The sequence below is a fragment of the Poeciliopsis prolifica genome, unplaced genomic scaffold (assembly GCF_027474105.1).
Source record: "Poeciliopsis prolifica strain line A6 unplaced genomic scaffold, Auburn_PproV2 SCAFFOLD025, whole genome shotgun sequence".
Taxonomy (NCBI): Eukaryota; Metazoa; Chordata; class Actinopteri; order Cyprinodontiformes; family Poeciliidae; genus Poeciliopsis; species Poeciliopsis prolifica.
In genome coordinates this window covers 83111-225625 of record NW_026562400.1, presented here as the reverse complement: position 1 = coordinate 225625, position 142515 = coordinate 83111, and the positions used below count along the sequence as shown (strand labels likewise).

Sequence of the window (142515 nt, the reverse complement as noted above, 5' to 3'; positions counted from 1 at the left end):
GGGCAATCAGCTTATGGTTTTTACTATGTTTAATATTGAAGACATACCTCAAAAAAACTGCAGTGAAAGGTGGATCTAGAAATGATTAACTCTGAAGACAAAGCATGTAAATCATGTTGATTTTTCTCCTCCACTTCACAATCAGGAACTTCAGGAACTACTTTATGCTGGTCTCATGAGATACCAGAAAAATGCATATTTTATATTATCAGGTGAAACACTTCCACCTGTTGTCATCAGATGATGTAACAAGTGAGTTATCTTACTGGGCAGTGTTGGTCATCTCTGGAGCCTTCATCTTCTCCATCATATCCTGGGTTGCTGTGCTGACGAAGGTGGACATCTCCCTGAGGACCTGGGTGATCCTGTCCACCTCTGGCTGGAGCTCACGCTTCACCAGCGACCTGGCCACAGAGCCTGAGATCGAAGCAGTTTTCAGGAGACAGTTTACTTTTCAGCTGGAATTAATTTTCACGCTTTTATTTGGTCCTAAACTTTATTTTTTAGGGATTTCAATGTAGCAGCATGCGGTTTCAATGTAAATATAGTGATAATATTTCTGTAAATATGCTTCACCGTGAGCAACAGCCAGCACAACAAGAATAGTGGCGACCAGGGAGAACTTCATGGCTGCAGAGGAGAAGCACAAACCTGAAGGCAGAGAAAAGATCAGCTCTCGAAGCAGTGACCAGGGCATTTTCAGCAGCTGCACATGTAAAGAGCTCTGATCTGTGATTATACAAGCAAACGCCTCGGAGAGGAGACTCACCTTCACTCCTGGGGTTCCTGGACTTGATGGTGCCCTCTGTCAGAATGTCAGAGGCTTTTATAGTGGATGAGTTAATCACCATTACTCAGACTTTAAATCACCTCCAGTGACAAGATGTGGCATTAAAAGGTCAGAACAAGTACTGTGCTGGCTGAACCTTGATGTTTGACACCGTCTGTGACAAGAGGGGTGCAAAGTCCACCTTCTGTGATAAGTGCGGGAAACACAAGCTCCAACAAGCTTATTACAGGTACATACAGGATGCCTGATGGGACTACGTCACTTTTAGGACACATTTTTGCTTTAGTTTCAAGACATTTCAACTGATTTAGCTGAAGTTCCTGAATCAATATCAAGGCTTCAACAGCAAAGCAGCTAATTTTAAAAAACAGAAAAAACAAAACTGCTAATTACAAATTCATTCATTAATGTGTTTTTTTCTATTTCAATTATTTTTAGACAACTTCAAGAAACTTAAAATCAAGAATTGGGAGGATATGTTTGAATTAATCAGAAATTTTCTCATACAAGCTTAAATATGTGCATATAAACTCTTGAATTAGCAGACTATACCACTTTGTAGCTGTAATAATCTTCTGGATGGCTTTTTGACCTTTCCAGAGTTCTTTTAAATTGATTCAATTTAAAAGAACTCTGGATATTGTCGATATATCCTGGTGGATATTTGGACAAATATCCACCAGGATTAAGTCAACCTTTCCTGAAGTTTAATGTTTGTCAGCTTGGATGTGTGCTTGGAATAAATGTTGCAAGTTAATGACTCTGGGCTATCTGCTGGGCTTTCTTTGATAGAAGACTTTTCAAATCAATTAATCACTACTAATCTGAACTGGATGTCTGGTTTGATAACTGGGATCAGTCGGAACAGATGTCTGATTGGATTAATTAACTTTTTTGTAAAGTGACATGGTGTAAACTTATTTTAAATTGAATTATCTTGAAAGATAATGATGCTAATGTTGGCAGGAAGAATCTCCAGTAGCGGTCAGTCTTGCAACAAATCTGAAGAGGGCTCTGACTGAAGACTGTTGCTGTAGGAGACTCATTTTAACAGCTCAATATCTGAGCATGAAACATGATATGATGGTATTTTATGTTAACTTTTCCTTGATAACGCCATCAGTTTGCATTTGCCATGTCTTTTTAAATCTGACTGGGAATGCTGGGAAAACCTATTGATCTGTTCAATAAATCTATCAAACGAATTCCTTTTTTTCCACTGCAAAGAGAAACTCTCAGCTACAGTCGGACCAACCCGCAGTAAGCAGGCCTGCTCAGGTTATAAAACACAAGAAGCTTCAGCTCCAATTTCGATTATGCCTCAACAACCTATAAAAAATGCTAATAATATCTTATAGCTTCTCCTCAACAATTGGAGGTAGAATTAATTTTTGTGCCTTTTGATCTTAAATTGTGTCTTGCACTGACAGCTGAGCTCATTTTCACGACATTGTGAGCTGTTTTGCTGACACAAGGGTCATCTGACGGAAAACAGCTCAAGATAAAGTCTCACAGCCCATTTGCTCCCTTTTATCAGCAGTTACCTAACAATCTGCAGCAGCTCCTGATAAACTCGCCACACGGCTTCTCTCCACACATCAACTGTTCACTTTACAAGAACGTTTGATCTGCTAGTTTGTCTTTCTTTTCCAAGGTTCAGCCTTTATATTTCTAAGTAATTCTTAAAATCTTTCTGAAGGTTTTTTTAGTACACAAAAATACTCCTCTCGTCTCCTTTTTCACATTCTCACAGCAGTCTGCAAGGTTGGACATTCATAGCATCACTATGGCAACCTGCATTTCTGCCTGCTTTTTTAAAGTCTTGATATTGTGCTGTGCTCCTTCAGAAACAAAGAGAGTAATAAAACGATCACAAAAAAAAATCTCTGGCTGAGTTCATTTCTGAAACTGTGTTCGCCTCCGTGAGGCACCAACAACAGAATGATGCTTGCTTTGAGTCTTTTCTAATCTTTATTTATTTAGTTTTTTTTTTCTAGATTATTTTTCTTTCCAGAATCTGTTATTCTTCTTAAGAGGAAAAAGCTTTACACCCACCTTGTTACTGGTAGCCTCGTCTCTACTGGAAGAAACTGCCATTGATTTTGAAAAACCTGAGAAGAAGCCTTTTACATCCCTGTGGAGGAATTTTGTCTGACTCTTTTGTTTTTTGTTTTTTGACTAAATAGAAACCATTTAACGATGATGTGCTTCACGTTGCACAGGTGAACATTGGTAATGAGGTTGTGAGCTCACAGACGCCCAATTCTCTTGAAGATTTTCTCGGAAAAGGCAAAATTTGTGACCTTGATTATTAAAGAAAGTATTTTGGGGTCTTAAGTAGCAAATCTGGCCCACATCATCACACTACCACCACTGTGTTTCAATGTGGATGACATTCTCTGTCTGAAATGCTATTAGTTTTAATGAGACAAATACTTTATAAAATCAAAAAAACAAAATAATCATTTGTAAACTGCTTTTATATTTGCTTAGTTTATTTTTTGATATGAACATTTGTTTAATGATTTTTAAAGGTTAATGTGACACAAAAGGAGGAAATTTTAGGGTCAACTTATATGGTTTTTGAATGTTTTGATTCTGTTTTATATCATGTAGTTCTTTTAATAAATCTATAGAAGAATGATGTACATTTTAAAATCCATATTGTTTTAATTAAATTATGCTAATTTTTCTTTTTGTCTAAAATGTAATATTTATGTTAATTTTACAGGTTATTATTTATATTCTATCATTTACATTTGTGTTTTAAAAAGTATACTCTCTTTCATTACAACAAATATTTAGAAGCATAAAGGTGTGTATTAAAATAATGACAAAACAGGATGGAAGCAGCAATGATATGTTAGTAATTACAAGATTCACTTTATTGTCATTTAGCACTTTAAAGACAATGCAGAACTAAAGTCACATAAAACATAAAAATGTCAGGAGAGTTTTAAAAGGGGATCTATATAATTAATAAATATAAATATTCAGCTATTGAACAAAAGATATGCACTGAAAACACTGAAAATGTTTGTTTTTTTTAGACTAGAATAATATCATAATCTTCAGAATAGTAGCTGTTATTGTATGGATTGTTGTTGTCCAATCAGTAAAAGGTTTATGACACTATTTACAAGTTGTTTGAAATTTATCATTCAGAAAAGGGGGCTTATCAATAAAATTTGAAAAATGTCATGGCTGATGTCCCACACACATGCAGTCCAGTAGATGGCAGTAAAACAGCGCCAAGCCCAGAAAAACACCAGCCGGTTGTTACAGAAAGACTCATCCAGCCCACTAGGTGGCAGTAAAGCTGAACCAATGCAAAGAAGAACACACGCTAGTGTACACAGAGAACTGCATCATGGCGGACGTGTTAGATCTTCATGAGGCGGGAGGCGAAGACTTTCCTATGGATGAGGATGGTGATGGTGACTATATTATTTTGCTGGCGTGGGGTTTGTTTTCTTAATGTACAAGTGATAGGTCAATTTTGAGGTTTATTTTTCTTGTGGACGTGGGAAACCGATAAAACGGCCACCCTGCGAGTTGGCAGGCCCCAGCTAACGAGCTAAGCTAACAATGCTAACGGTTATTTCATTCAGTCTCTGTGTGTTTGTTACTCAGCCAGGCAGCAATCGTTTGGCTATTTAAAGACTAAATACATTTTTGGGGGATAACGTATATATTCGTTGTTTTACCTGTAACGTATCTGATCAACAGTGTTGTGAAGTGCAGCTCAGATTACCCGCTGGCTAACAAAAACCCCTGTAGAAAGCGTAAACTCAATGCTCAGTTTTGTGATTTTATCAGTAAAAACGTTTTATACAGGAGACATGTATCACAAAATGCAGATGAGAAGATGACTTAGAAAAATATAAAATATCCGAACAGTAACAGCTCATTAAAAGAAATAGCTAAAATGTCTTTTAATGAAATTTTAACAATTAAATGAAATAATTTTGATAATATCAAAGAGTGTAAATATATATTTTTAATTATACTTACAAATTTTTCATATTGTGACAATATATACAAAGCTGGAGTTGGCTTCTGAATCTGGTAAAAATGTAACTTCCTAGAGCATATTTAATCTGCTCTAGTTAAAATGACTAAAGTATTTAGACTCAAACATAGACCAGATTATTCTACACTAAACAGAAAAGTTGTCACGCCTTTCACTTAACTTTCACAAATAAAACTGATTTCATTGGTTACTTCAAGTATGATTTGACCTTTGAAAGCGGAAACTATGGGTGCTCCTTTTGCTCTTGTTAAATTGTAGCTTTTCATCCAGCACTCTGTAACTTTGACTATTTTACAGGAAAATAAAGAAGCTGTAATTCAGGGAACTAGTTATTTTTTTCTAATGCCCAAAGAAATCAGAACAACTGGGGGGGAAAATAGGGAAACAAACATATTTGCCAAATTAAATATACATACAATACCGTGCATAATTTATCTGTAATTAAAATCACCTTTGACATTTTCCCTACTGACCTTCTCCTTCTCCCCTCAGAGAGCATCCACAAACTGAAAGAGAAGGCCAAGAAGAGAAAAGGACGAGGCTTCGGCTTGGGTAACTTTGGTCATTTTCATTAGACCTCATGATTAAACCTTCCTGAACTGGTAGAAAATATATTGAGAGATGTTTTAAAAATGTGTTGTGGATTACAGAGGAGGGATCCAGGTCCAGAGCTAAAGAGGACTATGATACTGTGGAGCAAGACGGGGATGAACCAGGTCCTCAGAGATGTAAGTCCTAAACTAAACTTCCTCTTAGAATTCTGCTAGTATTAATTGTTAGTCATTTATCCATCCTTTACTGGCACCATATTTGACCCCAGGCGTGCACTAACAAGCAGATCTCTCCAGTTTTATCTTAACAGTTAATTTATTATTTAGTTATTAATATAACTACAGCTTGTTGGCTGGGTTAAATTTCCCAGGGGATTTGTAGGAAGTGAAAGGTCATTATATGTATTTGTCTGTTTGCTGCAGCGGTGGAGGGCTGGATCCTGTTTGTGACTGGTGTGCATGAGGAGGCAACAGAGGAGGACATCCATGACAAGTTTTCAGAGTTTGGCGAAATCAAGAACTTGCATCTTAACCTTGACCGAAGAACAGGTTACCTGAAGGTAAGAAAGATGCTGCAAGTCAGCATCTTGCAGTGACTTGCATGCAGTATTACAACTTTTACATTTGCAAAGTTTATGACCAACTCGTTCTTGTCCTTTAACAACAAAAAACACCAAAAAACTGGGATTTTCTCTTCATAATTTGAAGGAAAAAAACATGTTATTATATGAGAAATTTTGTGATGGCACACAAAAATTTGACTTTCTAATTATAAACACTAATAGTTTTAGTTGATTCTACAAACCTTCCCCTATTTAGGTTAATAGTAAAACATTTTCTGGTTAAGATACTTTTAGTCTGCAAATATTTCTCATATTTTGAATAAACTGATGTTGTTTGCCTATTAGAAGATTTGCTAATGTGTGTTGACAAACTTTATATGATCTGACTTGCATTTAATGAAAGTAGTTGAAATATTTTTTGCATGTTTTTTGTTTTTGTTGTCCAAATATATATTCACTTCAAATCCACAAGGTGGCAGCACTGTCTTAGTTGTACAGTAGAAATGGACTATGGCTGCTGTCTTGTGTGTTTTTAATTTGCTCAAATACTTTGTATAAACAGTTTCAGTGTTAGATAAAAAAATAAATGAATGTGTATTTTTTTGTAATTTTCTGATGATGCATGTGATATTTTTGATCTTTATCTCAGGGCTATGCGCTGGTGGAGTATGAGACGTACAAAGAAGCGCAGGCAGCCATGGAGGGCCTCAATGGTCAGGACCTGATGGGCCAGACTATCAGCGTAGACTGGGCGTTTGTCAGAGGACCCCCGAAGAACAAGAGGAGGTGAGACTTTTGGGCTTACTTTGATTTAATCTGCAGCTTTAAAATATTCATAAATTGAAATATTTGTCACAGTCAACTTCATTTGGCTTACAATGTCTTTAAACCTATTCGAACATGCAACATGTTGTTTACTATGGTTATTTTCATTTTTTAGATTTTGATTTAAAATAGTAAATGAATCTAAGTAAATTGAGTTAACCAGCATGCTAGATTCTTTGTTCGACCCTCAGGCTGATGTGATGTGACTTGTGTTGTTATAGGGGAGGTGGACGGAGACGCAGCAGAAGTCCAGACCGGAGACGACGTTGAGTGCTTGTGTGGAAGAGTGAAACCGCATCACAATTGATTTAAAAATAAAAGTCTTGGTATTTTTTTTTCCCTAATGTTGTTTGAACAGTTAGACCCAGCATCTAAAGATTGAGGAACTCTGCCAGAAGAAGCCAATTTATCTGCATCATCTGCAGCACATTTATGTCTCTTAGTGAAACTTTGGTAATACATGTTTATAGTTTTCACGATTTCCTCAAATGTTTGTGTTTGAATTTCATTGTGATTGTTTTGTGCTTTTATAACCTGGGGACAAATAAAGTTTTAAAACATAAATGTATACTTTGTGTTTTATGCCACATCACTAATAGGACAGTTAGAATCATCTGTGCATTACCAGCATTTAGAACAAGGTTACAAGTTAAAAAAACTATTATTCTCAGCCCAAATCTGATGCATTCATCCATATAGTTTTGTGCTCTTTGCTAATCCTTTCATTCACCTATCTGTATTATTATCTGTCCATCTGGCTTTTCTAAAATCCAGTTTTTATCCTTATCAAAATGACATTCTTTGGCCCCCAATTTATCTTTATTTAAGTGTAACACACTGAACTCTCGACCACTGCATACATTTTTTCCATAACTTTTGCTTTAGATTTAAAAGTTGAATAAAATTCTGGAAATTTGAGTCTATTTTATTTTTTTTTTAATTGTCTTTCTGGATAACTCCATGTGAATTTCCTGTCTTGTTACTGTCTGCAGGTCCAACCTGACTGAAACAGCCCGCTTGTGAAATCATCACTTTGTTTTTGTTTGTTGGAAAAGTATGCCGTCATGGCTTAAGAAAAACAAATAGGTGCTTTATAAATATCGGCATCAGCTATGGAAAAAGACATCAGTCGACCTCTGTGACGAAGCGTTTACATCATTGGGGATGATCTCATTCATTGCTTTTTGTCAACTCCACGCCGCCTATAGGGTACTGGGACAAACCCCTCTGGTGCCCTTCTCTTCCAGCAGCCTCTGTTCTCATTTGGTGTTTACTCTACTGGGGAAAATCAGTCAGCTTCTGTGCGCGCTCATTGGTTAGCGTCTGCACCATTAAACCAGCAGGACGTCGTGATTGGCTCCTCCGCTCACGTGGGCGGGCCCAAACCGTTGCTTGACGTTGTTATTGTAAGTGGTAGAGAATTACTTTGTCGGTGGTGGTCCGGTTCGGGGTCCTGCGCTGTGTGTAAGCCGTGAATATGCTTAAAAGTTAAAATTAAAATTTTTGAGGAATATATGTGATACTTACGAGCTGGGAGTTCCTGGAAAACTTAAGGGGACGATGAGAAGTACATCTGCGTGGCCGCTGAAGGTAAGCAGTAAGAGGATACTCCAGCTAGCAGCGTTAGCTCGGGTTAGCTCTTGATTAGCGTGAAGTAGCGCCTTGCTAGCTAAATTTAACGGCTTGGAGGAAATAAAACACTCCCTATCTTTGTGACTGGCATTCATGCTCATCTGTATCTTTATCTCCTGAATATTTATTAATATTGCATTGTGGTGGGTGAATGTAGAGTTGTATGTAAAAGGAGCATCAGCCCCAAACGCGTTTATGTAAGCATGTGTATTGTTCGTAGATATTTCAAAGAGTAGTCATGGCTACAATAGCTGACTCATAGTTTAGATTTTGTAGCAAACTGCACCTGTTTGCAAATGTAAAGCTTCCTGGGTGTTATTTTTAAAACATCAGCGATATAACCCCTTCATTTTTTTTGCGCTACACTTACTTTTATTTAATCCCTTAAAAATTAAGACATCATCATGTGTGTTGGTCAAAGCTGGCAGTCACGATCCAGAACATCAGACACCGGTGTGTGTTTAAGGTGCAGGTGTGATGTAACGCTTATTTAAAGCTGCAGCTTAGCGGGAAATTACCAGAAGTCAGTGTTTACACCTGCTCACGTGCGAGTCCCAACCTACAATTAGACCGAGCAGCTTCTGTAAAGTCAATAAAACTCTGATCGTTTTGGGTCAGCGGCGCTTTGCTCTTCACCTACTGGGTTGAAACCACGACATGGTTTATTTGCAGTCATTTCCAGAACCTCCTCGATATGAGAGGGAGGATTGAGTTTCTCTCTGCCTTGAATTATTCACCTCTTGCAGTTGTGGAGGCCTTTGTTTTTGGCAGACGTTGGGTTGATGGCCAACAAAAGTAGGACAGGGGTTTTTACTGGAGTTGGACTCCAATTGGCGCCAGGATCTGTAGACTGTTTGCAAAAATTATGATCTGTTACATCCTGTCATTTCTCCAATCTATTCAGTGGATAATTGCAATGTTGGCAGCATTTTCAGATGAATGTGCCTGACTCTGGAGAACTCCATGTCCAGGCTGTAGGGCACAGAGGAGGAAGACCGCCTCCTTAACTAAATAAAATTGACATGAATTCACAAATTCAAAACTCTGCATCATATTTTATTGATCTATACAGAATGAGTTTGTTTCTTTAAAATACATAGAGATAGTTTTAAGGAACCCTTTATGAGACTAATAAGGGGGAATGTTGCATACCAAAAATGATTTAGCTCAAGATTTAGGAATATCATCTTTATATAACAGTTTCAGCATTTCAACATTTTTCTCATGCTAAAAATTGCATATGGCAATTCTGTATTTGGAGGAATTGGTTAATTTTCACTGGTAATTAGAAAAAAAATAATAAATTGTATCTATGCTATATATTGAAACTATAAATTTTGTTCTATAAACTACAAGTTTGTGCTTTGGTGCACTTTTTTTGAGCCTGAAATACAAGCTTGGAGATTAATACTTCATTTCATAAGTGGGGATAATCTTTACGTTGGTTTCAAAACTGCACTTTATCAAAGAACCTACAGCATATTGATTTTCTTTAATGTGTCATAACCCTTAAGGAAAAAAATCAGAACTAGTAGGTCAGCTTTAAAAGAAAACTGGAAATTGCATTTGACCAATTTAAGTCTGATGGCTGCAGCTCTAATATTTAGCTCTAAAAATGAAGTATCAGGCTGCTAGGTTGCTAGATGACAGCTTAAAAGTTGATCCATAACATTAAGAATAGTCTGAACTGCTGGTTTAATGCCGCAAATTGTCTTGAAATGTCCTCAGACAACTTTTGGAAGTTATCCAGAATGCATCCCCGATTTTAACTTGGAGGATTTTATTGAAGAAGTTTGTCAGTTTCGGGTTCCACCCTGAACAGCAGCAGGACAGGAGACGTTTCCACATCTCCATCTAACATCCGGGTTCATCAAGAATATTCCCAGTGCTTCAGGAAATGTCATCCTGCAGCTTTCAGCAGCACAGGGAACACCTTGAGCAGGTATTCTGAGAGGGGTGTGGCATCCATTCCTTTCAGATGCCAAAATAAACAATGGCTTTCAAAAGAAATCGAATACACCCGTTCAGAAATGAGGCAACAGTGATACGAACAACAAACAACCTGCATGCATTGCCAAAGAACCAACGCAATAAAGAAGCTAATTTGCTTATTGAGCTGTTGCAGTTGTATATTTTTATGAGTCATTTAAATTTGCGGATCCTGATGTAAATTTGTTCTTCTGTACAGAAATCTGCCCCATTATTCACAATTACTGTGGTTTGCAGCCTGTAATAACCTGAACTGAAAAATGCAAACAAAAAACATGAAATTAAACTTTTCTATCTATTTCTTTAACTAGTATTATTCATTTAGCAGTAAACACCCTTAGCGGTAGATGCTTTCTCTTGTGTTGCACTCGTGTGTCCTCAGCTGCACACAGGGTATGAAAATTTAACATTCATCTCTCCCTGGCTTCCCAAAACAGCTGTTCGCTGCCTGTGTGTGTATGAGCGTGTCATGGATCCAGTGTCGCTGACTGAGCCAGGCCTATTTGGCCACACAGCTATTCCCTAAGGATCCTGAAAGTGTGTTCAGATTAATAAGTAAGTAGATAAGTGCTTCTCCAGGTTAGTGGGACGAATGCATCACATTTATGATGGGTTCACTCGACCTTCTGTAGTGACCCGCCTGCAATGGGCATCAGCTAACACTAGAAGCTGCTTCTTTACATATTAGGTAAATAAAATGATGTGTGATGCATCATAAATACAGAATTAGATGCAGTGTGTAAAACACCTTAAAGCTGCAGTATCTAACTAGGCCTGTTGCAATAAATTTATTAATTGCATGATAAATTAAAACAAGTTCAATACTTTTCATTTGCACAATTTGTTGTTTGTCTTTTCTCTCTACCAAGTCTGCTTTGTTCTAACTACCCTTTTTTTAAGTACCCTCAGCACTGAGAATTAATCTTTTTTTTCTGATTAGAATAAGGAGGCGGGTCTTAACTCTGTCATCATGTTTATATGTGCGCTGCTCACAACATCCAAGAAGAGAACCAGATAACTGGTTCTCTTCTTGGAACGGTAAGTTGTTTTTTCCGCCTTTAACACTTTGAGCAGCGCCTACATGAGCGTGTTTGACAGCACTAAGACCCTCCTTCTGGCTTTGATGGCTCTGATTGTTTGTTTGTAGATCTCCTGGGAGGAGATGCATTTTTTTCATAGATTATCTGTCTCATATTCTGCTGTCACAACATGGTGACAGTTTTCGGAAACTGTCACTATGTTTTAGAGACAAAAATAATTGTTTGTCTCTGAAACTATTTTTTAAAATAAAAGTTACATACTGCAGCTTTAAGTATCAAAATGAGGAAACCAATAGATGTCTTGTGTGGGAACCAGACAGGCATTATTAAAGCATCCCAGAGACCCGCCATGCCTGGTCGCCTGCCAGTCTGTGACACAGCATCTTGCTCCAGCTCCGGGCGGCTTGTCTCATGGCAGAGACGCTCAGAACCGAGGCACCTGTCTGGATGACGCCTTCTGATTGACGTTCTTACTGTTGCACTTGCTGGCTTCAGATACCTCTCACCACTTGCCATTAAACTGGAGTAATAAAGTTAATAGGGAAAACGAAATAGAGAGCGAACAGCCATAACTCAACCCAGCATGATTTTCCGCCCGCATAACAGAAGCTGTGGTAATAAGAGCGTGCTGTATCAGTTACTCTCTGCAGTTCACCTTTTCCCTCTCTCCATGGACTACAGGATGAGGATTGGATATTGATTGAGCTTGCTGCTGGGAGCGAGTGATTAAACAAGCTCCAGGTTGTATTGCAGTTACATTTTTGTTGAACTCTGATGATAAGAGTTACACAGCTTCAGTCTGTTAGTTAGTGGAGACTTCAGCCTTTATCTCAGTGCATTTAAAACAATGTTTTCAGCAACTGAACCCTGGTTGCCTGGACTGGAAACAGGAGGACAGGTTTGTTGTCCCACACTGATTAGGAGAAATATTTCCCATGTTTTTGTCTGAGGAGGGAGATTTTTTCCAACGCTTGGGTTTCCTGTGAACTCATTCACATCATGTTAAATTCTAAATCTTACTGCTTTCCGTAGAGTTGGGTGTACTTTGGAACTTCATTAAACGTTGGTGTGGTACCTCACATCAGAAGGTCATCACTGCGTTTCTTTACGGCTTGCATGCTCATGAATGAATTTCCCCTGAAATTTCAGTTTCCTCTTCCAGTCCAAAAAAAAGCTTGGTATTTTAACTAGCAACTCCAAATCTCCCTTTTCTGTCTGGGTGTTTTTTTTGGCCCTAGAATAAAACGGTGACTTGTCCTGGGGGCGCCTCATGATTTCTGGTATGGGCTTAAGTCCATGACGAATAGAATATTTTTTGTATCTAATTTTTTTGTGACTGTTAGGATAAAATGATTTCAGATTGAGTGAGGCTTGGGTGACGCACACAAAACAGATCTTGTTTTATTTTTAATCATTTATTTCTGTTAAAATAGGAAGCAGACTCAGATGACTGCAATTTTTCAGCTATAACAGAACCATAGATGTGTCCAAAATTGTAATATGTCAGCAACTGACACATTACGTCAGTTGCTGACGTAATGACGTCATTGGACACATCGACATGTTCAATGACATAATCTGCCTCCTTCAACGGGAGATTACATCACAGCGATGCAAAGACAGCCGTCCAAATCTTAAGGCTCCTCCAAATTTATCCTCCTTTCCTCAGATTTTAAAGACTCTTCTGGTGTTTCCTTTGTAGCCCTCTATCCCAAGATGCATTGTTAGCTGAATGGAAAATGTTTGTTCTTGAATCAATGATGGATGAGGGAGGAGGGAAGTGCAGTTTTAATCAAAAGTACACTAAAATCTGTTGGTGGAAAATGAAAAGCTTTAAACGGTTATGTTTTTTGACTTTTTTTCATTGAGATATGTTTTTGATATAATTTTTGTAAAATTTAGTGGAATAAAAATAAGTTTAAAAAAAAGCTCAGCAAGCTTCAAGCTGTACTTTAGTGCACCTCTAGGAACCATGACACTACTAATCGATCAGTTTCCTTTGTTGGGAGATCTGTGATTGACCGATATATTACCTAATATAATAAATTGTTCTAATCTACCGTTGCAAACATTAAAAATTTCATTGACCTTTTATGTCTCAGACTTCTATTTTGTGCAGTTATTGTGTCGTGGGTATTGTTCAGTGTTTAATAAAATAAGCTTGGAACATTGAGGATTTATTTTGACCTTATAACAGCTGACAGTGTTGGTGACAAACAGGTCGACATCTGCCAAAATCAGAATCTGCAGATCAGAGTTTTAGGAGATTTGTGATCAGCCAGAGAACTGCAACCAGTGCACCTTAGACAGGAGATACAACCAGGTAAGGGTTTGATAATCTGATGACTAGACAGTCGTCAATGCCGCTTACTTCTTTTCTTCATGGTTAACGAAGAAATTTGAACCACATACAGACATGAAGATGGATTTTATGGTTACCATAGCAGTGAAAAGACAACGCAGCAAAAGTAAGGTTCAGATACTTTGTGCTCAAAATACATTTGAAGGCAGCAACTATATAAACATAAATATATAAACATAATGCAACATCAGTGGCATTATTTATATCACACAGGGCTGTTTGGTGTGCAATAACTGTTGGCTAGTACATTCAAAGTGTTTATAAGCTTGTATTTTACACATTAATATAATATTGGACTTTAACAGATTCTCACATCAAACACTAATGACTCCAAAATGCCAAGGTCAAGAGATGAAAGAATAAAATAGGCAGTCCTACTAACTCAGCTCCCTGGAGGTCAGTTGGTGTTTAATTGCATTTAAATGGGGGGAAAATTCAATGTGGTCCTACATTCATCTGATTGCGTAGACAGACGTGTCATTTGGTCTGATTAGAATCTCATGAATTCTTGAAGAACAAGCACTTAATACTTATAACATGATATTGAGTTAGATAAGGGAGCCTCTCCATTTGAAAACATTTTTTGAAGCCAGCCCAATACGACTGATCTTTGTTCCACAGTTGCTTCAAAAGATAAAAACTAATCGGGTCAGAAGCACGACGTATGGGTAAGAGCCAGAATGCGACGCTATGAGTTCAGTTTCGTCTGAGTTACTTCAGTAGTTTCCGGTTCAGACTTGGAAACATGTCATCCTCAGCCGGGCCCTGTTAAAAACAGGACAGCAGGAGTAATCCCACACATGGCCTAATGATCAGCCTGTTATCCCTAATGACGTCACTGAGAGCGTGACGTTGGGTCGGTGCTCTGCGTACATGGCCCGCCCCGCAGCACATGGGGATTCACATGAGTTAGTGCTGCCTGCAGAGATGGGTGATTCAATCTGGAAGAATACAGAGCAAGAGCAAACCTCTAAATGTATATTTCAGCTCATACAAGAGTCTCATATTTTATTGTTAATGAAGTTTTGAAAGCACATTTTTCCACCATTAGTCAATTTGTGCTGCAGAAGTGGAGAAATCCTACTTTATTGCTGAACAGCTTGTTTGTGTGTAATATAAAAAAAAGGCTCTATGCTTTCTTCATTTTAAACAAAAACAAATCAATTATAAAAAAAAAGACATGCTGGAGTCAAACTGACATTGATCCAGTGACAGTACAAGAATACATTTAAACATGCACAAAAAAACAATCAGTTACAATAGTGACCAGACTTACCTGAATAACACCTTTATGTTATTCAGATAACATGATGTTATGAAACGTTTGACAGTATTTATTATATCAGCATTTTGCATAGAAAACAATTTTATGTTGGGTGGGCATTTATCATTTCATTTATTGTGATAAATGTTCAGAAATCTACCTTCATTGTTGTTACAATAAATTCAAATTAATGATGTTTGAAATCATCCTAATTTATTCATATTGTCTGGATTTTTAGTTTTAGTGTTTTCTCTATGGTTTGCTCAGTCAGATTATCAATAGATGTCAATAAATTTTAAAATATAATAACAGCAATTACTGATATCCTGAAGAGGTATATTTCTTGATAAGTTTTTCAAGAGCAATATTAAAACCTGGCATATGTAGCTTTGGTTCAAAAATCCCATTAATAACTGTTAATGGTTTAAAGTCATGAACATATTTGGTTATTTGATCGTGAATTTTCCATCTGGTTGCTGATAATTAGGTCAGCATTGTTCAGATGGATGCAGAGGCTCGTATTTCTTTCCTAAGCTGGAGGCCGGTAGAACCGAACGAGGACTTCTCACTCTGCTTGCAGTTTATCCTGGCAGCTGCCCTGAACACCTACTCTTCATCGTTTTATCCATCTTTCTTCATCGTTCGAGGCAGAACAGCATGGGCTTCTGCCTTTCAGCTGCTTTTTTCTGTAGATCTCTAATATTCTCGTACTGTCACTGGATCAATGCCAGTTTGACTCCAGCTTTCTCCTATTAACTGCATTGATAGCTATGCAAAGCTAAATCAGTCTAGGCAGCTGCACTGCTCAGAATTTTGTAGCAGATTTTTGCTCACCAGTTTTTTTTGTGCCAACTGTGCCACAGTTTTTTTTTCTATTTGATATTTTGTGCAACAAAAACAAATAAAGGGGCATTTTTCCAGACTTTAACCAGTTTAGGAGGACGTTGGATACTTTCTTGGTTATTGTTCGGTTTTTGACTGAATCTGCACTCAGAGTGGTGTGGAATGTGGGAATGCCACTTGTGATTCTTTAAAGCCCTGTCCACAGGAGTCTGCTTCATGTGGCTGTTAATTAGCACTCTGTGAGCGGTGATTACTTGGCCGACCGGACCGCGGTGATGGGCCTCGGGCACCCGTTTGGGAACGTCTGACCGCACAAACAACAGCTAAACTTAAGAGAACCAAAACTACAACAAGGTTGCAATGTTACGCCTTCTGGGGAACTTGTTTACCGTTTTTCTCATCAGTTCTTGAGTTTGTCTTGACTAACCACTGAATCACTTCACTGCTAAATTTATCAGCACAATAAAGGAAGTGACACATTGTCAGGTGGCCCCTGTGAAAATAAAGGAACAAAAGATTTTGGATGACATTCATCCGCTGAAGATAACAAAATGTTTCTATGTTAAAGCCAAAAAAAACCCAACAAAAAAACCTTGAGTATTAAAATGAAATAGTGCTGTGGTCACAGGATGAAGAGCTGAGTCCGTTAGCCTCATTCAGAACAGCTCTTTCTTCCCTTTGAAAGGGAGTTTGTTGTTTCCTGCTGTGGCATGCTGTGCAGCGCTTCAGGGAACAGAGGACTCGGACGTCTCTGCTGCATGCTCTGCTACACTATGACATCAGCTCTCAGGCACCGATAAACACTCGTGCTCCGCAGCCACTGGCCGGTCCACCAGGCTGGATTTAGCACTTATTACTTTGCTCCAGTGAATATCAACAAAAGCACACAGTAAGCTTAAGGAAACCAGGACAAAGTACTCACATAACTTTAGGCACAGTTTGTGGGAAAACTCTGAATTTTTATGAGATGACGAGAAGCCAGGTTCAGCATCATGAACCAGAAGCTCAACAACATGTAGGGAAGATGTTTATCTAATAACCTGTTAATGGAGCTGTGGTTATGTTTATGAACAAAGTGTGATTTAACTGGCCAACGGATATGATTCATGTTCCATGAAATAAACTTTCCCTATTCATCTAGGGATGAATATTGATGTTTGGTCATGCAAACAGAGAGAACTGGGCATCAGTTGGTTACCAGTATTAAACCACAATTTTATACATTTATGGTTTCAAAACTTCTATAATTTTCCTATCTGACTAAATAAAAATAATTTAATGATTGTCCAGAAAACACCCTGCATGGAGGGACTGCATGCAGGGTGACCCTTCTTACAGCTGGACTGAGTCCATTTTTTACACAATAAATGCTTCCTAAAAATACCTCCGGTATTCGTTGCTACCACCTCGTTAGACAGACTTCTGTTGTATACTTCAGTGTATAATTTTGGGTGTTTTGAATCCTCCATTTAATTTTGTTGTTTACCAAAACAGCCTCACAGAACAGAACATGAGTCTAAGATAGGAGTGCATTCTTCAAGCTACAGAGGCGCTGCAGAATCTACAGGTCACCGCTTCAGGTTGTTTTGTTAGAATGAACTCTACCCAGTAATGTGAAGGGTTTCTTGGAAAAACAGCGTGCGTGCACGTCTATGTGCTCGAAATTTCACATGCATGAATTTCACCGGCCGCTCGGCTGGAGGAGGGGTGAACAAATGCCACCTTATCCTGCAAGTTCCATAGGAAATGAATGGAGAGGGAGCGACGTCGCCTTCTTGAGGCCTTTATTTGACGTCCTGCTACAGTCACTGATCAAGTGGCGAGTAACAAAACTTTAATTTTTAAGCTCTTCAGAGAATAAGAATGTCCAAACTTCCTGCTTGTTTTTTTTTTCCTCGTCCTTTTTTCGATTTTGGAGGGTGTTTAATGAGGAAAATATTCCAAATATTTCTAAAGTAGCACCATAAAATTATAAAAACAATCACAAAATCCTAAACCAAAGCCACAAATGAGCTACACTTAATTCATCTTTAGTGTTTCATGGATTGGTAGATTATTTTGAAACAGGATAACGAGCAGATATAACAACTTGCACCTCTTTAAACAACAACCTGACACATACTACCAAGGTAAAATGATCTTCCTGAGTTATTTTTCTTACGCTGCCTTGTGCTGTCATGTAGAGGAAAAAGTGAATTCACACAGATCAGCTTCGATTGTTTCCGAGCCGTCAAGCAGGTTAGCGAAGCCGCAGGAGGGAAATTAGGCCGTGCAGACATTTCTTTGATGACCGAGCAGCTTTTGGACTCCACCAGCTCCAGTACCAGGGCCTCAGAGTTGGGAGGCATGAATGTGGAATGTCTGACATCAGGTGTGTGCACGGCGGTGTTGTCTTTCACATTATGTACTGTTGCTACCCCAGCTGGTGGTTTGGGCCCCCATCCGGGTAGAGAAGTGGCATTTCTGCTGATGTAATCCACCCTGTTTAAGTTGTCGTCTCCTTCCTTCGGAATATGTGGGACGTTTGACACTTCTTGGAGTGCAGGCTCAGCAAAGCAGTGAGAAAACAGTTCAAGTCCTTATTTGGGAAGAAGATGGGCAGTTGTGACAGGAGCTGCATCCAGATTCACTCAAGACACGAAGCTTTTTTTAAACTAATGCTATTAAAACAGTCCATTTGCCATTCTAAATCGACGGTCACTAATGGCTCTCTGGACGTTCTGTTTAACTGCGTTTCACTGGGTTTTTATTGATTTCACTTCAGTGACCAGCTTGCTAGTGTATTTTCTTTTGTCCAGAGAAATGGTCACAGTTCAATTTACTGTATTGATTTCTTCTATGTAAGCAATTACAACAGGAAAGATTGGTTCTTTCCCCTTTTTTTACTTAGTGCTTTGGGGAAATGCTAAGGTACCACGTTTGGAATGTTTGTATTATTTTTAATTTTACATTGTTGGTTTTGAAAATGAGCTACATCAATTCAGAGAGGTCTGTGTGTTTTAAAGTTCATAAGTTATCAACATTCTTGAAAGTACGAATAAAATACATTCCAGTTATCTTTCCGATTGTGTTCCAAGTAGAGTAATCGTTTTGAAAACTTTTCACTAAGAAATAAGAAAGCTTAGTCAATCATTACCAAGAAAAAATAATGCCACTCCTGGACTAACTGCTTATAAAACAGTGTATTGTTCCCAGTTATTTTATCTTTCCAAGCTGCATTTTCTTTTGAATATTTTCTTTCAGATCAAGTTTACTTTGTCAAGGATGCCACATTGAACAATGTCGCATGTTAAAACCCAAGCAGTCGTTTTGTATGAAGGTTTTCTAACTACAGGCTAATTTACAAACCCAGTCCTTGGTTTGTAAAGACGGCAACATTGAAACTAAAGATTTCTGTCACCCATTATTTTAGAAATGCTCCATGAAAAGAATGTGAAAATAGACAAGTTTTCCGCAAATAACTTGGAAGAGAAATCTGCAAATGCTGTCCCACAAATAGGCGGAGGAGAGGTTGGTTCTGCTCCATGCAATGCCTTAGAAGGTAATGTGCCTACATTATTCCAATGAAACACTCATACGCCCTTCGAGATGAATCATCACACACAAGACTATGGGATTAGCAGATTTTTCCTGCTTTTTCTTCAGACTTTGCTTTTCTTTTTGTCCGGAATGAACAAAACTATATAACCTATAAAAGAAACACTAATCAGTTCTGTGAGAAAATGTCTTGTAGTATACTGACTGGGTTTGTTCTTGCTTTCATCTCTCTGTTATGAAGGATTTTTTTTTTTGGTTTCTCTCCTTCGTCAGCCAGCATTGATCCCTCTCCTTCCCAGTTCTTATGTAAGGAGTGAGTGTTGGCTGACTGGGCTTGGTCACTTACCCAGATTTCAACACACTAGACAAAGTGACTGCTGACGGTCAAACATCTCACCACACCTTTATTTATATCTTGTCTTTCTTCCTCTGCGATAGTTCACTTGTCTTTTTGAACTTTTTAAAAACACACTTCTTTTTGTAGTTTTTATAGAAATAACTTGCTTGTTATTGGAGATATTTCAGCTGTTAGGCTCCTCTATGACTCTAATGCATAACTTCCCAGGTTTCATTTGTTGGTAATATCCAGAATGCTATTTTGTTTCATCAATTTCATAAATAAAGCCAGAGCTGTTTAGCTTTTAATATTTGGTGATAATGCTCTAAAACCTCCTCGTGTATGTTTTTCCAATGATTGTGATGGTACCACATGTTTATTCATAATGGTGGCATAAAGCCAATAAAGGCTCAAATGTCATGTGACCCAAAAATGATGGAAAACATTTGTAGTTCATTCAATTTTCTTAAACACTTTTTCTCTACCATAGTAAAACAGACAATGGTTGATGTGCAAAACCAATATTGGCCCAAACATTAATATTGGTGCATAGTTCACCTGGTTATCCCCTCTCTTCTCTTTTTCCAAACATTGTTGCTCTCCAAAATATTTTGCCCGACAAACAGAGAAAGTGAAGCAATCTTACTTGAATTTCTACTAAAGGAATGCAGATGATGATGGATTAAATCAGGTGGTTTATTGGTCTTACTATAGTGCTCACTGCTTCATTCACAGGCTGGCAGTTTTGATTTCTATTTCCGGTCTCTGCACTGGAAACGAAGCAGTTGGGTCACTCTTAGCACTCTTGTTACAACTCCCACCAGTCACATTGCCTCTCCATGTTTTCTTCTGTCCTTAATCTCATTACTCATATGGTTTTGCAATTCAGAGAGGGTGTGTAGCATTAGCTGAGATCACAGGAAGGGTTTATGTGATTGAACTAAAATAGAACTGACACATTTATATGGTCATTTACAGAGCCCGTCCATTAAAGGCGAATGTTGCTCCTCATTTAGATATGTTGGTAGGTGGATGGATTCTGCTTCATTTGGTCTGACCACAAAATATGTGGAAGGAAAAATAGGTCGAGTCATTGTGGTGTGTGAATACTTCTCATTCCTTAATCGCAGCTCGTTTTACTTCTCATTGTGAAAGGAAGCTCATGTTTCAGAAGAACGAAACCCAGTTGGACCAAACGATAAGGGAGAGAACCTTGTTCCAGTACATGACTGTTTTTGTGTGACAGAAATGTTCAGTGTTGACATGCAGCTGTGTTTTAAAGTTATGTGGAAGAGCAGGTTCTATGAACATATGACCTCAGTGGTAATAAAACCCTGACATGTGACACACAAGATGGAACACGTTGCTCCATCCCCTAATTATTGTCCATCTCACTTTTTCGTCAAAAAAAAAAATGGATATTGGATATTTGAGTTGCTTATATGCTGTGTCGTTTTCTTTTATGGTGGTGCTGTGCAGCTAGACAATCTTTAATTTGGTCCCATAAATCAGTTAGACCCAGTTTGTTGACAGAACCACCATTTTTAAGAAAAATATTGATTTTTACTAGTTGTGTTTTTAAGTGACCCACTTAATGAATGATTATAGAAGAGTTGGTGGAAAACTACCTTTTTCATACTAGAGGCCCAGTTTTGCAGTGGTTTTGTTCCTTGTTTTTGTTTATTTTACGGATTGCCTAGTTATTATTTGCATGAAACTTTAGTATTATTTTCTTTTCTCCATCTTCCGTATGTGATGAAACTATTAGTTCAGTCACTGCAGAGAAACAGGCAGTCGTCTATCAAACATTGGCCGGTTTCCAACAGACAGGAGGAAGGCACAGCTCAGTTTATGGTCGGGTGACTACAAGTTATGTTGTTTGTCTTGTGAAGTGTGGAAAAGAAGTGAAAGGGAATCATCTGTTAGCCTCACGCGATTCTTAGGTACGCACATGTTTTTGTAAGGCAGCCTGACAAACGTCAACACAAATGATGTGAAAACTATTGAGTGTTGATTGACTTTCTTGGTCATATGAAGGCGCTGCAACATCTTACAGCTTATTGTTTTGGAAGTAATAATTTCTTCAGGATTTGTCACAAATTAGACTTGATCTAGGTTTACACCTTCCATTCAAAGGTTTGATGTCGATTATGATTAATTAGGGTAAATTTGGTTTTAGGTATAATTCCAACCGGTCAACAGATGGGAACACTCATCTGTTGACCAGTGTTCAACAGACGAACACTGGTCATCTGTAGAACACTAGTACTAGTACTAGTTAGGAACCAAATTTTTGAGATCCCCTCAAGTTCTTATAACTTCCTATTTTAATTGTACATAAACCAAATATACCTTAATATGGATTGACACACAGTTGAAACAGTGCTAGCACTACTGCAAAAGCTAATATATACAGCTCCCAGCCCCTTTGAGAACTCTGTTCAAGTTACTTATTGGACTAGTACCAATATGCTAAAAAGTATTTTACATCTGCTGACGCAAATGTGCCAGTATGCTATTATATTTAAGATATGCTTAATTAAAAAAGATTTCACACAAAAATCTGCCAATGCGAATTGGTGGGGGTCTAGTATAATGGAGAATATTGAGATCCAAAGCCAAGTCATTACTGTAAGATATCTAATGTAGATGAAAGTAAGAGCTAATACTACTTAAAAATGACAAAAACCTTTATTATTGTGTCTACATTGCATCTAACTAATTATTAAATAAACAATGCAAAGCCTGAAAGCTTTAGTGGTGCAGTGATAGTTGGACGCAGTGGGATGTTTGGTGCATTGATTTCTATAAACACAAATCAAACTCAAACTCTAAAACCAAGATAACCCAAAAGCTACATATTGGTTTCTCAAAATCAAAACCCAGCTTGTTTAAAAATAATATCTGAATGCCAGAACTTTTGTACTTCCATTTCTTCATCTTTCTTCTCTCTTTCTGTTGAGTGTTGGAGGAATCGAAACCATATTTTTCATCTGAAGCATGGCAACACAATCTTGCATGCTCACCAGTGAATTGACCCTCCCATCTCGCCATCGGCTGAAGCGGTGGAACGGTGACCTCCCTGTCTCCCTCTGAGATCCAGCCGGTTCTCCCGAGCCCTCAGCTCAGCACCCACGTGTTTTCAGCAGCTCCTCTTATGTAAGCTCTCCTGCCAGACAAAAGCTCAGCCATCGCAGATACAAATCACTGACTGGCCCTTGCTGGCAGCAGAGCTCTTAATGTTAGCCAGTAATCCCACTTACTGATGTTTCTGCTTAGAATGTGTTTTTACTGGCTGTAATTTTGAATTATACACGTTTATGTGTTCTCACGCCATTGCCTTTAAATGGTCTTGACCATACCGTTATTATTGGCTTCAGTTTTAGCTCGCCAGACGTCCACTGAGATATGAAAGCAGATTGTTTGACCAAAGCTGCCTTTTGTTTTTAAAGACAAAAAGGTTTGGACTTAGATATTAATTCACAATTCCCATCTGAAATCCCTCCATGGTTTCTGACCCACACGGATTTGTTCATGTTTGCCAAAACTCCTCATCAAAATCCATAATTCTTGCCCTTTTCCTTTACATCCAAATACATCAATAATTACATACGGTCCATAACCATGACTCCATCATGTTCAGTTTAAATCTATCCATGATTCCTATTGCATTCCACCCCACTCATGATTTAGCTCCATATAACTGTGGAAAGGTATGGCAGGAAACCCTCTACCCAGGAACACTCTCCAGCTTCTAAAGGAGTACAAAGAGGTTTTCTACATGGTTTGGATCCATTTCTGCATTGGGAACCTCAAGAACAAGATTCCCAATGCCAAACGAGTCAGGTCTGTGAAATATCTGGTTCTTGAAAAGGAATCGTGCCATCATTCTGTATGCTGATGAAGACGGAGTATGGTTTCAAACCTGAGTAGACTCGGTTTGATTAGGAACCAAAATTGCAACATGTTACATTTTAGCTAGTGTTAGTTATCTTTCATACTGCTCTGTGTCAAATGACCCAAACCCTTGGAGCAACTTGTTTAGCCCCTTTCCAGTGGTGCTGCTGCACCGATAACCACTGAAGAAAACACTGAGCACAATTTGTTTCTTCATGAAATCTAAACAAAAACAGAGTGGTGTCAGATTTTAGCTGTTGGAGGATTTCTCTTTCGTCTGACAAATTACTCTTCAACAATGGACTCAGCTTGATCCAGTTCTCCTATTAGAGGTGTCTTTGTTTTGGTAGTATTTACCCAGAATGCCTCGCGTTGTAATCCCCATCCTGCTTTTGGAGCAGTCTTGAGTCTGCTTGGTGTTCACATATGCATGTGAACTTCACCAGAGTTTGCTTCAGTCAAACCAAGACTGCTTCCAGGCAGACCAGAGTTAGCTTTTTTGGTCCATATCAGAGTTTGATTTCACATTCACACCTCTCCAAACTAACTGGACTTTCTTGGCAATGTGCTTAAAGGGGACTAAACAGGACTAGTGTGAAGAGGACCTGAGGAAACAATAAGCATTGTGGCAAACGGGGCCTTTGAGCCCTTGGAGGCATACATGACATCTACTAAACTAAACTGGAAGAAGAGCGGGTTTATGTCAGGTATTTTGATTTCCTATTAAAGGTTTGTCGAAGCTTCAAAATTCACTCACATGTTATCAGACTGATAAAGAACAAGTGATTTATGTTTACAGAATATAAGCCCACAAGTCTGCTGTGCAATTTATACTGGCGTTTTCATTTGACGATAAGAAGTTAAGTGTGTCTGAATCTGGGACAAATTACATTACATCAACTGCTCACAGCAAGAGTTACAGACTGACTTCAGTATGTTCAGTCTGTAGAGTTTTGCCTTCATCACTCTAACATATTTCACTCCTGTCCCTCACTGCCCTACACTATTTGCTGGAGGTTTCATTGCATTAATCCTAGTCCCTAAACAGGATGAAAGTGTGATGGAGTTGCTGAAAGTTTGTTTTGAAGCTGTAGTCTTGTTTAGTTGACTGCCTTTTTTGCAAAGTCTTAGGCTAACTTTACTTTGTTTCAATCAAGAGAAACAAACAATGGTAGTTTGATTTGGTTCAGTGTTTTATTATTACTAAAGGATAAGCAATGATGGATGAATAGATAGACAAAACAACAATTAAAAGCACACTTGAAAATTGGGGAGACATTTATTTGACAGTACCAATTGTTTTTACAAATCACATGCTGTGCACCATTTTGGACTTGTAAAATCCTGTCGATAGTTGGATTAGTTCATATTTTTCAGAACCAGTGGTGTTTATGTTCAGTTTGGTTTTTCAGTAAAGAGCAGAGTGAGCCATCTGCCCTATTGCTGTTGAAAAATGCATACCCTGAGAAATTTTAGTTCGAGTCCACTCTCCTTTCTACACTGCAGCTGCATGATGAACCTTAATGTTTCCAAATGATTTAATAATAACTGGGAGTTATTATTAAATAGTCCTGTCTGTTTCGGACAGCGTGTTCAGGTATAAAACAACACTGCAGTTGTTCAGTGCATGTGCGTCCCAAACCATCCAGACTCTAAGCATTTTATTTATTTATTTATTTTTTTTTTTGTCTTATTTAAAGTTAAAATTCAAATGGAATGATTAATATCTTAGCTCTCGTATTGGTGCAGATTTTTTTTATATCCAGATTCATTTTAAAGCATCTTTCCTCACACGATAGGAAAAGTAAACATGCTTATATGTATAGTATTGCTGTCTGATTTAATATGAAATGTATGTTTTTGATTTCCACGTAATTTGTAGCTAAAACACCTTATGCCCCAAAGATAAAGACATGAATGCACAGCACACTGTTACATAATATGAGCAAGAACACTGTTAACCTTTGGCATAGTTTGCTGTACATCTGCCACCTCCTCTGGCCCCCGAGTTTTTGAGCAGTCCTTGATGGTAATTATACAGCGTTATCTCTATTTGTGTGGCAGTCTGAATAAGATCAAAGTTTGTTTCTTCACACCAAAGTGAGTTTAATCAGATAACATCAAAGAGCTCCACAGACTGTGGGAATGCCAGGGCACAGTGGCTGACTTTTTGCAGGGAATGCTGCAGAAATCTAGTTCTGCCTCAGAAAGCTTCCGCCTGCGTGGCTTTTGATAAAGATAAAGAAAATGAGGGAGGCAAGAAGGATGGTGGAGAAGAGTAAACTGGTGAGTCATCAGACACAGTGGAAAAGAGTTCACTGAGTCACGGCTGAGCCAGGAGCACTGGGAGGTGGATAAGCTGTGGGACAGAGGGGAAGAGATGACTAGATGGGGTCAGGATCGGATCCAGCAGCGTCTGAACCGGTCATCAGGAATGATGATGACTTAGACTGTGAATCCTGGAAGGTTTATTATGCGCTTGTTGCTTAAAAACCGCTTGTTGCTTAAAAACCTTTGAACATGGCTATAACATGAGGTAAAACCCATTAGTTGTGATATATGTGTATTTAAGTTTTGTATTAGTTATAAAGTGTAACTTTGAACCATCTGGGATGCATGCTAGGCCTGGATCTGCGTGCAGAATATTATTTCAGCTCTGATTGAACATCCGTTGATTCAGGGCTGCCTTCTGACTCATCCCTTCTGTCCGGCTGCTGCATCGATTGCCCTCTACATCCCATTGATGCTGACTCTCTTATTCTTTCGGTCTCTACATTGATTTCAGTGGCCAACTGATGCAACCCCACAATTTCTTTTGAGTTGCCGATGAAATTCAAGAAGTGGAGCTATGTGATTAATTTTAAAGCATCGACAAGCATAATTATTCTTCATGTATTTGATATTATACGCATAATTTAGCTGTAGTGGGATGAACATGTCTCATTCCCAGCAAAAAAAAAAACATTTAAAAAATAATAAGAATGTGTCTTTGTGATAAGATTTATGAGGTTGTATAGGCCTTTCAAAGTTTTAGTGTTTAATCAACATGCGTTTTTATTGTTCGTAAAATGTCATGTCTAGAGGTGAATCGATCAGTCTCCAACTTTTTATTGAGTGGAGTATCACAAAAGAGAGGGGAAAATGTGCTCTGGGTTCTTTGTTAGAGGTATTAGTTTTTGAACCCAACAGAAAATTAATGAATTACAAGATTATCCCCATCAGAGCAGAACAAGCGGAAATCTGCTGATTCTGATCCGTTTGGTGGGTCTAAATGATTTCTATTGACACAGACTGTTCAAGTGGGCCGGCATTGAGAACATAGAGGGGCTAATTAACATGTATGAGGGCTTTAAAGATGTTTTTGCTCTTTTCTTTTTCTTATTGAAATTTGTTTATTGCTAAAATTGTGGACTTGACAGTCAAGGGCCTGTTGCCCACAAATTGCTAAAATGTTTAAAAAGCTTTACCTGCCAATTCTGATATTGGTCAATACAGATTTTTATATATATATTTGCCACTGCCAGGTTTTATAAGGCCACAATACATCCTCAATGTTCCTATTGTTTTTTTATTTTAAAAGTACATTGAATTTCAGGCTTTTGTGGAATTTTAATCTCTGTTCTCCCAAAGTTCATCAACTGAACTTTCACAGCTGTAACAGGCCCATGTTAACTGCAGGCAATCTCATGTAGGATTTTTAATGGTTTGCATTCAACGTCGGCAACTTGTGTAACAAATAAGACACGGAGCAAAACATCATTTTGAGAAAACATTTTTGTTTAATTTGGTGTTTTGTTTCCTTGCAGCATGTGAAGAGAGGAGCAGAATACCTTCTGGTTCTGACTGTTTGAAATGCCAATATGAATCAGGACCATCGGGTTACGCATAAAGGACAGTGTGACGAAGCAGTCTGCTTGTTCAGAATTAACAGCCCCTGTTTTCTGGATTTAGTATTTGAGAGTTGACTGAAGGCGTTGATTTGATCGCCTTGTCTCTGGATAATGTTTTGGCTACAGGGCGTTAAAGCCGTGACATTTAAAAGGAGCTTGGACGAAGCACGTACTGTAAAACATCTCTGACCTCTTAACAAGAAGCTGTAATGCAGTTGTTTAGTATCTGATAACATCTCTGTTGAACCTTTTCCATTTTTTTCTCAGGTGTGGCCAGTGGAGTAGAGGACCAGAGGACGGCTCCACCTCCTCGCTGGCTTTCCCGTCTCGGAGAGCAGAGTCCGTGTTTGTTTTATCTTTCTTTTTGTATTTTTAATGTTTGGAAGCAACCACTCAACTTGTGAATTCATGATCACATGACCGTGGACATGGACGCAGTCCTGTCCGACTTTGTCCGTTCTACTGGAGCTGAACCGGGATTGGCCAGAGATCTTCTAGAAGGTGAGACATCGCCCTTAAAAACCTGAGTTTTACATATATTTACTGTCACCATGTCATGACAGTATGCTGTCAAACTGATAGTCTGTGAAAACAAATGGACTCTTCCACCACCTCCCAGTGGTACCAAAAAAAATTTGTTTTTACATATTTAAGACCTAAAATCTTGGAGACGCGATTCTCTCACTTTTTTTTCCACCCACCTGACCTGCAACTTAACAAAGGTCATGTGGGTTCATCACTGGAGATATCTAGTTTCAGTTGCTGTTTGTGTCTTATTATTACTATTAGCTACCAAACTAAAGAAACGAGGTATGGCTAAAGTGAAGAGGATTTCTGTTGCCAAGCAGCGGTGCAAGCTGCCAGCAGATATATACTCTGAAAATGTAATGCAGCTGCAGCAGCAAACGCTGGCATTCACCCGAGTGATGGAATGCGCCTTTGCATGAGATAAGACAGCCCATGCTGGATTGAGTGGTGGTAAATATTTAAACTTATTAACGACGCGTCATTTGCTCGCCTTGTAAAACTGATCCAGGTTGTCGAGTCCCGTCATGCAGTTGAGTCACATGAATGTTTTCTCCCCTCTGCCTCCATCTGGGTAGGTAAGAACTGGGACATCACGGCGGCGCTCAGTGACTTCGAGCAGCTGCGACAGGTCCACGCTGGCAACCTGACATACTCGTTCCCAGAAGACCGGCTCTATCAGCCGTCCGAGAAGGAGATGGCCCGGGTGGGGCGTCCTGTTCTCCACCGGCAAGATGAGGTGGTGCAAGGTGAGGGGCAGCGATCTGTTTATTTTTCATCAGAGTTCAAAGTCTATTTATGTGGAATCTGGATGGTGATTAGATTTGGAAGCCATTTTGAAAAATGTTAAATATTTAAGTTTTTGTTCTGCTTCTCAGAGGTTATCAGGTGTGTTTATTGACCTATCTAAAGTTCAAGAACTTTCTTTACTTTGCTGGCTACACATCACCCTCATAACAACAACACAAAGGAGTTTCAACACAGACCTTAGATTTATGTCCAGGCCGGGTCGGACCAAAACTATTCGTTTGATGGTCGAATCAGTCTCTGGATTTTCTGGCACATTTAATCAGCCTACAACACATATACAGAGAAAGCCAAACGAGAATACTTGATATGAAGGTGTGCAGTGACACTTTATTTGATGCATAAGAATGACATCATGCTGTCATAAACATGACGCAACATCTGTCATGAACAAGAGAGTCTTTATGAATGTCTATGACTGTTGTCATTTAGTTTCATTCGGTAAGTAATGACATTTTTAATGCAAAGTTGCATTAAAAGTCTATTAAAAGTGACAACTTTGTATTATTTTGTAAATAATGACACTTTAATTCAAAGTTGGCACTTTTAATGGACTTTTAATGCAACTTTTAGAGCAACTTTGCATTAAAAGTGTCATTATTTACCGAATGACACTTCATGATAACAGTTGTAGACATTCATAAAGACTCCTTCATGTTCATGACAGTGTGATGTCAGTCTAATGCACGCCCCGTCAAATAAAGAATAAAGCGTTACCAGGTGGGTTAATCTACTTATTATAATGTAAATAGAGAAGCACTTTCAGAAAACAGTGTAGAAACTGAATCTTTAAACAAAGACTATAAACCTACCTGTTTCGAATTGCCTAGTAACTGGGACATTGATCAATACAATGGGACCTTGTATTTAATATGTATTTGCTCAGTAATTGTGATGATATTTGATAAATTGTAATGTCTGATACTTGTTTCATAACTGTTTTGTACAGTGTAAAGCACTTTAAGCTGCCCTGTTGCTGAAATGTGTTGTACAAATAAACGTGACTTGTGAAGAAAGAAAGTTTAGAGGCAGAAGTTCATCAGACTGTAACAAGCGCCCCGCCTTGCTCCGCTCCTATCAATCACTCATCTCAGATGAGCTACACCTGACTGACAACAAGTGACAAAATGGAGTTAAATAAAAGCTAGAAATGGTTGCACTGCTTACTCAAATTATAACCTAAAAGTCATGTGTTATTAAAATATTATGTCGGGTTTACTTCGGCCTCAGGCCTATAATTAAGGTTAATTGGTCGGTTTGGATCGAGTTCAGACACGATGTCAACTGGTTCAGGTTGGGTTGAAACTACAATAGAGTGTAAAACAATCAAAGTTAAAAACAGGGAAGTATTGAAGATTCAGTAAAATAAAATATGAAAAAGTTCATTTATTTTAATATTTAATTGAAAAGCAAAAATGATGTGGCATACATGAATTGCACAACGTATCTCTAGTAATTTTGATCATTATGTTTAAACAGATTATATCAGACATCCCAAAAAAAAAAAAAAAAAAATTAAAGCAGCTATTTGTAGTTTTCAGAGTCTGGACCGATGGTAGATGGCAGCTCCAGTCTGTTTGAACTGTCTCTGTTTCTTTTCTACCCAACTTTTTCCTTCCACTAAACTTTCCATCCTTTAATTGGTATTAGAAAACCTGAACGATATAAACCCACAAAGTTTTAACCTTTCCATATTTTAATAAACTGCTTTATTAAAGATAATACAATAAACTGCATACTTGATTGTAAAACAGTTTCTAGCTTTACTTCCCACCGTTTCCTCTCTGCGTTTCAGCGGCGTCAGAGAAGCGTCTGTCGCGGGGCATTTCTCACGCCAGCTCCACCATCGTTTCGCTGGCCCGCTCTCACGTCTCCAGCACCGGCGGCGGCAGCAGCAGCGAGCCGCTCCTCGACACGCCGCTCTGCACTTTCCAACTGCCGGACCTCACCGCGTACAGGGACGACTTCCGCAGCTTCATCGAGAGGGACCTGATTGAGCAGTCCATGATGGTGGCCTTGGAGAACGCCGGTCAGACTTTACCTCATGTGACTCATAAAGGTGCATGCTGCTTTAAACACAGGGGTTAAAGTCAAAGTTTTCTGCCTGCAGGACGACTGAACTGGTGGACGAAAGTGGTCCCAAACTGTCAGAATCTGTTGCCGCTGGCGACGAGCGGAGACGGAAACTGCCTGTTGCACGCCGCCTCGCTCGGTGAGACTCAGACCTCCCAGGAGCGTTCGTGTTAACTTTCCATTAGTATTCATCAGGAGAGCTTCGCTGTTGACTGAGGAACTAATTGCAGTGTTGCTGAGCGCATCCACCTCCCCTTTGTGGCCCTCTTAGGAATCCCTGTTCAGAGAAATTAATAAGTCCACAGCTGAGGTGGACACATCAATTTAGACGCCCAAACAACAGACGTCCCAAAAAAACATCTGTCTTTTGGACGTCTGTTCACTAGCTTAACATCTCAACAGAAAAACAGAAATGCAGGCCTACATTTGTAGAATTTCTGGTTTATGTAGGAGAGAAAAACAAGATGTTGTGTGTTTGTGATTCAGGAATGTGGGGCTTCCATGATCGTGACCTGATGTTGCGGAAGTCTCTGTACGCGCTGATGGATCACGGCCTGGAGAGAGAAGCTCTGAAGCGCAGGTGGAGGTGGCAGCAGACCCAACAGAACAAAGAGGTGCGTTACCCTGACTGCCCGTCGCTCTGAGACACATTTACCCAGCTATTGTCTGGCTAAAGTCATAGTAAAAAGCAAGCACAGTTTTAAATAAGACCCATTTAGTTAAGAAAAAACATTTTTAACTTTTTTTGCTTGATTTTAGTTGTTCATTTATGCCTCGACAATTTTGGTTCACGTGAGCAAAAGTTGGAAATCCCCACTTTACACAAAACTACAAACTGCGTCAGTATGAAAGAATCTGCCTCAACCTGCGAGAGAAAACTGCTCCCAAAGTTTAAAACTGTACTTTTATGCAATTAAAACCCAAACTTTCAGGTACATTATTCATCACCAGCTGCTCCATCAAAGCAGCATCCATATTTAACAAGGCTTGGCTGCATAACAGGGATTTCAATAGTTCAACTGATAGTGAGAGCAGAAATTTAAAGGTAAAATGTAGAAATATTTTCTAAAGCCAAAGAAAGAGTAGAACATACATATGGACATAAAATAAAATAAAATGTTTTTGAACTTAAATGTAATATGTATTTTTTGTACAGTTTTGGCTTAATTACAGCTATGATAATGTTGTTCTTTCAACAAATTGCCTTTTTTGAGTCTGTGTACTCCAGTTAGTGAATAATCGATTTCTAATCTAACTTACGATAATTTCAATGATTGTTCCAGCCCTGTTAAACTGTATTAAGAACATCAAATCTTCTCTAATTTTAGACATGCCTGCAGTTATTTTTTTAACTTGACCCACATTATTAACATGCTGATGGTAATGTTTAACAGGATTCTCGATAGGCGGCTGTAACTCCTGATCCTCTCATAAGGGTGTAAATGTTCAGTTCTGTTACTCTGAAACAAAACCAGAGTGGGGTTGTTTCCATTTTTTTTCAGACTGTAGCTTTTTGGTATGAAAGCAAGCTTTGTGGTACAACAAGTGTGTGATTTAACATGGCAGCAGCCGGCGTGCAGACCAGACGCCCACAGAGCAGAGGCCACACCAATAACTGCTTAATATTTGGTCGTTCTTCAACGGCCGCTGCGGCTCCTGCAGAGTTTATTTTCCATGAGAAATTCTGGTGCTGCTGTCTGAGCAGCACAGACGCTCCGGGCTCAGTTGTCAGTTTGTAGCTTCGTGGTAAGACGCAGGAACGTCGGCGCATGCTTCTGTGACATTCGACACCGTCTCTCTAAATGACAAAGCTGTGTCCTTCGTTCCCCCCATCTCAGTCTGGGCTGGTGTACACGGAGGAGGAGTGGCAGAAAGAGTGGAACGAGCTGTTGAAGCTGGCCTCCAGCGAGCCAAGAGTCCATTACAGCACCAACGGCACCAACGGGTAAGGTCTGGCACGGACAATGCACCGACTGTTAACCCACGCCACTTAGTCACACGCTGCTTGTTTTCCACGAACAAACAACTGCGGCGTGTCACTGTGATATGTCCTCTGAGACGCATAAACAGCCGAGCGGCCATGCTTTTTAATGAAACGCTTTTTATACGGCCTGGGTCAGTTCCAGAGTAAACAACTGTTTGTTTGTGTTTGTTGTTGGTTTTTGCAGGGCGGAATCGTCCGACGAGCCGGTCTATGAGAGCTTAGAGGAGTTTCACGTCTTCGTCCTGGCTCACGTCCTCAGAAGGCCCATCGTGGTGGTGGCCGACACCATGCTGAGGGACTCTGGAGGAGAAGGTTGGTGCAGCAGAACCTCCACCTAGTGACACATTTTAACGTGGAGGGAATCAGGGCTGCTATGCCTCACTTCTACTCCAGACATGTATGAAATTACCACATGTATGTCACAGTTTTGTCTTTTTTTTTATTTTTTTATTTTGGCACATAATGAAGCGATACTGATAAAGTTTCCAGCTAATAGGATAACTGTGTTTCCACTGCTGTAGTAGATTTATGAGGTTATACAACGGTCAGGACACCAGTATCAATAACCGATATTTACCTACAAATAATATTGTATTATGTAATATTTATTTCCTTACATTTCAACACACTACTAACATTGCTGCCATAAAAAAATGGAAGAACATCTGTCTGCTTTCATTTGTGATTGTTATTAATTATTCCTTTTGTTTTGTAGATAAATAGTTTACCTTTTGTCCTCTAATGTTCCCTGTGCCCCTTCCTGTGCCACAGCCTTCGCTCCCATCCCTTTTGGAGGCATCTACCTACCGCTGGAGGTGCCAGCTGCTAAGTGCCATCGCTCTCCCCTGGTCCTGGCATACGATCAGGCGCACTTCTCTGCCCTGGTCTCCATGGAGCAGAAGGACAGCTCCAAAGATCAAGGTGAGACCCCCAACGTCTGCAGTGGCTCTGAAAGCGGCACGCAGCCCTGTTCAGATGCCAGGATTTCAGAGAAGAAATGGAAAAAATAGATATAAATTTCCCAATAAAAACCATTATTATTGCCTTATGTGATGTGAAATTTATACTGAAAGTGAACTCTGCAAATGTACACGTATTATTTTTGTTTGTGTATTCTGTTATTGCATATTAGCTCTTCAGTCACATAAAATCATAAAATCAGAGTTGGGGAACAATGAGCAATTTTTTCACAGTGTAATCAACAACAAATGTTTTCTGTCATTTAGAATACTGGTGTAAACTGTAAATGTCTAAAACTGATGAAAAAATACTGGAAACAACACAGTTTTATAAAATTATAAGCAAATTCTTCATTTACTTGAGCACAACTCCATAGATAGCTTTAAAGATTCTTAAAAAGATGCCATAAAATATGTAATTGTGCCAAACAAATTATAATCTTGACAATTTCTACAATTTTTTTCACAAATGCTTACGATTAGACATGTATCTGTTCAGAATGTGTCCCTGGGAATCAGTGACATGCTTTCTTTATTATGTTTGGACATGGATGATTAATAGACATAGGCTGGTCACAATAACAAACTGCTGGATGACAAATTCCAGAAATTATTGTGATAAATTAGTGTTGTTTTGAGACCATTTCTTAAGCAATGATAAAATAATAATAAAGATTCTGAAAGATCAGTAAACTTTAAATTCTAATGAACATTTAACACTGGAACTGGAAGACATGTTAAGTATCCAAAATAAATAAATAAAACAACAACAACGAGTCTTTGTAAACAAAATAGGCCCTCAGAAAAGGGCCAGCTGAGAACAAACTACTTTTATCATGCAGTTTTTGGTACAAAGAGTGAAAAAAAAGAGAAACAATAAATCAGGTCAATGAAAATTATTGAGTTTCTTTCAATTTGTCATTAATTGATTTATTTGATTATCGTGACCTACCTGTTTAATTAAAGGGTAATGTTGATATTTCTGCTCAAAATCTGGCCAAATTTAAATATTATGGATTATTAGTGGTCACACTCAGCATGAGGAATAAAACTGCAACACAGTTTTATTCATTTTTTGTCTTTTTCTACCAGCAGTTGTGATTCCACTCACCGACTCGGAGCACAAAATGCTGCCTCTGCACTTTGCTGTGGATCCTGGGAAGGACTGGGAATGGGGAAAAGATGACACAGACAACGTGATGCTGGCGAGGTGAACGCACAAAATTAAACCGTCCGCTTTCTATAGAAAGGTCGCAAACAATGCAAACAAAACGCTGCGTCACATGCTTACGGGTGTGAGCGTGCTCTGAGGCCCGTAAACAGCGGCGCTGCTGTCAGCAGCGGGTGGAGGCGTGCAGAGATTGGCCGCTGACACCAGATTACAGATACCCACTGACAGTGACAACGAGATTAGCCATAAATACTTTGAGTGAATGAACCAGAGGTGCAAGCGCCAAAAATAGCAGCTCTGTGGAAAAAGAACCTTATTAACTCAGCTGCTAGTGGTGACTGTCTCATCTGCAAGCGTGTTTAAAGGTCATGAAGTTGAAGGTTTATTGCAGAATGTGAATCATTTTTTTTTATCTCATTGTGTTTTATTTAATGAATTAGAATTGGCAGCTTGGAAACAAAGTATTTCACCTCATTTTACAAAACAAATAGGCTTGCAACTAATAATTAATTTAAAATTGCCACATTACACAGATTTTTCATTCATTTGTTAGAAGTGCATAAAAGATGCAAATAAATAATTTCATTCATTTTTTAAAATATTTTTTTATTTTTGGGGAAAATGTAATGACAGCGTTTTTTTTTTGTTTTCTCTTTGACTTAATACAATGCAGGGCTGATCTGTTGATTATTTTGGTTTACTGGTTAGTAATTTGATAACAAAAGGTGTTTAAAGACAGATTTTTATTTTTTTTTTTTTACAGAATTTCAACCTGGTTAAATTAAAACTATCATTTGATTTATGGGAAGAACATATTTACAAAAGATTTTTACTATTGTTTTAAAGAGGGGAAAAAAAGAGCCAGTTTTATTAAGTTCTTTCCTTTAATCTCAGGAAGGCCAGCCGGCTGCAGCAGTCATTCCTGCTGGGCAACATGCAGTGACTGGACATTTAGCAGCAGAGTCTGTCTCAGAACTGAACTTGTTCATCTATTTTTTCCTTCCCTACCCAGCGTGGCGCTCTCGCTGGAGGCCAAGCTCCAGATGTTACACACTTATCTGACGGTAACCTGGCTGCCGCTGCCCTGTGAGGTAAAAACCATCAAACTCGCCTCGTCCTGTTAAAAACAAACCAAAGTCATTTTTGTCAGCAGCTGTGTTAAAGTGTGAAAAAATCTTTGAATAAAAAGTCCAAACGTATCGTTTATAAAATGAATGAATCCAATCATGATCATGTTTGCAGTGTTGTAAAATTTTCTTAAAAAACACAGAAGATCTAAAAACAATCAAACGTAATGATCTGTTTGACTTTTCTGAGCGCTCAGACTGGATCAGCGCCAGGTTCTAATGAGACGTTGCTGCGCTCTCTCATTAAGCTACAGGCTCAGCAGTTCGCTGTCGGCCTTCCTACAGGCTCAGCAGTTCGCTGTCGGCCTTCCTGAATCACAGGATGAGAGATCGACAGACCAGTTTTTCTTCCCTTTCACAGCGCACACATTCACAGTCGCATCAGTTTCCCACAGTCTGAACAAATAATTAAATGCATTTCCTTTGAATTATCAGCAAAAGCCACACCTCTGATTCAGGATATAAATGAATTCTGATCTCGGTGGATCCGACCTCAAAGAGACAGTGGATTTAAAAATGGCAACATTTCTGACTTTTGTTGACCAAATAAAAAACTTCAAAACGTTTGCTTTAGTCTGAGTTCATTCTTCTAAACTTCCAGATTATAGATAATCTGACGAACGTGAATCGAGATTTAGATATTCTGGTGAGATTTTCTTCACATTCGTCTCCTTTTTCTAAAGCAAGGGTGTCCAAAGTGTGGCTCGGGGGCCTTTTCTGGTTCCTGAACTGATTTTGGGAGGCAAACAATTAAAATTGCAGGCTTTTTGTTTCTAATCAGAATAAAACCAGAATAGACTAATTAAAATCTTTCAATTTAAAATAATGGCTGCAACACAAATGTCTACATAAATACAATACAACTGTTGTATTGTATTCTCTTGTGAAGATCACAACACAGTTTGATGCTTTTACTGATTTTGTTAAACTTGTCAATAAATGAGGCCTAAATCTTGCTGTCATGTAAGACCATTTTTATTTGAGACCTTTTAAAATTTACAAAGTGGACCCTTTTGTTAATGAGGCAAACCTGCAAAACTATTAATATATTTTGGATCTACGATCATTTACACAAAAACGAAAATCATGACTACTCATTAAAATACAGTTTTGCAGCTCAGTTTGTTGTTAATGTTGTTTTTTTAAATCCAGTTATTTTGTTTTTATTTATGTTTTTTGGCCCATGAATGCCAATTTTGATTCTAACACTTAAAAGTTGAAAAGTTCTGGCAATATAATGATTTTGGCATTTTAATGCAAGTTTGTCTCTCAGTGGCCAATGCGCTTCAGTTTCGTACAGAACAACCTCATCTGGAACTGGAAGAAATTTTAAATATTCAAAATCAAATGCAAGCAAAAGTAAAAAGAAAATAAAAAGCACATACAATCAATACAATAAATTATGAATTCTCCCAAAAAAATGCTGTAAAAATATTAATCATCAGAATGAAACTTAACAGGCTTTTTTAAAATTAATCATGTGATCAATTGCTTATTGTGACACGGTTATTTGACGTGTTATTTCTTTACATCTGTATTTATTTTTCTTCTCTCACTGAAGTAAAACCAGAGCTAAAGTTAAATTACATTTTATTTAATGTTAATCTGGTGTTTTTGTGATTGGTTTGCCTGCAGCAAGCCCCTCTGGCCCAGCCCGAATCCCCCACAGCGTCTGCCGGAGAGGACGCCCGAACGCCTCCCGACTCCGGAGAGTCGGACAAGGAGTCGGTGAGCAGCAGCTCCAATGGCAACGGAGACGCAACGGCGGGCTCCACCGCCAACGGCAGCGGGTCGTTGGCCAAAAACAGCTCGTCATCTTCCTCCAGCTCATCCAGCAGCGGGTCCGCCGGCGCCGGGACGGGCGGGAAGGACAAAACCAAGAAGGATAAAGAGAAAGACAAGAAGAGGGCGGACTCTGTGGCAAACAAGCTCGGCAGTTTTGGGAAGACGCTGGGCAGCAAGCTGAAGAAGAATGTCGGCGGGCTGATGACGGGGAAGAACGCCGGAGCGGCTGGCGCCAAACCGGAAGGGGGGGAGAAGAAGAAGGGCTCGTTCAGGGGCAGGAAGGGCAGCAAAGACAGTTCACCGTCTACACAGGCCTCTGAGGACTCCGGGAAGGGATCGCCGTCGTCGGGCAGCGAGCGCCTCCTGGGGACCATGAGCAGCATGAGCAGCAGCGGCGGCAGCAGCACAGAGAGTGAGCACTACAAGTACAGCGCCGACGTGAAGGTGAGCCTGGGCATCCTGCGCGCCGCCATGCAGGGCGAGAGGAAGCTCATCTTTGCCAGCCTCCTCACCACCAGCAACCGCCAGCCCTTCCAGGAGGAGATGATCCAGCGCTACCTCTCCGACGCCAAGGACCGCTTCCGCGCCGAGCAGGAGCAGCAGCGGCGCGACGCCGAGCGGAAAGGTGTCGCTAATAACCTCCAGCCGCCGAAGGAGGAGCTGAGCTACCGGCCGTTTGATGCCAAAGAGGAGCTGACGGAGTCCTTACCGCCCTCCTTCAACCCCACGCCGCTGAGCCCTTCCCTCTACTCCGCGGTCATCCCCATCCCTCGCCCGTCGTTCATCGACCAGCCCCACGTGCCGACGCCGCTCACTCAGCACCTCCACATGCACGGCCACCTGGACGCACGGCGCCAGCTGGCCGGCGGCTCTCCGGCCGCCTCTTACCCGGGCCTCCCTGCCTACGCGACGCTGCCCCGCCACTGCCCCGCCACGCCGGGTCCCTCCCATCCGCAGTACATCCCCTCGTCCCTCAGCCCCTCCCGGCTCACGCCCTCTTACCCGCCTGAGTTTGACCCGCCCGATTACCCCGGCGCTGAGCCCGTCGCCGGCGGCTACACCAACGGTTTCCGGGAGCTGAGCGCTGGCCTGGACTGTCGGAGCGGGCAGCCTCCCGTCAGACACTACTCTCTGGGCAGCGCGGGCGGTCTGGCCGGCCTGCAGTCCAGCCGCTGTCGGACACCCAGCTGCAACTACTACGGCCACCCGGAGACGGGGAACTACTGCTCATACTGCTACCGAGAGGAGCTGAGGAAGAGGGAGGCGGAGCCAGCCGTCCACCGCTTCTGAGCGAAGAGTGGCCTTTTTGTGTTTCAGTTCAACAGAACGGGGAACGACTCCTTACCGTGTCATTTCCTGTTGAAGGCAACGCGAAGAATCTGGGGGATAGACTGTCGAAAAAACTGACTGCACTTCTGTTACGTTTTTTGCTCTCATGCAGCTGGTGTGTGTGTGTGTGTGTGTGTGTGTGTGTGTGTGTGTGTGTGTGTGTGTGTGTGTGTGTGTGTGTGTGTGTGTGTGTGTGTGCGCGTGTGCGTGTGCGTGGACTTCAACTCTCCACCTGAGTGAAGTTTTGCCCAAATCCTGCTTCTTCTAATTAAACAAAATTCGTGTCAAAGGTTACATTTTTGTGCAGCACAAATTTACGTTTGTGCCGCTGTCATTTTAAGGATATTAATGAATGTTTCCAGAGGTCATCAAAGGTCAACCAGTCAGTCCACATTTACAGAATCAAATGAAACATGGTGACAATCGGCTGGTTCAGTTTGTTGGTTCATGCATTAAAAATGTTTTTTTGTCTTTTATTTTCAAAAGAAAAGTTCTGAGATCAACCTGCTGGCTGCTTGTTTGTCCAACTATTTTTATTTTATTTTTTTGCCACAGTTGGTTGATTGACACCAAATTAGTTTGATTTTGTGAACTTGGGCAGCCTGGTTGACCCCATGACCCTTGAAAACATTCATTAATGTTTTTTTTAAAATGTTCATCTCTAGTGACGTGTGAGAATTTTTTTTAAATCTTAAAAACTGTAATGGTACAAACAAAAATGTTTGCTGCACAAATGTATCACAGCTGATGGACACCATATTTTGTTTTATTTACTAAATATGAACTGACTGGTTGACCTATGACCTCTGGAAACATTTATTAATATCTTTAAAATGAAAGCTGCACAAACAGCAATTTTGATGACCCCAATTCTGTTTCATTTGAAGAGCTGGTGTGGGGTCAACTTCACTCAGGTCGACTCTCCTTAGTAAGAGTTAAACACCTGGCTACTGTCTCCTCCTTGTGGAGGGAATGTAAACTGCAGGCATCGTATATAACACTCATGCAGGTAACTAGCAGTGATGCAAGCACAACAGGAGAAGACACAACTGTCTCCGCTTCACATGTTTAGTCCAACATCAGTGTTACGGATATGACCTTACTGTTACTGGATGCCTCTGTCCTTGTCAGATTGCTTCTACTCAATATTTGCATTATGCAAACTGAAACTACTGTTTATCGCTCAACGTGCAGAAAGATGTTGCTGCGGTGCTAAAATGCAACAATCAGCACCCCTGCAATAAATTCCCGCCCCCCTTTTTTACTTATGTTGACGCAATCAGATGAAAACTGGATCTGGAAGGTGTCGGCAGGTTCATCACGACCAGGCTACTTTGCAGAAGTATTGAAGCCCCGTATTTTCTCAGCTTAGACCACAAACTTTGATCTTTATTGGGATTTTAGATCATGGAGCAACAGATGTTAAAAACTGCAGGGTTTGAAAAGAGAGGCTCGTCCTGCAGTAACGGATTTTCTTTTAGCTTTGCACATCTGGAAACTGAAATATGCCTGTTCTTTGCAAAATCAGTTGGGATGAACAGTTCGAGTCAGGTCCAGGCTTTGACTAGGCCATTTTAACGTAGGAATATGTGTTGATTAAGTCTTTCAAGAATAACAATGCTCTCTCCAGGATTGCTTTGTATGTAGCGCTGTTATTTCCATCAACTTCCTGTTTCTGTTGAAGAAAAGCATTCCCACAGCATCATACCACCACCATTGTGTTTAACAGTGACAGAGTTCAGCTGTGTATGTTTTTTTTCCCCATTAGATAAAACGATGACTTTCTTTATGCCACGCTTCCATAAAGGTCACATTTTTCTGTAAACAGAGTTGCCGTGTCAGCTCTTGGCCTGTTCTCTGATTAATTATCTCATTTTCTGGACCGTCAGTTGCTAAATGTAATTGTTGTGTGGTTTAGTTGTATCACAGGAAAGGAGGGCTGAATACAAATACATTGAAAATCATGCATTATTTTCCTTCCAGATCATAATTAGTTCTCTTTCACAATAAAATCCCAATAGAGTGAACAGAAGTTTCTGGTCTTAGTGGGACAGAAGCTGGAACCAGCTGAAGGGGTTTGGATACTTTTGCACAAGGCGCTGGAAATAAAAGCAATAGCACCAGCTGAGATCTGTGGCGCTACTCACCCACTCTGGAAGAGAAAAAAAGGTTGTTGGTTTTTCCCCTGACTCTCGACAGATGCAGTTTTTTCCTCGCAGGATATCTGGAACAAAAACATACAAAAGGCATGCCTGAACTTAGACGTGTTGACTTTTAAAGCTGCTGCAGGAAGGATCGGATTGTGGCCGCGTCGATGCGTGAAGCGGCGCTCCGGTTCGACTTCTGGTGCTGCAGGTGAATTTCCAAAGTGTGGGAAAGTTTTCCTTCTGCTTTCACTCTTCTGTCAGCTGCTACACTGGCTGTTTTAAATGCTCTTTGCACCAAATGAAGAACAAACACTAAATAAATCAGACACTGGGTTTAACACAAGGTTACCAAAGCTTAAACTAAAAATATAATGATTTTCTGAAATCATACAGAATTTCTAAGAATTCCTGTTTCCTCCTTGCTTAGGTCAAATGAAAACCACCTCAGATAATTTACTTAGAGGCTGGAGGTGTTTTATTCTCCTCCCTTCAAGCACTTTTCCAGATGTTTTCTGGATTTTTTGTTACCCCTGTCTCTGCAGCCACTGCCGCCTGGAAGTACGGGGCTCCAACCGCAGGCTTTTATTCCAACTGCTTCCTCCCAGTTCACTGCTGACCGCTAAACCAAGCAAATAACTGCACAATTTTAAACTAGCATCAATCCCTTTGAAAGTTACCACCTCGTCATGTCTGTTAAGCGCTGGAAATAAGCTGATAATTGGGTGCATTTATTTGAGTCTTCCTTGTTACTTCGAGTTCAAGACTGTTGTGGTTCTCGCGTCTTGCTGTTTTATCGTTTCACTACAAGAAGCCATGATGTTGGACTCCAGTTGCTCTGCTTATTCAGTCTTCTCTCATTGAGTTTGGTAGAAAAGCACAAAATAGTATGCAATTCACTGCCTTGCCCTCTAGAGGGTGCTCCTGTCTTGATTTCCTTCTGGACTCCGTTTTGACTCTGCCCTGCTGCTCTTAATACAAACACTAAACCCCCATAAAATGATAATAAGGTGTGTTTTTGTTAGTGTTGTTTAAACACTATTTAATAGCAAGATGTTGCTAAAGCTGCTCAATTTACAACGAAACAACCGTCGCCGGTGTGAATGTGTGTCAGCATGTGTTGAAAATGTAGGATTTTAACTGATACACAGGAATAAATCTTTTGGTGGGGAGAAGAACTTTTTTTGTTGTTGTTGTTCTCTCCTTTCCTCCAAAGTAATAATTATCTCCCAAACTTAGTTTTTACAGCCTGCAAACCTTTTTTTAAAATATATATACATATATATATATATTTAAGACAACAGACAGAAGCGCTTGTGAGGTTGTATAAATATGTTCCGAGTTATTTTTGTAAGCCCAAAGTTTTACAGTGTTTTTAAAAGGGTAAGAATGTATTTTGTTGGAAACTTCCACAGTTCTGAGAATAAGCTTGGAAATAGCCTGGATCTGGGGGCGGAAATGTTTGGCTGTTGAAGGAAACCCCCACATGGGCCTTTTTGATACTTGAGGCTCCTCTCAATGAGAAAAAATTCCTTAATACTGACGAAACAATTTGAGAATAAATATATCTATATATTTATAGTGAGATTTTTTTTTTTTTGTTCTTTCAAATAGGTTTCCTTGTGGGAAGTTTAGTTGAGATCATTTAGGATGTTCTTTCTGGCTAATTGTCTAGAAGTCTGGCTTTTGTTTGTTGCTTTCTAAATTTGCGAACGTTTCATTTTTGATGCTGCAGCCATCAGTCCGTGCTTCAATTAAACAAGTTTTTTGTCTTTTGTTGTGTTTTTTTTGACTCTGCTCATTTCCTCAGAACAAGAAGAGAAATGGCTCTGCATTACTTTGCAACACCGTCGACTTGATTATATTTTTCTATGATCTTTTATTTGGGGGAAACGGGGAAAACCTCTGAGCTGCATGGGACTGGAACTGTTGCATGTAAATGGCGAACCATTTTACCAAATTCGTGCGTTACTTTAACCTGATTTTTGTTCTTTGTTGTAATTTGTTCTGTTTTGATTTTTCTATCTTTCGTTTTTTGGTTTATTTTAAAAAAGAAGCACTAAAAGGCTGTCTGACAGTGCAATCTGGATAGAAAGAACATCAGATTTTATGTTAGGTATTATGATTATTTTTTTTGCACCGTTTGAATAAATTTTCATTGTATTTCAAGGATCTTTCGTCTCTTCTGTTTTTGTTGAGTAGCTCCATTTTGTCAGTTTAATCCAAAACAAACCTTGAAATTTAAATATTGGATAAATAGTAAGTTTAGCTGTAAAGTCAACTTACTAAGATAAAAAAAAAGTTGTTTTCTCCTTTAATAAAGCAAACAAGTAAATGAAATCCACATTAAAGTAATTTGTGGCTGTAATCAAACTTGTTCCTTCCCACTAAGAAACGTTAAAAACTCTCCAGTTTGGCTTTCATCTCAATCCTAAGCTATTTCTGAAGAAATGCATCACCTGGAAGTGTTTTTATTGAGAAACTTTTCTCTTATTTGCTCTCTGTGTCATTCTGTTTTATCTTAACCTTGCTGCATAATACATTAGTGAATAACTCCCAGCTCAGATAATCCACGCTCCTGTGTCTGTGACTGTTTTATGTATTAGAGAAATCGGAAACCCTGATGCAATATTAAACAGCTTCCCATGTGGTTTAAAAAAAAATCCAGACCTCTATATTAGTTGACCGGGACGCCAGCTCCTCACCTGCTCAGCAGAGCTCAGGATTACTCAAACTTTCCCTTTTCTTCATGGGAAGGATTTCCTGAAACGCCTGAAGTCTTGGTTCTTTGCACTGCTGTGAATGAGAGGGACAAGATTCCTGCACGGATTTGTCTGAGGATCACAGTAAGGTAAGAAAACAGGCTGCAGATGGAACATTATAATAATTTGTTGTTTTTTCTCCTAATGTAAAGATCATTTCTGTAGCATAGAAAAAGATGGCCTTGTTTCTTGACATTCATACCTGTATAACAACAATGATTTCCTTTAGATACCAGTTGTGGCTGGGTCTGGTTTTACACAAGCAGAATATGTTGAAAAATTAATACTTGGACATCCTGTACAAAGAGAATCTAGCTGAAGCTTATTTGGTCTGCTTTTTGAAAAGTGCTGTTTAAGGTTACATTAAAAACATTGTGTGAACGTATCCTCGCCTCTCTCTTCAGGGAACGCTGCATATTTTCTGTCATGGTTCTGCTGGAGCCTAAACAGGCCCAAACCATCAGAACTCCTCCGCTGTGCTCCACAGCTGGTACCAGATGTTTACACTGAAATGCTCAGATAACTCGTATTTTAAAATGGCTAACTCACCAGTTTTAACCATTAAATTGGTGGAAATGACACATTTTAATCAAGTGATTAATTAAAAGATGAAAAAATAAAGACATGATCTATTGGCTGACTGGACAGGAATCAAGTTGTTTTTTGATTTTGTTTGTTTTGTTTTGCTGTTTGTCGCAGATGCACATGTAAGCTCAAATTTCACTGATTCAATGCGAGACATGGAGAACAGGCTCAAGGGGAGGGTCAGAGTATGTTGTGTTATTTTAGTCATCTAAATGTTTTTTCTTCTAGTGCATAACTGTCTGAAGCAACAGTGAATTTTGTTTGAAGTGACTCAAGAAAAAACTAAATCTGGAAATACTTTCTGATAACAGGGAATGTTTATAAATGAATGTGGATAATACATTAAAATCTTCAAATAAATATTGAATATTTAATATTCAAGTGAATTTTAATCAATATTTTTAGAATAATTCAAAGTCAGACAACCAAGTATCCCAAATGAACAGATAAATCAAATATTTATTAACATTGTGTATATATACACAATTAAAAAGCTACTTACATCATATAAGTATTAAGTAATAACACCTGATGTCATATTTGGAGATAATGCGACAAAAATACTGAGTTATGTGCAACATTTGGTATTTTAAAGACTAAATTGAATAAAGACAAACTCAAAGAGAAGAAACTTCACTAAGCATTTTATTTTTCAAACAAAAAACTTATAAAACATTTTTTAAATTGAGTTTTACTCAAGAGAAGCCTACTGTAAATATCACTCAAGTAAAAGTAAAATGTGCAGTGTAGTAAAATGACTCATTAAATAGAAATAGTTACTGAAGTAAATGTAACCAGCAGTTACTACCGCCTGACTGATGGTGAGTTCAGGGACTCTACAAATGTCGGGAAAGACTGCGAACCTCCGAAGCGTGATTTTCAGAAGCATATCCAGACTCCTGCCGGGTTTTTCTGTGAACGCTGACTGAAGAGCCCAGTCCAGCCTCACTGTCTCTTTAAGAGCCCGGTTCCGCTCCGGTCCTCCCCGCTTCACTGTGGCGAAGGAACAAACAAACAAAACGGAACGGGCCCCGGCCGGAACCGTGAACACGTCTCTCGGCTGGAGTGACGACGCTCAGTGAGTTGTGGCCGCTCTCAGGCAGGGTGTGCTCTTGTTTTCTTTATTTCCTCTCTGTGCGGTGGAAGAGGCAGATGCTGTCCGCGCAGAAAGCGATGAAAAGAGCTGGAACAGTTGGCTTGTTCACACCGAAGACCTCAGCCGGAGGAGGAGGAGAAGGCGGGCTGCTGCTGCTGCTGGTGGTGGCCGCTATTCAGCGCCGTTTCTCCGGGTTTCCTCCGCTGCAAACAGATGGACGGAGCAGGACGCTAACCCCTAACCATTAGCTCCACACAGCACACACTTTCCCCCCTGGATTCTTCCTGGTTGTCGGTTCTGAAACGGTCCAGAAAGATGTTGACGGGATCCAGAACGACGTTCAAAGTGAGGCAGATGCTCCCAGACATTAAGGTGAGGTTACGGGACAGGCTACCTGGCGCTAACTCTCCCTCTGACCTACTTCTTTCTGCCTGTAATGGTAGTTCATCCCCAGCAGATGAGTAAGTGAGACCCAGAAACAGCTCATGGTTGGGTTTTTTTTTTTTTTTTGCATGTCAGGCAACCATTTAAACCCATCTGATCATATTTTGAAGCTTTATTCTTATGTCATATGTATTTCCTAACTCATATTTAATTTAAGAGACTTTAAATATTTATCTAGGCATTTGATTTGGCTGTCAGTGCTACAGCCCCTGTTGTGACCATAAAGCACAGAAGGAGGCAGGAAAAGGGCAACAGTGTGTTATGATGCAGGAAACAGCAGCTATCATTCAGCAGCCTGAGCTATAAATGTCCAACCCAACAGACCAGATTAAACCACCAGGATTCCTGTACACTCCCTCCAAAATCCTTCTGTCTGAAAGCACCGATTGCTCTTTTTCACACCAGAACCAATTTCTTTTCAATTTTCTCCTTAAAGCTGCACAATAGATTGAATCAGAAGCGTTTCTACAACTGGTTTTAATGACAGAGATGCTAAAGTTCAGACAGGTGAATGTGGGTTCATCTCAACCATTCATCATTACCAGATTATATATTTTCCTGCAGCTCCAGTTGTTAACCTTTGATTCTTCCTGAAAATCAAACAAAGTCCTTGTTGATGCGTTTAACGTCAGGCCCGGCACTCCCTGGCTTTTCATGGAAAAGTGGCAAGATTTTATAGCTGGACAACAGAGTGACGCATAACTGGTTATTGCCATTTTCTAGACCTGATTACGTCAGGAAAGAGAGAAAAACAACCTTATTATGTTTAATGGAAAAACCAAATTGCACCCTGGATTAGTTGCTGGCAGGTATTGGGTTTGAATCCTGGCTGTTCTCCCAATGCGTTCATTGGTTCTTTGCTTCGTCCTGCAGCTCAACAACCTGCATGTTTGGTTAATTAGCCATGTGTGTTGCTCTCCGTTGGACTCATCCGTTGGACTCATCTGGTGTTCTGCCAGTTTTACATGCGTTTCTGCTCCAGCACAGCAGATCCAAATGAGCCAACTACCTCCTCAGGATGTTATAAAGTTCTTCAGAGGTTCTGCTAATGAACCATCGTTTGGATCAGGTGTGTTGAACCGAAAACCTGCAGTACACCGACCCTTGAGGACTAAATTTGGACACCATTTAGTCCAAATTTCTCCTGTCTGTTAAGCACCATCCTGGAAAACCGAACAGTCTAAGAGTCTAACAGTATAAGACTTTATTCCAGCCCAGACTTGTCAGATTTGACAAAATAAAGACGAAGACCTTTGTTTTGTTTTGTTTGTTGTTCTTTATTTGCTGTGATTAAGACACAGTCTAAGCATTAACTGTAAATACAAACATATTAAACATGAAAACTTGTCTTTAAATGGAAATAAGGAAGAGACTCTGCGTTCCTCTGGGACGTTCTCCATCCATCCTGGATTCCCTCTTGTTTTTTCAGTTCTCTGCTCTGACTTGCTTTAAAGGATAAAGACTTGCATGTTGAGAGAGAGAGGGTACATATAATCACTGTTACTGCTTGGAAGCCTAATTACAGTCCACAAAGGGGAATGTTAATCATGTCTCTCTGCAGGGTGGGAATAAACTGCAGCCTGTGATTCATCATCTGGACAGATGTGTGCTGAACAATTTCAGCTCCTTTTTATTTGCACGAGCAATTACGGAGAATCGACAAACTGCTCTGAAAGGTGTGTCATTATGCACACCTGACAGGAGAAACGTTTGGTCGATGCACGGTTGGACAGAAAGCTCCTGTGTTCTTGGCCGTATTGTCGCACAGCCTGGCTTTGTGTCTCCTTGGATATTTTCTGCAGCCGCGGGGTGAACTGGGAACAGATGCCTCCCTTTGCTCCCCCTCAGGCGAGGCTTGCATGTGAAGTGGTGCTGGTGGTGGTGGGGGACGGTGGCGGCTGACGTGCTGTGCACAACATCTGGCTGTCGTCATGGAGACGGGGGCTGGATAGGTCAGCATTTGAGTTTTTCCTATCTCAGAATAAGACGTTGGGTTTGTGGCTCAGGCAGAGATATGGTAATGCAGTGTAGCGGCCTGTGGACGGTAGATTATACGCCGAGGCCACCCACACACTCTTTTGTTTCACTTTTATGAGCGAGTAGAGAAGCCGAGTCTAAATCTGGGACCAGATGGCCGCTCCGTTTGGACGTGCTGTTGAGTCTCCATTTCTTCATTACAGTTTAAATCCGTTTGATTGGCTCAAACAACAACCGGTCACCATTCATTTTTCTAGTCCTAATCAAAAAGTGTTTTCTCAGTTGTCCAGGCAGAAACTGAAATGTTCATTTCGGAAAACTCAAGATTAATTTTTTTTATTAGCATGTGCAAGTTTGGGGACATAAAAGGAAACAAAAGTGTGGAAAAACATTTGTTTTCCATTTTCCGACTCGGAACAACAACCCAAACAAGCAGAGCATCGTCTGTATTCTCTGTTCCTGCTTTTTGTGATATCTTGTTCTGATTCATCGGCCACATCAAGCCATGAGTCCCAGATGGACAAGCAGAGAAAACAAAACTGAAGCCACAGTATTGCTAATGCATAACATTTAACTGGTAAATCACACACAAAGCCCAAACCACCAGCCTCCACCACCGTGCTTTGCATTTCCGATGGGCTGATTTTACTGATACGCTGTTTCTGTTTTATCGTCAAACCGCTAAGCTTTGTTCCCATCTGTTCAAAGAAAATTCCTCAAATTTGGCCGTCATTCAAAAGCAATTTTGCAAACCCGTGTTGTGCTGCCGTATTTGTTTCTTTTAAAAGAGACTTCCGCCATTCAGATTTCCATACTTGAACTTGGAGACCGAGCGCAAAGTTTCCAGTGCAAATTCACCGCCTGGAAAGATGCATGAAGAGGTACACAGTTCTGGTGAGGCAAAGACTCAACAGCAGGAAGTTCAGGGAAACTCAAGGGAACAACTTCATTAGCAGAATGTTATGGTCATGAACTCTGCCATTTAGGATGCCACTGAGGGCTGCAGCGTCTGAGATGAAACTCCTGCAGTCTTTTGTCATATCTTTGAGCATTGCATGCTCTGACCTTTAAGATGAATCTGTTGGGATGTCCTCTTCCTTGAAGATTGGAAAAAACAAGGTTTTCACTTTTCTCTGTGGGTCAATGCTCATGTCTTTCTGGCTTGATTTTAGCACAGACTGTAAGAGCCAGCATATACTACTGATGAATTATTGTGTGGAGTTTGATCAGCAGTACCTGGCAGCTCCTTTTTTTGCATTTATTAATCACTTTACTGCTTGTGCTACTTTTTCCATCTCATTCCAGACAGATATGTTGCATTTCTTAGCATTACTGTAAAACTAAGTCCTTAGAAAAAGTACCGCTCCATCAAAATTCCAGTATGACATTGTTATGGGTTCCTTACAGTCAGCAGATATGAAGCCAAGGATTCATCGTGTTGTGTAGCTACTTGCAGTGGGGGAAAAAAAAGGTATGAACTCATCAACGTTTTTCTCAGTCAATATGTTTCTAATATTTCAACTGACAAGAAATTCATACCAGATGTCGTCAACAGCTCGAGTAATCCACTCTTACAAAGAACTCAAAGGAATTTAATCCACAATGAAGCTATGGCTAAGAAATGTGAATGACAGAATGAGTAGAGGACTTACTGACAAAAATGTGGTGCAATACAGCCTAGAAAATACTTTTTTGGTAAATTAATACAGTCACTGTTCCAATGTGATGCTGACTCATTCTTCCTCACAAACTGTTTTTAACCTGAACGTTTCTTGGGATGCTTTGCACTCTGATCTTCATCTGCTTTTCTAATTGGAAATACAATAGATGACCGACTGGGATATTCAGTTTAAGTTCTTTAATTTTACACGGCCTTCCAGAACCATTACCTGTCGGACAGCCCACACTTAGTGTTTCCACCTGCAATCTCTAGTGTTAGCATGGTGTTTCTGGGTTGATGTTCTTCCTCCAAACACGGTGTGTTCAGTGTACAGACATGGTGGCAAACTAAAACACAGACACATGCACTTGGGAATACTCGATGTTGAAAGTCCAGTGGTTCATGGAAGGACCCTCCAGTTGCAGCCTGTACTTCAGGAAAAAATCCGATTGGAGCGTGAAGAGTCGGATGCAATCTTGAATATTAAACCAGCTGATTTTGATTTGGACCAGGGGGAATGTTTTCTAAATACTGGCATATTCTAGATAGTTTCTTGGCTTTCTATGGCTTTTTTTACATATTGCCTTTTTTTACATATTGCTTTACCATTTCACTTAATTTATGGAATAATTAGTTTTCTTATAGATTACTTGATTTGTGGCTGACATCTGGACTGTTTCATTTATACAGGAAAACTAGAAAAATATTTACAGATCCACATGTTAAATTATTATTTTATCTGCCAGATTTTATTTTTTGTTCCTCTATTGACCGATACCAGACATGCCAGATTGAAACAATCAAAATAGACCTTAGAGTTGTTGCTGTGCTGATTTTCTCACTTATAGGTGGAAAAATAAATCACCGTCAGTAGAACCTGAATTATCTTCAGCCTCCTCCAACGTCTCACAATGTACAAAGAAAACTATACAAGTTGTGTGTTTTTAAATCGATATGTAGGAATCCTAAATGCTCCATAGAGAAGGTAAGGGCCTCTTTTTGAGAAGACGGTGTGCATGTTGAGCCCCGTTTTGGCTGCACTTTTCTCTGGTGTTCGCTCTGCTGGCAGCAGCTTTGAAGGAGCCAGCTTGAAAGGCACACAGCACAAAAGAAGCAGAAACGCCAGAAGATGGAACATCAGAGCGGCTGCAGATGAAAGGCTGATAAGAACGTGCCATTCCAGCACGGGCACACCCTCCGCCCCCAAATACCACCTCTACTGCCAGGCCCACAGCTGGCTGCAGCTCCTTCTGCTTAACGGAGCCAGGCAAAGAGCTTCTTCTCAGCCTGCGGCCAGGTCCGTGCTCCTCTGAAGGAAAAGTTCAGTCTTACTGAGAATTGAATGTCAGGATAGAGTCGAATTATCTGGCTTTCAGAGAGAGGAGATGTGAAAATAACACTTGGCCAACGTGCAGCACTTTAGCTTTGTTAAATACAAAATGTCTTTGCAGAGATTCTTAGTGATAAACAAATCTCACTTTAGCATAGAGCATCACTAGATAGAAATATTCAGAAGATTTTGGCAAAAAGATTTAAAGCTAGATCAGAATTTGGAAAAAGATGAATAAGAATTGCATGTTTGCAATGCGGCAAGTACATCTTATGTGGATAACCTAGTTTGACTATTTCTGCTTCTGTTTGAGGCAGTCTTGTTCTTTGCCCTTTGGCTTTTTGTGTTTTGTGCATGAATAAATTAGATGCTGGGTCTTCTGTTTCCTTTGTAATAAATTCAGTATAATAACACAGGTGTGTCTTCAAAGAACAAAAATGCTTTTTTTATTTTCTGAGGAAATTTGTGATTTTCTCCTGGTTGTTTAGCCGCAAAGATTTTATTTACCTTATCGATTCTTTCTCACTATGAGGATATTTGAAACTTGTTTTTTTAAAGAAATTATAACTATGTGATTCAAATCAATTATATTTCCAATTAGAAGGTCACTCAGCCTTTCTTTGATTTGACTTATAATCTGTTATTTTCTCTAACCTAAACAACAATTAGACTCAGCCGGTGGAAACAAGATGTTATATAAGAACGAAAGACATAAATATGCCATTAAATTGAATCATGTGATGTTTTTTGTCATTAATAATCCTTCTGGAGGCCCACATACCAAGAGAAACTCAAATGGATATGAAATAATTCGTTTATGGATATAAAATGTCAACGTGTGGTTAGGACAGAACAACCTTAATCATCGTTAAACATTGTTAATTCTCTGCTCCCTTCAAAATGGGACAGAACAGATGTGTTTAATTTCTTGAGAGAAATTTTGGATTTCGCTCCACTTTTCTTTCCCACTTTGCTTCAGTTCAAGTTTTCCTGCAGACATTTATTTCTGCACAGCCTTCATGGTCCCACTGCACCATTTCAATCAGACATTTGGGTCAGGACTTGACATCACTTTGATCCTTTTGCTTTCATTGATTTTTTTAGCAGTTTTTCCTGCTGTCCTGTTCGGGTTGGGCCACTTTCATCGCAGCGCCACAGAGAGGCTCAGACTCAAATGGCCTTTTCACATGTTAGTCCGGAGAAATTTCACAAAAAACTGCATTTTCCACAAGTCATTTATGACGTCTGTGAGCTCGACTAAAATTCAACTGAAGCTACAAGTGATTGTTCATGTAGTTACTAATATAGGGCCAAGGGCAATGATTCTCCTCCACTTCACACCTACTCACCATCTCACCTGTGTGACTTCTTGCCTCTGCACCTTAGGCTTCAGTCACACAGCCGATGTTGACACTATTTTTCATTGTTTTTTTTTTTGTGTGGTTGTTAATACTTCTAAGTAAATGTGACCGCAGTCAGGCTTCTGTGAAGAGTTTACGACCCCGAAACGATCCGCATGCTGTGACGAGGAACGCAGACGTCACACAGCAGCGCTCTGTTTAATGAAGTGATAATGTACGGCAGTGTTTACTGTTGGATTTTAATATTGTTTAGCGATGAGAGCTAACGGTGCTGTCAGACGGTTACAGCAAGTTGAAGGCTTCACTGTTTGTTTCTGGATTTGCAGCATCGACACGTTTTTCCATCAATGTTCCTTTACTTCCTGTTTATTTCAGGCTTAAATAAAAAAGTCTAAAATTCAAAATGACCCATTCTCTCTGCAAATGGTTTGAAAACTAACTGATATGAACCTGATTTAGTTTCACTATGAAAGTGGCACAAACTGGATTTCTTTGGAGGGTGAAAGATCAAAGCCTTTCAGACTGGCCTGAAAAAGTCTGATATGGATCTGCAGAGGATGTTCAACACTAAAGAGACGAGTAGCCAGCCTGACAAAGCAATGAAAGACATTCAGTGTTCAGAGAGAGGGGAGCTTTTATCCTTCAGTCGCTCTAAACATGCCACGCTTGTTTAGTCTTCCAAGTCCCACTCAACATGTAACTTTTGTTCTAGTTCTGTAAGTCTGTATCAGCCAGTGAAGCACGGATGGAAAGTATTTTTTTTTTCTCCTTTTGGTCCTTTTCTTTGCTGATTTTGTTTGGGAAAAGAAGCGTGCTCCTTCCAGAGCCAGGAATAAGCAGAGCGTCTGCAGAAGCATGAGGAATGGAAACTGCAGTCAGGCTTGGCCTGCGTCCCTGAGAATGAATGGAGGGAACGGAGCGGCGAAGAAGTGGGGCAAGGAGGCAGCGCGTGTGGGGGAGGGAGGAGAAGACGCTCATAATGGCACTTCAGAAGCCAGTTATTGTGAAAGTGAAGCGTTGAGAAAAACAACCACAGGGAATATAGATTTTGAGTTTTATGACTGAGACGTCGGCCAGCATTTATTTGACCACCATGTGATGAATTTAGAGCCGTTGTTATTAATTGGAAAGCCTTTTTGTTGAGCACATGACCAGAGGTTTGCTGCAGCGTTGGCTGCAGTGGTGCTGCTTCTTTCAGAGGGCTGATTCAGTCGACCCGGCTCCAACAACAAAACAAGAAAAGAATGGCTTTTGATCCACTTAAAAAGAGCCGAGGAATTCAGCTGTGGGTTTTCTGTGGGTGTGGATGCAGAGAGTTGGCATGTCAAAGCCTCACTGTGGGAGAAAGGAACAATGAAGTTGAATTTTATTGTGCTGCCTTGTAATAAAAGCTGTTTTTCCATGCAGAAGACTTGCTGGCTGCTAACGAGCTTGTTGCAGAAGCTGTGAGCGCATTTGGACTTGATTCTGTTCTGATTATCGGCGTAAAGATGTTAAACAATCATTCACTCTCCTACTGTGTAATTCAGAAAGCGATTAGTTAATATTTTCAGTGCATGTGTAAGCAGTTTTTACAGAACATGTTTTCTGTTAAACAATCAGAAGCTCTGGGTTTCAAGCAGCTGTGAATAAGGGTGACTTTTTGGCAACCTTTTCATGTAGCCATGTTGGGTTTTTTTTGTTTTTCCTCTACCATGAAGCAGAGAGAGTCCAGTTTTTACCAGCAGCCTGCTAACAGACCTCTCCACCCTGCAGACTGACTGGATTCATTGTTATTGTTCACACATCCTTGCTGACTCAAAGCCTTGCTTGTGTTTCACGATAGAGCCGGTGCCTTTAATGAAACAGTAATAAATTGTTTCACTGTGGGCTTGAGCTCAGTCAGAACTGCTGAGGTTCTGCTGTCTGGAATTTCTTGGATCTCCTCTTTCTCACTCCTTTCTATTTAAGAGTTTCAACACCACCTGTGTAATCACCCCACCCTATCAAATTGCACCCCTCTTAGCTTGTTATGAGTGTTCGGCCTGTAAATGTAGATTGCCCTCATAGGGGGGGAAAGCTTCAGGGGGCTGTTGGCAGCAAAGCTAAGTGAAAGCATATGGTGCCGGTAAGCTCTCACTGGTTACGAAAAGTCTTTGTGGCTCTGCTGGATTCTGCTTGAACTCAACTTCCTGAGATTTTGTGAAGATCGAGGGGAAGCCGGAAAAAACAGAGCGATGGCATGGAAACTGGGAATCTTTAAGGACTGGGTGGTGGGGGGTGTTGATCTTTCTTTATAAATGACTCCACTGGGACAAGTCCTGCTCAAAGGTGACTCAACCTTCTGTCCCCATGTGTTGAGTGTGATGCTTAGTCTCCATTTTTGCGTCACACAGAAATAATTTGACAGGTCAGTTTGGGGGGAAAAAAACAAACTGTCTTCAAAGGTTCTCATAAAAATGCATTCTGTCGTCTTAATCTGTTAAACAAAATACATTTAGAGGGTATTTAAGAAATGTTTGTCTTCAGTAAATCACATTGGACCAAATGATTAAACACCACGTCTTCCATTTTGAATGTAGTTTGTTCACTGTACAGACCACCAACAATCGCAAATGGGGACGAAGGAGTCGATTCAACTCTCATGAACAATCTTTACCCGTCTGCTTCGTCAGCTTCAGACCGCACATCCCACAGCTAATCTGCTGCATGCTGTCCTGTGAAGAGGTGCGATTGATTTATTAGCCATTCATGAAGTGTAGGTGTTTATTGGTTCATAGGAAGCTGTTTGTGTTAGCTCCAGTTTCATATTATGCCTCGTTTCCAATGAGCGTTACAGTTTGGGTCAGTCCGATTCACTACCCCATGTTCAGGAGAGCGATTCCACCTGCAGTTCTGGTTCCACCTGAATGCCTGACATGGCGTCATACGAGTGATGTGCTGTCTTGTGCTTCTTGCAAGCAGGGACATTTTCTCTGACTGCATTCATGTCTCCAACCAAACTCTGTCTTAGATGAATAATATAAAGTTAAGGTACCTCCACCACATGAAGGTGCCTGTGTCATTACAAAGGCACTTCCTGCTTATCGAGATAAAAGCATTTCCTGTCTGTCATTTCCAGCGCCCATAGGAAATGACAGACACTTTTACCTCCACAAGTTAAAGTGCAGGACCTTGAACAACCTTGAACAGTCCTCAAGTTTTGTCTTTTGAACACCTACACTGCAGCCTTGGCTTGTATCTACTGAAAGTCACACCTTGAGTCATGTGACCAAAGCGGCACACACACTCTGACATGGGAGGGGATGTTGGGATGGTCAGGTTAACAACACTAACAGGTCATTAAATTGAGTTTAGAGCTTATTGACCTCATCATTGACCATAAATCAAGTCTGTACAACTTTAAAACATGATTATTTGTCTGTGTTGAATGTTTGAATTTAATGACATTGTGCCGAATAAGATTTCAACACCACGTTGCATTATGAAATACCAGGTGATGTTTAAAGATAATATTTTCACCTTTTTAATAAATAAATATGAAAACTATACACTTATAAGGTATTTCATTCCTGTTGTAATGCAAATTTGATTAGTTGTGCAATACTTTTTCTGTATTTCTATTATTGAACTCATATTTTATTGCTGTTCATGGTCTTTGCTCAGGTTGACGTCTCAGTCCAGCAGAATTTGAAGGGTTAAAATTCTGATCATCTTCTTCTGTGGTTTTTATTTAGGAGAGGATGCTGAGCCAGAGCAGCATCGGCGCCAGGAGTCGAGACGTGTTTGGACTCCGGTGTTTACCAGGTGGGACGTCAATTAGAATGATTTATTTGGTTAACTTTACATCCCCAAGAGACAACGCTACACACCAACATGGATGACATCATCAGCTGTGTCAAGCTCTGCTAATTCAGCTCATTTGCTTTTGCTGCTCCTCTTTAACTCTCAGTGCCCCCGTCATCCTTCCCGTTGGGATGGATGGAAGAGGTGGTTTGATCTTCCTCTTTGCATCCATGAAGCCTCCTTTTCTACTCCTCTGGGACTCAAGATGCTAATCAGCTGCTCCTAATCGCAAAAACAATGCCTTGTTACAGTGGTTACTCAGCAGCTGTACCTTAGAGAATAGTTTCTTGCTGCAAAGCAGGAGATAAAGAAAGTTTAAACACAAACAGAAACATTGGCAAAACAGTAGAAAGTCTATGTACAAATATAAAACATTTGTACATGTTTTATATTTGTATCAAACCTGATTACTTGATTGATCAAAGCCTAGCAAAAGAAAAGTCTACAAAAAGAAGCACTATTTTGCATTAGCACCTATTCTATTGTTAGATTTTAATGTTTTTCTGTTAAATATTGATGTTCTTAGCCTCCTCTTATTTTTCCTATCCTGGCATCAACTTTTCTCTCTCCTCTTCTGTAAAACCCTCTGACTGTTCTGTCTTTTTCCATTTCTTCTTCACCTTCACTCCAGCAAGATTAAAAACACAGCTGTCCTCAAAACACAGCTGTCCTCAAAGAGAAGGACAGATAATAAATGACATATGATTTATTTTCTGATCCCGACCATGACCTGGTTTGACTCCCCTCAGAACTAAAGCTGCATGTAAATGCTGCTAATTCAGGTAGAGGAATCCATCTTTTAAATGTTACCTTGCACGTTCCCTCCTGTCTAAGTGTTGAGGTCGTTTGTAAGAGCAAGTTCTCTTTCAGACGCCGCGGAGTCAGGAGTCGGTTTAACTGCACCAAGTGAAAGGGCTCATGTTGCGCCTGCAGACTCTTACTTTCTTCCAGTCGGCCTGTTCTGCAGCTTCATGCTAACACATTGGACAAAATTAATATTTGCCATCTCTCCTTGAGCTAAAACATGATGCAACATGTCACTGGAGCTTCAATAACATTTTGAAAAGTGTCCTAAATGCGTTTCCTTTCATATCAGAGGGTGATTAAAATTAAAAATGCTTCACAGATTAAAATATGCTTGCAGAAGCTGTTCTGTTGTGTCAGTAGTTACCGGTATTCTCAGGTGACGGCTGGACACAGGACCTGGAAACGGAGCTGGCCTGCAGGAGGTCAGACGGGTCAGCTCAGCTCCAGCAGCCGTACGTAGATCGTGTACCGTTTCATTGCTGCTAGTAAAGGAGGAGTGGGTGTACTGTCCATCCGCACACAAAGCCGAGGCCCGAACCCCCTTCAGAGCACCGCCACAATCATTCTCCACTCAGGCTAAAGTTACTGCCCATCTCTAAAGCTGTCAGTCGGCTGTCACAGAGTGATGATCTTTGGATTCTCTGGTTTCATTTGGCAACAAATTCTTTGTTTTGTGATATAAAGATTTCAAACTGAAGAAACCTGAAGATATCTTTATGTTTTGATTTAAAATCTAATCCAGTTGATTTTGGTTATTTTAGACTACAGTTCAGCAGAAAGTAAATACAGAAGCACATGGGCTGTTTTACTCACTGAGATTTCCACGTGTTGATTGTTTTTCTGCTTGCACCTCAGTAGAAAGTTAAAAACGGGGGAAAAAATGAAGTGGTTTCTGAGCATTTGGTTCTGGTTTTACTCAGATTTATTTTCTTAAAGTAGTCATTAGGTTCAAAATGCCTTTTTAAATCCCACCGGCATGCAGTGGTTCAGCCCAAAATTATTCATACGTCTGGCAGATTCACCCTCCTGTTCTTCTGAGGATGCTGAAGATTGGGGTTATAGCATGGAGGCGTTTCTACCAGAAACATGCAAAGAAGTAGAAGTTAGGTGTAAAAATATAAATTTGAAATGGATATGTTCAGTGAAAGCATCACTAAATGGCAATAAATTTGTAAATATGATTAAGTGCAGATACGATTTACAGCCTAATGATACAAATTAACTGATTATGTGACTGATGTCCTAAAGAAGATTACAAACGGGTTTGAGGGACTATTGTTGCAGCATCATGCAGTCACAATAATACAATTATTATTGATTACCAACAGAACCACATCATTTGCGAAAAGCAGAGATCAGATCCAGACGACACCAGAATGGATTACCTCAACACAAAATTCTAGAAACTATTTTATCAATTCTGGCCATGAAGCTTATGAACAGAAGTTTAATAGTAACTTTCCCAATAATAAAATAAATTTATGGAAAACAAGAGTGTGTTACGAGATTGTGTTGTTTTAATTGGTGCGTAAATGTGGAACAGCTCAGTGTTAGAACAGCAAGGGCTTGTTATGCAATTGGAGCGCTGCAGGAAGGCCATAAAAAAGCCTTTAATGGATTAAAGGGCAACATAAACACCTTCACCTCTCCTGCTGAGTCACGCTGGAATGAATCAAAGTTTGTAGTCTAATCTTAACTTGAGACGCCGTGTTCCCTGTCTTTGCTTCACCTTTACAGTGTCTCGCCTGCAGGAGTGTTTCCAGCTCCGCCGCTCCCTGAGGAGACTTTAAAAAGAACCACACACTGCAAACCCTCCGCGCTCAAACGCTGCAATCTCTACTGGTTTTAGAGCTTAATTACAGTTTATGCTGCTAGATTTAAACTTCTCTTGTGCAATCAGAGAAATGATGGAGACTAAAAACTGATTTTCAGCAGCAGAAGGAAGTGTAATGTCTGTAAAAACGGCAGTTTCCTGTTTATGTGTTGGTTTCCTCCTGAAAGAAAGACTGGGCTGAGCCCGAGACTGAAAGGCTGTCCCAGTTCCTTTTCACATCTCCACCAAAGGAATTTGGTTCCTCCTCAGGTGGCTTATTGTGACAGCAGCCTCTCCTCTGCTGATCTTTGGAGTGAAACAGAAGCGTTTTCTCCCAGTCCTGGTCTCTGTTGCCATGGAAGATCTGAGTCTTCCTGGCAGGGATGTAATATTCCTGGGGGAGGCTTGGAAATCTGCTGCCTCACTACTGTGTGTGTGTGTGTGTGTGTGTGTGTGTGTGTGTGTGTGTGTGTGTGTGTGTGTGTGTGTGTGTGTGTGTGTGTGTGTGTGTGTGGGTGTGTGTGTGTGTTTGCTACACTGCTTTCTTTTTTCTCTCTTTTACGATCATGTTTACGCACATCTGTGTTCGAGTTCTGGAATTTCAGTTCCGCCTTCATCTTTTAAATTTCAGATTTACAAAACTTCCCTGTCTGAGTGAGATTGTTGACTCACATTTGTCGATCTCTCTATAGTGATTGTGTGTGATGCGTGGAAAACAGCTGATAGCTCCACTCATCAGAATGACAATCTGGAACAATGTGAGGACATACCTTTGGATGGGAGGATGTTCCACCCACTCCCAGCTGCTTACTCCTTTCAATTTCTGTTGTTGCTCCTCTCTGAGGCTGAAGTGTTGTTGGAAAAGTTTGTTGAATTTCAGCAGGCGGTCTGTGTGTCTCCCAGGTGAATGTGTCCTCCAGAGGACGGTGATGGTGAGGAAGAAGCTGACGGCCAGGGAGGGCAGAGGATGGCTCTCTGGTACCCTTTTCTGCACCCACTTCAGAGTGGCGTTTGTTCCCCAGGACAGTCCCAAAGCTGATGTGAGTCTTCACCGAACGAACCCTAAAAATGGAGTCATGGCAAGAAAGAAGAGCCACCAGTTTTCAATATGGATATCTTCAGGAAGTTATGATAAAATATTATCCCTGATATGATGAAGACTTTTCTTGGATAAATGGTGGAATACTCTATCAAAGTCGACCAAGAGTCAGACAGCAATCCTTCCTTCCTTCATCTGTCAAAGATAAAAAGCCATTTGTCTCAAAGGAGAAAGTCTTCAGTACTGTGTGGTTTAGAAGATTGAGAAATGATTTTTAATGTATTACAGTGACTTACAAACTAGCAAAAGTATTTTAAAGTCTATTCTTTGAGCTCCAGGGAGCCATTGTAAGGACTTTAGAACTGGGTGATGTGCTTTACCTGCCTGGTTTTAATGAGAACGCCAGCAGCATAGCTGGAGGATTGATTTTTTTATGTTTGTTTTTTAGGCAGACCTGTGAAGACACTGTTGCAGTAATCAATGAAACTACAGATAAACACATGGATGAGCTTTTTTTTTCTTTCTAGATCTTACCGAGACACCTGGAAATGTTCTTCGGGTGATAGAAGACTGACTTTATAACTGTCTGTATGTGTCTCTGAGAGTCCACCACTGCATCAATAACACTATAACAATGAACTATTATGCCTAAGTCGTCCAATCGTGGTGTTTTTAAAAGATGGTTGACTTTTTCCTTTTTTAAAAACAATCTGAAAACCAACATATTGAGAGTAAATATATTAAATCTGCAACCCGTTAGGACGCAGCAACCATCTAAATCTGGCTTCCTTGTGATTTCTGATGCAGGACAACTCGGATCCAATCCTCCTGGGCGATCATGACATAGCTCTGGCATCTATAGAGAAAGTGGTGGCTGGTGAGTAACACCTCAAACCCACTCTGTGGTACCGCTCAACATCACCTGCATTTAGCATCTGCTGCCATCCTGCAGCGCTGGTTGTGTTTTATAGTAGGTATGGTGATGATTCGCTCTAGTAGCTTGTCTCTGCTTTAGTTAATTTAATGTTTAACCGTTTTGCTGTCCTGCTTTGCGTTTCAGTTGGACCCAACAGAACCAAGCTGGTGACTCCGAACTCGTCCCTGAAGTTTACTCCGGAGGAGCTGGTGCTCTACTGTCGGGACATGAGAGTCATGTGCTTCCTGTTTGACCGTCTGACCCCCGATGCGCAGGTCATAGAGGTGTGTCCTTATCTCATTTGGTTTATGACAGCAGTAATACACACACTGGGACATGACACACATTCTGCAGGTCCAAATTCTCTACAGAATCAAAGACTTGATTGTTATATCAGCTCAAATTTAATGATATCTTTGATGAAGATGCACCGACCCAAGATTAATATCTGTATCGGTCCTTGTGAAACTATTGCTGTCCTGGTGCAACGTTATCAAATACATTTGTAATTCAGTTCGTTTGCATTTGTGAAACATTTAAAGTCAACTCAGCACTGTTTTTTATTAGACCTCAGATATCCATATTGGAAGTGTAAAACGTGGATTGATGCATTCCTAATCTTTTCCTTTTTTACTATTCCGCACTGATAAATCAATAGTTTTGGTGTTTTCTAGAACAGTTTCATAGCCCGGCCTCTTCCTGCGTGTGTCTGCACCAGACCGAAAGCTCAGGTTTCTTATCACCCTGTACATCAGTCATGTCAGAGCCTCAGCATGAAGCAGCTCATCAGTGTCATAGCCCCTCTGGTTTGCCTCAGGTCTCCCTGCTGTAAGTTGACGACCTTTTGTCCTCCTGACGGACTCTCTGTGGTTTCCCTCCTCAGATAACCTACATCATCGCCAAGACCTACCAGCCTCTCAAACCCGGCTCCGTTTTGGCCTTCCAGAACGGAGCCCTGGGGAGTGTAGGTGAGTGGTTTACTGTCTGCATCCGCTCCAGGTCATTCCTGGAACCAATCCTGTCCATTTACAGCTCAAGGATGAATATGTTATTTTCATTTTGGTCTTTTTAATGATTCAATTGAGCCATCATTCTTCTGGGGTGAAATGGTTGCACAACTACAGAGAAAAACAAGAAACATCTGAGTCGACAAGCAGGAATTTAATTGGATTTTAATTTGATTTTTTTCTTTAATCCATACACAGTTAAAGTCATACCAATAGGTCCAAAAACATTCATGCAGCCTCCCACCCCATAATATGTGCTTAAATATCCGTTTTGGTTTCTTTTTGCAGCCATTTTGGTGTAATCGTTTGCATATTTGATCATTCTTCTTGGCAGAAATTGTACAAGTGATTTGGCTTCATGGCATCGATGTCCTTAATGTTTAATAATTTTTAGGTTGGAGTCGTTTTGAAGATTTAACTTTTCACCATTGTACTCCCTGGGTTTCCATAGGAACTACCATCTTGTTTGGTGATTGCTTTTCACAGCTTCGTTTTAGTTTGACTGTGAATCCAAATCAACTCACAGAACACGTGATTAAAATAAAATGCAGCTTTTGTAAATTATATTTTCAGTCATTATAATTTTTTAAGGACAAAATGTGAAGGATAAAAATCACCTGAAATCAAATTTGGTATAAAAAAATCAGAAATTTTATTTTTAATCCATATCATGTAGCCATATTTTGTTGCCAGTGTCATTATGCTGCATATAATGACGGCTGTCTAAATAGCTCAATGTTTGTCATGTGACTACGGATGACTTTTACTTCCTGGTTGAGTGCAAAGGTGCTAATTTTTGAGTACATGTTTCTCCTTTATCTTTTATGGTTTATCTTTTACATTCACATTTAAGATTAAATCTGTAACCATGTGTATTGAAATTCAGTAAACAAACTAAATAATCATATTTTCATTCGGTTTCAACGTCTCATTCGGTCTCCATGAAGCATTTTATAGTTTTCTCACTTTGGGTTTAAAGACAGAATGTACAAAAATCTGTGATTGCGGTTCGTCATCCGTCTGCGTGTCATTCCCACCATCTGCAGCACCGTCTGAATGTGATGCTGCAACTCCAACTTGTGGAGAATATAAAATTGGAAACACAATCTGTGCAGACCATAATAACACACAAAGCTCCCAAGTTGCAGATATTGGAAACGTTCTGTTGGGTGGCGGGACAATGAAACGTTGGCTTTGAAACCATAAGCAAATGGAGGAGATCTGTTGAAACTGACATCGATTTGAAGATTAAACCAACGTAACTAAATATATAATCATGCTATCAAAGAGCAGGAGTTATTTTAATATAGCAACAGACCTCAGACGTTTGCTGCAATTGCAGACATTTTTAAACACGCTGCTGAGTGTAGCCACATATGGAAACGTGAACCCCCTCCGTGCTGTATGTCAGGGTATGCTAAAGCTACGCTACGCTGGCCGCTCTGGCTCTGGATTAATAATGCAAGCCCCCTTCAGCAGCAAGTAGTTAGATGACCTGGAGTTCAACTCTGCCCTAAAGGGTCAAGTGTGTCCGTTGTGAGTCTGTGACAACATTCAAGAAACATTAAATGGTGATCTGACATTGAGAATGTAATATTTTAACAGTTTGTTTCTTTCTCCTTTTACTGGATAATCCAAATAGTTTGTGGCACATTTCATTGCAACAGTTCTGTATCCAGAGGAGGCGATGCCCTGTCAATAACTGTGCAGGTCATCTGGCTGCAACACAAGTGACGTGACGTGCATCACAGCCAAACTTCAGTCTTCAGTCCAAAAGACGTCTTTCCTGAAGTCTTGTTCATTCAGATGCAGATCTGTGAATCTAAATCATCGGCAAACTTAAATATTGTTTTTTAATAATTTACTTAATGGGTACTGATGTTAATGTTGACATATCCTAGATCCCCATGAGGCTTTGATGTGTGTGTGTGTGTGTGTGTGTGTGTGTGTGTGTGTTATTCTTTTCTTTGTATGTTCGAATGTTTTCTTCTAAGATTGAAAATCTTTAGAAAATTTTTCTTAGTAGAGAGTTTTTAAATAGTTCCTTCTTTAAAGCAAAAGCCACAAATCAGTTTTTTCTTTTTTTCCTTTGGAGAAATTATCTGAATTAAACCCTGAATTGAACCAGAGTGAACCTTGAACCTCAGGGCAGTTTTTATGTTTCTGCGTAATTCTTTCCATCCATCCGTCCATTTTGTCCCCAGTGGGGTCGGGAGGTGCTGGTGCCTCTCCTGCTAACGTTCCCGGCGAAAGACAGGGTCACAGGTCGCCAGTCTGTCGCAGGCAATTTTTGACATTTCAGTGTAAATTTGTTTAGTTCTTCATATTTAACGTGAAACGGCCTCAGTGCTGCCCTCTTTGGGTTGATTGGTGGCTACTGCAGTTAAATTTTTCTATTGGTTACAAACGGTGCAGCTTGGTTCTTGTCTGAGTTTCATAGCTCTGGATCAGGTATAAAACAAACTCACTCAGATACGCCCCCTCGTGGTGAGTCAGGAGCTGGAACTGCGATCGTTGATGCATTAGCACTGAATTATGATCTTTGAATTATTTATGAAAACAGGCCCTCATAAAACAAGTAATATGTTAAATAATGTAAATAAATATTTTACACTTTTAAGAATAATCCAGTAGTATTTCTTGAGCACTGGAACAGAACGTTCAGTAACAATCCCTGCAGTTAGCCACGCCCCTCCGCATTTCTTGGCTCCGCCCACTCTGGTGTTCAGGTGTGGGGTATAACAATACTCTGTTATTGTGTCTAGAAACTCAGAAAACTCCCAAAATCGCTTTTTACTATGAAATAAGCCAAATTTTACATGTATGTATAAGTGGTGCACTTTCTTATCATAAATGTATGAAACTGGGAAACAGCAAATGGGGGTGTAATCTAATTTAAATACTATTTCTGCTCTCCTCTTCAAAGTGTCACAGATAATATTTGAATAAAAAATTCCAACCTTGTGTTTGAATCGCTTTTCCTCCTCCAGAAATGAAGCAGTTCCTAAGCAACCGCCGCCGAGACTCCCACATGAACTGGTTTGAATCCGCCTCAGACTGGGAGCAGGAGCTGGAGCGCTGCGGCGCCACGAGCTGGAGGGTCAGCTCCGTCAACGACCGCTTCGAAATGTCCAACAGGTAAAACCTCAGGCTGTGCAAACGGGCTGAAAACAGTAAAAACAAGAAACGACGGAGCAGAAACAGACTCTGCTGATGTGTTCTCTGAGTGTTTTTAACATGAAAAGAACAACCAAAGCCATTCTCTCTGCTTCCTGACAGCCTGTCGAGGTTCATCGTCGTTCCGCAGAAGGTTTTGGACACGGAGCTGAAGAAGAGTTTTGCCCACTTTAATGAAGGACGGATACCTGTAGGTTTCACAAACACCCTTTGATTCACATCGCTGCTTCTGAACATGTTGTGTTTTTAAATTTGTGATTTGTTGAAGTGGTTTGCTGATGTTTCAGCTTCTCATTAACATTCTTTCAGGATGAATTAGTTTTAATTTAGTTGTTTTTGTGGAAAGTGTGATGCGGCAGGGTGACGCTCTGGTTTTGGTTTGTCGCAGCGCTGGTGCTGGAGGCATCCCAGAGGCAGTGACCTGCTGCGCATGTCCAGCTTCCAGAACAACATCTACCACGAGAAAGACGACATCAGGTCTGGGAACGCAGCTGCGTCTGTTAAATCAGGACCGTTTGATCACAATGAACTGGGTTGGTTGCAGGTTGGGTGACATTTAGGTTGCTAAACCCTGAAATGTTTTGGATGGAAACAGCTTGTTAGTCTCTTGTCTTGGTTTGGGATGTTTGTGCTTTAAATATCTACTCTGAAAAAGGAGAATGGAACTCCAAGTTAAAAATATTGAGTCAGTTCGTTACAAGTAATCGGATTAAGTTTGTCCAACTTACTTTATTTACGCTTGTTTAACATGACAACTTAATAAACGTAGTTTAATTAGTTGAAACAAGCATGAGAGTGAGATGTAAAATCACCTCACCACAGATTACAGCTTCTTTAAATGAGTTTTTTGAAAGTCTTTGAGCTGATCTCTATCTTCCTTTCTGTAAGGTAGTGCTGTGCAGGTTTACTGCTGACTGTCGTGTTTTTACTCTGCAGCTGGAGTTTATTTTTGTCAGCGTGTTGAGAAGAAGCTCAGATGAGTGTTATTGCTCCCTGAACAGGAAATACATTGGAACAGCTGAAAGCCACAAGCTACTTATTAAAGCTGCAGATTAAAAGCTGCTTAGAGTCACAACAGCAGAACCTAGTTTAGACTCTCTCTTCTTACTTTCCTATTTATGAACAGCTTCCTGCTGTGACTGGAGTCGCCACAGACAAATAAAATGTACAGAATTTTAAAAAATCATTACTTGTCAGCCATGCGAGGAAAAACTTTGCTGGTATTTTGACCCAACCTGACATTGCTTCAGTTCAGCTTTTCAGTCAAGTTTAGGTCGTTGTTTATTTTTCTTCAAGGCTTCTGCCATGTTTGGTATCGTTATCAGTTGACCTCAGATTTGAGTCCAGAAAACTCTGATCAACTCAGTTTGCAAACTTAAGTGGTGCCCCCATATTTGTTTTATAAAAAGAAGTTTTCTCCTTCAATACTTTTCTTTTGTCCTGTCACTAATTTCAACATTTATGTTCATTATGTCTAAAATCTTAGAATTTACAGAGGCTGTACTTTCTTTTTCTTGTAACACACCAAAGGTGAGCTGGTGGTAAAGTAACCCAGTGTCGTGTGATGCTCTGCAGGAACCTGGAGATGGTTCTGTTCGGCTGTCAGTCGTCTCTGTGCGTGGTGGTGGAGCTGGGCGATGATCTGCCGTCGCCCGCCGACATCCAGCTGGCTCACAGCCGCCTGCGGGCCCTTTGTCTGGGAGGTGGGCTCAGACACACACGCTCACATCCACACGTTTGTCTGACTTCCATTCATTTCTGCAGCAGCAAAACCCAATTCACACCTTAGTCCTAAACCTAACCCATAAGCCAAAAACACCATTTTCCCTTGTGGGAACCAGGCTTTGGTCCCCACAATGTGCCTGAACCACCAGGCAGCGCAGAAAACCAAAAATATCTACCAAAAATCTGTGTGGTGGAAACTGATCTATTTTCTAAAGTTTTACATTTCAGGACAATTTCTATAAAACTGGAAGCTTCCTCAGTTATATTTACAATATAAATTAAGTTTTTTTGTTTATTTTAATGTAAAATAGGAAAACAAAATTCTACACAAACTACCTGAGTGCAGTTATGTGATTCAAACCGAACAGGTGGATGTCAGTAGCTTGTTGATAATATACTATGTTGCACCACATGTTGATATTCATACCTGGTGAGTAACAACATAAGGTTTTGTATTAGCATTAGCATTAGCTTAAGTGTTAGTGAAACTGTCTATAGTTTGTTCTTTAGGATTAGCGCAGATATTTAGCTAGCGGTGCATTGCTAATGACATTACTGGAAGTAACTGTATTAAGTTAAGAAAAAAACTTTTGAATATCGCTTTAATTTGCATTTCTGAAACAAATTTCCAGTTATGCAAATTACTTTTTCCTAAAAAGTTTAATAAAGTCAAATAGACGTTTCCCTTTTTTGGTAGATATGATTTATTGGAGTCATATACAGTAATCTTATCTTCCTGCAGCACATTAGGAGCATATTTTAGAAAGTAATTGTTGTTAAATTATGTATAAATCAGCCCAAAAAATAGTATGAAAGGACAAAATGATTTAAGGCAGAAAGATGAATTTATCTGGTACAAAAAGAACAAAAGTGCACAATGGCCTGTAAGACCTGCAGCCCTTTGTACAGCTGTGAGATTTGAGTTCAAGAGTTGCCAGAGAAACAAAGGAGTCTAGCAGCATGTTCCACCTCAGCTTCACATGCAGAAGTCATCCATACTCTCACAGAAACGGTGTGTGAAGGTCGCTTTTATCGCAGCTCACACATTTATCTGCTCTGCGTTTTGTCTTGTTTCACAGCGCAGAGCTCTCTGCTGTGAACAAACACCCAAAAACACCCACACATGAATTCAGTCGGTTAGCAGGAGGATTTAGTCCTTCATAATGAAACTAGATGCTCAGTGATTGGCTCAGCGTTATGTGGGTTTTATTCCTCATACAACTGTTGATGAAGTGGGATCTGAATGCTTTCGCATGTGTGTGTGTGTAGTTTCTGAGGTCATGTTTGGGTTTTAGATATCTCCTCGTCTGTGTCAGTGCCTGATGATAAGTGGTTATCCACGCTGGAGGGAACGCACTGGCTGGACTACATCAGGTAAAACCTCACAGTCTGCAGTTTCTCTCACATGCAGCTTCCAGGCGCTTTATGCTCGTTTGGATGTCGTGGTATTCTACTACATCTCCCATTATGCACCAGGCATGCGGCATGACAGCAGTTAATCTTCCAGACATTCAGCTCGTCTGCAACACTGTGAAGAAATTCAGATATTTTTCTCCTGGAAGGAAAATTAGACTTTTAGGTTCACTAGCAGGCCTTCAAGCTTCCTTCTTTTTATCCTTCCATCCTGTCTTCCCTCTGTCCTTCCTTCTCCATTTTGTTCCTCCTTTCCATTGATCAAAATGTTGTTTCTATTTCCAGCTCTCCATTGCTTGGTTCCTTCCTTCCTTCTTTGCTTGCTCCCTTCCTTCCTCCCTTCCTTAAAGTTTGCTGCTGCATCTTGTTCCTGCCAGTGCATTTTGGGAAAATAATATTTAACTATATGTAAGTACTAACAAAAACATATGAAAGAGAGATATGAGGCAGCCTCTCTATTATTATTATTAATAAAAAACAGATTTAGTCTGTTTGGATGTTTTTGTTAAGGTTTATGTTCAGACCAGCAGAACCAGAGAGTGAACCTGACTGCCAGCTGAACGGCTCCGGGGTTCGGTTCTCGCTCTGGAACCAGACAGAAATCCTCCAGGATCCTCAGAGGACTAAATGTTGCAGAGTAGCTGCTCAGTCAGCATCGTTTTACTCAAAACTGCAAATATTTCCTTTTTATTCCAAGATCAACACTCTGGGGAATGTCGTTCCTTAACCTTTCTGCGTGTGTGTGTGTGTGTGTGTGTGTGTGTGTGTGGTGTGGGTGTGGGTGTGGGTGGGTGGGTGGGTGGGTGTGTGTGTGTGTGTGTGTGTGTGTGTCCAGGTCGTGTCTGAGGAAAGCGTCAGAGGTTTCCTGTTTGCTGCGCAGCGGTCACCTGACTGTGGCCCTGCAGGGTGAGTCACATGATGCCGGACCCTGGCTCACATTATTCAGTCCATCCATCCATTATTCACATCAGTCCTGCTCATTAAAGCCACGTTAGGGCTCAGAGTGAAGTAGTGCGTTAGCAGGAACAACCACACTCCACTGGACCTACATGCACAGTTAAAGGCCTCCAAACAAAAGATACGCTCTGAGCCTGCAGCGACCGCTGCTTCACCTGACAGGTAAATCCACACCACTGCCTCTAACTGCACAAATTTTATCATTTGATGTGACTTAGTTCAGCTTCTGAAGGAGACTCTAAACCTGTCAGATTTAATTTAATTTCATCTTCTCTTGGTTCAGTTAGAAAATTTTCTATTTAACCACCTTCTGCTGTTAATCAAAACCATTTTTCATCTGTTGATGTGAGAATTATTGTTTTAGCTGCTGATGCTTCCTTTGCTAGAAATGATGCAGCTTTAACTAAAGAAATGCTGTTATTGCATGTTAGGTTTTTTATTATTATTTTAAAAGGATATTTGTTTAGAATATATGTTCTTGTTTTTCCTTCAGTAACAACACAATTTTCTCAGGCTTCAGTCAGTTACTCAAATCAGAAATACTGAATTCATCCCAAAGGAAAACTAAATGCAGTCACAGTAACGGACAGAAACTGGAGGCCAGTTTCCTTCTGGGGAAAAATCTCACAGACTTCATAAACACTGAGCTGTTGGGCCAGAATGGAGAGAAGAGCATTTACAGGGATCAATGCTATGAAAACACCGTTAACTGTTGAGCATGGTGGTGGCTACATCATGATGCGGGGCTGTGTTACTGAACTGATGCATTTCACAAAATGGATTAAATGATAAAAGAAGAGGACTGCCTCAAATCAACATTTCCTAAAACCTGGATCTGCATCAAGAGACCAACCAGAACCATTCACTTCAAAGTTGGAAGGTTTTGTTTGTTTCATTATCATTCAAAGTGATCAGAGTTAGCATGATGGCCGAGTTAGCATGCATCTGTCGTTGGAGCATTTTTCTGGATCACTGGAGGTTTTGTCTTCACTGCCTTTGGAAACGAAGATGTAAAGAGGCTATCAGGGCTGTTGGATCATGTTGAAACTTGTCAGACAAACATGTTTGCTCATTTCTCACCATCTGCTGTGGGAGAACAGAAACACTGTGACATAGACGCCACACTGTATTAGTCAAACAGGGGCAGTTTGTCATCCTGCAGACCTGTGATCAGCCATTTTCCCCCTCTGGTTCCTCTAATGCTGCTTTTTGGAGAAATTGGCGTAAAGCTAAACCTCTTCGCTGTCCTGTGTTTCAAACCAGAGGTAGAGGACCGTGACATGAGCTGCCTGGTGTCCAGCCTGGTCCAGGTGATGTGCGACCCCCACTATCGGACCCAGCACGGCTTCCAGGGCCTGGTGCAGAAGGAGTGGGTGATGGCCGGCCACCGCTTCTACAGCCGCATCAACTACCACCGGGACAGCGACAAGGAGGAGGTGAGGCTCCAAAACTGCAAGCAAGTTAGCGATCAAAATGTCCAACATCAACTCTCCATATTCCCTCTACTCTTGTGGCGTTTTAGTCCGCTCCACTCGGTTTATTTGGGAACCAAATATTTATTAAGATTTTCAGCTCCTGCTGTTCTTGTTCACACAACACTGCTCCAAGAACTACTGAAGGAAATGACAAGAAAAACCTCTGAAGAAGACACATTTTTGGTCCACTTCAGAGTTTGATTCTCAGAAAACGAACCGAACTAGAGTTGGGTTAAAGCGGACTGATGGTGTGAACGCACCCTGATCTTTCCCTGTTCCTGCAGTCTCCGGTCTTCCTGCTCTTTCTGGACTGCGTCTGGCACTTGTGGTTCCAGTTCCCGTCCCGTTTCCAGCTGACAGACGACTTCCTGTTGGCCCTGCACGACAGCGTCCACCTGCCGCTCTTCTCCACCTTCCTGTCAAACTGCCAGCGGGAGAGATGCAAACGCTCCCAGGTACTAAACACCTGGGACAAACTCCTGCATCCTGCCCAGAACTACGTTTCTGACTCATTTTGTTTTTGACTCTTGGCAGAACGTGGGCCAGTTGTACACGCCTATTAACGGCTGGAGGGACATGCTGGGTCCGGACTCTTCCTCTGACACGTCGGACCCTCCGCTGCCTCCGGTTTGGGACTGGGCCCTGCAGTACAGTCGGGAGAGGCGGGACGGCTTTGCCCAACCCGTCACCCCGACGCCGCCGCTCCAGCCGCTGCTGAACGGAAACCTCAACACCAACCTGGACACACACAGGGTAAATGGTCTGAGCCAGAGATGCTAACACTTAAAGCTAACACTTTGCTTTATCACAATATTTTGTGGTACTATTGTGATAAAAATGGCTAAACTAGTTTTTTTAGATAACTTTATAACTATGAATACATGAAACAGCAAACTCTTCTTTAGGACACGAGGCACAAAAAGAAATGCGATTTGTATCACTGCATGCATCAAGGTTAGTATAGTATAGCCTTTTGAACTAAACAAAATCTACAATATCTAATGAAAACTAAACAATAATGAACTAATAAAAACTAGCAAACACACAAAAACTGATTAAAGCTAACTGAAGGTGACAAACAAAAAGTGACAATGAAATAAAAATCATAAAAATCCCAAAACTTTTACACCCCTGTACTGTACACAGTAACTGCATTTAATCATATTTTCAAATGATTCATGTTTTTTTATTCTATTGATGAAAAAATGTTTGAGAAAATAGTAAAAGCAACAATACAGACAATGTTTTTTATAAAGATCAAAATTATCCTCAGTGATAAATGAATGATGTGATAAATTTCCAGCCCCAGCTGTTAGCAGCAGGAAATCACATCCTGTTCTGGAGAGAAACCACAGCTCCCTCTAGTGGTGGACCTAAAACAAGCTGCTGCTCCTTCACCGAGATGCATCAGTTTTCACATTAACTGTTTACAAAATGGACCTTGGATTTTTATCAACCTTTATTTATTCAACCAGTATCAAAACTCCTTTAAGTTACAAAATCTCTGTTTCTTGCTGCTGGCAAGTGGGAGCAGCATAATTAGAAGTAGTTAGATACACTTTCAACAACAGTATAGTTTCTAAACTGAATGTATTTATTGGTTTATTTATTGTTCACATGTATGTTTTGTGTTTTAACCTCCACTGGTTGAAGCGGGAGAATTTAGTGCCAGGACCTTTAATTAATTATTAATTACTGTTATTTTGTTGTTTTTTTATTGTGCTTAAAATGATGCGCCCGTTTGGACACGAATAAAGATCTGATTCTGAGGAGCAGAATGGAGAAAAAATATTAACTTTTTATGTGTAATATGTTGTTGATGGAAGAAGAATAATTTGAATGGATGAAATAAAATATTGTTTTGATTTGATCAAATTAATGTAATTTTTGATTATGAAAATATTAAATATCACCAGAAAAAAAAGAATGAAGCAGAATGCATCATGGGTAGTATCTGCAAAGATGTGAATGCTTTATGTATTATCACATATGCTTTTTATGATGTGTTTATTATTGTGCTTAAACATCAACCTGCCAATTGGACTGGAGACGGCAGGTTGATTTATAAATCAATACATATTTTTATAAATATGTATTTATTTGCTTTCAACAATAAACTTGTTGAAAATGTGAAGTTTTCATGTTGTTGCTCTTCAATCAGTCAAATCTTTTATTTTCCTGTGTGTTTGTGTGGCGGCCCTCCAGCTGCCCGACGCCGGCCCCGGCTCCGTGTTCCTGCTCTCCCGCGGCGCCTTCACCTGCCCCGCCAACCTGCCGCCCTGGCGCAGCGGCGGCTCGGGCGCGTACAGAAAGAGCCACCGGAGGGCGCCGTCCTGCGAGAACGTACCCGGCCTGGAGCGGCTGCTGAAGGCGTGGGCCCTGACTGAGCTGCCCCAGAACACGGCCGCCGCCTCCGGCCCCAGGGGGCCCCTGGATCCGTACGAGCCGCTGCTGCCCCTCCTGATGGGTCCCTGCATGAGCCTGTGGAGGGAGTGCTACCTGCGGGGGGCGCTGCACGCTCAGGTACGTGGCAGGACTGAGGAATCCAGCGGATGACTCTTAGAAATGCCGGTCAGTCGGACCTGCCGGTCAGTCGGACCTGCCGGTCAGTCGGACCTGCCGGTCAGTTCCTCCCAGAGCAGAGCGGCGGCGGCTTCGTGGTGCGTCTTAATGCCGTTACCATGGCCATGATAAGAATAGTCCAGGCCCGTGTGGGCGGATGCCGTCATCCCTTGCACACACGCTGCAGAGGGAAGCTATTAAACTCCACCTCATGTTACAGGAAGTGATTATGAAACGTTTTGGAGCTTTTTATAGATTTTCCTGAAGATATGAGAGAAACACAAATCATCAGTGACAACAAATGGGCTGAATGGTCTGTTGAGTTTCGGTTCCTATAAATGTCTGGATGATTCACCAGATGAAGTGACTTAATAATGTCACTCTGAAAACTCGCAGAGCCTGGAAACATCTAAACTCAGGGCCTAGTGCTTTTAGTTTTGATTCTCCTTCCAAACACTAAAATATGCAACAGGATCTTTGATAAAGGAAATAACTTTGAAAATGAAGAGATTTGAAAATCACTCTCATTTATCCATTAAAAGCCATAAAATACATGACTTGCTTTTTGTTTTTCTTGTCCTAAAACCTGTTAAGTTCTGTTTTCGGTCGGTTTGAGTAAAAACATTTTTATGTTTAAATCTCAGAGATAAAAAAGAAAAGAAACTTTTAGCTATTTTTAGTGGTTGAACTCTATAAGATAAAAAAATTCATACATTTTCAAAGGTTCTTTATTTACTGCCAACCAAATTTAAAAGAAGTTTTTATTGGTCTTGATTGGAGCAAACCGAACCATGATGCTCCGGAGGTGCTCACTAATAACTAGCAACAGAAGCTAATAACACGATCTGCTGATGCTGCAGGTGTCTGACTGTTTCCTTTATCCGGGTGAAATCAGTCATCGTCTTTATTAGGTTGGAAATGAAAAAAGCCTGCTGGGTGTGAAAAGCTGCTCTGACTGTCTGCTGGTGCTACATGCTGATATTTTTATCCAGCTGCACTGATGCATGCAGCATTTCTATACATAAATCTGAGCGCTGTGGTAATTAATATGGCCTGTAAGGGTGAAGAATTGAAAGCAGCTGCTGTTTAAAGCCGTTTCTGGCCTGAGATAAAATGATCTGATCTCTGCTATCTGTAGAAACCTGCAGTGAATCGACCATTCAGAGCTCCTCAGTGAGCTTAATCTAAACAAATAGTTCAGTTTTTTCACCCTGGATTGAAAAAAAAAGATCAGCGGTTCCTGTAACAAGAGAACGCTGAACTTATTCAACCAACCTGATGGTTGAATAATTTAAATAACAGATTAAAAAGAGTAAATATCTGTTGAGCTTAAATATCTGTTTATCCAAAGATTTAGCTGCAAAATGCGTTTTGAATTGAAAATGTTGTAAATATATGATTAAAATGCTATTAGTTTATTACAGATCCTGTAATCTGTTGGATTAACAGCTGGTTTTATTTCGGGGTATCGGGACGGCCTGACCCTCTCTCTGTTCTCAGGCCTTCTCCCACCCGGTGTCGGCCAACCGGCCCCACCCAGTGGACCGTCTGGCCCAGGAGGTGCAGCAGCTCCGGGACCAGCTGGCCCAGCTCTCCCCCTGCGCTGCTCCTGACTCGCTCACCGTGACCTCTGACCCCCGGCGACCCGACACCAATATGAACCAGAGCACCAACAACAGCACCTTCCTTTACTCGCCGCTCCGGCCCAAAACCACCCCCCCGTCTACCTCCACCAACCAGCACACCTCCAGGGGCCCCACCTGCAGGGGCCCCACCTCCAGGGGCCCCACCTGCAGGGCCCCCACCTCCGCCTCGGCGCCGCCTCCCAGGCCCACCAGGGACGGCCCTAAACACTCCTTCCTGTTCGGACACTCGGCGGTAGCAGAAACACGGTCAAACCCTCGCTACCATCCGCCGCCCGGCGCCGCCAAGCTGCCTAAAAGCAACGGCTCGTCGCTCACTTCCTGAGATCCAGGAGCCTGTGAAACCAGTATGAGACCCTGTTGGTCCCGTCATGTGTGACAACGGGCCTGGAAGAAGAACTCTGCTCTGTGCTGGACAGACAAACAACCATTTCTACTTTTTCTTTCAAATGAAATCAGACTCAACAGAAATGCAAAAATTGAAGCCGTTGAACTTCACAGAGACTCGGTTCTGTTTCCACACTGCTCAGATGAACTGGGAGGTTGCTGGACTGGACCGGACCGGACCTGTTCAGTGCTGTCCACCTCTACGCTGTGTGATTACTCAATATGCAAACAGATTTGTTCTTGTCGACGGTTTCTGAAAGCTGCCGGTGCTTCAACCTCCGGCTTCAATGAGGAATTTAGGACATGAGATCTATTTTTGGTCTTGTATCCCTCCGCCGCTGCATCTCCAGAGCAGCGAGAGGGCCTACTTTCACTCCCCAGTATTAAATGTGTCTGCAGGCACAGCTCAGATCGTCTCGCAGGCAGGAGAGTCAGATTTTGTCACATTGTTGTAGAAATCTGCCTCCAGAACTTTTTCGTTTTTCTAAAACATAAGTCTGAATTTTTATATTTAAATTGCATCCTTTATCTTTCATTTGCCACAATTCATCTTGACCACTTTACTGCTATTTTTGTAAGTATTTTCTGGTTTTGAGTTCCAGCCTGATCCAGTCTAAGTTTCATACATCTACATTACATCATACAGCTAAAAAAAGCAGTGAAATGTCCCTTTAAGACATCTGAATCAGCAGCCTGGCTCATCCAGATGAAACCAGAGGATTGCTCAAGTATTAAATTCTGAAACTGAAAGATGTCAGTGACGTAGTTCTGAGTGTTATTTAGCAATTCTCGATGTTTGGAGTCATTTCTGATCAGGTTAGTGTTTTTTAAGAGGACACCAGTATCGGCAGCAAAGGGAAGCTTTGCTTAGTTTAGTTTTTCTGCTTCCTTCATTTGAAAGCGGGATAACAGCCATCAGTCCTGATGTCCTGCCGGACAATACCTCAGTCGATTATTGTAAATATTCATCAACATCAAAACACTCAGCTTGCCAACCTGTTCCTCTTCCCCATGAACTCGTCACTCTTCTCATGGAAAATTTCACCTCTGCTGCTCTGGTTTCATCTCTTATTTAAAGTTTTTGGTACGGATGTTGTTTAAAATTAAAAGTTTGCCAGATGTAAATATATTTTTTTTGTACCAGCATGTTTTGCTTGTGATGAACAAAGTGTTTCTCATTTCTGCTCATGAAAACATGAATTTCCCCGAATAAACACGTTGTCGTACACAGGCTCACAAACTTTATTTTTTAACAAAATAAATACGTACAAAATGATCTGCAACACTTTAGAGTAGCATGGCGCCTTTACAGTAAAATCAGGACTAAAAACTGACACGCAGGATAAAACCGTGTGAAGAGTTCATGTGCAAATAAAAACGGTGAATACTGACGGTGAACATCCACTTCAGCTCATGTGACGTCTCCAGTTCAGGAAAGACTCACCAGGCGTTTTGTTGACACTTTGGGATGAAATGTTCTTTCACATTTATTGTGCTGAACTGTCCACCCGTCTCTGGAAATGCATCCTGGTTCTTACTGAGCATTCTCCTTCGTTTCAGCAGGTTGCCATTAAAAAACAAAGCAAGAGACAAAATAATGTGGAATGACTGACTTTAGTCCAAAGTGAGCTTAATGGCAGAGGCAGTGCATTCAGAGCTGAGGAAATCTGAAGTCCAACATGTGAGGAAAGACGTTCACCCCCACCGACTCCCGGTGCCCGGCTCCTGCAGGATCCCGCAGGGCCCGTAGAAGTACCCAGAGGAGGACGGGGCCAGGCCTCCCAGCTGCCGGATGGACTTGCACATCGGGCAGGGGAACTCGGACAAACCCTCGATGTCCTCAAAGGCCATGTTGACGATCTGGTCGCAGCAGGGGCTGCAGTAGAGGTGTCCGCACGAGAGGCGCTTGAGCCGCACCTCGTTGGTGATGCAGCACTGACAGTGTGGCAGGTCGGGCCCCAGCGACAGGGAGCCCGTCAGGGAGCTGCTCTCCAAGCTGCCAGCCTGGCTGGAGCTGAGCTTAGCGGGAGACCTGGGGAAAGACGGGAACAACACTCATTCATGTGCACATGGAGTCCCTCAGGGATGTTACCATTAATTTTACTCCCATAATGTTCTTGCTTCATGCTGATATGAATGATCAACAGTTAAAGTTTAATTCAATAGTTTTCTCAGAACATAAGAATCAGCTGTTTTGAATCATTTAAAATATTTGTTTTAAAGTTGTGAGGTTTTAGGTCTGAATATCCAGTTATGACTTAACCTGAAAATGTGTCACATTCATCCTTGTACTTAAATTTGATGAACGAATATGTGACGCTTTCAGAACTGGTTCATTAAATGTTTTCTTTGATTAACAGATCAGGAAAAGTGATGCGTGCCTGGAATTCATGTAGCTTTGAGTGAGATAAAGTCTTCCCTCATCATGAAGGATTCCTGCTCATTCTGGGTTATGTGGGGTTCCTCTGGCTCTGTTATCGGATCTCTATTATTCAACATCAAGAAGAAACTCTGATCCCGCAGCCAATCAGAGCTCTTAACATCAATTGTTAACATCAAATTTATCATCTTGAATAGTCTCCTCTCATCTCCCAATCTTAACATGCAACCACATTTGTTTTGCCATCTTGATGAAGGATTAAGTTTATTTTAATGACTGATTGTAATGTTTACAATAATCGCATTCAGATAAAAATTTAGTTATTTAAAATAAAGGTCTGAGGAGCAGAACTGAATCTCTGCTTTAAAACAGAGGAGGTCCATCTGGACGATGAGATGTGTTGCAGATTTGATCAATAATCAGCAGCTGAATGGACCTGATAATCAGAATCAACCTGCAGGTGATGGTGACTTTTCTCCAGCGCTGAATGCGACCCATCATGTTTGTCTACAGACTGATTTGGTGTGAACAGATTTGCTCCAGAGGTGAAAAGCTAACTGGTCAGACCAGAAACGATCCCAGTCTGGGTGGAGTTAAAGGCAGATTGCACAACAGTAAACGGACCGTTTACAGTTCTGTGTTTAGTTGTGGGACTGGATGTTTCTTCAATGAAAGGTTGTTGCAGCAGCAACCTGTTAGAAACAACATCTGAACATTCTGGCTCATTTTTGCTGTGCAGGATTAAAGTTAAATGGATTTCTGCAGGATGCAGGCCGTAACTTATGATTTCACTCGATTCAGGGACAGAAAGTGGCTCCTTGATGCAGAGCTGGAGAAAATGAGAGCATGCATGACTGAGGAAACCTGTTGTCACTGCAGCTGAGAAGTGTGTGTGTGTGTGTGGGTGGGTGGGTGCGTGCGTGTGTGTGTGTGTGAGGGGGGCTAGTTTCTCTTAGTGTTGAAGAATCATTTTCCACGTCCCGTACTGACATTTAAATAATTCAGTTGTTATTTTTTAAGCAGCGAAATATCAGAATTTAAAGCTTCTTGCCTGAGGGTGAAAGAGTTACGCAATAAGAGATTATCTTTAGAAAACCGACAAGTGGCTGAATATCTATATATGGGACTAAAAATATGAGCGAGCTCGTTGGAAGCCACCAGAAACTGATTTTTTTTTTTGTGTCTTTTTTCTGTAAACGCCCACCAGCTGCATCTGGATTGATTCGGCCATTTCAGCCTGAATCCAAAGGAGCAATCAGGTGGATCGCTGATGATGATGATGGTGGTGGGTAGGGGCTCACCGTGATGAAGATGAGTCTTTGAAGCAGTCGAAGCTGAGCGCAGTGAGGATCCTCCACAGCAGATCCATGCCTGTTGCTCTCATGTTCACGTCCAGGATCCAGCGAGCTGCTTTCCGTCGAGCGTCATGTTGGACCGGAACAGCGCCGATCGAGGCTCTTTAAATGAGGACGCACCGCGGCGCCCCCACCTTCCTGAGGAGGGAAACGACCCCGATCCGCCCCTCCGCTGCCCCCCCCCCCCCCCCCCTCTCCTAACGTTCCCACTGACAGGGATGAAGAGGATGTGCGCTCATCTTCATCATCATGCTGGTGTTTCAGCAGAGGAAGACAAAGCGCCGCTTTCTTTGTCGACCTCTCTGGCGCCTCTCAACACTTTCTTCTGGCGTCTTCCTCTTCCTCCTCCTCCTCTTCCTCCTGCTCCTCCTCTTCCTCAGCAACAGCAGGGGGAGGAGAAACTGAGGCGCTTCAGTTGCATCACGTCTCTTTTACCAATGAGCTCAGAGAGCAGGAAGCACAAAATACACAAAGACCCTCATCTGCCTTTTCGCTCTCTTTTTGCTTAAGGAAGATATTTTAGTCTCATTTTTCAACTAAAACTGATCCCGGATATTGTGTAATATATTACACTGAAATTGAATCCAAAAAAAGAAGAACAGAAAAGAAAAGAAAGGAAAAGAAGCAGCTTATTGGGATGAACAGACAAACAGTCTGAGTGAACCGACCATTCTCACACAAAAAAACAAAAAAAAAAGGATTTAGACCTTAAAAAACTATTTTCATTTGAACTTTTTTGGTTAAAATTTACACTGACCCTTTAAAGTAATTACAATGTAATTGAAGAACTATTTATTTAAAAAATTAAAGCTTCCGTTTATTTAGTTTTGCTAAATTATCGAATTATTTAAGGGGAAAGACAAATGTGTGCTAACGTAACATTTTTAACGATGGTTATTAATATTCAGAACATAAATAAAGAGACGGAAAAAATGTGAATTAAATGGGGATCAGAAGAGTGATTGATGAAATCTGATCCAATCAGAATCAGCCAGTTATCAGCGCTTTCTCTAGTCTGACCACTAGATGGAGACAAAGGACAAACTGAAAGTAAATTTAAAGCAAGTCTCAAACCGACGAGCGTCGTCTTCTTCTTTTTCTTCTTCTTCTTTTTCTTCTTTTTCTTCTTAACAAGAGGAAAGAAAGACAAAATAACTGCTGACTGAAAACAGCAACAAAACTCAAACCCAAGCAAAATCTAGAAACCCAAAACTTGTGGCCTTGTTGCCATGGTTATGCATCACAGTCTGAAAGTAAAACAGTGAGAACAAAAATCCTCCCAGCTGCATCTAAAACCAATGGAATAAAACCTGAATAAATATTTACCAAAGTCATTTTTAAATTCTCCATATATGCTTCATAAATTACTTATGAAATAAACTGTGAACGAATGAAGTTTGTTCAGAATAAAAAGCCGACTGAAAATCACAAACATGCTCTTAGAATTCAGCATGAAGCAGAGAACAGACGAGAAGTGCAGGTGCTGTTGTTCCTTTATGAATTATGAATCCGATCACCAGCAGCAGTCCAGTCAGATCCGACCCAATCAGACGGAGCTTTCAGCGGTTCTTCTCTGGATCAGCTCCATTGATTGTTGCTGATTTAACCGACTGTTATGAGCAGCAGAACCGGAACCAGAACCACCTGGTGTGGAACTGACGACAGAGGCTTTAGGTGACATTTACTGCATCAGCTTGTGTTGTTTGCAATATTATAATAGTTTCTTTTCTCATTATGGTTCATTGACTTCAGGCTGGAGCAGCTAGAAAACCAAAAAGCTGTTTTGTACATGTTCTGTATGTATTTTTCTGTCAACATATTTTTTGTAGAGTTTCTTTTCTTTGATTGACAAAGGCAAAAAAATAAATAAATAAATAAAAAATAAAATTACTGTTTACCTCCATGCCCCAGATTTTCCAAAATGAGATGTAAATTTTCAATATTTTCAATATTTTCAACATTTTTTAAAAATTTAAATATACAGATTTTTTAAAATTTATATTAAGAACGTAATAAAAAAAACAAACCAATAAATAAATAAACAAACAAGCAAATAAATAAATTAATATTTCTGGGATATTTGTAATCATTTTATTCATATTCCGAATGTAAATAAATAAACAAATTAGATATTATTGTTTGTGTTTGTGTCACAAAAACCTATGAATGAAATATATTGTGATTTTGCTGCAGGTTATTGATGCTGAGCCATCAGTGGGGGGTCGGGAGGAAGACATCTGGCTCTTCTTCATCACCTCATCATAACATGAGCAGCTTTTCTGGTTCCCATCAGGGTCTCTTTGATCTCTCACAATTACAGGCACGAGCCCAGACACGTGCCAGGGGAGCCTCGCTTAGATTGCATCACCAAACATTTGCAGCGGAAGCCTGGAGACTTCTCCATTTGTCTGAATAAGAAGAGAGCTGCAGGAATCTTTACTGGCTGGAAAAGAAAAGAAGCATCTTCACGCATCCGGGCCTCTGCTTGGTTCTGGTTTGGAGCTGAGACCAGGACGGGAGCGAGCAGGAGGAGAGGAGTGTGTGTGTGTGTGTGTGTGTGTGTGTGTGTGTGTGTGTGTGTGTGTGTGTGTCCATGCAGGATGCTGTGTAGTAGAAAGGAAGCGGGCGGGAGGGGGAGGAGTGAGTCTCTGCGTCAGGAGCATCACGGCAGCGCAGAAGCCACTTTCTGCTGAAGGATCCAGGTGACTCCCTGCGCCGATATCATCCCAGTCGCCCTAAAATGCGCTGACCTGCTCATCCCAAAGGTAAGATTATTGAATCCAACATCACCACCTCCTCTCCCCCTCTCGCTCCGGATCAGATCAGATTCGGTTCTGTGATCATTTCACAGCCAGGATTCCTGACAGCCTCCTGATGAAATGGTTCTTCGATGACCTTAAAGCCCCTAAATGATCATAATTGATCAATGAAGATAGAAATCGGTTTGAAATGTGTTTCTGGGGCCATTTTGCTGCCCGCTGCGCTCTGCTCTGGTTCCTGCAGAGAACAAACATCTTCCATCCTTCTCAGAGATCACATTGTGTTCTGTTTAGCGGTTTTAAGCAGCGCTAACCCGCAGCTCCGGATTTCTAAGCCATGTCTGCTAATCAGCGCTGGTTGGGCTCCAGTGCCCTTGCCTGGTTTCCAGATCCCGCCTCAGTGTCTCTTCCTCTCAGATGAAATCCCCGCAGCCTCCCTGGTTATCTGTCGTTTTATCTGCTGTGAATCGTGAAGGAGGTTGTAAATGTGCATCCTTGGAGGTGTCCTGCGTCGTGCGCAAAAATGACCTTGTGGAAACCCAGCGGGGAGGAAAAGATGGAGAACCAGTGATGAGCAGTTTTTCTTTTTTTCGGGTCTTTCTGTTCGCTCTGCTCGGTTCCTGCGCTGCACTTGGACCTTGCTCTGGTTTGTTGTTGATGTGAGGCAGAGTGCGTCCTCAGAGCTGCTGGCTGATTAATTCATGCTACCGTCAGCATGAGACGCATTTTACAACTTTGCATGTGTGATGTGTTGTCCTCCCTGTGTGGCAGCCATCCTGCAGCCTGCGGATGAGACGCTGCAGACCGTCACCATGCAGGACGAGGGACTGGAGACGGGCTTTATTCTTTCTCTGGAACCAGATAAAGGAGCTCCGGCCCAGTTCGTTTGTCTTCGGTTCATGTGTTCATTTGTCTTCATGTGTTCATTTGGTCTCCTCCTTGAACAGTGTGGGTGTTTCCCCTCGTTTTCATTTCTCACTGAGGTGTCATCGCACAATTCAGTGTCAACTTTAAGCACTAAAAAAGATTACATAAAAACAGTCGGCCCATTTGGATGGCCTGTCTCTTCACTCATGTCCAGAGAGTCCTAAAGGTCAGAGGTTAGAGTGGTGAGAATGGAAGACTTGCTGTTTTACTAGGACACTTAGATCAGGGCATTTTGTCTGTCCTGCAGTAAAATACAGAGCCAGTTTAGTGTCAACATAGGGCCAATGCAGGGCCAATATAGCAGCAATACAGCAGCAATATAGTACCAATATAGTACCAATATCGCGCCAATATAGCAGCAATATAGTACCAATATCGCACCAATATAGCAGCAATATATTGCCAATACAAGGCCAATCCAACCTGTCATGGATGCAGAGCGACTGATGAACTCAGCCTGTTTGTTTTTGTGTTCTGGAAGGAAACTGGAGTTAAAAATTAATTGCTGCAGCTTCTGGATTTTTTTTTTTTATTGAATCATTTAGACTCCAGGTTTGTTTACATTATGATTAAATAACTGAGCTGGATGAGGATCTGACTTTTCACCAGGTACTCCAGCTTCCTCCTGTCAGGTTATTTGGATTTTTTGCTTCTTTTTCCTCCTGTATTGATTACTTGTTTTCATAATTCTGCTTTATCCATGTTTATTTCCTGTGCTAGTTCAGTTATTCTTATTTTAATTTAGTTATCCTTTACTCAGTTTAGTGTGTCTTTCATTTATTGCTTGTGTTTAGTTATTAATTTCACTTGGATTCATTTATGTCCAGTTTGTCGCTCCTCCCCTCCCTCGTGTGTTTCTCTCTCTCCCTCCTCAGTCTTTGGTTTCGTCTCACAGCTGCAGCCTGTCACCAATCAGCCACCGGTTCTCCATCCAGCAATCAACTCACCATAAGCTCCTCAGTCGCTGCGTTTCCATTACAAATGTATGCAGATCTTTGTCTATACTCTGATAATATATATATATATATATATATATATATATATATATATATATATATATATATATATATATATATATATATATATATAAACAATATAATTTTGCAGTTGCTGTTTCCGTTAAATAAGAAATGAAATTAAAATCAGACTGAATGAGCTTATCGCCCCTCTGTAGTTTTTTATCGCTGGACTCCAGAGATAATCGTCGTTTGCTTAAATCTATTTTTAGATTAAGCAGTTTTTATCTGTTTACTGTCAAATTACATCAATCAGTTCCTCCAGCTGTTTGCAGTATTTCTTTCTGCTTCCTCAGCTTTACTAAAGTCATGTTGTCATCCGTGATGGACGCGGAAACAAAATCCCATTCACCGTCATGCATGTAAATGGTTCTTGCAAATATTTCTAACTTAGCTCCACAAAATCAGTGACTTTCATTGTGGAAAATGCGTTAATGGATTTGATCAAACATTCTGGCTCTACTATGAGAAAATTCATAATGTTGACATGGAGCAAAATGAAAACGAGTTTGACATCCAAACCCAGAAAACCGAGCAAGTAGCTCCAGTTCAGATTCATCATCCTGTTCTGTCCGCTCCAGTTTTCTCTGGACGTTGTTCAGACTGGAGCTGCTTTAGTTTTGTCAATCTATTTCTGGTGGATTTGGTTAGAAAAACTTTGATTTCTGCCAAAATCCATTCAGCCTCATTCTACACATGTAAAAACAACAACAACCCAGATTTAAGCTCATTTAATGATCAATGTTGACTCTGTGGCCCCTGGCCCCGGGTCCAGCCTGCGGCGCCTGGCCGCATTGAAAACGAGCAGCAGCAGCGTCTCTGTTTGCGTTTCCTATTTTCTGCCTGCTGATTGGGCCGCGCTCCCGTCTGTCCTCAGAGATGATCCCGTCACACGTTCCAGCTCGCCTCTCCGAGTCGGATACGGAAGCAGAACATCTTAAAACACGGTGGAGCGCGGCTTCGCTCAGCCCTCAGCGCCGCTGTGTGAACATCAGGATGGCTTTTACGGATCGCCTCATTTGTGCTTGTGGAGACATCTGTTTGGACCTCACACTCGCCATGTCTGCAAGGCAGAGGAATAATCAATGGCCTTTTTCTGTCAGCTGTAGATGAAAGAGGGTTGGAGCTGCAATTAGAGTGGAGCGCACCATAAATAACTCACAGAGCATCTTATTTCTGCCAGAGGTGACTTCATGCTGTCCTCTGGTTCAGGAGAATGGATGAAATCCTGGACTGCAGTCATCAGGGGTATATTATTCCTTTTTTATGTGACTGTAACTTTGTGTCACAGCATTTATAGCCCCACAGACACAAAAAACATTCCCAGCTGTAACACACTTCTTTAGGACGCCAGTCACATAAAGATGTGTTTGTGCCACTAAGTTGCATATGGTAACTGTATATTTAAATGTACTGGTATTTATTGATGCTTTCATTGAACAGTCATAAAACTATCAACCCTGACAATAAGGACAGTTTTGGGAAGTTTTCAATGCCATTAATTGGAACTTATGGTGACAATAAATCGTAATTCTTATCCTGACAAGAAATTTATCACAATAAATGATAAACATTGGGATAAATGCTCTACTGCAGGTTTTGGGTCTCTTTCTTCCTGAATGTTTGCTACATTTACTCAGTTTTAATAAATGTAATAAAATGTAATGAAATGCATTAAAATTGGGTGCAGGTTTTCAGTAAAAACATCTGGACTGATGTGGTTCTACTTCATATTAAAGTTGGTTTTTAAAAGATGAATACTTTGTGTTATGCCTAACTTTTTCCATATTTATAACAATTTGACCCTGATTTAAAAATTAAAAGTCAAGGTCAATAGATAAACATTTTCTGCGGTTTGGTAGTGAAATGTAAATCTGCTCATCTGAACTTGTTTTTTCTCCTGAATGAATATGATGCAAACAGAGCGATGAGCATGAGAAGCAGCGCTGCACTCGTTGCTCTCAGAGCGCCGGGCTGCAGCGTCTGCACACTGTATGCTGATTCGTGCATCATAAGTTAAGCTTTCACAGGTTTTATAATCACCTTTTTTAAATTCCTGCAGGAGATTTCTAACTGTCACAAAGAATTTAGTCCTGTTGTACTGAGGCTCAGTCTGTTTGTTTCGGAGAAACTACAAACACAGCTAGTGAGGTTAGAGGAGGCAGATTGAGCTGTGCTGGTCTCTCCAAGCTAAATGTGGTTCTGTTTTGGTGGAACACTTTGAATTGGTTGTAGGTTAAAACAGCAGAAATCAGCAGCTCTGGCAGGAGAAACTGTTGATATGATTAATAATACTCATGTTTTCCAGAGGAGATCAAAATGGAGGACCTGCATATCACTCTGAACATGCCGTTAGCTTGGGTTGCTAGGTGATGGAGCAGTACCCACTGATTTGTGATGTTACATTCCAGAGGTTTTGAAATGGCTCATTTTCCAGACACCAAAAACCATTAACTTATTACCAAAAACTGGCTGGGTGTTTTGTTTTCTTTTTTTTTTCACTTGGGTTGTTTTTAGAATCAGTAGAAGCCCAAATGGAAGCACATAAAGCTCCCCTTTGAGTGTGAAAAGTCACAAAAAGACCTCCAGTGGAATTTCTGTCTGGACAGTGAATTGACTTCAGGGGCTTTTTGTGAGCTTATAGGAAGGTGGAACAGTTGAAGAGGTATAAATGCTTGGGCTGCTCGCTCACTACAGATGTGCATGGAGGACACATTAGGTGTAAACATCTGCAGGAGGAGGTATCCTCATTAACTAAACTCCTGAGTGAGTCCAGAGATCTGACGATGCCTGCATGTCAGAGCCTCTCCATGCTGTTACAAAACCAACAGCTTTCAGTACCAGTTCCTCTCCCGCTGTAAATTGGTGGAAAATGCTTCATTATTGAAATGCATTTCTTCCTTTAGTGATATATTGGTTCTCAGTAGGATGATAGATAAACAAGCAATCAGCTGCATTGCAGTTCCAAAGGTAATGAGCTTGTGGAGACATTTCTCTATTAGTGGAAGCTAATGGACCTGAATGAGAACATGACGAATGCATTTATCCCTCACAACGTTTACATGCTTCCCTCAGCTTTGCTCTGTCTGACTGCTGTTCAACCCATTTAGCAGAGACCAAAGCCAAAATGGATGCAGGGGCCTGACGTCACGCTGTTTGACATGGTGTTGCTATCCCACTTGGTGCCACCGTGGATGCAGAGCCTCCCAGAGGAGACCTGCGTGTTGAGGTGGAGCTCTGGCCTGGTTGAGCTGAAAACAGCCAATAGTCGCCGGCGTGTGTGCAGCTCTGTGCTGGACGTGATGCAGCTGGAAGAGCTGTGTGACTTTGTGCAGATGAGAGAGCGTGAACTAGAGCGAGGCTGCTTTATTGCAACAATGCATCACTGCTGGGGGAGGTCGAGTCGATGCTCACACCGCTGTCCCTTCAGCCAGGAAAGAGCCACGAATTATTGAAGGAACTGAAGGAATTTCTCACTCATCATCAGCAGGATTAATTTTTATTTACCAGGCATTACTTGGACTCGTGATGGTTTTATGTTTGTACTGAAATAGCTCTGAGAAATGTTGACATTTATACTTTTGGCTCACACAATTTGCTGCTTGTTTCTGTCCCTTTTGCTCAGGAATTGGGTAAGAAGCCTTTCCTTCATTCTGCTCCCTGTTCTTGGAATTTGATGCAAGAAACTTTGAAATTGACTGAATAAATATTGTTTTGTGTTTTCACATCCGAACTAAAAGTTTGACTGCGATTGATTATCAGCTGCTTCCTCTCTTTTGAGCGTTGATATGAAAGGAGTGTCCAGCTGCACATAATGTCCTCTAGTGGACTGTTTATTGTAGGTGTGGATGTTTGTTTAATGAGTCTGCTGAGTGCGATTGAGTTTTCCAAACAGCAGAAATTATATGTAACATTTTAAATGTTCTTGAGACAGACAGAAATACCTGAGTTACTGAGGCAGGAGAGGGAGCAGACAGATTTGACTGATTCTCACATCGCTGAACTGTCAGGGGGAATGATGCATTTATGATCACCGCTTTTCTCTAGAGTTAATTTAAACTTCTGAAGTAATCCCTCAGCCACATAAGTCATGAAAAATGTCTGTATCTTCTTCTTTTTTCCTGAAAAATAGCTCTTCAGCTTTAGTTGTAACCTGCAGCATTTCTGATGGGAAAAAAACAAACCATCTCTGCATGTGAGAAATGAATCCTGCGCTGCATGACATTACCAGCCATCTGCAGCTAGAAAGGGAATCACCACTTCTGCACCACACACACACACACACACCACCCACGCACACACACACACACACACACACACACACACCCTCCATGCATGCACGCTCACACACACTCTAAATGGATGACAGGAGAGGCATGTGTGGAAAAACAGGAGGCTGGATGAAAACTATTCAGAACTGAATAAAGTGACGGCATAAGGGAATCTAAACATCACTGAAGAAAGATTATAATGTAAACAACCCAACAAACTGGAATACGACGGGGAAACTGAGCAGATGGAAGAGAGAGAGGGAGACCAAAACAATATGTTCAGTTCAAGTTGATGAAGTGCAGTTAAGATAAAAAAAACACAAAGTCTTTTGAGATGGAATAAAATCTAAAATCTCTTTACATTGAAAACTTGCTGCGTGTTTTAGATTTCAAAGATACAAAATGAAAGAAGCCACAGAACTGTTTTTATTTAGATGTCTTCTGCTGCAACATTTTTATGATGCTGCTGCTAAATAACAAATATTAATAATAAAGCTAAAAAAAGTTCATTTAATTCTGTTGTCTGACAACCAGACTCCGCTGCATTCACAACGAGGTCAATCTGAGGTCAACCAAACATGCAGCTAGACTAAAGTATTAATGTGATAAAGAAGAAAAATGTCTTTATTCGCATCATTTTGCTCATCTGGCTTAAACAAATTGAGCTGAGTGTATTTTATGGAGTGGATGTGTTTGGCGGTGAGGCCATCGGATGTTAATGGTGTTGTGTTTTAGCTTTTTTATTAGTTTCTTCTCTCTTCATCCGTCTTCTCTGGAGCCTAACTGCCTGGCCGTTTCCCTGCCAAAAGCTGCCTGCCGCTAAATGGATCGTTTATGTCCCTGAAGTAAAATATCCTGCTTCCATCAGAGAGCGCCAACACCTGATAAAGAGGGAGAAATCTATTCTAGGAGATAAAAGACCTGCAGTAAATGTAGCTGTTTTAATGCTGAAGGATAAAAGAGCAATGAAAGGCCGAGAATGGGCTGAAATTTCTGTCTTCTGGTTATGACTTCCTTAGAAGCAAATGGGAATCTTCTTTCTGACATCAGAGCTAAATATGATCTCAGCTGCAGATTAATGCCATAACTTTCTGATTCAGTTTCTTTATATTTTTGTCCACTCAGGGACTTTAAACCTAAAGCCCACCAGCAGCTCTGGGCTCCATTTGAATAATATTTTCCAGTTTATGAAGGTCATAGATACGTTTACTGTCTCCATTAGTGCAGAATTCATGGTAAAATGATATAAAAGGTTTGTTTTGTCTTTTGCAAAATGTTGTGGTTGTTGATTAACTAAATATATATTTTCAGGTGAGAAGAGAACTGAGAAACAAAACACGTTTTGTGTCGTATTTTACCACTCTATTGTTTTTATGTAGTTTTATGGTAAATATAGTTTGTTGTATGGTGCATCTGAATGCAGAGGCTTCATGGACATGTTGTCTGCTGGAACAGAGGAAATTCTTGACTCTCTTGTGTTTTCCTGTCTGTCTCCTCTCAGCTCTTTACTGCATCTGTTTAGATGTGGCCTGAGATTCCGCTTCCCAACCCTTCAGTATCATTTTTGCTCAGTAGAAGAAAATGAAATGACATAATTAAATCTTTCATCAACTGCTTGCAACAGCTTTTAGTCTGTCCCTCGGCCTAACTGCGATTAAATTACCAACTCACACTTCATTAGAGATGTCGGAAGCATTTAGAAAATGACTCAGTTTCACAATAAACTTTTGATTTGCTTTAAAACTAAGACGTATTGCAGATCAGATTTAGGTAAAATCATTTTTAAGTTTATTTAACGGTTGTTGTTAAATGCTCTTCATCTCTTGGTTGGGAAAGGCTTCATTGTTAAAATTATATACACAAAAATGTCAAAAGTTCTGGGTCAGAACTTCTTACAATTAAATTTTATGAATATTTAGTTGATTTTAGTGATTTCTGGTGAACAAATAACTTCTCCTTCCTTTATAGTCAGATAAGACGGGTGCACCAAGCTGATGTCCACCCACACCAACCTTGTTATGCATTATTGGTTTTAGGTTAAGCTGCTGATTTTTATTTGCAAGGCTGGACATGAAGAGGTTAACAGAGTCACCACCTCAGACAAGCTGAGCTCCTCGAGTTGGTCTCTAAACCAAGATGTTAGTCGTCTGTCCAGAGGTGGCGTACTTTTACTTATCAGCTAACATGCTAATAGAGGAGCAGATACTTCCTTTAGCACTGGAGCATTTTTGCTAACTTTGAAAACCTTTAGCGCTCTTAGCTTCGTCTGGGTCATTTTTTCCAGATAAATTTACTCGGCTGTTTTGTGTTGAAGTTTTGGTTTTTGACTGTTAGTAATTCTTCAGGTTAGATTTTTATATCCATGCTCTTGTTTTGAAGTCTGTTTATGCAACAGTTCAGTTTCTTTTTTGAAGAATCTTTATTGATCAACTGTGCTACAAGTGAACAAATGAGTTTCCTGAGTCAGCAGTACTGAGCTATGGAGCTTCTGCTAATGAAAAGTTGGTACAGCTCTGTAGCATTAGCAGAGCTGATGTTTATGATGTAGCAAGTGTTCATAATGTCCTCTACTGTAGGACAGTCTTGGTGAAATGGATGTTCTTTATTTGTTTGGGGATCGGGTCAGGACGGATGCTCTGGAAGCTTTCTCATTAGTTGAACCTGAAGCGTTTGTATTTCTACTTACAGTCCACATAACTGCTGCTGACATCCCCGTTTCTTTGCTTCCCTGCAGGGTTTGGTGTCTGACTGGTGACCAGCAGCAGAGCAGGGAGCTGTCCACGGTCCTGCCTGGATCAGTCCACAGAATCCACAGCAGACACTCATGTGCTGATCTCCCCCGTCCTCTGCAGCATCTCTCCTCCAAGCATCCAAGATGGACGACGACGGGCGCTACCGAGACGGCCGCTCAGACTTCATCCGCGGCGCCAAAGACATTGCCAAAGTTGCCAAGAAGCAGGTCGGCAAGAAGGTCGGACGCGGCGTGGACAAGATGGCCGATGAGTACGTCAAGCGCTCCTACAAGCGCTTCGAAGAGGAAGACGACGACGACGATTACGCTGGCGTGCCGAGCAATGATGGCGGATATTACCGAAACGACAGCCGAGCCAACGACGATGAAGGCCACAGCGACTCCACCGAAGGTCACGATGAGGACGATGAGATTTATGAGGGTGAGTACCAGGGCATTCCTCGGGGTGACTCTGGGAAAACCGGCGACATGGATGGCATGGCCGTCGCCGAGGCGCAGCAGTTCAGGGACCTGTCGGCGTTTGAGGGCGAGGTGCGGAAGGACCGGGAGGAGCTGGCCCAGCAGTACGAGGCCATCCTGCAGGAGTGCGGCCACGGAAAGTTCCAGTGGACTCTCTACTTTGTTCTGGGACTGGCGCTGATGGCCGACGGCGTGGAGATCTTTGTGGTCGGCTTCGTGCTTCCCAGTGCGGAGAAGGACATGTGCTTGTCAGAGCCAAACAAAGGCATGCTGGGTAAGTCAACTGAGTTTTGGGTATGGCAGGCCATTTTAACATAAAATTGATTTCAGTACACAGATATCTGAAATTGGTTTATGAATAGACATATTAGTAAATTAAGGTATTTCTAATTATGTTTTGATGAGAGCATCTGTTTGAGATATATTATAGTAGATATCTACAATAAATTACTGACTATGTGAATCAGATAGCTCCAATTCACTTATGACTTGTCTTAATTCTAATTAAAGATATTTTTGCATGACACCATAATTCAACATATATTTAATGTATTTTCAGATAGTAGCAAAATAGATTTGACTATTTCAAACATATCTTGAAAGTGAATTATGACTCGGCACATTTCCATCGGAGACATGGAGAAGCATAATTCTGACTAGTCATAATTATATTCGAGATATCTTAAATTGTAATTACGGATGTTTGACCCGTTAAATGACAAATCTGGTGACATCATTTAAGATATTTTGAAAGGAATTTTGACTTGTCAAAATGTAATAAAGTAATTTAATTCAACATAATGAATTATTATTCTTACTAGTCAGAATGTAAATGCAGACATCTTAAATTTCCATTAGTAAGTAGCATCATGTGTCTGGTCAAAATGTGTTTTTGAATGCAGTTACAGATAGTCAGATGAAACTAATTTTATGTAAAAAAACAAAACAAAAAAACTGCCACATTTTGCTTCGAGTTTGAAATCACTTTCTGTTTTTTATTGACTCTTTATTTTAATTTTAGTACCTTCTCTGGCATTAGCTGCTTCCACTTAACTTGCTATCCCCTGGTTATCTAGGAGAATCTCATTGCAGTCGCTGCAGTTTACATTTTGTTAGGACCCAATTGGCCGTGCATGAGCCCAACAGCCTGACCCAACTCTTGGTATTATCAGCCTCGGTTCACCTGTGCCACTGAATGTTTGTTTGTGTCTGCATGCGAGAGGCAGCGCTGGCTTCGTGCTTCCTTTGTGTGTGCTGTTTGTCTTTCTCACACTGTGTGCAGCGTGGCTGGCTCTCTGTTTGCACTGAGTGGAAGCTGAAGACTCTGGGATTGTTTTTCCTACCCTGCGGGTTCATGTTTAATCAGCGTCCAGAACCACGTGATCGTCTGTCATTAGCTGCACAGGGTGGACACAGAACATGAACCAGACGTGTGACAAGGATTAATATATTAATAATTACATACATGAGTTTAGAAAACACAATTATTTACAGCAGATGAATAATTGGACCCTTTTTAAGTTAAACAATCTCTGACCCTTGCCATTTGTTTTACCATTGACCTCCATTCAAAATACATCACTTAAAAACATTACTATTGGCATTTAAGTTCAATTTTTAATTTGTTTTTTATTCCCAGATAGTAAAATTGTGTTAAACGTTTCTTGATTTATTACTTTCCACTAAAGGTGTTTATATTGGTGCATCTAAAAAACTGTGACTATTATGAAGAAACTCAATATTTTTTTCAGAATATGAAAGAAAACGACACTCGTATTAAGCATCGAGAATATTTTATTTCTTTTCATTTCAATGAATATAGCTTACAGTATATACACTGTAATATATGAAACCCCAAAATTGTGTGTCTCAAAAATTTATGACAGCTGCGTCACAATTGTCACAAAGATGCAAAGAATAAAACTGCAAAGCGTAGATCAGAAATTCAGGTGCAATATGGAGGTGTGTCTCCTGTCATGCAGAGAGCAGCACCACAGCAGTGGCCTGACAGAAAGCCAGTTTCAACGGGATGAATTATTGTTTGCAGTTAAACGGTGAAACTCTGTTAATTAAAACCAGGTGCAATACGAACAGCAGCCACAATGCAAACAGAATTACAACGACTTCCCACCACGTTTGAGTCATAAATAATAAATAATAAGGCACTGTCAAAATAAGTGCCTTAGTTAGGTTTGAGGACCTTGTAGCGCCTCCTAGAGGGCCTCAGCTGCAACAGGTAATGACAGGAGAAGGATGGACTTGTCACATGTTGTCTGTACAGACAGAGGAGAGCACAAACAGTGATATACTTTATTTTATTTAATTAATCAAACATTATTTATTGAGCACTTTTTGCATAAACTCTAACTGCTTTACAAAGAAATAGAAAGATAGGACTATTAACAACCTCCAAACTATTAAAATGACTGTGATTCATATCAATAAAAGGGTTTGAAGACCAAACAAACAAATAATAATAATCAGAGGGAAAAAAAAAGGAAACAAAAACATTGCAACAGAAATACAGGCCAGAGATTTCTGAGCTCTTGTTTTAGTCTTTGTCAACATTTGAGCATTTTGTTTTGCACTGAGCTTTTAAATGCAGCTGATCTCACCATGACGTTCAGCATTAACGTCAGCTCCTATTGCAAGCTGCAGGGGAGGCACATTGCTACAGTCAGTAAAGTAATTCAACTAAAACAGGAAATTTCACCCAGAGAAATCAAGAAAAAGTGTAAATGTTTAAATTATGAAAATACTTGAGTATTCATGGGTGAAGGCTTCAGTTAGGAGTCACGAGGGGCCTCCATTCTCTCCTTCGCTTGTTATGCAACACGTCTGACTCACAGCCGAAGAGGCTTTTTTTTGCTCCAACTTCCCTGCATCCCCTGATTTCTGACTGCTCCTCTCCGTTCTCCCCACCCCACTGCGTTCCATCAGCATGCTGTCTAAAGAGTCTTTCACCTGAAGCACTGGGCTGTTTGCATGCGACACCCAGCGCACGCAGCGGAGGAGCGTCTGCAGAACGAGCTGCAGATTGTTAACATTTAAATGATCCCGGAGAGGAAGCTGTGACAGCGCATTTCACAAAACACTGCTCCGTTTTATTCAGAAAGGTTCCAGAGGCGTGTTGCTGAGGAACATTTGATCAAGTAAGAAAACTAACAGGCGGGAATTCAGAGTGACACAAATCGTGATGCAGCGTTGACGCTCAGTGAGCCGCAGGAGAAACACACTGGCTGTCATTGATTTGCCCTTCTCATGAAGCTGCAGCGGCTGCAGCTGCTGCATGCAGCCAGTTTATTAGAAACATACAAAGGAGGAGTTCTGCAGAGAAAGAGATGACTTCTGGAACCAACTGAGCTTAAATGCTCTTGATGTGTGAGAAATTTCTGTCCTTCTGGAGGCCGGCGAGCTGCGCTGGGTTGTGCATTGCAGTGCTGCTGCGCCGTTTTCCTGCAGCATCCAGGAACCTTTCTGGATTGTAATAAGTGTTTGGCCTTTTGGTGGATTTTGTCAGTGAAGTCCTGGTTGAGGGGAAACAGATGGGACAAAGACAAGATGGCAGATCTAATCAGGCCGGTCTGATTTACTGGCTCCTGTGGGACAGACAGGCATGAGGAAATGTGAAGCTTTATACCTGGCTATAATTAGCAACAAACCTTTGATGCACATAAGTGGAAATGAGGGTCTTTTATGTTTAATGATGTATTTTTATTGGTAGTAGTATTAAGTTAAAGCCAAACTAAACCCCCATCTCTCCCACTCATCCACGCAGACGCAACAATCCTGCAGTGTTGCACAGTTTTTCCTTTCATTTCCCTCCCCACTCACATCCACACACATCCACACACATCAACACACATCCACACACATCCACTATCCCTGTGCCTCAGGGAGCTCTGCCACAGCGTTGACTCGCGCTGTCCGCTCCTCCCTTTTTCTCTCTTTTTACTCCTCTTTTCATGCTCTCCATCTCCTCCTCCCACCACTTCCGGCTGAGATGCCCAGCATCGCTACTTCTCTCCAACACCTTTTCCAGCTCATTTCTCAGATCATCTGACAACATGAGACGAAGTTAACCTGAGTAAATATTAAAAAGGCAGTTTTCAGAAAATAATTTGATTTACTAGGAGTAAAAAGCCATCCAAAGCAACTTCGCTGTGGAAAGATGAATAAATTTTGAGCTGTGATCAACTTTGCTTCTGCAGAATCAACCTGTCTGACAAACAGGAATTAAAAGGAATCACTGCATCATGCTACAGTCTAAAGAAATTCAAGAAAAGATGAGAAACAAAGTCAATGTTCATCTGATCTTTATTTTGGACAAATGAAAAGTAGATCCAGGACTTGTTTTAGTGTTGTGTTACTTTCCTGTTTCAACCAGATCTTTAAATCTTAAATTTTTCGAATGACAGCAGACCTGAAGCATTTAATGCGTCATTTTTGAGCAATAATGTTAGATATTTGTTATATGAAGCATCACACATTGAGACTGAATTCCTGGTTTTTATTAGTAACGCTGAAGTTTGTTAACGCATTAAGCTGATATATTATCTTGATGCTTTCTAACAGTGACGACAGCAGGACAGATAGTCATCTGGTTCCACTGATAGGTGAAAGGTCGAAAGGTCGGTGCTGCAGCCCACAACGATACCCAATCAGAGATCTTTACTGAATGATGGTTCAGTCACTATGATTGACTCGCCGGTTCTCTGTCATTACAGAAAGCACAACCATTATGTCTCCATCATATCTACAGGTCATTTTTAATTTGATCTAAATGTATGAATCATGTGTGGCAGTCGTAGCTTTAAACTTTTAAATTTAGTGTTTTCAGCAGCAAATATTATTTCAAAATATATTTTCAAAATATTTCGTTTTTGGTCAAACCATACAACAACATTTGCTGCCTGCATTCCTCCCTCCCAAACTGATGTGCTTTTTGTGATCAATCAACATGGGTTTGAATTATTGCTGAATGCATGCGTTCATCCTCACAGCTGGGTTCGGTGCTCCCAGCAAAAGGTTTTCATTACAGGGATTCACAAGAAGAATAAAGAGGTGGAACATAAAACCCAGAACAACAGAGGATTTCCAGTTCAGTCCTCCACAACGTTTGACTCCTCCAGTTTGTTTCAATCTGTGACATATCAATTTCGGTAATGACAAGTTGAAAGGGGCAAATCACTACCTATTATACTGGATAGTCTATAAATCAATCCTTCTCCCCTGCTTAGTTGGAAAATGGCAGTATTCCCATTGTATGACTTGTTATACTAAAACTGTGACTCGGCAAAGACACAATGACTAATTGCCTCCTGGGAAACGTCTATTCAACTTCATTGACTCCTTTGTAGACCTTAGTTTATCTTAATTGAAACACAAAGCCTGGTTTAGACACTGCAACCAGAAATACTAATGATAATTTGGCTCTCACTGTTTCTTCCTGCAGATTGTGTCATTTTGAAGACGTGGATGAAAATACGGGTTCATAAAAACATCATCACATAATGCTTCTGCTTGTATCATCATGTATGAAATATAGCTGACTAATTTAGAGATCAACAAAGTGAACATCGTTCAATAGAAAACCTGCTAAATATCAAATACGTATGTATAACTTGCATTAGATATGCACCAGTCTTAAAGAATTTAAATTTAAAAAATTGAACCATTTTCAAGCTCTGGATGAGTGAAAAATAGGAAAACTGAGCATGAAATGTTTGATTTTCTAGACTTTCTTGCTGATTAAAGGATATTTATCTCTAATTATGCTTAATAATTACAGACATTTTTACATAGATTTACATTAAAATTACTTTAGCTTTCATATGCTGCATACTAACTTACTTTGAACTTTTTCAACTTATTTTCAGTCTTTTGGTTTTTGGTGTTTTATTTTAAAATAAAAAATTTCTGGGTTTCAAAACACCCAGAAAAATGACGCAATACTAAACTGCAGTCCTATTTGATGTATTCTTTTGTAATCTGCAGATAAAACTAGTTCTTAAAGGTAAATATTTTGACCGAGAGGTCCAGAAAAATTATACTTTCTGTTTGCAAAAGTAAGAAATTTCATAATGATTATTGTATAAGAACCATGTTCTTTTGCTTCTCACTGCATTCTAACTTTACAGGAAGAATATTTCATAGCAACTTGAGAAAAAAATCTGTTTTTCCCCAAGTGCAAATTAACTAATAAAATGCAGAAACATTGTTGTAAAATCATAGCGATAGGAGAAATAAACCAACTTCAACTAATGAAATACTACTGAATAAATAAATATTTTTCTAGATTTTAACATTACAAACAAGCAAAAAAACACTTTAGATTGGCCTTTAACTAAACATTATGTAAATGGATGCAGTAACCTTTTTCTCCTTTGTCATGCAAAACAATACTCTTTGCTCCATATTTGAATGTTGAGAGTAAACAGAGTAAATTTTCAGCTTGATTTAAATAAAAACCTTCACTGAAACACAAAAAATCATCTGTTCTTTTTATTCCTGATAACGCTCAACTGTTTTAAAAACTCACATTTTAATAACCGTCAGCTGGGAAAAGAGTTTTTTCTGAACAACGATGCTCCATTTTTTTGTCTGGAAACATTTCAGAGGATTATGCTTCGATTCTTCCATAACGTTTCATCATTAATGCAAACTCTTTTTAGAAGTCCAATAAGATTTCCCCTGGAAGTAATTTGCAGCAAATTAGAAATCTAATGAGAGTGAAAGTGAAGCCTTGAAGTGCCAGACGTGAGTTTATTGGAGAATAATAACTCATTATCATCCTCTCTGCCTTTCTACTTCATCTCTTCCAATCATTTCACGCTGCTGATGGACCGGCTCTCCTCTTCCTCGCAGGTCTCATCGTGTACCTGGGGATGATGGTTGGAGCCTTCGTCTGGGGCGGCCTGGCTGATCGGATCGGTCGGAGACAGACCCTGCTCATTTCGCTCTCCATAAATAGCGTGTTTGCCTTCTTCTCGTCCTTCGTCCAGGGATACAGCTCCTTCCTGTTCTGCCGTTTGGCTTCTGGCGTCGGGTAAGCAGGCTGATGAATCACGCAGGGAGTCACAGCCACTGTGATGCATGAACAGCAGCTGATGTGACGAGCAGTGAAATGCCCAAAATCACAAAATGGATCAAAGGAAAGGCACCGAAAGAGCATATTGAGTCCAGGTTGATCAGTTCATGTCTTCAAAATATACTTTTAAAATTGAAAGTTTAGAAAGAGATGAAAAAAATTTACATTTTCACTTATCGGAGAAAATAATCCAAATCATCCTGGAACTGTGGGATGATCCCTCTAGATTAGAGTTGGACAATAAATCAATAACAATATACAACAATGCCATAAATATTCAATATTCAATATGTAGAATATTCACTGAATTCTGATCCAGACCCGCACGGCCTTCTGGGAGATGTAGGCAGAGCTAATGAAGGAACTCACTCACTCTTTGGTTACCTAGCAACAGCCTGTTGATTAACACGCAGCAGCAGTTTAAAGTTTCACCAGCAGGCCTCTAACTGCTTAAAATTAAAAAAACTAATGGAGCAGAGTGAAAACTGGATAAAACGGGAAAGGTTTATACATTTAAAACAAAAAACTAATCAATAACTATCGATATTGATAATTATTGGTATCATTGGTATTTTTACTTGTACTTTTCATTACATTACTTGAGTTCATCCATTTTTACAGTAATTTCCAGACTTAAGTCCAAGACGTTTCAGGTACTTTAAGACTTTAACTCAAGTAACATTTCAGTGACTTGGACTTTTACCAAAGTCATATTTTGGAGCGGTACCTGTACTTTCACTTGACTCTGAGATTTCAGTACTTTATACAACACTGCGTATTACGCATTCATTTATTCAATTGTTTATTTTGCAGATTAATGATGTGGGTCACTACAGCAGTTCCACTAAAATAATAAAAACAAAAACAAACAGTAGGTGTGGCCTAGTCAAAGTGTGATCCTAATACAAGCCAAATAAGCCTGAAAATCCTCCATATGACTGAATGAAAGCACTTCTGCAGAGAAGATGAGCAAAGGAATAATTGCAAGGAGTTTTAAATGCTGAATCACAGTTAAATTGTGCCTTTTAAATCAGAGCAATGTAAAAAAAATCCAAACATTAGATTTAATTCAAACCCCTTCCTCAGAGCTTCAACACAAAAATCCCACTTTGAATGTTTTACTTACTTCCCAATACTGGCCTTCCTTTTCTCTTCTCTTTCTCTCAAAAGCATAATTCATATTTTAATCGCCTCTTTCTCTGCATTTCTGCCTTTCTCTGTAACTCTGCAGCATCGGAGGCTCCATCCCGATCGTGTTTTCTTATTATTCTGAGTTTCTGGCCCAGGAGAAGCGTGGAGAGCACCTGAGCTGGCTCTGCATGTTCTGGATGATCGGCGGTATCTACGCCTCCGCCATGGCCTGGGCCATCATCCCACACTACGGTGAGAAAAACAAACAGGTCTCTGAGTCAGGCTCTGCTTGGACGTCATTTTAGGTCATAATGAGTGAAAATAAGGCATTAAAAGAACCGGAACCTTGTGCATTTGGCCAGATGGGACTATTTTGATTGAGATGTTCAGCAACACCCTGGCCTGTTTTCTGTCCTTGTGTAGGCTGGAGCTTTCAGATGGGCTCGGCCTACCAGTTCCACAGCTGGAGGGTTTTTGTTCTGGTGTGTGCCTTCCCGTCTGTGGCCGCCATCTCTGCCCTCTCCACCATGCCTGAGAGCCCCCGCTTCTACCTGGAGGTGAGCGGCCAGCTTCCTCCTCGATGCTTCAGACTCATCAAGCGATCAGTCAAGTTTATTTGGATAGCACTTTGCAGCAACGAGGCACTTCAATGTGCTTTACGTCATAAAAAGTCATAAAACATGCATTTAACGACTGAAGCTTTACATTTTGTCAAGTGCCATCAGATTATTGATTAATGTTTCAATTATAATGATTCAGAAGCAACTCTGACCAGCTGGGTTTTCAGTCTAGACTCAGAGGAACTTTGTTTGTTTTACAGCTTTCTGGACCTTTGCTCCAGATTTGTGACGCATAGAAGCTGAATGCTGCTTCCCAGGTTTGGTTCTGGTTCTGGGGATGCAGATCAGACCAGAACCAGAACCCCTGAGAGATCTGAAAGGTTGTTACAACAGCAGCAGATCTTTAATGTATTGTGATGCTAAGGTGATCAGTGATTTATGAACTAATATCAGTATTTTAATGTCTATTCTGAGCTCCTGGGAGCCAGTGGAAGAACTGGGTGATGTGCTCCATTCTCCTGGTTTTAGCAGCAGCACATCACCAGCAGATGATTCAAAAAAATTATTTTAGGCAGATATGTAAAGACGTTGTTACAGTAATCAATGCGACTGGATGAGATTCTCTAGTACTTTACTCCTGAAAATGTTCTTCAGGTGATAGAAGGCCGACTTTCTAACTGTCTCTATGTGGCTCTGAAGGTTCAGGTCAGAGTCCATCACTGCAACCAAACTTCATACCGTATCTCTAGTTTCCAGCTGTAATAACTTTAGCTGTGTTTTGACTCTAGATTGTTCCTCTTTAGGTCCAAAGATAATAACTTCAGTTTTGTTTCTGTTCAGCTGGAGAAAGGTGTGTGACATAGAATAAATGTAGAAATAAATCATTTCACAGTGGTGAAAGTTTGAGTGATGTTTGATTCTCAGACACCGTTCAGCATGTGTGTCTGCAAGGCTCGAGTTTTTGTCTTTTTTACCTTTTGCAGAATGGGAAGCATGACGAGGCGTGGATGATTCTGAAGCAGGTCCATGACACCAACATGAGGGCCAAAGGTTACCCAGAAAGGGTCTTCTCTGTAAGTTGCACACAGATCAGGTGATACTGAACATCAGTGAAAATGAAGGAGTGAAGATGAGATCTCTTGTTGTTAGGTGACCACCATTAAAACGGTGAAGCAGATCGATGAGCTGGTGAACATGAGCGACAGTGCAGCCTGGCATGAGAAATGGAGGCTAAAACTCTCCTCACTTTTCCATCAGGTTGGTTTCAGAGATGCCTCTGATTAGTTGCTCTCTTCTTACCACACTTCCTTAAATGTAATGAGCGTCTCTGTGGTTTTCCAGGTGTGGAATAATTTCCAAACCATTTTCTCCCCTGAGTACCGGCGCACCACCTACATGATGATGGCCGTGTGGTTCTCCATGTCCTTCAGGTTGACGTTGTCATCCAGACTTTCTAACACTCATGAATCTTTATTCAGAAACTCTGTTTGTTGGTTTCATCCAAGCACAATCAGAAAATGTCTGAATTGTTGAATTTAGTTTATTTATATAGTGCCAATTAAAAACAAATGTCATTTCTTAAGTCACTTAAGAAGTAAGATCTTTGATAGGTTGGAGGATTTGTTCTATCATCTGGACTTTCTTATAGTAAAACCTGAAATAATCTAGCATTAAAGAATCAAATAACCTCTAGTTTATTGGAGTCATGCTATTTTATAGTATATTTCTAATTTCAGAATAATCTAGAGAGGAAATTCTAAGAAAACCGTTTAACACGGGATTTAAAGGACATATGTTGGTCAAAGATGGCACCAAGGTTCCTTATATTATTTTTAGAAGCTATTTAGAGTAAATGACTAAGCAGTTTGTTTTTAGTTTCTCAAAATTAAATTTAGTCTTATTTGTAGGTTAAAAGAAGAAAAACATCATTCAGGTGTTGTTAAGAAATCCCTGCTGTATAATTAACTGACTGATATCTCAGGCTGCATGGATAAATATCATCAGTGAATTTGAAGTAGAATAATATATTTTATAGCTAGAACTGATCCATGCACTGAGCCTTGTTGTAGTCCATACCACCTGCGGTGCTTGAGCAGAACGAGCCATTAAAATCTGCTAATTATAATCTATGAGAGAGAAAAAAAACAGCTGTTTATGGACAACATAATGGAATAAATGTGATTTTCTCTTTAGATATGGTGATGGTGTTTGTTCTTCAGGATTTACTCAAAGCATGTTTTTTTTCTACGATTAGACACAAAAACATGAACACCATGTCAGGCAGCTAAAGGATTATGAATTTATACTTGTTCACTTTCTGTAAAATAAGTGGGAGAGAGTTAAATAAAACAGCAGCATTTCTACTAACTTGCTTTGCTTCAGTTTAAATTAAATATTTCTGTACCAATTACATATTGTCAAAAATCAGTGACCTGTGAAGCCATTTAAAAAATGCTTTTGAAAAATAAAAGTATTTGTGTGAATTTTCCACAGTTTGGCTTTTTGGGACTGATTTTCTTTTTCTTCCTGCAGCTACTACGGCCTGACCGTGTGGTTCCCCGACATGATCAAGTACCTGCAAAAACAGGAGTATGCCTCGCGCACCAAGGTGTTTGTCAAGGAGAAAGTGGAGCACGTCACCTTTAACTTCACTCTGGAGAACCAGGTCCACCGTCAGGGGCAGTACTTCAACGACAAGTGAGTCTGTTGCAGTCCGACATTACAGACTGCCAGGAAAAACTGCAAGAAAGAAAAATTATTTCTGCCACGATCTCATGAGTCATTCATTGTTTTCATAGATTGTTTTTTTACTGTCAATTTGAAGCAGATTTTATTTTTTTATTCAGAAACCGCTTGTTTATAGAACCACTGTTTGACTTGCAGGTTATTCTATTTGCTCATGTACTTGTTTGCAGGTTCATGAATGTGAAAATGAGATCTATGGTGTTCGAAGATTCGCTGTTTGAAGAGTGTTACTTTGAGGATATCACCTCCAGCAACACTTTTTTCAAGAACTGCACATTTATTGCCACCCTCTTTTACAACACTGGTGAGGAATTCACACACCAGTAGACTTACTGGTGCTGGATACTGTATTCCAAAATCTAAAAGCGTTCAATAGGAGCCCAGTGCACTGTACCCCACAGAAAACCTGATGGTTATTCCACCAGATATTGATTTCTGAATTCTTCCCGAGTTCAAACATTAGTATTGTTACTTGTAAATGAATATAAATTTGTTTCCTTTGTAATTTGAGGTCTGAAAGTTCTGCATCTTTTTCATTATTTTGACCGTTTCTCATTGTCTGCAAATGAAAACTAAATTTTTGCTTGGAATTTCAAAGACATGTTTTCAGTCATTCATAGAATAAAAGAATAGTGTTTCTTTTACTCAAACATATATTTATAAAAAGTAAAATCACAGAAACTAATCATTTTAAGTGGTATATTTATTCCAGTGCCACCATTGTATTTTACAGGCTGTGTTTTTAGGCTGTGCTCAGTAATGATGATAGAGTCTGCTGCATGTTTTTGTTGGTTAGATTTAAATAGTTGAAGTTGCTTTTCTTTATTATTTTCTGAAATGTAAGTTCTTTTTATCCCAATGACTGAGCTGCTTTTTACCGACACCCGTTTTACCTTCGCAGATCTTTTTAAATACCGTCTGATCAACTGTAAGCTCATAAACAGCACTTTCCTGCACAACAAAGAAGGCTGTCTGCTCAGTGATGTCAGTGATGAAAATAACGCCTACATGGTCTACTTCGTCAGCTTCCTGGGTACCTTGGCAGTGTTGCCAGGTAACATTGTGTCTGCGCTCCTCATGGACAAGATTGGGCGTTTGAGGATGCTTGGTAAGACAAAGAACGGGACGACAATATGTAGCATTTGCTCAGATGAAAGTATTGAAGAAGGAGAGCGAGCTAGTGGACTTTTGACATTTTGAATCATAAATGTCAGAGTCCTAAACAAGCGTTTGAACGGTTTGCTAAATTTATGCAACACAAAATGTAAAATAACTTAAAAACAGCATAAATATGTCAAATTGTGCACTAAATTCAGATCTCAGCTGGTGAGGCTGAATGTTTAAAATGTTTTGGGAGTTACCAAAAACTACAACCCATAAATTAGCACCACATTCAGTGTGCTGGTTGCCTTTCAGGGACGTAGTTATGAGCAATCTCTGAATGCTCATTACTACGTATCGGTCCTTTTCTCAGGCTCCTAACAGAAGAAGAAGAAGAAGAAGAAGTTTTATTTATGCAGCACTTTTTCAGCAACAAGGCAGCTCAAAGAGTCGATGTGTAATTTATGTACTTTATGCATTTCAAGGAAAAACGGCCCTTGAATAAAACAGCAAGCAGGGATGAATGCTGCAGTCATGTATGAATAACAGTTTATAAGCCATAATTATGAAATGCATTTCAGTTTACTTACTAAACAGAAATTTGACGGTACATCAGGAAGCTCCACCAGCTTGTCGTCTCGCTAAAGAGATTGTTTTAGTTGGGGCTCCCACCAAAGCTCTCCTGCTGGACAATAGGCAAAATATACCTTCAACATTTAAACCTTCAAAAACTAACCAACAGCATTCCTAATCAGTATAAATGCTGTTTCTAATGGCACATTAGTGACACCAACAAGACCTTTCTAAACAATTTATTTGAAAAACAAACTCAATGTAAAGTAATTCATCCATTCATCCATCATTCATACCTTCATATGATATCATTGCTCAAGGCTAACTGATTTTGTAAAAAGGGGTGAAAGATACAGAAGTTGACATATGGACATCTAAAAATGTATTTTTAAGATATTTTCCCTTGTGTTTTTTGTTCATTCAGAACTGTATTGATAATTATTGATTGTTTATTAGGCATTATTTTCTGATTTTTAACTTCACAATAAATATAATAACAATCACATTTAATAAAATATGACATCACATTTCTTAGGAGTGTCAGGGAGTGATATTGTGTTTCATTCAGGAGGAGCTGTAGCGCCCCCTAGTGTCTCCTTGCCACGGCCACTAATCACGTTTGGTCGATTTTTCCCAAAGACAAATAGTGTTAACAGGTCACAACCTGTTGAAGTTTAACCAGATAGAAACAGCATTTTCTGATCTAAATCAACAATGAATTGATTTATGCATATATTTTACATTTTTCTTTTGTTTGAACTAAACATCTGTTAGTTCCCTAAAATCTGTTTGTTAGCAAAAATAGCTCAAGTCCTACAGATAATCACCTTTGCAATTTCAGACCGTCCTGCTTCCAGGCTGCACCTATTAGGTAAATTTACCTGTTATTAATTTTGAGTTTGTTGACTCATATATAATGATATATAATTATGACCCCCTAATCAAACTATAATAATAATGAACATCCTGCTTGTAAATATTGTTTTTTGGATTCACTTTTCCTTACTTTAAACTTTGAGTAAAAACAATTACATCCAATCATTCAGGTGTCAAAGCAGGTACAAAATGTCCTCTGCATCCGCACTGATGCATGATGGGTACAAAATGTTCTGATGGCTCCATTACTAGACAGAAAACCTACAGGGGCCACAATCAGTTCAGCTTAAATCAGTTGAAACATCAGTTAATTTGACTTCTATAAAAAATCGTGTCACCCTACAGTAAAGATTCGAGGCCATCAATAAAAATAGTTCTTGTTAATTCAAGTAACTCTGGTTTAACTCTAAGGTTAAAAATATCCAGTGAACTGTCAACAGTAATCAGGCTGCGTCTCTGTTTGTCTCCTCTTTCACAGCTGGCTCCAGCGTCATCTCTTGCGTCAGCTGTTTCTTCCTGTCTTTCGGCAACAGTGAGTCAGCCATGATCGCTCTGCTGTGCCTGTTTGGTGGGATCAGCATCGCCTCCTGGAACTCCCTGGATGTGCTGACCGTCGAGCTCTATCCGTCTCACAAGAGGTGGGTGATGTAGGCGTGCTCTGACGTCCTGAAAACAGCAGCGCTGCTCAATGATGTCAGAGGAGCTGCCCTTCAGTGATTGGTTGGCTTTCAGGGACGGATGACATTGTGGGGTGAAATTATTGCTGCTGTTTGGACTGCAGAGCTCACTTTGGCATTGAGTGGTTTTCATTAAGTAGATTTAATTATTATGTATACAACTGATTCAATAATGGAATATAAGATAAAGAAGAGCAAAATTAAATTTTTGTTTCCAAGACTATCAGAGATCAACTTTTATATTTAATTGAAGGAAAAATAGCGCCATCATCAGGCCATAAGAAATGGCATAAAAAGCATCCTGAGATGTTTTTCAGTTTATTTGATTTATAGTTTGGAAATAAATTAAGGAACAGTATCTCATTTAAACGAGAAAACATTCTCATTTTAAATTAATGATCTTTTAACTAAAAAAGATCATAAAGGTAAAACAGCATCACATTTTAGATGTCGTCTGGAAGAAACAGGGTTAGAAGGAATCAGGAGTTATTTCTTTTTAACAAGTCATATTCTGTCAGATAATTTATTTCCAAGCTTTTTGCAGTTAAATGCTTCAGTTGTACTCTCCTTTACCATTAATTGAACTTCCAACACAAATCCAATGTGACTTTTGTTTCCTTCTCTCTCTGCAGAACCACCGCTTTTGGTTTCCTCAACGCTCTGTGTAAATTAGCGGCCGTGCTCGGCATCAGCATCTTCACTTCATTTGTTGGCATAACCAAGGCTGTGCCCATCCTGTTTGCCTCTGGCGCGCTGGCAGCAGGCAGTTTTCTCGCCCTCAAACTACCAGAGACGCGGGGTCAAGTGCTCCAATAGTGTGGCACCAGCAGCTCTGCAGAGGGCAGCAGAGCTTTAGCCGCACTGCAGAGGAAACGGCTCAAAAGGTCATCAAATCGTGCCCTCTGAACCTACCCCACACTCACCAACATCCACAGTAAAGCAGTAAACTACAACATGAATTTGTTAAGGTGCAACATTCAGCCGTGAGAGTAAAGGTTAGTGCTGTTGCTGCATCCTGATAATTCCAGAAAAAGATGATGTTTGTCGTTTACTAAAGTCTGGAGATGAAAAAAAAAAACACAGTAAACCAATGTAGATGTAAGTCCATTAAGTTCTGTCCCCCTCAGTGTGAAACCATCCAGGGTTGGAGGTCAGTGACTCTGATAGTTAGCGACGCAAACAGACTCATAGAAATGACCACTAGCCGTCATTGCAGAGTTGTCCGCATTCACCTTCATTCTTTTGAGCGACATCAACTCACCTTTGAAGTTGTGAGTTCTTCATCTTTGTTGGACATCTATCTGCTCAAAAATGCAACAATTCCTGCCTTGATTGGAAGCATTTTTGACTCTGCGGGGGAACACCAAGACGTGTCCGTCTTGGCCTCCCTTACTCTGTTTCTCCCGAGGTCTTGTGTTGGTGTCTAGACTAACTGCCATTTTGTAGATAATAGAACATTCCGGGTTTGCTTTTGTTATCGTTACAAATCGGAGATTAATCTCCCTCCCTTTATGGCATCACTTTGGATCGCACCAGAGCAGGGATGAGTTCACGGCAAGTTTTCTGTGTCTGTCCATCTGAAGCACAACCATTTGTCATGAGAACATTTTCCCAGGGAAAATGTTCAGAATCTCCCAGTTATTCCAGTCAAACTGTACATCCCTTTGTGAGAACTGCCTTTTCCCTTCTCCTTTATGAATATACAGGATGTGTGTCTTTAAGATGTTTCAGAGGGTGTTATGCATGTCACAAAGTATGAACTGTATGTAAACTTGAAAATCCAGATTATAACATGTAAACAGAGTTTTACTGCATTTGCTCATTTATTGTTCTTTATCAAATTTCTGTATTTCTTGATACCTTTAACAGACCTTCCCAGGTGTTTCAGAGCACACTGCACGAAACGTTGCAAAACTTGAAATGTCTGAAAGAAGAACATGATCCATGTAGAGAAGTTAATCTAGTCATGTCTAAGTTTTCATTGAGAACTTAAAATTCAAGCTATTGTGGGTCATCTTTGCAACTGAAACCTGACAAATGGTTGTTTATTTATTGAGTCTGTAATCATTCCACAAATTCACCTTTTTTCTCTCTTACAATGACAGGGGTGGGGAGGTTTGGAAAATCAGTGGTTTAGTCAGGTTAGCGCACCATGAATACCAGCCTACAGAAAATTCATCAGTTAAACCTTTTGTAGATGTTCAGCACATCAAACTTAAATTTATTAAAACTTACTTTTTATATTTGGTGAATTCACCAACTCTCTCACAATTCCTTATATCAACTTATTCCTTCCTGCCTGATTCTTTTCTTGTGTCAGTAAATATTCGGTGGTTGCATAGATGAGCTAACATTTGGGCTGTGCAGCTGCTAGCATTAGCAACATGTGCAGCTGCTAGCATTAGCAACATGTGCAGCTGCTAGCATTAGCAACATGTGCAGCTGCTAGCATTAGCAACATGTGTTGCTAAGTGTTTCACTCTGGTCTCAGTTTTATCCACTTCAAACACTTTCTCAATATTTATGGAAAAATTAAAAACATTTCAGTTTGAGCAATACGCTGTACGAACTGTGCATCAATTTATCATGAGTAGCTACCATTAGCACAGTAGCTGAAATGGGAAACCCAATCGTCTAAATCCTGTCATTTAACCAAACAATATTTCTGCCGTATCGTCTAACTGAATATGGCTGCTGGTTTCTGCAACTTCAAGATATGCCGATATAGGATGACAAGCTTTATTTGCCTTTTATGAATTAGATATATTAAATTCAGGAGCATGCAACAACATCAGGGCTACATCTTAACCTGATTTTTAACTGATTAGGACATTAATTTAACATGCAGGATAATTCTGTCTTTTCCTGGATTTTAGCATTTGATAGGAGCAAGACATAAAAGCACACTTATCAGAAAGAGATCACTAACAATTATCATATGTTCCATACAGGTCACATGCATTCCCACGTGGCACATTACATTCACAGCTGCTTTCCAACATTTGGAAAAGCAATCATGTCAGAACAGTTTTTCTTGTCCAAACTGCCATTTTGTAGGATAGCAGCCATATGTAGTTTCAATTGAATATATAGCCAAACCACTGCACTAAGAGTGCATTGTGCACGATTCTGAGAGCCTTGTGTTGTTTGACACTCATCCTGATGCGCATTGGACAAGTATTGAAGAACCAGGGGAACATTTATTGAAAGCACAAGCATAATCTACCAAATGATGATGTTGTGGACATGCTGTAGGTTTACACAGTTCTGCAAAAAGAGAATTACCCCTCGTTTATTTGCATTTACTTTACACTGATCTAGATTTATCACCTGATCCATCATCTATTCGTGTGCCATGAGTCCCGCCTTTCATGAATTATTGCCAAATATTTTCTGTGGCCTGAGTTTACACATTATGACAAGAGATCTGCTATAGATATAAATATATGTAAATAAAATAAACTATAATAGAACTAATAGGATTTTTAAATGATTTCCCCCATGGTCTTTACAATATCAAAGTAGTTTTTCTTCCTGTTGGGCATGTAGAGCAGAAACACTTTTATTTTCTCTCTGAAACTGATTCAAAACGCTGAGTTTGACAGTTCAGGTGCCCTAGTAAAAAAAAAAAATCTGACTTGCAAAAACCTTCAGAAGCCAAAATGATTAGCAGACCACACTGCAAAATGTCCAACACACCCTCTCAGAAGCACACTGACAGACCCTGAAAACACAGAAACTACACATGTAAGAAATAAATTCTCTGCAGACCGGCCCAGGTCACACATCATGCGGTTACAAACCAAGTCAAGATCACTCTGTTTTAGCAGAGAGTGCTGTTAAAATGCTAACACGCTTCTCTCATACATATCTAAGCCTATGTTACAGGGTGTTTTTGTATAATTAACTTGCTGCCTAAGCAACAGTCAATTGTGAGTGCAAAAAGTTAACAAAGCAATAAGTGTTTGAGTGTTTGTCTCTTACAAAGTTGTTGGCAGTTGGAGCACATTACTACATGCCGGCCTTTTTCCACTGAAGGGATTGTTTAGCGTATTTGAATCGTGGCTGTGTGGAGTAGTGTTGAGCTGTTAGCGTCTTACCTGCAGTAGACAGCTGCTCTGAGCGGGGAAGATTAAAAGAGAATTCCCACCTAAAATAAAAAAAACATTTTTAAACTTTTCTAAAAGTTTGGCTTGTTTAAGATGGAGAAAATTCACTCCTCAACATGTCTGATCCTTGAAAGTTTTAACTTCACCTCTCAATGAGATTTTTTTTTTTAATCATCAATCTGAGATCGCTCTATCTGCGGTGTTTTTCACGTAGGAGACTGACTGTTCAGAACTACTCTGCACAACATTACATCAAAAATAAACTCTCCCACTAATGAAGACATGAAATAAAAAAGCTAACATTTGTGTGTGACTCTCTGAAACCACTCTTGGTCTTGAGGCTTCTGTCAATACAAGTGCATCACCATAAATTAAATGTAACAAAGAATTATCACCTTTGTCACTGTACCGTGCTGTAGAAAATGTAGTTGATTGTAAGTATAGAAACTGTGGAATCAAATATAAAAAAGTGATAAAAAAAAAGTGTAAATGAACAATGCTGTATGTTGTCTTTTGATTGTGTGTATTTTGTAAATGAGAATGAGATAATACAGTAAAATCATCAATGTCAAACACCAGTTATGGATCCTAGTTAGATTAAAAGTGCAGATGCAGTTTTGTTTAGAGGTGTGTGAGATTTCTCCATGTTGATTTTTGATCAGGATCACACTTTGATGCGATCCTTTGGAACTATAACAAAACGTTATGGAAATAATGAACAATAAACAAGTGGAAAAGATAGATGGAAAGTCCGTTTATTTAAATTGCCAATATATGTATAAGTACACATAATGGCCTCTGTGCCATTACATATTTGTCTCACTGCACTAGACTCCCCTGCTGAAGGAAAACATGTTGTAGCTTGTTTAAATTTTGCTGCAGAAGATATGGATAAGAAATGAGTAAAGTAAAGAGTAAAGTTGATTTTCTGGTCCATTTGTGTTCCAACCATCACGGTGGTCATGTGATCCTGAAGAAATAATCTTGCTCTGTGTGCTGTATGAAAATATACAGATTGACATTATGTAGCAAGAAATTTGACTAGATCTGCTGATTCCTTGCATCAAACGGAGCAACAGTGATTCAGATAATTACTTTTTCACAAAGGCCAAGTTAGTATAGATAGATTCATTCCATAAATGAGATCATCTCCTGAAAAATCATATTTTGTGTTTACTTAGGTCACCTCAGTCTGATTTTAGCATATTGATCAGCCGGGGATTTCTAGTTGTTTATATTTTTGAAAAAATATTGCGTATTTATCTTAGTAGTGCTTAATTATAAGGAAAATGTGAGCCTTCAGGGCTCATTTTGTCTGCGTTTTCATTTCTGCGCGGCTCACGTACCGGTGAGCTGTAAAGGAGCGGACCCGCAGGGGGAATCCAGCAGGTGGCAGCATTGCAGCTATCCGTCATAAAACGTAAAAGAAGAAGAAGTCACGCTGTTTTTCCCTTTGAAAGGTGAGTGTTTTACATTGTGGGGGCATTTTACCAAACTGAGAGTTTGATGAACATGATTTGTTTCTTCATGTTAGTGGTTTATTTATGTATGTTTTGCTGTGTTTAGCTTACAGGCTAAGTAGTAGCGGCTGCTTAGCTAGCAAGCGGCTAAACAAGGTAAGCTAACATTATAAAACAATCAGGATGTCGTTCCTTTCTTATCATTACAAAGACTCATAAACTGCTTGTGGCTGTAAATCGGCTTTAAAGCTCCTTAGATGTTATTTTCTGTCCATCTTGATTTGGTAAAATCAAAGTTAAGAGTTTCTGACATTTCAAGTAATAAGTGCTGAAAGATGGGCTTGTGCTGTGTTTTGTACTGTGTGCTTTGTTTCTGTATTTAATTTGATATGGTTAATATGGTTAATGGAGCGGATGATTCCGTTTTAAGATGTAAAGTTTTAAGATGTAAAGCAGAGCATCAGAAACAAAACATCTGAGAATGATGAAAACATGGCATAATAAAGGAAAGTAATGAAAACTTGAAATATAGACTAATATAAATATTATAGTCATTAATCTAATGGAGCTTTAAACAAACTGGTTTTTAGCTCCCATTTAAAGGAACTCAGGGTTTCAGCAGCTTTGCAGTTGAGTTTCTCTAGATCTTGCTGGAACATTAGTCTTTTAATCCTGGAAAAATGTTCTACAGGTGATAGAAGGTCGACTTTATAACTGTCTTTATGTGTCTCTGAATGTCAATGTCTGGGTGCATCAATAAACCCAGATTTCAGTCGACAAAATGACCAACATATTCGATGTGTATCGATGATTCTAACAATGGAACTTGACAAAATGCAACATCTGTTATTGGTTTTCACAAGTATCGATTAAATGAGGTGTTTGATGTTTTTGTAAAGTCAGTCTGGTACTGTACCAGAGAGTCTGACCCAGCTGGAACAGGAGGATGAAAATGAAACGTCCCTCATGATCAGATTAATAAATCTGTTTTTGTTCTCCTCCACAGTGGCCGATGCTTCCCAGTGTCTCCCGCTGCACTCGGCCCATCTACCTCTCTGTAGCTCGGCCTCTGGCTCACTTCAGACCCCCCATGGACCCGGACCCTAACCGACCCGTTGAAACAACCATCAGAACCAAACTGACAGAAACGTTTAAGCCTGACCATTTGGAGGTCCACAACGAGAGCCACATGCACGCGGTTCCCCCCGGATCCGAGTCCCACTTCCGAGTCCTGGTGGTCAGCGCGCAGTTTGTGGGTCTGCCGCTGATTCAGCGCCACCGTCTGGTCAATGAGGCGCTGAAGGAGGAACTGAGTAGCTGTGTTCATGCGTTGGCCATCCAGGCGAAAACCCCTGAGCAGTGGGGCGCGGACCCCGCTCTGGGCAAGAGCCCGCCCTGCATGGGGGGTTCGAAAAACGACCGCACTGTGGAGGAGAAGCTGAAGGCTGGGCGGGAATGAAGCTCTGGACTCTCACAAGCTGCTCTTTGGTTTTATCTGCTCTGAAGGTAAAATGATTGAATCTGCCATGATTTCCCTGATGTTGGTGTAAAACTGAGTGCAGATGAGAATAATCAGGTTGGTCTCCTGTGCTTTTCTGCTGCTGAATGTAAATAAAAGTGATTTCTGAGATTCACTTTCATTTTGAAAGAGATTTATTTGCATAAATGCCTGCTTGTGAGGGAAATTATTAGCTTTTGGGTTTATTTCTAGTTGAAGTCAAGAACGTTTCAGTTCAGACAGAATGCTGTTTGCAGTGATGCTGATTTAAAACCCAAACCTTTTCTATCAGTTAAATAATCCCTTTAACTTTTTTCTCAATGTTTTATGTTTTTCGCATATTATTTTGTTAAATGAAACCTTTAAGTCAGCTAGTATATTTATTTTTAGGTCAAACTGAGGATAACGTTATGCTGGTTTACTGGTGATTCTTGTATTAGAAGTTAATTTGGGGTGTCAGTGTAAAGGGGGTTGACTATAACTATTTGTTTCACGTTTTAGATTTTTATTTCCTTCCACTTCATTATTTTGCACCGCTTCCTGTTGGTTTGCCATATAAATCCAAGTAAAAATGCAAATATGTTAAGTTTTTGAAATGACAAAATATGAGTAAAGTTCTAAGGGTCTTTACAAAATCACTTTTTTCTGTAATTTTGTCTTTTCAATATCTCAGTAAGCTGTGCCACAAACATCCAGTGACTTTTAAGTCAAAATCAGAAATGGTCTTATTCATTTATTATACTTTGCTAAACACAGCAAATGTTTTATAAACTTACAAAATGGAAAATAATTCAAAAATGTAAATGACTGGAAACATGAAGGGAAATGTGAAACATTACATGTTTTATTTATTGTTCAGGTAAAAGAGAATTCAGTTAGTTTAGATACCACTGGGTTTCAGTATATAGACAATCGATCTGACTTATTGATCATTCTTTGGTGGTGTCAGTCCTGCTGACTTGACACAAGGGGGCAGTATATGCTCACAAAACGACCAACTGCGGCGGATGTTTAAACATATTTTAATTATCTTCTTTAAAGACAAACTAACAATAATCTTAACTCACTTTTTATTAGATATTTGCAAATCTGAGATAAAATCTAATCATAAACTAGGCGTTAAAATTAAGATGATATCTGTTGATTCAGAAGGAAAAGTTTTGATACTATAAAGTCTAAACATATTGAATGTTTTTTTATGTGAGTTTTCACGTAAATAAGTAAAAACCAGATTTAAAGATGCAGAAAGTCATTGAGTTTGTTCTGGTTTCCAGTTGTCCTGCGTGTGGGGGCATTTATTTCTGTCCTCTCACTATGAAGTAGTTCCTGTGTTAACTTTATGACACGATGACGGGTAAAAATCACCTGCTCAGCCAGGCGAGGAAGATGAGACAACAGCTAAAGTGTCAGCTGGAGTCTGGCGTGAGGAAAACGGGCCTCTGAGGTTTAAATCAACAACTTTGTGTCAATAAAGCAGAATTTGTATGTTTCCCTCCAACAGAGTTATTGTTAGCTGATGACAAGCGGCTCCTCGAGGTGCCGAGTGTCGACTTCCACCACCGTCTTGGGCCTGGACCCCACGGCCTGTCAGGCCGAGCAAAAGGTTCTGGTGAGGAGGAAGGACAACTGGTGTCACTGGTCTAGAAAGAGGCAAACAAGAACACAACCAGTTTATGACCCCTGGCACTCATTAGAGCCAAGAGGGGCCCGCGGATCGACCCGGGGCCCGCGGATCGACCCGGGGCCCGCGGATCGACCCGGGGCCCGCGGATCGACCCGGGGCCCGCGGATCGACCTTGCGGATCGACCTTGCGGATCGACCCGGGGCCCGTGGATCGACCCGGGCCCGTGGATCGACCTTGCGGATCGACCCGGGGCCCGTGGATCGACCTTGCGGATCGACCCGGGGCCCGCGGATCGACCTTGCGGATCGACCTTGCGGATCGACCCGGGGCCTGGAGCGCCTGCAGACCTCCTGCTGCTGCTGGGGAGATTTATGCGTTACGATTCCAGGTGGTGTTACGATCCAACAGAGGAAACGAGTGTCTCTGCACTTAACAGGTTGGCTTGTTTTCCCTGTGAGCAGTACATCACCCGTTCATTAGAGGCGGTTCTGCAGCGAAATGACAGGTTCTGTCGGGTCAGAGCAGGAGATGGTGACCCAGAGCGGCTCTGCTTGAAAATACCTTTCACTTTGGAGACAAACTGTCCAGAAAACTCATTTTTATATCTCCCAAGAAGGTAAATAATTCACACTTCACACTCAGAAAACTGTCTGAGAGAGAAATATTCAGGCTCTTCTTCTTTTTGTCATCAACAGTTTTTTTAAATCAACAGATTAAATATTTCAAACTTTCTGACTTTGTTCTTCTCCATCAAGAGTTTGTTTTAATATTAACTTTTGGTTAAAAAAAAAAAAAATCACCGAAAGTAGCACACAAAAAATAACAGAGGCCATTCTATAGATAAATTACTTTATCTAAATAAATTAAACTTTTAAAGTAAAAGTTTATGCCAAAAGTAAAATTTTATGCCTAAAGGTAAAAATTAAAAGTTTATAAATGGAAGTGGATTACTTTTCTTAGAGGAAATTTTATTGTTTCTACATTTTAAACAGAAGACAAATAATAGCGTTAATATCAATCATTAATTTCATCTACTTATTTTTTAATATAAATTACAAACATTTTTTAAATTCTTAACTAAATTGGAGTCCAGACATTTGTAGTCATTTTAATCTTTTGAATTACAAAATTTTTATTTCACATTATTCTTACAAACATTCAGAGCTGAACTTCTAAAACTGCTGCTCCTTCACCGCAAAAACATAAACTTACCAGGTATTTTTCATCTGGTTTCTGGTGCAAATGTCTCAGTTTACTTCAAATAAGACAAAACTAAGTTTCAAGTAACTTCTCAGTAAGATATACTAGCTAGCTTTAAGGCAATAATTCTTTAATATAAAAGAACTGCCAGATTATTTCACTTATGGGAAAAATGTCATTAGTGAAAAAATCTGCCAGTGGAACTAGAACTTTTTATTAATATTAATTATTTATGTAAAACCAGCTCTTTTACTTTGTGAGAAGTTCCTTGTCAGTTAGTTTTCTTATTCCTGGTGTATTTAGTTATTTGCAATAGAAACAAGACTTGAAGTACTTGATATTATTTAGTGTTTTTGCAGCGTTTTCCTCCAGAGTCCGGCTCCAGCAGTGATGGATCTGTGTCTGGTCCCGGCTCTGGCCCGTCAGGTCTGCGTGGGCCAGTGCAGGTCAGTGGGAACCCACCTTGGCGGTTCTGGTTCTGCGTCACCGGTCCGGGACAGATGGTGCCAGGCTGGTGCTGGGACCCTGACCGGGGCAGGGTTCCCGCGTACCAGAGCGGCCGCTGATTTATGCCGCGGCTCCTTCTGCACAGTTGACCTCTGCTGGTTGAGGGGTCACCTACCGGTGGGGATGGCTGAAGGGAGGTCGGCTGGGGTTCTGGACGCAACAAATGGGTGCCTGAGAAAGGGTGGCTGTGCCGTCCCAGGGGACTGGCGTCGTCTTGTGGGCCCTCAAAGCAGCTGCAGGATCTGTGCAGCATGTGTGTACATTTAAACCAACGGTGTTCAAAGCGGGGCCCGGGGGCCATTTGTGGCACCTGAACTCGTTTTCTGCGGACAAATTAGGACAAAGATACAACTTTTAAATTAAACTATGCTTACAAAATGTTAGATGCAACACAGAGAAGAAATTCCCAACATTTTTGGTTTCTTTCTGTTGTCATTACAGACTTACACTAAAACATAATTCTGCTGTAATTTTTTTCACATAAGCAAAATATCGATTTTTTTTTGACTCAGATTTGTAATGGAAACACAGCTGGTGTTTTCAAATGAAGACTCACCTGAATCCTGTCCATATTTTCTCCAAAAAGCAAACCGGACACTTCTTAGGTAACAAAATAAATGTGCAAAAACCATTCGTAGTTTTGGATATGCAATCTCATTTTTAAAAATCAAATCTCATTAATCTTATTTTTTTTCCCCAGAAAAATAGTCCTTGCACTTTATCGTGGGTAAAAAACTAAAACCACAGCATATTGGGTGATTTTAGTTTCTGAAACTTATATTTTCTTGTGCCTCTTTTGACCTGACTTGAAAAGAAATTTGGACACCCCTAAATTAAACCCACCTTCAGCTCACTAACGCGAAAAAGCAGCAATTTGCAATTCAGAAAATTGCTAAAAGTATTCTAAAATTTATATGTGAGCGGCTCCCACGCAGCTCTGACGATTAATCTTCAGCTGGTTTCATGTTTTAGAAACAGTTGAGTTAAACCTGAGGTGATGGTAATAGGCTATTAAAGCCCTTTAATTGGAAAGCCCCTCTGCCTGCACCCCTCCGCCCCCCAGCCCACCACACAGCTGACTAATGAAATCAGTGAATAGGAGCCTTGAAAGAGCAGGACAAAAGCAGAGATAGAGAAAAGACAATATCCTTGTGTGGGAGAATTAGTTACACTCAGTAGTCTAAGTGTTCAAAGCATGGAGAAAAATAAAAAAATGAGGTTGGGGGGGTAGAAGAGAGGATTAAAGGAGAAGTCCACACAGGTGGGAGTTAGATGGGGGGGGGGGTCACATGACAGGACGTTACCTCGTTTGATAAACAGCAGCCGTGGCTCACAGGAAGGAGGAAGGGAGGAATTTTATAGGCGGAATTAACTGCTTCAGCACATCAGGTATTCATTAGGCTAAATCTCCCAGGTGTGCTGAATGTGTGAGAAAAGCAGTCGCACGGCTCTGATGCACGACGGCGACATGGCGGCAAGGCGCGGGGCACTTAGGTGATTTTAATTGTTACTCACTGAAAGGATCACAACTCGGCTGGAAACGGTGAGATCAGAGCCGCAGTCACAGATGATGACGTTCTGGTTCTGAAACAATTAATCTGAGGTCCAGGACCTTCTGGATCTGAGAAGACGCATAAAGAAATAAAAAAGGAAATCCTCTTTCATACATCCAGACCAACTTCTGTGCATTAAAGTGGAGAAAATCAAAGTTATTAAGCTAAAATTATACAAGAGTTAAGCTTAATAAAGCACTGCAAACAGCTGAAATCCAGAATCCTTGAAACCGTCTCTAAAAATACTCAGAACTAAAACAGAGGTGGACATTGGAAAGTTTAAAGTTTGAAAAATAAACAGTAAAGTTTGAATTTTAATCAGGAAAGTGGCTGATTGTAAATCCAATATGGCCGCCCTGCTTTTGAAACTTTAAAAGCAGAGACATCACTGACAAATCTGCTGACACACAAGATGATCAATGAATTGAGAAAATGACATCTGTATTGCTGCAACTGCCTTTCTTGTTATTGTGATTTGTTTCCCCCAATCAGTCGATCTCAGCTGGAAGTCCTGGGAGTTTTTCCTCAGAGTGTGAACCCAGAGCCCAGAGCCCAGAGCCCTGAGCCCTGAGCCCTGAGCCCTGAGTCGCAGCCCTGAAGCCTGAGGCCTGCGCTCGTATGCAGCTCCTGTTCGCTCCCCTTCAGGGCTCGGAGTGTGCATGTCAGGACAGATAGGTCACAGATAAGTCTCTTTCAAGGCTTCTTCTTTCAACCTTTCTGCTCCGCAGCGTTGTGATTACGAGCTCTGAACCTGTGCCTCGTTCGTGCAGCGTGTCCGTCGTCCTCCCTCGCTGTCAGTCACAGCAGCTTCTCTGCTACTCTGGGCTCAGTTTGCACACCTTGGCCAGCTCTCCTGAACTCAAAGCTTTCTGGTAACTTCTTTTCTACTCAAGTAACATCTAAGTTTAGCCAAGCTGTTCCATGTGGCATCACTCTGTGTAATTTTTTCAAATCTTCTCAGTGTTACCCATGACTGAACCTTAACAGATAGTTTTCTCTGCCCACATTTCTTTCAATAGCTCTCGCTCTTCAGGAGGATTAGATCCACTTAACCCCCCCGATGAGCTCAAACGTCCTTCAGATCATGTTTATATCTCCAGCACAGCCTGAAGCTATTATCATATCACCATTTCACATTATCACTTTTCCTCTGGAGCGTTGCTCAGCCCTGATGTTTTGAGTCCAGAGGTTGTAAGTTATTTAAACATCGGTGTTTAGAATATTTCTGAGGATTTGAGATCCCTGAAAATCTCATAAAATCCATAGAGACAAAGCAACATTTATAAACATCCACAAAATGTTTATTAGTGGAAACTCAGGATTGTTATGGGTCAAATTTACTGGCTGAGCCTTGAATGAAGTGAAACAACTGATACCATCTGGTTTTAATGTCTGTCCTTTGGCACCTGCTGCGTCCCAGTTTTACTTAAACTTTATTCTCTAAAAGACTTTTAAGATGTAAAATCTAATTTATGAGACTTTTCTGGCCAAGATGAGGTCAGAGGAGATCGAGAAATACAAAACTTAGGAAGTTTGTAACTTACTGTGTTGCTTCGAATGGATTATTACAAACATGAGAAAGTTTAAAGAGATTAACAGAAATCTCTTCATAGCTAACAGCACATCCTGACCTTTACGATCTTTTCTACTAGTTTGGTTTAAAACCTGCAGCTTTGTTGGACAGAAAGATTCTTCGGTTTAACTGGAACATTTTGAACGTAGACATTTCTATGACTTGCCAGTAGTTTCATCTGTTTTCATTATTTTCATTTTATGGACAGTTTCTTGTTGTGGTCTGTTGTGTTTGACAGGATTCAGTTAGAGGGCTGTAGATTAATCAAATTCATATTTTAACAACAACAAAAAAGGATTTTTTTAATTATTATGTCTGCAACTATGCTTTTACTTTGTAAATTTTCTGACGAGGAGTAAAATGTCAAAGTTCTGTCTGTACCGGGTGGTTTTGTGTATTTTCTTGGAAGTTGCACACGCCTTGAAATTGGCGTCTGTCTCTTTAAATACCTCCAGGCCTTTCCAGCATATTTTTGATGAGGGAATAACATTATAATATGATAAAAAATAATAAGTTTGTTTTGTGCTTTAATGAAGAGACGCAGGAAGAGTCGATGGATGGATAATAAAACTAAACGACTGAAAATGGTTTTGTTGTTTAGGTTCAAACATTTAAAAATAAAAAAGGTTGAAATCACTTTGGAGTCGTTGATGTTTAGAGAATCCGGTGAACCTGAGGTACCGAAGCCGCGGTGGGTAGAGCAATCGCCAACAATCAGAGGGTTGCAGGTTTGAGTCCAGCTTCTTTATGCTGATGTTCCTCTGGGCAAGGCACAGAACCGTAAGCTGATCTGTGTGTCTGTTTGGGTCAGTATGACAGGAGAAGCAGCAGAGTGTGTTTTATTTCCCACATGCTGTGCAGCGTTTTGGACCAGCTGAAAGCTGCAGGCAGCTGGATTTGGACTTCTGGTTTTCCTCAGCTTCCAGTGATGTTTACATTCAGCTCGATGTTGTTTCAGGTGAATCTTTCAGCTGGACGCACGATGAGCTCTGTGGCTGACTGATGTTGAAACCTGCATGCATGCGTTGTAGCTGCATGAAAACCTTAATGTTCCCCAAATATTAGAGATCAGGAATCCTGTCTGCTTCGCTTTGGGGTCACAGTTGCCTTAGAGAACAAAAACATGGGGACTAATTCACTTTCAAGAATCTGATATAGAAGATAAAAACATCATGCATGTTTTTATACTGTCCTTGAGTGCAAACATAAAAATGCAAGACTTCAGGATGTTTTTGTTTTTCATGCTCTCTAATTTATTTAGCTGATTTCCTCCCACTTCCTCCTAAGAGGATGATTCACTCAGACTCGCTCCATCTCTCAGTATCCTTTATGAAACCCATAAATGATATTGTTGGGGCTCCTGTTCAGGCCGGAGAGGTCAGCCATGAGCGAGGCCAGTAAACGCCGGGTTAATCCAGCCTCTTCCAGATGTACTGGCCGAGTCAAAGGACGTCCGAAGGCTCCACTCGGACTTCCACAGAGCGTGATCTATTGTTCATCTGTCAGCAGCACCGTGATATATTCTATCCGACCCTGGTGGACAAAACGGACCCCGGCGATTATACAAGCGGGGCCATTGGTCCGCAGCATCGCCGGGCCGCTGACTCTGACACCAGGCAGCTTGACCTCCAGGTCTCGCGCTTCTTTGTTTTCCGCTGACCTCTGTTTCTTTTACCCCCCCTCTGAACCTTAAACCTCCATCCTCCCCTCTCCTCCCTCTCTCTATGCCTAGCCTTCTTCTCCCACACGCTTTTCACACTCATACAAATAAAGAACTGGGGCCCCTTCAGTTTATTTTATTAGCAGTTTGAAGGCCCGGCTCTTTACAGATGAGAGGAGGGAAAAATAATAGAAAGGAGCTTTAATTAGGGGAGTTATTTGGACTCAAATAAAACAACCGGGTCAACTGGGAGAGTTTGGTCTTTGATATGAGGACTTTGTCATCTTTGGGTTTGACCCTCATATCCATATAATAGATGATGAAGATCTCAGAGTGATGCTTTTATCAATAATCACATGGATGAGTGAGATCAGCTCTGAGCTCCAGCTCCAGCTGTGTGTCTATGCACACACACACGTGTTTGTTCAGTGCCAGGTGTGCCCCCCCTCTTCCTCTGTGATCAGCCCATCTTCGAATTGTGACATGCAATTTCCCTCTGCCTCACTTCCCCACTTCCTCTCATCTGGCGACGGCCGCTCCCTTCGGCTTTCACGCTGTTTACCAAACATGCCGTCGCCTTTTCTCCTCCCTCCTTTTATTTCTGCTTCTGCACATGCATGTCTTTGTTTGCTCTCACTGGAGTACAAAAGGGTTCCCAGCTATCGCCAGCGCTGCAGAGTGAGAGAGGAGGCCTTAAGTGTTGCTGGGGGGGAGAAAATGAGTCCTGGGTGCTGGATGGACCCAGGACCCCAGCAGGAGCCTCTGGAGGGGCAGAAACAGTGAAACCGGGGAGTTCCTGGGTATTAATCTGGATGAAACTTGCAGCTGTACCTCAGAGTTTACAGACTAGAGTTTCATCCTTCAAAACAGACATTAAAAACTAATTTGGAACTAGTAGGAAAATACTTATCCCTTTTACAGATTTATAGCGTTTTGCTGCCTTAAAGCTACAGCAGCTGTTATGAGATTGTTTTTTTAATAAATTTAGCTGAAACTGTCACTAAAGGATAATATGAGACAGATAATATGAGACAGATAATGTGTGACGAACACCAAGCTCCTCTCCCTTCTTACAGTTGTCCTACAGCCATCTGCAGAAATTCACAGAAGTAACCAACTAGAGCCAGTAGGAGGATTTTAGCACCGCTAATCATCCTTGTGTACATACTCATGCTCACACTTGTCCCCTTTGCACTCTGCTGTGCTACAGCTCCTCCACCGCAGCAGAGCCTCCCGTCAATCCATAAGCTAGTTAGCATAGCCATGATTAAACAGTTTTCCTGCAACGTTAGCTTGATACTCTCATGTTTTTGTCAACTGCAGCAAAACAGCAATAGTGAGTTTGAATATGTTGTATGGGGAGGGTGTGAGCAGTGTGTACATGAGCTTGATTGACAGTAGCAAGAACGTACTAAGGTTCTGCACTGCTTATAAAAAAACATGCAGCTATTTTGGCAGTAAGTTATTGTTTTATGTTGTCTGGGAAATTAGCCATTTCAAATGTCTCCCAGCTATTAAGTCACATTCAGTGTGCTCTACACTGTTACCTAGCAACCCCAGCCAAGCCCAGCCTTGTTACCTAGCAACCTAAGAGGAGCTCCAGCATGGTTGGTCAGCTGGATTTCCCGCTGTTTGTGTTGTACAATGGCTGCTGGAAAAGACAAATGCTTCATTGCTGACTTTCCGTCCAGAAACCACTTGCTGCATTCTTGTTGGTTTTTGCAGGAGGCTCCACTAATGCTTTTCAAAGATGTTTTTCATCCATTTTCATGTGTGACTGTAAACTTTGAGTTTTGGGGGCAGACTAAAGGTTATCTATGCAATAAATTTAATGAATATATTTTGTAATATATCTTGTACAGCCCATAGATCTACACTGATCTGTACAGGAAGCATAATAAGCCGCGTTTGGAGGTAATAAAACTTTAAAATGAATATTTAAGATGCATCTCTAAGCTAAAAGAGCTCCAGAGGCAGCCATCTTTGTGAGCCAATTTGAGCTTTGCAGCCCTCCTGCCTTGTAAAATCATACGACCGACTCAAAGAGATTTGGATTAAAAATCAAGTAAAAAGGATTTGGGCAGATGTATTTCTGTCGGTTTCTACGAGGGGTCAACATGAATTTTTGACTCAAAGGGATTAACTCTTTATCTGTAAACTTTTGCAGCAGTCACAGTCAAAGGGCGGCGGCGAGGAGCGGTGCAGATGTGGTGATGGGCGTGCTGCTGGCTGAGATGTAGGTATTATAAGTGGCTTGCTCCGGGATGACCAAGTAGGTCAAGAGAACCAAGGCGGGAGTGAAGGGGCTCACAAAGCTGTGAGGGGAAGGTCAAGCGTGAAATCCCTGCTCCCCCCCCCGCTGCTCTGACCCCCCAGGGAGGATCTCCGGACAGGCGTTGTGGTTGTCAGTGTTTGGTGCACTGCTGCATGGCGGCCATGTGTGGTGCTGGAAAATTCATGATTAAGATGTAAAAGCATCTGAAATGCAAATTTTGGGTTTGAAAAGTTCCAACTTTTCAATACAGAACACAAAAATATCTGCTAATCACATCTTAATCTGCATTATTTAGTCTATGAAAATCCGTATCAAATAGATATAAAAAGAAATTTTGTTATCATGAATTAAATAAATGCATCCAGTCTCACAGAGTGATCAGATGCAAACAGATTCATTAGCTTATATCCTATTGTTACTGTGAATGTACCCAAACCGCTCAGCCAGCTTCACTTCAGGACAGTTTTACAATCAGCACATGTGAAGCTGTGAGAGCATCCAGCTGAAATCACTCTACGTCTTTTTGGCTGATTGCTGTAAACGAGACGTTTCTGCTGGAAATTATTGTTTTCTTGTGTCGTGATTACTTCCATCATCGCTTCGCATCAAAACTGCTCCGCATGCAGAAAGCTGCGGCTAAGAATCTGGATCTCCATGACTTCACTGCAGCCAAGACGGTCCAGAAAAGACCAGAACAATGAGACCGACCCACCGCCATCAGCGGAAAATCCAAAGTGAAATATGGATAAACTTGCATGCATATTTTAATACTTTTACTTTGGAAAAATAAGATGCATTTGACGGCATGTCTAATTAGAACCACTAATATTCTTCATGCCAGACGCTGTTTTACTGCCACAACTGATGTACATATGATGCATGATGGTCCCACATGGGCAAGCAGTAATGCAATAATTCAGTTTCCAGTATGATGCATTTACACTCATGAGTGATTGAAGTTAAGCTGGAGAGACTATAGAGTCTATAAGGCTAAACATCCAGCGAATTATAGGAAGTAAATTAACGTGAGTTAGTTTGGATGTTGCATTTATTGTTCGGTTGTAGTTTGTAATGTTACCAGCAGCCTAATTTAATATTTACTGTTTATGAACTTGATTTCTTCCTGTGTTAGCATATGTTTCATGTTGGCTAAAATTAAAAGACACATCTCTGAATTTTGAAATGCTCACAAATTTTCCAAAATGTTTCTTAAAAACTCAAATATTTGAGAGCAGATTAAAACCAAACCCTGAAGGTTTTGGTTTAGTGAATCTAGACAGAGATATTTATGAACAAAAGATTTGGTTAACAGCTTTCCAGTATTTCAGCATGTAATTATTTGAATCTGACTGATAAATGAGACAAATCTCACCGAACTTCTTTAATTGTGTTCTTTGTGCACTTTGCTGTCACGCCCTGTCGCCTTCACGTCACTGCTGCACAGTGACGCCCTCTCTCTCCTTTCTCGCCGTCTCCCCACCTCAGTGATCCTCCCACACCCACCCACCCACCCACCCAGCTCTGGTAAACACTAACCGCAGCACCTCCGAAGGCTCAAATGGCATCTCTAAGCTCTGGTGCCTGTTGTGTGATTTGTTATTGGTTTTAGGATGTTTCGCCTGTTCACCAGTCGTTAATCACTGAAATATAACATCAAATCAGGAAAAGCTGGAAAATTTGATAAAAATGCAGGTGATTTCTTTTGCAAATTGGAAGTGGGATGTTATGTTTTTCTTAGATAATCATTTTAGGTATTTTTGAACCAAAAGTTTGGATTCTGAAGAGGACAGTTTGTATCTGATCAGAGTTTATTGCCTGGAAAATGTCAGAGAAAAGTTTAGTTTAGTTTGTCCACTTAAATAAATCATTTGATTAGCATTTCCTTAGAAGTCAATCATTTTTTTCAAACAATATGTCTGGTCCTGCAGAGTTTCCGTTCTCGTTTTGGTTTCCAATCAGTAAACACATTTACCCTGTTTAGGTGCTAAAAACCCCTTTGGTTCAGAAATCACTCTTATATTCAATATTCACTGATTGGTCAGAACTTACTAAAATCTGATCTAGTAGTTTTGAGATAAAAAATAATTGCAGTAGCGTCAAAATTTTGCTTGAATTTGACTTTTAAAGTGACTTAGTTTCATTTCTCGATACGTCAGCGTGATCTCACCCTGTGCTATAAATTGAGACCCTCCTAAGTTCACAGGATAAGATCTGTGCAACACTCAACAAAGGAAATAATCACTCAGGATTAGAACAGGATCATGACTCCCAGTCATGGGACCAGGAAGAATTAGGAAGCGAACGCTGGAGCTGTGAATAGAGGGAAGGAAGTTTCTTTTGTCTTTTATAGATCTGCTAATGGCTGACTTTCTTTGCTACTGATTAGTCACACTGAAAATCATTGAAAAACTGAGTATTATGTACTACTTTGCTGATGATGTTGTTTTATGACTGAGAAAGACATAGAACAGCAGAGCCAGTGATTCACACTGCGGTTGGGCTGCAGGGCTGAAAATGAGGGACCAGGAACTTCTCTGAACCTGTCAGTGACCACTTGTACATGATGACAAAGAGGAAGCTGTCACTGAGGAATGTCCAGCACAGTTTTGACGTTTCTTTGCCTGAAGTTTGACTTTGCAGGACTGGCTGTGTTGTGCATATATTGCATGACCTCTCAGATGCAGGAAGGTCAACGAATCAACCTGAAGTCAAGTCAAGATCCAGTTCAGCATTTTATCTGTCAGACTGAGATGAACTTTCAGGTTTGAGTTTGAAGGAGGTGAAACGTTTGGAGTCTGTGTTGAAGTCTCTTGGTGAATGAAGTTTGTTGATTTCAACTGTTCCACAGAGATAGAAGTTAACTAACCTTCACTATTACACTGAGCTTTTTCTTATTTGGACCAATGTTGCACTGTAAAACATTTGAAGGTTGAAGGTGGTTTAACTTTGAAAGTGAAAGTCCACTGCCTCGAAAAAGCAATTAAATCAACAAGAAAATTGTTTTGGTTTTAACTCAGAAATGAAATTTCATGAAGTTGATTTAACAACAAGAGACAATTTATCCAAACTGTTTTAAATTTCATTCATCTTGAATTGTGAGTTTCAAGATTAATGAAAGCATTAGTATTAACTTAATGCTGAAATCTAAACTAAATAATTATTTCACAATATGCAAAACAACTGTCCTCACCCAGAGTGCATATTTTTCTCTATTACTTTCACTCACATTATAAAGCTTAAATAACTTCTTATTTTACTTTATAATAATAAAAATTCTTGCATGAACAAAATTTTTGATTTTATATTAAATTTTGTTAAACGTTGCAATAAATTCTGCTCAGAGACATTTAGTTTAGTAAAACATTATCCTCAAGATTTGCAAGCATTAAAATGAACATTTTCCTGAACAAAACACAAGAGTCAGATCAATGTGACGGATTTCCATCTCAGGAAACGTGCTGCTAAGCATTCTGGGAAATAGTAACCACTCCTCTTTTTCTTCGTTCAGCTTTTTTACTGAACGATAAACTAGAGTTTCTCACCTAAAAACTCTAGTTTATTACATTTTTGACAAAAGGCATAAAAAGTGTACAAAACTTGCAACGGAAAGTTTATCTTTCACAAACTTCTACTGAAGTCAAAAACATATTTGACTTGAGTAGAAGACAGCAGACACAACTGCAGCTCAAATGTTTTGCAGTGCAGAGAGAGAGAGGATCCATCACAGCTTCCTGCATGCACTGCAGGAGAGTGAAAGTGTTTATTAGCGGGTAGGAGGAAGGTCTGCTGGCAGAGCGGGCCGAGCCGGGAGCCGCTGCCCCTCCCGGGGGTTCGAGCAAAGAGGATGAAACCTGTCATTAGGGAGGTGAGAGGAAGAAAGCTCTCGTGGGGGGGGGCATTGTCCCGGGGCGGGGGGGTGGGATGGCTCTTTAGTGCATCAAATAACGCGGCCCCTGGCAGCCTTTGTTGCAGAGTGAAAGCGTCCAGTGGTGGCGGTGGTGGGGATCACAGGGGTGAGGGGGCAATCCTGAACATTGGTCAGTGGGAGAAAGGACTGAGTGGGTGAGGAGGGGAGAAGGATGGGGAGAGAACGGGGGTGGAGGGCTTTTATACAGTTGTTTTCCTCTTCTTTGTCGACAGGTCAAGCAGAAAAAGCTTGTTTGTGTTCTGAAACTCTCTTTCCAATCCACCAAACATTGGCATGTTTAATTTGTTTCAAACATGGATCAGCATTTCATTTTTATGACTTTGTGGATCGCAGTTGCTCTTCCTGCTGCAGTGGGGTGAAAAGAAAAAGTTGACATGTATACTGAAGCTTAGCGCAGAGTCAGGACCTTTCACTCATTCGGGGCATTTTAAGGGGACAGGTCACATACATAATGGGAAACGGACAAAAAGGACCAAAGGCTTTCCTCTTTGCTGGAGGTTGTGCATGGCGACCGGATGACAAATCCACCACAGTATATCTGGATGACAGCTTAAGTTGGGAACTCACTGGCCACCAATTTCACTTTTGGCTCCAGAACCAAATCAAAGAAACAGCTGCCAGAAAATAAATGAACATATCACCGTAACTCTTGCAGGATGACGTTCTCTCCTCCCCAAGCATCATTCAGCCACTTCTTTGCTAACGGTGCATGTTCAACTTAATATGTCAAAGCTGTTCTCACAGCCAGAGCAGCTAATAAACTGATCAACCGGAGCGATTACTGACTTCATTAGTGGCCTTTCATCCGATCCCAAAGCGCTGATGAGTTTAGAGCGCCAATAAAACCGCCAGGTTGTGACCTTAATGTTAAGGGACCTCTGCAGAACGAGAGGGGACAGACGAGGGTCAACAACATCTCACACTTGTCACACCCTGGTGTCAAAGTGTGTTTCCATCACTGCTTCCTGAGAGTGATGAAACCAATCTAGGAGAATCCCAAGTCAAGTCAAATCAGACCAGTTTGGCTCTTTTGATTTGCTGGATGAAAACAAAACGAAAACTGACAATCAGACCATAGAAAAAGTTTGCTTCATTTAGAGTAATTAAAATGATCCTGCATGAGACGAAAACAATCCACCTTAGTAATAAAGTCTGACTATTAATATCTGATTAGGGAAACAATGATGCCATAAAGAAAGGGAATCGAGATATGCAATGACCTTTTAATGTTACTTTTATTTTAGTCGCCATCTCCTCCTGCAGTTATTCGTTGGTACAAACACTAAATCTAAATCCAGTAAAATCCTGGTTAAAAACCAGTCAGAGAGTCTGGAGCTCATTATCAGCCAGTTACTTTGTATTGCTTTGGTGTGGAGTTCTTTAGAAAGTAGCTTTTTTATTTATTTATTTATTTTTTTAAATGAAACTAGTGATAAATTCAGATCGCAGTCTGCAGTTAGAATTTCAGTCGGAATATTGAAACGCTCTGCTGATATCAGAACAACTCTGAGTTCGAACTTCACCAGACGTTAATGACATCCTGCTGGTCGGAAAGAAAGTGTCCATACAATTAATGGTTTCCAATTAAAACATAAAGCTGGATAAAAGTTACAAAAGCGTATTTTTATTAACTTCTGTGCCTGATGTTTCTCTGAAGTTGTGCTCTTGATGTTTCCACCTTGGCAAAGACATAATTAGCGGCTCCTGGTGGAAAACATCAATTAGCTTTTTTAGTTTGAGTGAAATGTTAGTGGGATGCTGGCTGGCAAAGTTGTTAGCTGTGTTATTATGCAACAAGGGGTCCCGGGTTTGAATCCCAGCAGGATTATTACACACAAAAAGCTGTTACTATAATCGGCCTTTGATCAACTTACTTACCTTACTGAAACTCATTTTTATTCATTCATATAGAAACAATTCATATTTTTGCTTCCATTGTTTATTTAGTCATTAGCAAGTTGTGGAAATTTACAGTGAGTGGAGTTTTAATATTTATGCCTCATATTTTCAGAATTTTTATTTATACAGAAGGTTTGCACAGATTTGAAGCAGAAGGAGGTTTGTTCATTTCCAACATCTAAATCTTAAAACTTTAAAGCTGTAAAACAGTAAAATTACCCATTTGGAACATTTCTGAGTTTAATCATTGTTTTTATTTGTTTCTGTGTGAATATTGGAGTGTTTTAGATACAGAGAAACAGAAAGTTGTGATCTGAAGCAGAAATCTCAATCTGCGTTCAGTCCAAACAGGAACGGCGACGCCCATCTCCTCCTGCAGTTATTAGTTGGTACAAACACTAAATCTAAATCCAGTAAAATCCTGGTTAAAAACCAGCAAGAGAGTCTGGAGCTCATTATCAGCCAGTTACTTTGTATTGCTTTGGTGTGGAGTTCTTTAGAAAGTAGCTTATTTATTTATTTATTTATTTATTTATTTATTTATTTTTAATGAAACTAGTGATAAATTCAGATCGCAGTCTGCAGTTAGAATTTCAGTCGGAATATTGAAACGCTCTGCTGATATCAGAACAACTCTGAGTTCGAACTTCACCAGACGTTAATGACATCCTGCTGGTCGGAAAGAAAGTGTCCATACAATTAATGGTTTCCAATTAAAACATAAAGCTGGATAAAAGTTACAAAAGCGTATTTTTATTAACTTCTGTGCCTGATGTTTCTCTGAAGTTGTGCTCTTGATGTTTCCACCTTGGCAAAGACATAATTAGCGGCTCCTGGTGGAAAACATCAATTAGCTTTTTTAGCAGGTTTGCATGGAGCTGTAAAAAGAAAACTGGACATATACACAGCTTTTAAGTGTAAAAGGGCATTACAGAGGTGAGCAAATTAGCCCCAGGTCTCAGTGTGACGGCGAAAAAACTGTTACAAGCTGCTTTGGGGAAAAATGGAGGGAAATACGAAGAGGAGGAGGAGAAGGAGGAGACAAATCACTTTCCCTGCTGACTTCTCAGGAGGGTGGAGGTAAAGATCACAGCTCCAGCAGCCGTCCGCCTCTCCTCCCGGCCTTTTGAAAGAGGACCTGAGGTTCCCTCCTTTAACCCTCTGGCTGTTAAAGCCACTGATGGATGGCTTAATAAAACCAAATCCATCCTTCATTCACTTCTCATTTCTAGAAGGAGTTTAGTTTATCTGCCAGTATCTCTTCAAAATAAGATTTTTTCTGTCTCTCTGTGTCCATCAGGGGACAGATGTGGAGGCCTTCCTTTCCCAGGATTCCCCAGGGAGGGCGAGGACAGGTTTTACACCCTGCAGCAGAAGGGAGGAGGCCGAGGGATGGGCGGCTTGCTGTCCGAAGGGTCAAGTATTAGGAGTTAAGTGATGCATAAGTAATGCTTTGTTTGGACTGATCTGAGGGAAGGAAATTTACTTCGTTTGTCTGTAATGAAATTATTATTTTTTTTCCTTTGAAACTGAATTTTCAAATAAAGATTAAAGGCAGAAAAGGATGAGAGTTTGTGGGAAACAAGCTGAAAGTCATAAAGACAAAAAAAATCTCCAGATGGAAGTGAAATAATCAGCAGATTAATGTGGAACATTGTTTTAATGACTGAAACCGAGAGACACAGAGAGAGAACGTCTTCAGGAGGCTGCAGAAACCAGGTCAGACAGAAAAATCAGACATGAGGTCAGGAGTCAAACTTCTACCCTGATTTCTGGACACATTGTTGTCCATCTTTATCTGATAATAATGCAGACTTCCAAAGATTTACTTCCTGCTCAGGAGGTTTATTCAATATTTATATAAATGACACTTTACCAGAAGTTAAGTGAAAAGGTCCATCATTAAATTGAGAAATAAATTCTCATCGTTTATATATATTGTAGAAATAAAAAATACTATTTTTAGTTTTAAGGTGAAACCTACTGAACATACCTGAAATATCCTTAGTTTTTTTTGTCCAGCTCTCTGAAGGTTCATCACCCAAATATTTTCAACCATTTCAAGCATTTTACTCTGAGTCACTCAGAGAAACAAACTGATTGTATTTTTATTGTCGACTATTTGTAAAATACAAAATGATTCCTAAAGAGAAATGTTCATGATGAAGCATCTCTCAGGTCCTTCCAGCTCTTTGTTTCATTCCTTTGCTCTTTGTGAGACTTTTACACCGTTTATCCACTGAAAATAGATTTATTGCCCCGATTGCTGCAGTGTTCCTCACCTGTACGCACATTTTTATTACAATCAGGTCATATTTTGGACTTTTCCTGATTCTTCAAATATTATGATGTTATTTTTTAATGCATAAATACACATCCATATTTTGTCATTTTTGTTAAGTATCCAGCCATTTGCACGTTCCTTTTTGTTAATTGCTCTTAGCATCACGATGTAATTTTGTTATTCTTTACTCTGGGTTTGTTTTTCATATATATTAATAGTTTTATCTTTCTGTGAAACTCCATGTCTTTATTCCTGTCACTTTGCTACACCTGAATTTCTCTCTCACTTTGTGGGCCAACAAAGCGTATCTATATTATATTTTATTACGTTTGTTTGTTTTAAGTTCAAACAATCTATTGCCATTTTTCCAAAGTGTTGGTTGACCTTCGATTCTTCAGTCAAAACCAGCTGAAAGAACCAAATCTGGTGCCCTATAGAGAAAACTTTCCAAATTTAACTTCAAATTCAGAGATACTGGTTAGACTTGTAGTGATAAAAATTACAATCTTATGTTGCTGCAACAAAATGTCACAATGAATGTTTATCTGCCGCAGATAAAGGTCTTCCAGTGTTGATGACAGATTCCCCAGTTGATCACTTTTTATTTTTGCTGCAGCCACTTCCAGTCAGCTTTTCTTTTGTCTTGGGCAGAAGTTTCCTGGTCTCCATAAGGAGTTTAAAACATTTACCTCCCAGCTGCCAAACTCAGGGAAACCTGCTGGTCGTTAGCTCTTTCCCTCGTCAGCCGGCTGGAGTGGCAGCTCTCTGCGGTCGCGCTCAGAGGCCTTTCAGACCTTGTGGCTTCCATAGCACAGGCGTGAAAATCGGCTACATTTAATCAGCCATGGTGGAGAATTTAAAGAAAAGGATCAAGAGAGCTTTGTCCTAATGGATTGGTTACAGTTTGGAGGTCCAGCACACCAAGTTATACCTTGTTAAAGGCACATCAGTGCGACAGTATAACTCAAAACACATGGTGTTGCCTTTAAGCGTTCTCTCTCTCTCTCTCTCTCTGGATAATGGAAGAAATTGATTTTGATATGTTTTTGTGGTTCTTTTTGACATTTGAGGGCCAAATTTGTGCAACAGTGATTTCGATTGACTGTCAAGACCATCACTTCATCCGTGCTCCAAAAAAACAGAAAATGAAAGAATAAGTCTGCTTTTGTGTTTCGGAAGTACATCAAGTGACTCACGTATACAGAGGGTCAATTCTTTCAGGCTGTCTGTACATTAAAATTTCAAGCTTACGGCCATGGCAATTCTTACCAATACAGTAAGGCCATAGAAGATGTAGGCGACATTCAGAAAGAGTCCGCGCAGTCAAACAAAGCAGTAAATCAAGTGCCTTGACACATGCTCACCAGACAGTTTGCCGTTTGTCACAGAGCCTGAATGGAACTAAAAGCAAAGTTGTGGACGCATCGGGGTGATCGGCATTGCTCAGATTCAGCACAAGGAGCCTTTTCAGACAGCTGCAACACTGATTACATTGTGTGAAGGCCAATCAAAGGGGAAAATGACGAGAGCAGCCATGCCGGACACACACAATGCACAAATGGTGGCAGGGAGAGGTACATTTTGGGATGCAGTCTCACAAATGGGAAACGTTTCTCAGGAAGCGCTAGCACCTCTGTAAAGTTGAAATCAACATGTTTTATGAAAAAGGTGACAAATAACCTCTTGCTCTCACAAAGAGCAATAAATCTATCAATTACATAATGAATGAAACTCAGTTATTTCCATTTGCATAATTTGTCATTGTTCTCTTTTTATCTCCCAATTTCTACCAAAACCAATATTTTTACAGAAACTTTATCATGACTTGTTTTGTTTATTTATTTTGGATATTGGAAACATCCAGTGTTAAATGTTCATTTGAATTTAAAGTTTATTGATCTTTGAGAATGTGCTCTTGCATCATTATGCCATCACCATAATATTACTGATTGAAAATCAGCTCCAAACAGCAATAATATTACTTATTGCTATAACTTCTGCACAATATATCATCCAGGAAAGTTTGTGATTGTGACAGGCCCAAATGTGACTTTTAGTTCCTTTTTACCAGCGAAAATATTCCCTACTGCTTAATAAAAAAGATTTTCATGTGCATTTGTCACTATATTTAATGCTTTTATCAATCAGTCTGCTGTACTGCGAAAGAAAGACAAAATCTTGATTTGCATGAACATTATATTTTAAAAAAGGTTCCAGAATAAGTGAGATCAAATAAAAATAAGTTTTACATGTGTGGAGAACGACTGGCCAACCGAAATTCCTCCAAGAGAGAATCAGCGCCTCATGTTGGAGGCCACAAGAGCCCAGAGAGTATTATCTAAGATACGACAGGCCTCAGTCAGGGTCAAAGTTCATTCTTTAACAGAACAAGCGAGAACATCTCACATGTTTGTTCTTCATAGTTTTTGTCTTTTTTCAGTTGTAATTTTCAGTTTATATATTAGTGAAGCAAAAAAACAAACATGTTTTATACAGTTTTATGTTTTTATGTGGAACAAACTTCCAGAAAACTGCAAAACAGCTGGAAGGTTAAAAACCCACCAGTTCCCTTTGACTAATGATAATCAGAATATTGATCAATATATTTGATCTATATTTGCTGACGATTACTGCTGATCCCTTTCATAATGGTTTTTGACTAAACATAATGTTTATTCCTTGTTTCATAATTGATTTTATTGTTTAAAACACTTTGAACTTCTAAAATGTGCTTTACAAATAAACTATTTTATACTTGTATAAAATGACTAGAGTCTCTTTTTGCATATTATTGTTTTGCTTATTTCAGCAGGTTGCTGTTGAAAATGATACCTGTTGCCTCAATGAGGTGAAATAAAAACAAAAGTTGCATAAATAATCATAATTCGGGAATTTCTGATGAGAAACCAGCAGCGTGTCGTTCTGTGTTGTGATTTATTGGCGTTGAGGAAATTAGCCAGTGGCTAAATATGCCGTTCTGGTGAGATTGATGTTCCGACATGTTACCCAAGATAAACTCAAACTTTGATCAAACGAGTGTTAAACACTTTGATAGTCTGCACCAAGGAGAAGATCTGTTTTCTGTGATTTTGGTAAAAATGTTCCAGCAACAAAAGCAACAGCAAAACTTCAGGGAATGATAAAAAGTGCACAACCATGAGAAAAGTTACAAAAAGGAGGACGAAACGTCCGTAACGGTCGGTAATGAGGACCAGACATCAGATTGTCACTGAAACATTTAAGCCTCTTTTCAATGGTGCAGATTTAAAGCGAGTGTTATTTACAGAGATGCCAAACTCACGCTGACACCACATTAAACAGAGTCAAGGGGCAAACGACAAAAACACATGGCACCGACAATCTGTCACTGTCACACTCTTCCGTCTCTTCTTTTCTGCTGCTGACGACGACGATGACGACAACGCTGACAAAAGCAGCTTGTTGCTTTCTGAGGCCGAACAGAGGCTGTGAAAGCTTCGCCAGCTGGGACGGCTCTCTGCGAGCGTCCGGCCAACGGCTTTCAAAAGTCAAAGTTCCTCTGCAGCACTCACCGTCTCTCTGTGTGGGTCTCCCTGTAACACAAAAACACGCACACGTATCTGGTACCTACATATCAAGGATCAGTTTGATCAAGTGCCCCACGGGAACCGGAGAGAGTGTTTGGCCTCAGGGCGGCCTGAATGCGAGTCAGTGTGTGCGTGTGCTTTTGTGTGTGCCCGTCCGTGTGTGGGAGGGCTGCTGGAACAGGGGATTTTTTGTGTTGGGGAAGAGAGAGGCTTGGGCACTTCATCTTCTCTTCTGTGCACTGCCAAAAAGGCCATAGGTCAAAAGTCAGGGCGATTGGAGAATTCCGTGCTGCATGCCGACAGATCGGGTTTCAGAGCGGGGGGAGGGTCGCGGAACACCCTGGAGGGTTAGGTGCTTGTGTGTGCATGTGTACATGAATGCATTTGTGCATGCTTGGCCTGCATGCGCATGTAAGCGTGTTTATGTGTTTTGTTTGGGCAACCTTTTTTTCTTTTTTTTCACTTCCCATTGCAGGTTTAACACTTGGAGACATTTGCAGCTTTCTATTGAAGTCTGGAGACATTTGGAGCCCAAAGGTCCCGGCGGCCGCAGCTGTAAGACGACGAGTTGGTTGATTGTCTGTAAGAGGATTTAAATCCTTTCACGAGGGTTGAAAATAATAGTTGCTTTTTACTTTTTTACAATAACAAATAGATTGGATGAACAATCCTGTATTGTTTTGACTAAACAGAATGATCCTTAATGCAGATTAAACCTCCTGTCTAAATTTGCACAAAGATTCTTTTTCACATCAAAGTTGATAGAAAAAAATCTCCAAAGCTTTCCTGTCAATAGAAAACAACAAAGAACCTCCAGAAGAATCCCTGGCTGCAGAAATCTCTTTATAACTAACTGGGACCTTTAAAGCTTCGCTCTGTAAAGGTTTAACTGTCAGCTCTGCTGCAATCAATCCACAGCTCCAGCTTAAACATTTAGCAGAAGGTGAAGTGGTTCCAGTGCAGACCTCAGCAAGCAGCAGCTCCCATTGTAGCCTTTTGTAAGTGATCATTAACGAACATGTGCTCCGGGGCCTCCGGTGGCTCCCGGGGAGCCCGGACTGATCACCACAGCTGTGTATCCATTGTGCTCGCCCGCAGAGACAAAAAATAACACAGGACCTGGCTATGTGCTGGAATTTATTGTATTTATTTTCCGGGGCGTAAACATGCAAAGGTTGAACCAAACAGCAGGGTGAGGAGGCGCGAAGAGAGAGACTTTTTAAATCTGAAAAACAGGTTGCTGATTCTTTAAAGACTCATTTTGGCTTCCATGTGAAAAATGAATCAGCTCAGAGAGAATATTTTGTCTTTATCAGGTCCTAAAATGACTGAAGTTTGACCCTAAATGTCCAAAACACACAGAAGACTCTACAAGTGGTTTACTAATCAAAGATAAAATTGATATGTAAAGCTTTAAAAACAAAAACTTTATTGATCAATATATTGGTATATAAAGTTTCTGTCTTATATAAAGTTGTTTTCTTTTAAACACACCCACTAAAACCTATTTTAATAGTTCACTGACTAATAATACCTGAATATGTATTAATTTGTTACCATTAGCCCAGAAGCTAATGGAGTTTTTCATCTTCACTCTTGGAGAAGATCAACAGATTTACGTTCAGGAATAGAGAATGTAACAATCCACTTGATATATAAAAATACAACATTTCACCAGAAATTGATTTGGGTTTATTTGAAATACAACCAGGAAAACGCTTCGCTGGACGGGCTGCTCTGCAAACGCCAACAGAGCCAAGCAGCATCTCACCTACAGATTATCACCACATATGTTCTGAGAAAACATTTTCTTTGAATAATTTCATTCAAAAATCTGTAAATACTGAGCGGTGGACACGCCAGAACTATCTTTAAATAGACATAACTCTCAGTAGTTGTTTTCTGTTTGTCTTAGTGGTTTTAAGTTCCAACTACAACTTCTCAGTCAGGTCAATGTTTGGCCTTTGACTAGACCATTGCAATGTCTGATCTACCTGTAGTTAGAGCCAGATTACATTTATAGATTCATTTTAAAACCCAAAGTATTTAGTTATTGCTAGTAAATCACTGAGATCTGAACCAGATTTGCTCTCAGGTCTGTTGTGGTTATTCTGTTGGTTCTTGCAGGACTCCACACATCCACACACAAACAGATAAACTAAAGCAAACAGCAGAAGTTCAAAGCTCTCTGTGAATACAAGCCTGACATTTAGCTTTCAGCCAGTTCTACACTTTAAAACCGGGAGATTTTTGCTTCCCAGTTCTTCGGTCATGTTTAAAGACCCCCTCTCTGACTCGTTGAGCAGAATCGCATGCTATCGTCCTTTTCAAGCTCCGCTGCAGCTTCTTTTGCTTTCACATGCCAAGGGATCATGAAAGACTGCAAACAAGTCATTGATGGATCGGACGGAGCACACTAAACGTGAGGGTTGACCTCCCTGCCCCTCCCCTGCTCGCCTCCCCAGGCTGTTTGAGCAGAGCGTTTGGATCAGAACCGCTGTTCGGCCGCTAATATGGAGGCGACTACCTTTCAACGGGTCTCGTATCTTTGGCGGCGGATCTGCTAACAATGTGTTCATTCTGCGGCTGCGTAAGAGTTGGCCAGCAGGGTTCCAGCAAGGAGGGAAAATGTAAACGGGGGATTAGCTGGACTAATGGCCCCAACTTGTCGTTGACGTTAATTAGTGTTAATTAGGACCGCCTTCATTTTGCAGATTGGACCAAAACGTTGTGGGCAGTTTTCGGCCTCATGTTCAGATTCTCATGCACGCTTTTTCACACTTCCAAATACAAGACAGAACTCTCTCTCATTATTTCAGCCTCTCAACAGTGTGGCTCTCATTCCCTGTCGGCTTTCCTTTGTTTGTTCTTCGCTGGTTGTCGGAGGCCATTTGCTCTCGCCACAATGACTCCTTTTCACTGGGTTTGATCTCCGCAGCGATCAATCCTCCTCTTCTGCAGTGATCGAATAAAAAAGGAGAAAAACCTCTTTGCGCAACTTTGGAGCTCCTTCCCCCCACTGACGTGTGTTTGCTGGTCTGTCCAGCAAACACAAAGAAAAACAACAGTAGAAGGATTTGGGATCTTTTTGGCTCCTGACATAATCGCCCACTTTGTTGGGTCGGTTAACCCCGCATTGTTCCTCCGGCCCCTCAGCTTGTTGGGATGGCAGCTTTGTGCAACACGTTCATGTTCTCCCAGCTTCCTCCTACCTGAAGCTCTTCGCTATTTTATGCTCAGTCACTTTTCCATGAGGCTCGATGTCCCTGCAGGATCCAGTGGTGTGAAAGCTCAGAGAAAAGGTGGAGGGCTGCGTGATGTTTCTCTCTGGTCAACACCTGGTATCACTTTATTAACCCTCGACTGTCTTGACCCCTGAGAGCCAAGAAACTGCGGGGCCAAAGGGCGCCTCAAGGGAGTGTGACGCAGGAGGGGGTATGGAGGAGAACGGGTGCAACGGGTGTCAGACATCAGCGATGCTCAGCGATGACTTTACCATTACGGTGACCCCCTTGACCCTGACACCCCAAACCAGAGCCGTCCCTCCTTGCAGCTGCTGATTCCCGTTGGTTCGCCATGTGCTGCTGCAGACGCAGGAAGAAGGCACGGATAGCGAGGAACGGCAAAGAGAGGTCAACTGCTGGTCAGAGGTTTTTATTGGGAGTCCAGGAGGGAGGGAGCTGCAGTGGGAGAATGCATTAAAGACCACCGTCTGAGGTTTTAACTACAGGGAGGGGAATTCTGCCTTTTTTCCATCCCTGCAGACATTTAACATTCAGAACGAAGAAATGAAGCAAAGTTACGATTCAAATTTCTGCTGCTCAAGTGGAAGATTTTAAGAACTACATGGATTCATCCCTTTGATTGTTTATATGTTACCTTCAAAGAGACGGACTTTTCTGTATTCGTTTAAAGGGGACATATTATGTGAAATTCACATTTTGCATGTTTCCATTTTGGTTTCTGCTTCTAAAAATCCCACATGCTTAATAAAAGCATTTTTTTGACAATAAGTTAATGTTTTAATAAGCTATTTCAAAAAGATATTCAATGTAACATCACAAATCAACAGGCAGGTTCTGTTACTGAGCAAAACCCTGGTGAGCCCAGCTGGTTAACTAGCAACCAAAACTGGTGTCCAGCATGTTTGGTCAGCTGGTTTTACGGCTGCACAACCACCTGCTGCATTCTTGATGGTTGTGCAGGAGGTTCCACTTCTGCTTTTCAAAGATGAACAGTTGCACATCTGTTTGCAGCCATTTTCATGGAGGTGTGTAAATAAGTTATGGGATCGTGGTCAGCAGCAGCTTACTTGGATTTAAAGTGACAAGACTCCCTAAAACTAAAACTAATCAGAACTGATCATCACCTTAAAATGAGATTTCAGATTTTATCTAGCACATAGATTTATCCTAACCTGTTTAAGGGAACAGAAAAGGTCAGTTTCTGTGTTTTATTTTGAACTTGGAGTGTTTTTCTTACTGACCACATTAACACTTACCTCACATTCAAGTTTTAGTGATCAATATTTCCGGCTTTCTGGAGCTCTATCAACGTGTTTCTTCAGACTTTGGATGCCTTTGGGCTTTGGTCCAGGACCTGAGCATTTTTTTTCTCTTTAAATGTTAAGTCACTCAAAGCTGACCGATGAATCATTCTGGCATAAAAACACTAAAGAGTGAGTCATTGTTGTCTCTGTACAAAGAAGTCATTTTAAATTTGACCTTGTGCCACTTTGTTCCCAAAACTCCAGCACAAATACAACATGTTCCCATCTCCTTCCCTCATGTTATGAAATAAAAAAGTAAAAACAGTGTTTGAGTGACAGTTACAACAGTGATCCTCACCAGCTGAAGGAGCATCCTCACAGTAGATGCATTGCTCGTTCATGGTACTGACGATCTCTTGGGCCGTGTAATTATCACAGGATAGAAAGCCTGTGGAAATTCCTTCAAAGAAACGTCATTCTGGAAGATTAGGGCTGATCCAATCCGGGGTTACAACCGTTCCGAGTTCAGGCTCCGAACTCTAGTTGAGCCTCTGATTAAGTCAACAGGGATTCAGCTTCCGAAAATAGAACCAGTTGGAAAAAGTTTCATCCTCTGACTTTAAGTGAACAGAATTTTCCTAAAATCCTCAAAATTCTCGAGCTCCAGCGATGATCACTTCAGTTTCAGTCGAGGAGAAGAAAAGTTTCCCTCTCACTTTAAAGGGCATTTTATGACTGAATGAGCGCGATGATGGAGTTTTACTCTTTAAAGTTTAGTTTAGTGCAATTTTGGGAGGAGAAAACAGAAAATGTGATTAAACTGAAACTGCAAACTTCAAGTTTTACCACAATACTCTATTAAACTGCAGACAGTAACTGAATTTAATCATATTTCAAAATGTATTGGCTTTTATTGAACAAACAGTGGCGATAATTGGAACAATAACAGCCAATAGTTTGAATTTATGGTGACAATATTATTATGATAAGAAAATTGATCATAATAAGTGATAAAAAGGCCCATTCCGAGGTCTCAACATCACAATTGTCCTCCGAATGAGCTTGTTACCTCCTGACCTTCTTTTCTGGACTTGAACATATGCAGATGTGACACATTCGCTGCTCCACGCCATCATGTCAGGGCTTCTCCCTGCAGAGGGGACACATTTCAGCCTTTCCTTGCTTTTAGTCAGGCACACACTCAGACTCCTGCGCAGCGGTCAGGAAGACATTGTGGAAAACAAGGTTATCTTCTGACCCAACCTCTGCAGTGCAAAGTCATCAATGTTCTGCTGCTGGAGACCAGACAGTCACAGCCGCCTTTAGCCGCCGTCTGTGGGTTCATTTATGGGATGAAAGGTTATTCTAAATATTATGATCTGGAGGCAAAATAAATTTGAAGTTCAATTTATTAGAGTTTACTTGTCTGGGAAGGTGTTTGGATTGGACTGGTAGAGCAGACAGTGGTTCGGTTCATAGAATGAGTCCATCAGTGTCTCATCAGCTGCATTTTTCTCTAAAAGTGTGAGCAAAACTTTGTTTGTAAAGCACAAACGTCAAAGAAACACAATTTTGAAATTGCGGTGTTTCCATTAAATAAGGAACAATTAAAATCACACAGGAATAACTTTGTAATATGTGCATTTGGAACATGATGCTCTGCACGGTGGTGGCAGAGTCATGTCTGTCTGGGGTTGCTTTGTGGTTGCAGGACTCAATAATTTGCAAGTTCTGATGATTGATTGATTGATTGATTGATTGATTGATTGATTGATTGATTGATTGATTGATTGATTGATTGATTGATTGATTGTTTGATTGATTGATTGATTGATTGATTGATTGATTGATTGATTGATTGATTGATTGATTGATTGATTGATTGATTGATTGGCCATTATTCTCTTGCAAATGAGATTCTTAGTCTTGATTAAAATGTCTTGGTGAAATAAAATTAAATAAAAAAATCACAATCAATTCTGATTCCTGAAGTAAATCTTCTTATAAATGACTTGAAAAAAGTTTTTAATAAATAAATAAGTAATAATAATAATAATAATAATAATAATAATAATAATAATAATAATAATAATAATAATAATAATAATAATAATAATAATAACGTTAGAACTGTTTAAACTGTTGGACTTTAATCTGTTTAAAATAATTGTTAAATAGATAGACAGATAGATAGATAGATAGATAGATAGATAGATAGATAGATAGATAGATAGATAGATAGATAGATAGATAGATAGATAGATAGATAGATAGATAGATAGATAGATAGATAGATAGATAGATAGATAGATAGATAGATAGATAGATAGATAGATAGATAGATAGATAGATAGATAGATAGATAGATAGATAGATAGATAGATAGATAGATAGATAGATAGATAGATAGATAGATAGATAGATAGATAGATAGATAGATAGATAGATAGATAGATGTTTTGCTCTTTTTATGGAAGTGACATTCCTGGAGCCGTCCAAACAGAAGCCCTTGTTTAGAGGCAAAACCCTCCCGCCCCGTCCCCTTTTTTCATCTTCCTAGTTTTGGAGCCCTGGGTCAAAGGTCAAGACCCCCTCCAGCTTCAGAGACATGTCAGGTCATGCAAGCCACATAGCATTCCCTGTATAGTCCCCCAGCAGCCCACCTCCCTGCCCTCCCCCAACCACCAAAAAGGCCTGTTGCCTCTTTACTCCAACAGGCTCACAGCAGCGGTGTGTGAATGTGTGACTCTGAGAGCTGCAGAAATCTCGTCTGATTTGAACAAACATGTAAATATGATT

General features: G+C 40.4%; 6 protein-coding genes across 11 annotated transcripts in view; 5 read left to right on the top strand and 1 right to left on the bottom strand.

Moving 5' to 3' along the window:
• Positions 1-884, bottom strand: part of LOC129370930 (type-4 ice-structuring protein LS-12-like) — a 2322-nt gene extending 1438 nt beyond the window's left edge. Inside the window, exons 1-3 of one of the 2 annotated variants that reach the window (XM_055047213.1) lie at positions 770-884; positions 577-630; positions 267-417 (exon numbers count right to left, since the gene is read on the bottom strand). In XM_055047213.1, coding sequence (XP_054903188.1) covers positions 267-417; positions 577-630; positions 770-851 — 287 coding nt within the window. In that variant the 5' untranslated portion in view covers positions 852-884. Of the gene's footprint in view, positions 1-266; positions 418-576; positions 652-769 lie in introns of both variants that reach the window. The other variant, XM_055047212.1, reaches the window with a different exon arrangement.
• A 3231-nt stretch (positions 885-4115) lies between these two features.
• Positions 4116-7326, top strand: rbm8a (RNA binding motif protein 8A). Of its 2 annotated transcripts, none has more exons than XM_055046991.1 (6): positions 4116-4221; positions 5316-5375; positions 5474-5551; positions 5798-5934; positions 6587-6723; positions 6984-7326. In XM_055046991.1, exons 1-6 carry the CDS (start codon positions 4161-4163, stop codon positions 7030-7032), a joined length of 522 nt encoding a protein of 173 aa, XP_054902966.1. In that variant the 5' UTR covers positions 4116-4160; the 3' UTR covers positions 7033-7326. The 2 variants fall into 2 exon arrangements, with proteins under 2 accessions (XP_054902966.1, XP_054902965.1); XM_055046990.1 differs by having other exon boundaries at positions 4117-4227.
• Positions 7327-8134: 808 nt separating this feature from the next.
• Positions 8135-43629, top strand: otud7b (OTU deubiquitinase 7B). 3 transcript variants are annotated; one of them, XM_055047043.1, is made up of 13 exons: positions 8135-8352; positions 10821-10938; positions 27821-28054; positions 28657-28827; positions 30681-30914; positions 30996-31097; positions 31445-31572; positions 32797-32903; positions 33127-33254; positions 33714-33863; positions 34994-35111; positions 36085-36163; positions 37835-43629. In XM_055047043.1, the coding sequence occupies exons 3-13, from the start codon at positions 27970-27972 to the stop codon at positions 39272-39274; spliced, it is 2742 nt and encodes a 913-aa protein (XP_054903018.1). In that variant the 5' UTR covers positions 8135-8352; positions 10821-10938; positions 27821-27969; the 3' UTR covers positions 39275-43629. The 3 variants fall into 3 exon arrangements, with proteins under 3 accessions (XP_054903018.1, XP_054903017.1, XP_054903019.1); XM_055047042.1 differs by lacking the exon at positions 10821-10938; XM_055047044.1 differs by lacking the exon at positions 10821-10938 and having other exon boundaries at positions 8136-8352; positions 34997-35111.
• Positions 43630-45835: 2206 nt separating this feature from the next.
• mtmr11 (myotubularin related protein 11) lies at positions 45836-76649 on the top strand. The gene is made up of 17 exons (XM_055047041.1): positions 45836-46272; positions 56389-56458; positions 60021-60157; positions 60964-61033; positions 61217-61356; positions 61956-62040; positions 65070-65217; positions 65359-65446; positions 65645-65733; positions 66832-66959; positions 68277-68355; positions 69230-69300; positions 70615-70787; positions 71111-71281; positions 71361-71579; positions 73032-73349; positions 74889-76649. The coding sequence occupies exons 1-17, from the start codon at positions 46216-46218 to the stop codon at positions 75354-75356; spliced, it is 2511 nt and encodes an 836-aa protein (XP_054903016.1). The 5' UTR covers positions 45836-46215; the 3' UTR covers positions 75357-76649.
• Positions 76650-81544: 4895 nt separating this feature from the next.
• Positions 81545-110940, top strand: sv2a (synaptic vesicle glycoprotein 2A). Its single transcript, XM_055047200.1, has 13 exons — positions 81545-81918; positions 90861-91611; positions 98205-98385; positions 99659-99810; positions 99982-100115; positions 101102-101191; positions 101268-101375; positions 101460-101548; positions 102651-102815; positions 103034-103167; positions 103765-103971; positions 105892-106051; positions 106723-110940. The coding sequence occupies exons 2-13, from the start codon at positions 91002-91004 to the stop codon at positions 106904-106906; spliced, it is 2214 nt and encodes a 737-aa protein (XP_054903175.1). The 5' UTR covers positions 81545-81918; positions 90861-91001; the 3' UTR covers positions 106907-110940.
• A 652-nt stretch (positions 110941-111592) lies between these two features.
• On the top strand, positions 111593-113293 carry bola1 (bolA family member 1). Of its 2 annotated transcripts, XM_055047228.1 has the most exons (3): positions 111623-111659; positions 111766-111815; positions 112666-113293. In XM_055047228.1, the coding sequence occupies exon 3, from the start codon at positions 112672-112674 to the stop codon at positions 113116-113118; it is 447 nt and encodes a 148-aa protein (XP_054903203.1). In that variant the 5' UTR covers positions 111623-111659; positions 111766-111815; positions 112666-112671; the 3' UTR covers positions 113119-113293. The 2 variants fall into 2 exon arrangements, with proteins under 2 accessions (XP_054903202.1, XP_054903203.1); XM_055047227.1 differs by lacking the exon at positions 111766-111815 and having other exon boundaries at positions 111593-111659.
• Positions 113294-142515: the final 29222 nt, after the last annotated feature.

What these genes read in the sequence shown, in the direction of transcription:
- sv2a (XM_055047200.1), top strand. Translation starts at nt 91,002, where the DNA reads ATGGACGACGACGGGCGCTACCGAGACGGCCGCTCAGACTTCATCCGC. An exon ending in GCCAAACAAAGGCATGCTGG is followed by an intron (nt 91,612 to 98,204) that starts GTAAGTCAACTG and finishes TCTTCCTCGCAG; the next exon opens with GTCTCATCGTGTACCTGGGG. An exon ending in TGGTTCTCCATGTCCTTCAG is followed by an intron (nt 101,549 to 102,650) that starts GTTGACGTTGTC and finishes TTCTTCCTGCAG; the next exon opens with CTACTACGGCCTGACCGTGT.
- rbm8a (XM_055046990.1), top strand. Translation starts at nt 4,161, where the DNA reads ATGGCGGACGTGTTAGATCTTCATGAGGCGGGAGGCGAAGACTTTCCT. An exon ending in TATGGATGAGGATGGTGATG is followed by an intron (nt 4,228 to 5,315) that starts GTGACTATATTA and finishes TTCTCCCCTCAG; the next exon opens with AGAGCATCCACAAACTGAAA. An exon ending in AGGACGAGGCTTCGGCTTGG is followed by an intron (nt 5,376 to 5,473) that starts GTAACTTTGGTC and finishes TGTGGATTACAG; the next exon opens with AGGAGGGATCCAGGTCCAGA.
- otud7b (XM_055047042.1), top strand. Translation starts at nt 27,970, where the DNA reads ATGACCGTGGACATGGACGCAGTCCTGTCCGACTTTGTCCGTTCTACT. An exon ending in GAGGGACTCTGGAGGAGAAG is followed by an intron (nt 33,255 to 33,713) that starts GTTGGTGCAGCA and finishes CCTGTGCCACAG; the next exon opens with CCTTCGCTCCCATCCCTTTT. An exon ending in GGCTGCCGCTGCCCTGTGAG is followed by an intron (nt 36,164 to 37,834) that starts GTAAAAACCATC and finishes GTTTGCCTGCAG; the next exon opens with CAAGCCCCTCTGGCCCAGCC.
- mtmr11 (XM_055047041.1), top strand. Translation starts at nt 46,216, where the DNA reads ATGTTGACGGGATCCAGAACGACGTTCAAAGTGAGGCAGATGCTCCCA. An exon ending in TGGACTCCGGTGTTTACCAG is followed by an intron (nt 56,459 to 60,020) that starts GTGGGACGTCAA and finishes TGTGTCTCCCAG; the next exon opens with GTGAATGTGTCCTCCAGAGG. An exon ending in AGAGATGCAAACGCTCCCAG is followed by an intron (nt 71,282 to 71,360) that starts GTACTAAACACC and finishes GACTCTTGGCAG; the next exon opens with AACGTGGGCCAGTTGTACAC.
- bola1 (XM_055047227.1), top strand. Translation starts at nt 112,672, where the DNA reads ATGCTTCCCAGTGTCTCCCGCTGCACTCGGCCCATCTACCTCTCTGTA.